The sequence below is a fragment of the Coregonus lavaretus genome, assembly GCF_964263955.1.
Source record: "Coregonus lavaretus genome assembly, chromosome: 8".
Taxonomy (NCBI): domain Eukaryota; kingdom Metazoa; phylum Chordata; class Actinopteri; order Salmoniformes; family Salmonidae; genus Coregonus; species Coregonus lavaretus.
The window spans coordinates 45,613,594-45,757,772 of NC_139995.1; the positions used below are offsets into that span (position 1 = coordinate 45,613,594).

At 42.0% G+C, this 144,179-nt stretch overlaps 4 protein-coding genes and 1 pseudogene across 5 annotated transcripts in view; 3 read left to right on the plus strand and 2 right to left on the minus strand.

Annotated features, from left to right (window-relative positions):
- Positions 1 to 21,108: 21,108 nt before the first annotated feature.
- LOC311133211 (interferon-induced protein 44-like) lies at positions 21,109 to 46,547 on the minus strand. The gene is made up of 6 exons (XM_084166695.1): positions 46,527 to 46,547; positions 28,224 to 28,428; positions 23,356 to 23,505; positions 23,065 to 23,236; positions 22,792 to 22,892; positions 21,109 to 22,110 (listed from the first exon to the last, which is right to left on the minus strand). The coding sequence occupies exons 2-6, from the start codon at positions 28,407 to 28,409 to the stop codon at positions 21,937 to 21,939; spliced, it is 783 nt and encodes a 260-aa protein (XP_084022821.1). The 5' UTR covers positions 28,410 to 28,428; positions 46,527 to 46,547; the 3' UTR covers positions 21,109 to 21,936.
- Positions 46,548 to 71,355: 24,808 nt separating this feature from the next.
- LOC311133210 (interferon-induced protein 44-like) lies at positions 71,356 to 86,123 on the minus strand. The gene is made up of 9 exons (XM_084166694.1): positions 86,044 to 86,123; positions 85,892 to 85,923; positions 77,190 to 77,262; positions 76,874 to 76,907; positions 76,550 to 76,754; positions 75,835 to 75,978; positions 75,205 to 75,376; positions 73,352 to 73,452; positions 71,356 to 73,153 (listed from the first exon to the last, which is right to left on the minus strand). Exons 2-9 carry the CDS (start codon positions 85,895 to 85,897, stop codon positions 72,980 to 72,982), a joined length of 909 nt encoding a protein of 302 aa, XP_084022820.1. The 5' UTR covers positions 85,898 to 85,923; positions 86,044 to 86,123; the 3' UTR covers positions 71,356 to 72,979.
- Positions 86,124 to 118,215: 32,092 nt separating this feature from the next.
- Positions 118,216 to 120,497, plus strand: LOC311134071 (T-cell surface glycoprotein CD8 alpha chain-like; annotated as a pseudogene). Its single transcript has 7 exons — positions 118,216 to 118,270; positions 118,713 to 119,041; positions 119,181 to 119,279; positions 119,453 to 119,563; positions 119,820 to 119,859; positions 120,036 to 120,101; positions 120,491 to 120,497. The product of its transcript is annotated as a T-cell surface glycoprotein CD8 alpha chain-like (transcript).
- Positions 120,498 to 127,996: 7,499 nt separating this feature from the next.
- tpgs2 (tubulin polyglutamylase complex subunit 2) lies at positions 127,997 to 130,108 on the plus strand (the record flags this gene model as incomplete). The annotated part of the gene is made up of 4 exons (XM_084167666.1): positions 127,997 to 128,123; positions 128,343 to 128,488; positions 129,161 to 129,337; positions 130,100 to 130,108. The coding sequence occupies 4 exons, from the start codon at positions 127,997 to 127,999 to the stop codon at positions 130,106 to 130,108; spliced, it is 459 nt and encodes a 152-aa protein (XP_084023792.1).
- Positions 130,109 to 143,036: 12,928 nt separating this feature from the next.
- Positions 143,037 to 144,179, plus strand: part of LOC311133900 (retinol dehydrogenase 12) — a 22,199-nt gene continuing 21,056 nt past the window's right edge. The window contains exon 1 of the mRNA XM_084167513.1: positions 143,037 to 143,283. Coding sequence (XP_084023639.1) covers positions 143,121 to 143,283 — 163 coding nt within the window. The 5' untranslated portion in view covers positions 143,037 to 143,120. The remainder of the gene's footprint in view (positions 143,284 to 144,179) is intronic.

A 144,179-nucleotide genomic window follows, 5' to 3' on the forward strand; every position in this document is an offset into this window, starting at 1 on the left:
TCCATTCTTGGTCAAATTCTGTGTGACACACATGGGACACATTTTGATTAAATTAACTTAATTGTTGTTTTCCAGATTCCAATACCCCCATCTCTAATTTTCTAAAGAATTTGAGGATTTTGATTACAATGACACACAATAAATGAGAGTAGACTACAGTGAATGATATGTACTGCCTTGGGACTGTTGTCAATGCAGAGCCGATTTAATCACTATAAGTATATTTTAGAGATATGTCATATGTCTCTTACCCTTTGATGGTGGTGGTGGTGATGATGGCGTTTGGCCCATGTTTGCTTTTCAGAGGGGGAATATAAAAATAGTTTTTGGGGTGAATAGTATGTCATGTCTGCACTGCAGTTATCCACGTCTGCTAAAGGCCACATACAAACAGATATGTGATTTATCTCTACCTGAAAATACATGATCTAAGTGATTGACAGTTGATCTTCAGCAGTCATGAAAGTATTTACTTTGATGAACTACTAAAATAGTGATATTGTCAGAGAGTATAGGCAGCAGCTCTTTAGAGATGATGACTTGGAATGAAATAATAAAGTCATCAAATAAAACAAATGTAATAGACACAACAACTGAAATGTTTGATTAAAGTCAAGTAATGTGAATAAATGATGGTTACCAAAAAGCACTAATTTCTCAGCACTAGGCAGGCCTTTACAATGCCGACGTACAGTGCATTCCACTGAATACATGCATTTTCTGTACTACACTGAACAAAAATATAAACATAACATGTAAAGTGCTGGTCCCATGAGCTGAAAAAAAATATCCCCGAAATTTTCCATACGCACAACAAGCTTATTTCTCTCAAGTTTTGTGCACAAATTTACTTACATCCCTGTTAGTGAGCATTTTCATACATTTCTGTCTGTAATAAAGCCTTTTTGTGGAGAAAAACTCATTCTGATTGGCTGGGTCTGGGTCCCCAGTGGGTCGGCCTGGCTTTCAAGTGGGTGGGCCTATGCCATCCCAGGCCCACCCATGGCTGCGCCCCTGCCCAGTCATGTGAAATCCATAGATTAGGGCCTAATTTATTTAGTTAAATTGACTGATATCCTTATATGAACTGTAACTCAGCAAAATCGTTGAAATTGTTGCATGTTGGATTTATATTTTTGTTCAGTATATATTTACTGCCCTATTAACACATTTGTTTTAAAACAGTGATAACATTACACTATTTTATTTTCTATTTTAGGACCCTGAGCGTATCTGAAACAAATCTGTACAAATTATTTGATGAAACTTTTGTATCTGGCCATATAAATAACACAAAGATATGTTAAATCAGGTAATGCCAAATTGAAGTCTGAATTAAGTATGCTTTCAAGTGAATGAAGTGCGTCATACAGATATTGGAAAATTCAGGAAAGCAGAAGAAAGATCAGGCAATCATTGTGTATTTCATCTTTCTTAGAACAGAAGATACTGTATGTTCCTGAGAGTCTTAGCTTTTATTTTTTTATTTTTTTATTTCACCTTTATTTAACCAGGTAAGCCAGTTGAGAACAGGTTCTCATTTACAACTGCGACCTGGAATGGGGTCATAATTACTAATAGCCCAAACCGTTCCAAGGCTGGAGCCAAATTCATGGGAAGGAAACAAATTTAACATGCCACACTAGCTTTGGAAACCGCTGGGTGCAGAGTCCGAAGTCGTCCACATTGTCCTAAAGTGTGCAATTTCACAATTATTCGACCATCAAAAGCTGTCATTTACATAACAATGGCTAACTGTGAACTTTAACACCTTCTCACAAAGCATCTGTTTTGATTATGCAGAGATTGTTGATTCTGCTCTTCACAAGTCCTCACTGTCAGCCCTAGCTTTCAGGTGTTTGTGAAAGCAAAGACAGGTGGATGTCACGCCCTGGCTCTGGGGACTATGTTATGTTGAGCCAGGGTGTGTAAGTCTATGTTTTGTATATCTATGTTGGCCTGAGTGACTCCCAATCAGAGGCAACGAGTGTCAGCTGGTTGTCTCTGATTGGGAGCCATATTTAGCTATCGGTCTTTTCACTTTGTGTTGTGGTTTCTTGTTCATTTCGGTTCGTGTTAAACCGTAGACGTCACGTTATCGTTTATTGTTTTTGATCGTGTGATCAGTAAAATAAAAGGATATGTTCACTTTCAACGCTGCGCCTTGGTCCACTCTGTTAGACGATCGTGACAGAAGAAACCACCAAGACAGGACCAAGCAGCATGAAGAGGAGAGAGGAAGGACCTGGGATCAGGGGAGTAGGAGTTTCGGCTGGGCCATGCTAAGTGAAGAGGAGAGAGGCTGGTCTATGAAGCAATGGATCGAGAGTCTGGCGAGAGCTAGGGAGGCCTGGTCCACGGGGAGGAGAGAACCCCAGAAAATTTTTAAGGGGGGGCTCACGACGTGGACGACGAGCAAGCAGGAGGCCGCGATGGAGCGGTCCAGCGGGTGTGAAGAGGAGGCCGCCAGGTTAAGGGGGCCACTGGTCACAGAGGAGAGGGAAAGTGTGGAGGCACGGCGAGAGGTACTGGGGTGTATTACCAGTCCGGTCCGGCCCGTTCCTGATCCCTGCATAGGGCCAGTGGCGTGTGTCCCCAGTACGGTTCGGCCTGTTCCTGCCTCTCGCACCGAGCCTGTGGTGCGCGTCGCCAGCCCAGTCCGGCCCATCCAAGCTTCCCGCACCAAGCCAGTGGTGTGCGTCGTCAGTCCGGCACGGCCCGTTCCTGCTCTCCGCACCAAGTCTATGGTGCGTTTCGTCAGCCCTGTCCGGCCCGTTCCTGCTCTCCGCACCAAGTCTGTGGTGCGCGTCGCCAGCCCAGTCCGGCCCATCCAAGCTCCCCGCACCAGGTCAGTGGTGCGCGTCGTCAGCCCGGTCCGGCTCATTCCTGCTCCCCGCACCAAGTCAGGGGTGCGCTTCGTCAGCCCGGTCCGGCCCGTTCCTCCTCCACGCATCAAGCCAGGGGTGTGCGTCGTCAGTCCAGCACAACCCGTGCCTGGGTCATGTCCGGAGCCGGATCCGCCGCCGAGGCGGAGTGCCCACCCGGTCCCTCCCCTGTTGTGGTTGTTTGGCGCGGCCGGAGTCCGCGCCTTTGGGGGGGGGTACTGTCACGCCCTGGCTCTGGGGACTATGTTATGTTGAGCCAGGGTGTGTAAGTCTATGTTTTGTATATCTATGTTGGCCTGAGTGACTCCCAATCAGAGGCAACGAGTGTCAGCTGGTTGTCTCTGATTGGGAGCCATATTTAACTATCGGTCTTTTCACTTTGTGTTGTGGTTTCTTGTTCATTTCGGTTCGTGTTAAACCGTAGACGTCATGTTATCGTTTATTGTTTTTGATCGTGTGATCAGTAAAATAAAAGGATATGTTCACTTTCAACGCTGCGCCTTGGTCCACTCTGTTAGACGATCGTGACAGTGGAATGCAATTTTAATGGGTTACAATTCAATTTCTGTTATAGTAAAATGTGTTATTTTGTATTTATCGTATATGCTTAATCTGTGTCCGGGAAACCGCCCCATAATGTAGAGGCTGTATAGGAACAATAAAAGACAATGTAACACATTTCCCTTGTGCACAAATTACAGGGAGCTTCTACAAACATTGCAGTATAGCAATGAGATTTTCCTTTTACATTGCAAATGGGAAGAATATACTGTACTGTAGTATATCAAGCAGGTCCTCTACCAATATTTATCAGCAGAATAAATGGTAATGACAGACTTACCTTGTTAGTACTAGTCCCTCCTGAGACTGAGATGCTGATATAGTTGTGAAAAATGGATTGCAGCTGCTTTTATATTGCTGCAATCGAAAGTGAATTTGACTGGTGCAGTGACTTTCACTTTCCATTGTTAGATATAGAATAACTAGATAATTCTACAAATCTATCAACTGGAGAGGGCAGTCTAGCTCTCCTAGTTGAAGGCCGACCGGGATACTGCAGGCTGTTGTATCCAGAAAGCAGAATCCCCCATTCTAGTCATTGGGAAAATGGCAATCTGTGTGGTCAATATTCATGTAAATAAAAACATTTCAGAATACAATTAAAGTACCAAACTTGCTTCGACAGTGCCTTCAGAAATAATTCATTCATACTCCTTGACTTATTCCACATGTTGTTGTGTTAGAGCTTGAATTCAATATTGATGAACTATATTTATTTCTCACCCATCTACACACAATACCCCATAATGACAAAGTGAAAACATGTTTTTATAAATGTTTGCCAATTTATTGAAAATGAAATACAGAAATATCTCATTTACATAACTATTCACACACCTGAGTCAATACATGTTAGAATAACATTTTACAGCTGTGAGTCTTTCTGGGTAAGTCTAAGAGCTTTGCACACCTGGATTGTACAATATTTGCACATTATCCTTTTTTAAAATTCTTCACGCTCTGTCAAGTTGGTTGTTGACCATAGATTGTCAAGAAGATTTAAGTCAAAACTGTAAATAGGCCAATCAGGAAGAGTCAATGTCATCTTGGTAAGCAACTCCAGTGTACATTTGGCCTTGTGTTTTGGGTTATTGTCCTGCTGAAAGGTGAATTTATCTCCCAGTGTCTGTTGAAAAACAGACTGAACCAGGTTTTCCTCTAGGATTTTGCCAAATTTTTTGCAGTTTTACTTTAGTACCTTATTGCAAAAAGAATGCATGTTTTGGAATATTTTTTATTCTGTACAAGCTTCCTTCTTTTCACTCTGTCATTTAGGTTAGTATTGTGGAGTAACTACAATGTTGTTGATCCATCTACAGCCATTAAACTCCGTAACTGTTTTAAAGTCACCATTGGCCTCATGGTGTAATCCCTGAGCAGTTTTCTTCCTCTCCGGAAACTGAGTTAAAGTGTAATTAATAACTTCACCATGCTCAAAGGGATATTCAATGTCTGCTTTCTTTATTTTTAGCCATCTACCGATAGGTGCCCTTCTTTGGCGTTGGGCATTGGGAAACCTCCCTGGTCTTTGTGGGTGAATCTATGTTTGAAATTCACTGCTCAACTGAGGGACCTTACAGACAATTGTATGTGGGGTACAGAGATGAGGTAGTCATTAATAAATAATGTTAAACACTATTATTGCATACAGAGTGGGTCCCTGCAACTTATTATGTGACTTTTTAAGCACATTTTTACTCCTGAACTTATTTAGGCTTGCCATAACAAAGGGGTTGAATATTTATTGACTCAAGACATTTCAGCTTTTCATTTTTTATTAATTTGTCAAAATTCCAAAAAACATTATGGGATTTTGTGTGTAGGCCAGTGACAAGATATCTCAACTTAATCCATTTTAAATTCAGACGGTAACACAACAAAATGTGGAAAAAGTCAAGGGGTGTGATTGTGTGAATACTTTCTGAAGGCACTGTATTACACCAGATATATGTCCTTGAACCGATTATAAAAAATAAAATAAAAATCACACAGAAGAAATTATAAGGATAATTGAGTTGCTACCAGCAGCCTGTAGTACCCTGGTCGGCCTTCAACTTGAGATCCTCAATGAGAGGTCGTCACTAATTACCACAGCCACAAAGTCATAAACCCTGTCTATTTCTACTATTTCTCTTTTTAAAAACTGATTTTAAACCTAACCCTAACCCTAACTACTCTGCTAACCTTATTCCTAACCCTAACCTTAAATGAAGACCAAAAAGCTCATTTTTCTTTTCATAAATTTTACGAGAATATTGTATATATTATATTGTGGCTGTGCTATCTAGTAGTTTTATTTTATTTAAAAAGACAAGTAGTTTAATATTGGAATGTATTTGGAAATAGACTTGGAAAGTATTAGAAAATACTCAAATACACTCCTATGCATTTAGCCCAGGTATTTGAAAATACTATTTGAAATAAGTATTTGAAAATACTTTCAAAAAGTAGGCTGTTTATAGGAAATTATTTGAAAATACTTCCAATAGAAGAAGTTGATTCGTGCCACATTATTTGAAAAATTATTTGGTTCATTAGGTAGGCTGGTCAGAGTTTGGCAGGTTCTAGCAACATCCCATAGCAACGGACACTAACAGCTAATCGAATCCCATTGTGACCCGGGGATGAACACTATTTGGCATGACAGGCCCTGTTATAAACAATATGAATATCATTTTTAAAATATCCCTCATACTTAGCTATTCAAAAAAAGGGCGGGACCTTGGTTTTATCTGTTCTCTAACCTGAACTGTTGAACTTGCAGAGGCTGGCCAGTGAGGCAGAACACGTTCAGCGAGGCCATCCCTGGCACGACAGCATCAAGGTAACACTACTGTAACACACCCAACCAGCACACTGTCTGTATTTGAAATGTATTAAAGATGCAGCAGAGGTTTATGATGCTAAGTAAGCACATCCCTTGTTGATGAAGAGTAGTGATGATATCAACAGTAAATGTTCACTCCACCATCATCGTCTCCTTGCTCCTCATTCACTATGGAACTCAAAGGTTTACCACCACTTCTGTTTCCAGAGTCAAATATAACTATTTCCAAATAATAATCTACTCAGAGTTGCAAAGCTTAGAATGCGCTCATCCCATCCCACACTGCATCATCCATCATCCATCCTTGTGCACAATCAAATCAAATCAAATTTGATTTGCCACATGCAAATACAACAGGTGTAGACATTACAGTGAAACGCTTACTTACAAGCCCTTAACCAACAATGCAGTTTTTAAAGAAAATTTAAAAAAGTGTTAAGTAAAAAATAGATAAGTAAAGAATAATTAAAGAGCAGCAGTAAAATAAAATAACAGTAGGGATGCTATAAACAGGGGGTCGAGGTAATTGAGGTAATATGTACATGTGGGTAGAGTTAAAGTGACTATGCATAAATAATAAACAGAGTAGCAGCAGCGTAAAAGAGGGGGATGGGGTGGTGTGGGGTGGTTTTGGGGGGCAAATCAAATAGTCCGGGTAGCCATGATTAGCTGTTCAGGAGTCTTATGGCTTGGGGGTTGAAGCTGTTAAGAAGCTTTTTTGACCTAGACATGCCGCTCCGGTACCGCTTGCCGTGCGGTAGCAGAGAGAACAGTCTGTAACTAGGGTGGCTGGAGTCTTTGACAATTTTTTGGCCTTCCTCTGACACCGCCTGGTATAGAGGTCCTGGATGGCAGGAAGCTTGGCCCCAGTGATGTACTGGGCCGTACGCACTTCCCTCTGTAGTGCCTTGCGGTCGGAGGCCGAGCAGTTGCCATACCAGGCGGTGATGCAACCAGTCAGGATGCTCTCGATGGTGCAGCTGTAGAACTTTTTGAGGATCTGAGGACCCATGCCAAATCTTTTCAGTCTCCTGAGGGGGAATAGGCTTCAGTCATTATAGGCAATCAGTCATTATTGCGGCCAGGGTGGTCTGGTTTGAGATCACCAGTTAGGGACAGAGGACGGAGCTCAGGGATGAACTGGTTCCACAGCGCTGGGGCATATTTAAATATTTTCAAATAATTTGGCCAAATCAGCTACTTCTATTTGAAGTATTTTTTAAAAATCCTATAAATAGCCAAAATTATTATTAAATAATTATTTCCAAATACATTATTTCAAATACCCCTAGAACCAAACAGACCTGGGTTCAAATTCATGGAGTATTTACACTTTGAAAGTAATTGAAATAGCCTTAATAGTATTTCTACTCAGGTCTGTTATGAAATACAGAGGTGTAATTTGTGGCGTTCCTTTGTCACATGACAGGGTCTGTGTGCTTCAGATAAGCATTTCCTATTTTTTTTATACTTGTTGAGGGAGTATAGTCGGTAACTCTGGTCAAAGTCACAATCTGGGCCTGTCTCATAAGACTGGTCAACTCGTCATCCTCTGTTATATATCTGTATCTGTATTATATATATATATATATATATATATTTTAAAACCAGGAGTGGAACATGACGTATTATGACACCAAAGCAGAGTTGGACTATGTGAGTAGAGAGTGAAACGCTAATTTCTACACATCCTCTAGCTCAGTGGTCACCAATCTTTTCTGAGTCAAGATCACTTTCGCAGTCAAAAAGCAAGCCGAGATTTACAGCTCTTTTTTATTTTTACATTAACATAATAAAGAACAGTTGTTCTTCTCAGACCATATTATATTTCAAAACTCGAGCTTTGATAACAAAATAGATCAGTTGGTGATGCACTTGCGAGGCACAGCTGAGCATGAATTAAAATAATTGGCTTTTTATTTTACTGGACTGATTGTACCTGCATCTGATGATCATGGTGCTTTCAAGACAACTGGGAACTCGGAGATAAAAAGGAGGTAAAATCATGATGTCAGTGATCTTCAGGACGAAAAGTCGGTGCTCTAGAAAGATGCCCGAGTTTCCGACTTGGAATTCCGAGTCAGATGACCGTTCAAAAATATTTTTCCCAGTCCGATCTCATTTTTTTCAGAGTTCCCAGTTGTCTTGAACGCACTGAAGTTGGAAGTCGGAGTTGTCCGAGTTCCGAGTTCCCAGTTGTTTTGAACACAGCATTAGTCTCAGAGGAGCGAGGGAGAGAGCAGCGGTCTCTGCTCTCTCCTTCCTTTCCTCCGGTGAGACTGACCAGATAGAGGGGACACCGGCTTCCACCTGATGACGAAACTCGAGTCGCACCGCATCCGCATCTGCCTCGTGCACAAATTCATGTTGCTCCTATGACCAGAGAAAGTGAAATATTCCTTGATATTAAAATAGACACGACAAGCTGCTAATAATAATAATAAAAACGCAGGGCTATCGATACACTTGACTACTATTTAATTACAGCTGCAGCACGAGTGGTAGTATGGAGAAGCGTGTTTTATGTTTTGTAATAGTGTTGAATAAAAACAGTGTTGACAGTTCTGATTAAAAACTTAAACATGAACTTGTTGTGTAATCAAACTTGTCTGTACGTGAGTAAAATAACTACTAATGGTGTATCTTTATGAAGGCACATTTATTGCCAACTTGACGTTGCTTCACATTACAAGCCACATGATGGTCCTCTGTAGCTCAGCTGGTAGAGCACGGCGCTTGTAACGCCAAGGTAGTGGGTTCGATCCCCGGGACCACCCGTACACAAAAAAATGTATGCACGCATGACTGTAAGTCGCTTTGGATAAAAGCGTCTGCTAAATGGCATATTTTACATGAGAGAGAGATGCTTTCCTCATGAACCCCTACATTCCCACAGGCCCTCATTATCATATGGCCAATCAGGATGCAATGCGCAAATAACACCACATCTCCCCTTTTCAGAGAACAAAGGGTAGACTGCCTTTGTCTCAAAAGACCTCAAGGGATTATTCTGCCCTTATGTCGGTAGGTCTGTTCCTGCCTAGTTCTTCTGGAACATTTCAACATAGTCATAAACATAAAATATTTTCTGTAAACTTTAAACCAAAATGCATATCTCACTTCTTTTAACACAAATCTACCCACAGGTAAGTTAGAACTGTAACAACTTGACAGCTGTTGTTTTGTCTTTTTTAAAAAATCTTTTTTTTAGCTTAGTCTTTTGTTCTTGTTGCTCTGACTTATAAGTCCAGTGTTTGAGGTTTAACTATTGCTAATGCGGTGTGTTGGAGTGGTGAAGACACTTGAATCTTCTCCTGTGTAGCGTTGTTGTTCTCAGGTCCATCCATAGGGATGAGGTGATGTCTGTTCCTGCGGACAGACCCATGGGAACTTCCACCATGTAGGATTGTGGTGCTGCATGTTCCCTCAGCACTGTTCCTGTGACTTTTGAGTCAGTCACCCACACCTGTTTTCCAGGTGGGAGTCTGCTCAGATCGCTGACTCTGTGACGTTTGTTGAAGCGTTGCTGATCCGCACTCCTTCTCTCCTTTTCCTTGGAGCTGACCGCAGCTGTGTTTGGGAGTGATGGGTCTAGCAGCGATGGGAGTGTTGGCACTGTGGTACGAAGCTGTCGTCCCATCAGCAATTGCGCTGGGCCGAAGCCATTCTGGAGTGGAGTTGACCAATAGGCCAGCAAAGCAAGGTAAGGGTCAGCTGCTGTCTTGAGGAGGTTATTCCGCGCTCCGCCTCTCCGTTGCTTTGCAGGAACTTTGGACTGTTGGTGACATGGCAAAATCCATACTCTACAGAGAAGTCGGAAAGGGGTCTTCCGGAGAACTGAGGCTCATTGTTCGTAACCAGGACCTCAGGTATCCCATGGCAGGCGAAGATGGAATTCAGATGAACTACGACGTCTGCAGACTTTGTTAGTGACTGGTTTGCGATTTCCACATACCTTGAGAAGTATTCCACCACTAGCAGGTAGGTGGTGCTTTCAGAGTGAACAAGTCCGCTCCCAGTCTTTTCCAGGGTCTCTCAGGAAGTTGTGATGGTATGAGTGGTTCTGTGGGGTTTGTGCACTCTTTGATGCATGTATAATATCTGACAGCACAGGGCCGAGTTTGACGAAACTTGGGTGAATGCCATAGAGATCCTGCATTTACAAAATTACACTGATTGGCCCAAGACGGGAGCTATAGTAATTAACTACATAATTCGTGGGGGACGACATGTTTACTGTTGCCTTGTTACAAAATGACTTGAAGCTGAAGCTACTTCTCTGTGTAAATCCTTTCTATATTTCCCCCCTTTCAGGGTTATAATTCTGCTTGTTTTTTTATCCAATGTTTACTCACGTTGTGTCCCTTGGGGGAATGGAGATGCATGAGATAGCTACTGGAGAGAAGGGACATTGCCAGTTCCCCAGTATACGGTCACCATCTGAAGTGGCAAAGGTGTCAGTTCAATATTGGTTGCTTATTATGTTTTTATTGTTCAAATCAGTGAAATAAAATTGTATTTGTCACATGCTTTGTAAACAACAGGTGTAAACTAACAGTGAAATGTTTAAGGGTCATTTTCCAACAATGCAGATTTAAAGACAGGGCTCAACATTATTGTTTTTTAGCCATTCCTTTGGACAAGTAGGCCAGATTTTTTTTACATGTCCGAAAGCTGAAGTCACTGTCCCCCCCCCAACGAAAACCAGTGGCCTCCTGAGTGGTGCAGCAGTCTAAGGGCCGGGCGCCTGCAAGCTGTCTTCGGTCGCCAGCTGGATAACACATTGGTGCGGCTTACTTCCGGGTTAAGCGAACAGTGCGGCTTGGCAGGGTCGTGTTTCGGAGAATGCATGGAGTACATAGGAGGGATTTTGAAATAATTTACTGCGCTTGCCCATACATAGACGATTTTATTGCCCCCTAGCGGCCATCCAAAATAATGCACAAATAAAATGTTTTAAAACATTTATAAAAAAGGTCTGCTTCGCATTTGGCTGGCATGCTACGGGAGAGACCAGAGGAATCATGACATTTAAAAAATATATTTAGTGGAGCCAAATCTTTTCGAATAGCTCATTCCACTCTGGTGGAGCTGTGGCATGAAAGAGATGTGTAGGAGCCTAGGCCTATCTGGCTATCTGTGTGTGCCGAAGAGCACAGATGGAGCGAGTGACACAGTCAAAGAGCCTCGCTGGATGTGCAACTTGTGATGGGTTGCAGAGCAACTCTGCTGTCCTCAGAACTGGATAAATATAAACTTATTCACATTTTTTCCTCATCCTCCTCTCTTATTAGGCCTAGGCTACTATATGCATTGTAGGTATGTTGCACACTGCTAGAATAATATGGAAATAGGCCTAGGCCAACAACGGAGTTCTTTCATAAGCTTTCCTCAGCTGTAGCCTAAGTTTTCTTTTGACTCCTCATTAGATTTTTCCATCTTGGTATTGTTTGCTCAATTTCACTTCTTCTGGCCTAAAATATTTGTCATTCAAAATAAATGTGTGAATGAGAATAGCATAGACTGTTACGGTCCGGCTCTGTTGGTCCTGTTCCTGTTGGTGTTCCTTTCCCTTTTCTCCCCTGTGTGTGTTGTTTGTGTCTGTCTCCCCCTGCTGTGCAGTCAGAGGTTCTAGGTCAGCGGGCGTGGCCATTCTATCACCAGAGCAGTTACATCAAGCTGCAGCTCATTGGCACCAATCAAGCAGCAGATATCTACCCGGGCTGGACACCTCTCCAGCGCCAGTTCGTTCCTACACTTCCAGTGGTAACTTGGCCCGTACAGCACTCTCAGTGTAGTTGTACCCTCTCAGTATGATTGTTGTTCCTGCCACGTTTTGTAACCTGTCTCTCCTTCGACCAGATCTCGTCTGTTCCTGCTGCCTGCTTGCCTGCCTGCCTGCCTGCCATTCCCACGCCGCTACCTGCTCCTCTGTTGCCTGTTATCCTCGTTATCCAGCTCTCAGGACTACTGGCTCTCCACTCTACTCAGCTCCTACCCCAGCCTGAAGCTATTCCACCCTGACTACTTACCTCTGCCAATACACGTTGAATAAACTACATCCTAATTTTACTCTCTTTGTCCGTGTGTCCGTCTCTGCACCTGAGTCCCCCACCCCACCTAATAGAACGAACTGGCCAAACATGGACTCAGCAGAGATGCCACATGAAACAACGGAGGATGGCGTACAACACGCCCTCCATTCACAAGGAGTACTATTGGGACAACACGACCAACTCATCCGGACTCTATTGGATAACAACCAGCAGTTGTTGGATCAAGTATCTCATCTCACCTCTCAGGTAGTTAACCTGGTAACACTCACTACCCTTTCTCCCTCTGCTTCTCCTCCGCCTGTTCCTCCTACAGTGGCTCCAGGCTCGGCTTCCGCTCCTGCCCTTCGGGAACCCCCTACAACCGCACCCGAACCTTTCACCGGGGATCTGAACAAATGCCGTGGTTTCCTGCTTCAGTGCCGCTTGGTGTTCCAACAGAAGCCCCTGTCTTTCTCCACGGAATCCTCAAAGGTACATTACGCACTGGGGTTAATGAGGGGCAAAGCTTTGATGTGGGCAGAAGCGGCTTGTTCTACTCAGCAGATCGCCAGCCTGTCGTTTGACGATTTTTCCTCTCAATTGAAAGTTGTGTTTGATCACCCGGACCATGCCGGGACCGCCACAAAGAGACTGTTGAAGCTACGACAGGGCACGGGTAGCGTGGCTGAATACGCCATTGATTTTTGGACCTTGGCAGCCGATTCCAAGTGGAATGACGAAGCTCTTCAGGGAGCGTTTGTTAACGGGTTAAGTGACACGATTAAGAATGAACTAGCTGTTCGTGAAGAGCCTGCTAACCTTCATGTTCTCGTTTCCCTTGCTACACGAATAGACAACAGGCTACGGGAGAGGAGACAGGAGAGGGGCGGTCGGGTCCACACCGCAGGCGGGGCTCCCTCGCTTTCTGCAACCCGAGCAACATCACCACTCGGACACCGCCCACACACCTCAGCGGATCCCTCCATGGAACTAGACGAGCCCATGCAGCTGGGCCGTGCTCGTCTGTCCCCTGCCGAAAAGGAACGGCGCATGCGGGTTGGTGAGTGCATGTACTGTGGGGACCGCACTCATTTCCTGATTAACTGTCCGGTTCGCCCAAAAAGACAAAGCTCGCAGGTAAAAGTGGGCGTACTTGCGAGTGCTACACCTGACTCAATGCCCACAGCACCCCGTCTAGTTATCCCAGCTACAGTCCAGTTCAGGAATCTGTCTCTCCCATTAGCTGCTCTCATTGACTCTGGTGCTGAGGATAATTTTGTTGACGTTAACCTGGTCACTCAGGCTGAGATCCCTGTTAAGCCCCTGCCTAAGCCTATAACAGTAACCGCTATAGACGGCCGTCAGTTTGCCAACATCACCCACCAAACTGTCCCCGTTTCTCTCATGCTGTCCGGCAATCACAAAGAAACCATCCAGTTTAAAGTAGTCTCCTCCTCGGCCTCCCCCCTTATCCTCGGTTTCCCCTGGCTTAGCCTTCACAACCCCCATATTGACTGGCAAAACCACAAGATACACAGTTGGAGCACTCACTGCCATTCTGCTTGCCTTGGGTCGGCTATTCCGCCCTCGGTAGGTTCCCCTGCTTCCCCTGTCAAAACCCCAGACCTCTCTTCAGTCCCTGAGGAGTACTTGGACCTGGCTGAGTTTACAGACAATGAAGACTCCAGCAATCCTGAACCTATTCTTCCCGCTTCCTGTTTGGGGGCGGCGGTTCACTGGGAAATCGAGTCCCTCGTCCGATCGGCACAAGAGTCGGAACCTGGACCGGCCGATGGCCCCCCCGACCTTCTCTATGTTCCCGCAGCAGTGCGGCCGCAAGTGCTCAACTGGATCCACACCTCGCGCTTCTCCTGCCACCCTGGTATGAACCGTACACTGTCGCTACTGAAGAGGCACTTTTGGTGGCCATCCGTCGAGACTGACGTCCGGGAGTACGTGGCGGCCTGCTCCATCTGTGCCCAAAATAAGGCTTCCCACCGGGCTCCTTCGGGCCTGCTGCGGCCTCTCCCAGTCCCGAGTCGTCCTTGGTCTCACGTGGCCTTGGACTTCGTCACTGGACTTCCTATGTCTGAGGGTAATGACACCATACTCACCATCGTGGACAGATTCTCTAAATCTGCCCATTTTGTTGCATTACCAAAATTACCGTCTGCCAGTGAGACGGCCGACCTCTTTGTCCTACATGTATTCCGTCCCCATGGAATACCTGTGGACATAGTGTCCGATAGAGGTCCACAGTTCATTTCTCGGGTATGGAAGGAGTTTTGTTCTGCTCTGGGTGCCTCTGTCAGTCTCTCATCAGGGTTCCATCCCCAGTCCAATGGCCAGACTGAGAGGACCAATCAGGACCTGGAGGCTGCTCTACGCTGTGTGACATCCCAGAACCCGTCCACCTGGGCCAAACACCTCCCGTGGGTCGAATATGCCCACAATTCCCTCACCTCATCTGCCACCGGCCTTTCACCATTTGAGGCGGCTTTGGGGTACCAACCGCCATTGTTCCCGTCTCAGGAAAAGGAGTTAACCGTCCCGTCAGTTCAGGATAACCTTCGTCGCTGCCGCAAGGTGTGGGTGGACACCCGTGAGGCCCTTCTACGGACAGCAGAGCGCAACAAGAGAGTGGCGGACAGGCACAGGGTAGTCGCTCCACAGTTCCAGCCTGGTCAGCGAGTCTGGCTCTCCTCCAGCCCTTTGTGTCCGCCTGTGGATCCCCCTCCGCCACCGCGCATTATTGACGACCATCCAGCCTACACGGTGCGGAGACTGCTGGACGTCCGGAGGCGTGGTAGAGGGCTTCAGTACCTGGTAGACTGGGAGGGATACGGTCCCGAGGAGAGGTCCTGGATTCCCCGACGATTTATACTGGATCCGCAGCTAGTGGCTGACTTCCATAGGGACCACCCTGACAAGCCGGGTGGGTCGCCGGGTGGCGCCCGTTGAGGGGGGGGTACTGTTACGGTCCGGCTCTGTTGGTCCTGTTCCTGTTGGTGTTCCTTTCCCTTTTCTCCCCTGTGTGTGTTGTTTGTGTCTGTCTCCCCCTGCTGTGCAGTCAGAGGTTCTAGGTCAGCGGGCGTGGCCATTCTATCACCAGAGCAGTTACATCAAGCTGCAGCTCATTGGCACCAATCAAGCAGCAGATATCTACCCGGGCTGGACACCTCTCCAGCGCCAGTTCGTTCCTACACTTCCAGTGGTAACTTGGCCCGTACAGCACTCTCAGTGTAGTTGTACTCTCTCAGTATGATTGTTGTTCCTGCCACGTTTTGTAACCTGTCTCTCCTTCGACCAGATCTCGTCTGTTCCTGCTGCCTGCTTGCCTGCCTGCCTGCCTGCCATTCCCACGCCGCTACCTGCTCCTCTGTTGCCTGTTATCCTCGTTATCCAGCTCTCAGGACTACTGGCTCTCCACTCTACTCAGCTCCTACCCCAGCCTGAAGCTATTCCACCCTGACTACTTACCTCTGCCAATACACGTTGAATAAACTACATCCTAATTTTACTCTCTTTGTCCGTGTGTCCGTCTCTGCACCTGAGTCCCCCACCCCACCTAATATAGACTCCAACTTTCATAATTATTCCCATTTAAAAGCTGAAACTGTAGGACATTAAACACTTTATTAGAATAGTTTGGAAAATAGTCTTCATAACTTTAATTTGTGTTAATGCTTTTGTGATATTCCATTTAGTAGGATTAGGCTTTTGGTCGTTTGGTTCGCAATGGCAAGGAAACATTTTTTTCCTGGCCTCACATGCATGCATCATTTCTGTCTTATAATTCTTTGCTCAACTGTAAGGTTTGTTAAAATTTCTCATTTGATTTTTATATCTTGCTATTGTTTCTTCTATCTCTCTCGTTATTACTTTAGCATTGGAGATTTTAGCATGTAAATGTTGGTGGGGCAAACATTATATATATATTTTTATGCATGCCAGCAAAGCCACTACACTACACAACACAACACTAAACAATACATTAATTGCACTATAACGTTGACAAACCGTGCCCACAAACTGTCAGGGCCTACATAAAGCTGTCCCAACAGCAGATATTTATTTTCAGCACCATGGAGTGAATTCTGCTACACCTGGCTATCAGCGGAGCCTTGTCTGGCAGCGAAACAGTTCATTCAGCCTCATTTACTGCCTTTAAAAAAAATGTAGCTGATATGGCTGACTTGCTTAAACGAATGTGGTTTCTACTGACAATTAAGATGTACAAACTATGGCATAAGGGGACGACGAGCGGAGAAGAGGCAATCAGTAATTTCGATGAAGACATTAATGAGCGAGCTAGGATGGACTTAGTCAATATAACTATTTGTTCAGCACTTTTGAAATGTACAGTGACAGAATTCAGAACAATGGCCGTTCTTACAGTATTATTCCTGTACACCAAGTCAGAACCGTAGGATGAATAAAGGGGCTATATAAGCAGACAATGAAAGCTCTTACAATATTCGATGATGACATTTCTCTAAAGCAGGCTATAGGCTACATGTGCACCACCAAGTCAGAACAGTAGGCTAAGTAATGAGGGGGGAAGGGACCAAATTATTAGGGTGAGGCACATGGGCTACTAACAGCTTAGTACACAACATACACTTAGTATTACTTTCTTATCTACAGTATGCACATCTCCCTGGCATATTACATCATTTATGCAGCAGCATACAATACATTTTAGTGCTCACCTTGTTGTGCTGTGCTCACTTGAACAGGAAGATGGCACGGTGGTACTTCTGGGCAAATTTTGTCATCAAACTTTGTCATCAAAGTCTGGCATTCTCTGGATTTATGGTGCTTTCAAGACAACTGGGAACTCGTAAAAAAACAAGGTTAAATCATGTCGTCAGTGATCTTCAGTTCGGAGCTCTAGAAAGAGGCCCGAGTTCCCGACTTGGAATTCCGAGTTTGATGACCGTTCAAAACGTATTTTCGAGTTCCCAGTTGTCTTGAACTCACTGAAGTCTGACATTTCCCAGTTCCGAGCTTCCAGTTGTTTTGAACGCGGTAGAAGTCATGCTGGATTGACAGCATGGCCAATGTATTCAACCTTTTCTGGCCCATGGCGTGTGAATGTTTATCCTTTTAAGCTTAGAAAAGAGACCCTTAAACCCAGACTTGGACCACACACCCACTCCACTGAATAGTGATTGCTTTGCAATGCTTGCAGTTAGCTACTGAATCCTTCCAAACCACTCATTGTTGAATTTGTGATTTCCAACTTGTTGTGTAACGTTTATGTCCAATGGCCGATGAGCACCGATACATTTAATCTATATTTTCTCTTCATATGACAAGGATTGAAAAGGGTTTGCCAGTAGATTATCGAAGTGATTCACAATGATGACTGCTTGTCTAGCTTGCTAGCTAATATTTTAAAAGTATGATGTTGACATGATCAGTCCAATCAAAGCTACGGTAGATAAAATGTGATTTGAAATCATTTTATCTGTGGCCAATGACCTTGAGCCTTCTTGGATGGGCACTTCTAATGTAACTACAGTGAGGGAAAAAAGTATTTGATCCCCTGCTGATTTTGTACGTTTGCCCACTGACAAAGAAATGATCAGTCTATAATTTTAATGGTAGGTTTATTTGAACAGTGAGAGACAGAATAACAACAACAAAAAATCCAGAAAAACGCATGTCAAAAATGTTATAAATTGATTTGCATTTTAATGAGGGAAATAAGTATTTGACCCCTCTGCAAAACATGACTTAGTACTTGGTGGCAAAACCCTTGTTGGCAATCACAGAGGTCAGACGTTTCTTGTAGTTGGCCACCAGGTTTGCACACATCTCAGGAGGGATTTTGTCCCACTCCTCTTTGCAGATCTTCTCCAAGTCATTAAGGTTTCGAGGCTGACGTTTGGCAACTCGAACCTTCAGCTCCCTCCACAGATTTTCTATGGGATTAAGGTCTGGAGACTGGCTAGGCCACTCCAGGACCTTAATGTGCTTCTTCTTGAGTCACTCCTTTGTTGCCTTGGCCGTGTGTTTTGGGTCATTGTCATGCTGGAATACCCATCCACGACCCATTTTCAATGCCCTGGCTGAGGGAAGGAGGTTCTCACCCAAGATTTGACGGTACATGGCCCCGTCCATCGTCCCTTTGATGCAGTGAAGTTGTCCTGTCCCCTTAGCAGAAAAACACCCCCAAAGCATAATGTTTCCACCTCCATGTTTGACGGTGGGGATGGTGTTCTTGGGGTCATAGGCAGCATTCCTCCTCCTCCAAACACGGCGAGTTGAGTTGATGCCTAAGAGCTCCATTTTGGTCTCATCTGACCACAACACTTTCACCCAGTTCTCCTCTGTATCATTCAGATGTTCATTGGCAAACTTCAGACAGGCCTGTATATGTAATTTATTGAGCAGGGGGACCTTGCGGGCGCTGCAGGATTTCAGTCCTTCACGGCGTAGTGTGTACCAATTGTTTTCTTGGTGACTATGGTCCCAGCTGCCTTGAGATCATTGACAAGATCCTCCCGTGTAGTTCTGGGCTGATTCCTCACCATTCTCATGATCATTGCAACTCCACGAGGTGAGATCTTGCATGGAGCCCCAGGCCGAGGGAGATTGACAGTTATTTTGTGTTTCTTCCATTTGCGAATAATCGCACCAACTGTTGTCACCTTCTCACCAAGCTGCTTGGCGATGGTCTTGTAGCCCATTCCAGCCTTGTGTAGGTCTACAATCTTGTCCCTGACATCCTTGGAGAGCTCTTTGGTCTTGGCCATGGTGGAGAGTTTGGAATCTGATTTATTGATTGCTTCTGTGGACAGGTGTCTTTTATACAGGTAACAAGCTGAGATTAGGAGCACTCCCTTCAAGAGTGTGCTCCTAATCTCAGCTCGTTACCTGTATAAAAGTCACCTGGGAGCCAGAAATCTTTCTGATTGAGAGGGGGTCAAATACTTATTTCCCTCATTAAAATGCAAATCAATTGATAACATTTTTGACATGCGTTTTTCTGGATTTTTGTTGTTGTTATTCTGTCTCTCACTGTTCAAATAAACCTGCCATTAAAATTATAGATTGATCATTTCTTTGTCAGTGGGCAAACGTACAAAATCAGCAGGGGATCAAATACTTTTTTCCCTCACTGTATATGGCAGCACCCAAGGGGCTTGAATTTTCAAGCTCTCCCTGTACATTTTGTGGTGACGTAGTGTCTCCATGAGTGACAGAACGCTGAGCCAATCATGGTGCAACTAGAGAACATTACCAACCCTTACACTCTGTTTTTTCCGCTGGCTGTCCCACCACCACAGAAAGCACTGAGCTAGGCTGAAACACCTGCATTTTGGAGCTGCCTTAGTCAATAAAGCAAAAAGGAGACCATGTTTGTATGCGGCTTTATTAACTCAATTATTTATTGATTTTATATTGTTTGCAAACTGATATGTGACACGTATAACATGCAAAACAGGCAAAATAAATAAATAAAATAAATATTATTATTATATATATATTTTAAAGCTATACAGGTGGGGCTAAAAACATGTGGGGCTAAGCCTGCCCTGATTGACGGGTCACCGTTATTCAAAAACAACTTAAAACGTTCTGAGAACTCCGTTAGATTAATTCATTGTTTTATCATAAAAAAGCGTGGCAGGAGAAATCTAGCATGCATTAAACTGAGAGTGGCTTAATAGGCCAAGTCATATTCATATCAAATGGAGAGAAAACAGAACATTTGGGCTTCTACAACAATAACACACAGGAGTTTCCGCATTAAAAATAGACTTCGCTATTGGCCCAGATCATCCGACATTCAATAGAGAGAGAAAAACAACAACATATATTCTGACTGGATGTTTTGCGATGCTTTGGTGAGACTCATGGCTCTGTCTACATTGTTCTCTTGCTTTGTGTAAATATAACATATATATTGAAATAAGCTATAGCAAATAAGAATATAGGCAAATTACTCAGAATGTCAACCATGCACTGCTGTGCCTGATCCAATTCTGATCTGAGTAATTGTTTGATATTGTGATTTTTGATTTGTCCATTCGGACAACTGAAATCTATATTCTGGTTGTCCAACTTTTTTTTTTACTTGCCCCGGACAAGCGGACAATCCTTAATGTTGAGTGTCACTCTATATATATAATAATATAATAATATGCCATTTAGCAGACGCTTTTATCCAAAGCGACTTACAGTCATGTTTTTACGTATGGGTGGTCCCGGGGATCAAACCTACTACCCTGGCGTTACAAGCGCCATGCTCTACCAATTGAGCTACAGAGGGCCATATATAGTGACACGAAGAATAATAGTGAATAATGAATAACAATATGAGTAAAAATAACATGGCTATATATATATATATATATATATATATAAGTCGATTTTTAGGGGTTTCAGGTAATTGAGGTATCTATATATATATATATATATATATATATATATATATATATATAGGAGTGTGAAAGTGTTTGAGTGTGTGTGTGGCATCAGTATACAGTATACATACTTATGTGTGTGTGGGTGTATGTAGTATGTGTGTGTGTATGTGTGTGTTGGGGTGTCAGTGTGTGTGCATAGAGTTAGTGCAAGAGAGTTCACGTGTCCACTATCCACCTTCATAGGTAATTGTCTAAGAGGTTTGGAGGGTAGGTGCTCCATATGTTAAGCAGGCAAGTTAACTATAGTGTATAGCCAAGTTTTGAGGATAAATAATGTAGAATGTAACATACATATCTATACAAATGAAAACAATTATAGAAATCCTATAGGAGAAAAAAAAAACATTGAAATCCTACAGGATCCTATAGGATTCCAATACAAGGATCTAATTAAAATCCAATCCAAAAATCCTGTCAGATTTTGGAACCAGTCATATTGGACTCCTATGGGACTGATCTCTCTGCTAACGCACAGCAAGCGGTACCGATGCACCAAGTCTGGAACCAACAGGACCCTGAACAGCTTCTACCCCCAAGCCATAACACTGCTTAATAGTTAGTTAAATAGTTAACCAAAAATTACCCTGACTATCTGCATTAACGCTTTTTGCACTAAATCTTTTAGGATTTTCTATTGGATTCTAAATATAATTCTTATTGAAATCCCACCGGATTTTTTTGCTAGGGAAAAGCAAATGAAACACAACTATAATGTCACATCAAATATTTAAAAGTACAATGATTGATATAAAATCAATGTGAGTTATCTATATATCATGTTTTTGCATTATAGCAAGGATATTAGCTTATCTAATGCAAGTGTACACTGTTGGGTGTTACATGTATAGTTTAAAGTAGGATAACGCATATCCAGTTTTTGTTACACAGGTGGATATTGTGCCTTTAAACGGTATATTTAGGCTTTTACATTAAGTGAAATGATACAACCACAATATGAAAACATTAAAAGGAGAACTTTCCCTCCAATCTTACTTTATCCTGCCTCGAAAACAAATGTCCTATTTCCTACGGGGGAAAAAGACTCCATTGACCTTGAAAGACAACATTGACCTTGAACTACTCTGAAATAAAATCTAGGTTATCTACACTTAGGAGTATACTGCAGGGCTCACTAATGTCCTAGCGCTTGATTTAGGTGTTGTGACACTCATGCATGTGTGTGAAACTCATGCATGTTGTTGGAGGTCGCAGAGGTAATCATTGGCAAAGTTCATAATCTGAGTTATGGCGTTCAGTATCAGGATGTCCATGTCGTTATCCAGCCTCCCCTCCTCGTGGTAGTTCTTCACTGGCAAGATGCAGTTCATGGGAACGCCCAGCTCATTACTGCAGATCTGCATCTGAGAAACGATGAAGACAAAAGGGCTGGATCAGGTCAGCGTGAGGGATGATCAGGTCAGTGTGAGGAATGATCAGGTCAGCCAGAGGGAGGATCAGGTCAGCGTGAGTGATGATCAGGTCAGCGTGAGGGATGATCAGGTCAGCCAGAGGGAGGATCAGGTCAGCGTGAGGGATGATCAGGTCAGTGTGAGGAATGATCAGGTCAGCCAGAGGGAGGATCAGGTCAGCGTGAGTGATGATCAGGTCAGCCAGAGGGAGGATCTTTGGATCAGTTTAGCGGTAGGGAGGATCTTTGGATCAGTTTAGCGGTAGGGAGATTTTGGATCAGGTCAGCATGAGGGAGGATCTTTGGATCAGTTTAGCGTGAGGGAGATTTTGGATCAGGTCAGCATGAGGGATGATCTTTGGATCAGGTTAGCGGTAGGGAGGATCCTTGGATCAGGTCAGCACAACCAAGGATTAACGGTCACGTTCCAGGCTGACTACATTGCAGATGTTGCATTGCATCAACCAATTGTTGCGTGCCATGTCTTCAACTGTACCTTTGGGCATCAAATTGCTTCATCAAATGATGTGGTCAGCTGATATGTAAAAGCTTATCCAGGCGTTGTGAGATTTGGCAATGTAGTCAGCCTGGAACGTGGCCATTGTGAAATTTGATCAGATCTGAGGTGATTTACCTTCTCTTTGATTGCCTTGCTGTAGTAGATTCTCTTCACATTCCTGTTCACCAGCTCACAAGCCTTGTCTGGCATGGTCATGACAACAATTTGAGGGATTTCTGCCATATAAATATATAAGTAATGAATATAAGGACTAACTTAAGTAACACTGTCATGTAATATTTAAAAGTCAAGAGCTACTACAGCTGAATACCCAACCATAGTTACAGTTACCATTAAGATAAGATTAGAAATGCTAAGAAACATAAAGGGTTTGAAGAGCTTACTTACCCAGTTTACTGGCTTCTGCCCTGATGTGCTTCATCTTGTCTATGACATCCTTATGCATGAGAGAGATTTTGTCCGCTGTCACAATACTCACCAGACAGTGAGTTTTGTCACTTAAACTGGGATTCTGAATGTATTCTTCTTTTTGGTCCGATAATGGGTGGACTGGATTGAACTGGCCAAAAAAAGATATGATTTGTCAGATGTTACTACTTTGTTTGCATCTGATTTTCATCTTTGGCTAGCTTGTGTGTGTGTGTGTGTGTATGTGTGTGTTTATGACTTCTGAATTACCTCATAGCCCTCAGGTAGATGGCCCTTCAGAGCATTGATGATGTCATCAGGGTGCAACCCATTTTTCTGTGTCTCCAGACCCATGACATCATTGAATGCAAAGGGCAGACGTTTTTCTCCTTTATGGCCTTGAATGTAATGTGTCTTATACTAAAAAGAAACATTTTATATTAATAACAATTCTTTATTTTTTATTTTCAATGGAAATTATAGATACCCGCAAACTCAGAAACATAAAAAACATCCTCACAATGCCCCGAAATGTGCAAAGTACAAAAAGGTGCACAAAGTTAAGGTGCAAGACTAGCGTTTCGGTTCAGCTGAAAGTACGTAGCTTAACAGTACAATTAAGCAATAAGGCCTGAGGGGGTGTGGTATATGGCCAATATACCATGGTTAAGGGCTGTTCTTAGGCATGATGCAACACGTGGTATATTGGCCATATATCACAAAGCCTTATTACTATTATAAACTGGTTACCAATGTAATTACAGCAGTAAAAATACATGTTTTCTCCTACCTGTGGTATATGTCTGATATACCACAGCTGTCAGCCAATCAGCATCACCCCCCCTCCCCTCCAATTCCCCCCCCCCCCCCCCCCCCCCCCTCTTTTTCCCTCAGAAAAGTCTACATTCGTTGGGCCATGGACTCTACAAGGTGTCGAAAGCATTCCATAGGGATGCTTCCCACAGTTGTGTCAAGTTGGCTGGATGTCCTTTGGGTGGTGGACCATTCTTGATACACATGGGAAACTTAACAGAAACCAGTGCGTCTGGCACCTACTACCATACCCCATTCAAAGGCACTTACATCTTTTGTCTTGCCCATTCACCCTCTGAATGGCACACATCTGCCCCCTTTATTCTCTGTACCCAACGCACTAGAAGACCAGTTCTTAAAGCCTTTAGCCGTATCCTTATTCTAGTCCTCCTCTGTTCCTCTGGTGATGTAGAGGCTAATCCAGGTCCTGCAGCCCCCAGTATCACTCCTACTCCCCAGGAGCTATCATTTGTTGACTTCTGTAACCGTAAAAGCCTTGGTTTTCTGCACGTTAACATCAGAAGCCTCCTTCCTAAGTTTGAGTTATTCACTGCGTTAGCACACTCCGCCAACCCTGATGTTCTAACAGTGTCTGAATCCTGGCTTAGGAAGGCCACCAAAAATTCTGAAATGTCCATCCCCAACTACAACAGTTTCCGTCTAGATAGAACTGCCAAAGGGAGTGGAGTTGCAATCTACTGTAGAGATGCAATCTACTGTAAAAATCCACCTTTCCAGAAATAAGTATCTCACTGTTGCTGCTTGCTACAGACCCCCCTCATCCCCCAGCTGTGCCCTGGACACCATATGTGAATTGATTGCCCCCCATTTATCCTCAGAGTTCGTACTGCTTGGTGACCTAAATTGGGATATGCTTAACACCCCGGCCATCCTACAATCCAAACTAGATGCCCTCAATCTCACACAAATTATCAACGAACCTACCAGGTACAACCCTAAATCAGCCACGCTCAAGGTCCTAAACGATATTATAACCGTGATCGATAATAGACAGTACTGTGCAGCCGTCTTCATCGACCTGGCCAAGGCTTTCGACTCTGTCAACCACCGCATTCTTATTGGCAGACTAAATAGCCTTGGTTTCTCAAATGACTGCCTCGCCTGGTTCACCAACTACTTCTCAGATAGAGTTCAATGTGTCAAATCGGAGCGCCTGTTGTCTGGACATATGGCAGTCTCTATGGGGGTGCCACAGGGTTCAATTCTTGGGCCGACTCTTTTCTCTGTGTATATCAATGATGTCGCTCTTGCTGCTGGTGACTCTCAGATCCACCTCTATGCAGACGACACCATTTTGTATACATCTGGCCCTTCATTGGACACCTCCAAACAAGCTTCAATGCCATACAACACTCCTTCAGTAGCCTCCAACTGCTCTTAAACAGTAGTAAAACTAAAAGCATGCTCTTCAATCGAACGCTGCTGGCACCCGCCCACCCGACTAGAATCCCTACTCTCGACGGGTCTGACCTAGAGTATGTGGACAACTACAAATACCTAGGTGTCTGGTTAGACTGTAAACTCTCCTTCCAGACTCACATTAAGAATCTCCAATCCAAAGTTAAATCTAGAATCGGCTTCCTATTTCGCAACAAAGCCTCCTTCACTCATGCTGCCAAACATGCCCTCGTAAAACTGACTATCCTACTGAACCTTGACTTCAGCGATGTCATTTACAAAATAGCCTCCAACACTCTACTCAGCAAATTGGATGTAGTCTATCACAGTGCCATCCGTTTTGTCACCAAAGCCCCATATACTACCCACCACTGTGACCTGTACGCCCTTGTTGGCTGGTCCTCACTACATATTCGTCGCCAAACCCACTGGCTCCAGGCCATCTATAAATCACTGCTAGGCAAATCCCTGCCATATCTTAGCTCATTTGTCACCATAGCAACACCCACCCGTAGTATGCGCTCCAGCAGGTATATCTCACTGGTCATCCCCAAAGCGAACACCTCCTTTGCCACCATTCCTTCCAGTTCTCTGCTGCCAATGACTGGACGAATTGCAAAAATCTCTGAAGCTGGAGACTCTTATCTCCCTCACTAACTTTAAGCATCAGTTGTCAGAGCACCTTACCGATCACTGCACCTGTACTCAGCCCATCTGAAATTAGCCCACCCAACTACCTCATCCCCATATTGTTATTTATTTTGCTCATTTGCACCCCAGTATCTCTATTTGCACATAATCTCTTTCACATCTATCATTCCAGTGTTAATACTAATTGTAATTATTTTGCACTATAGCCTATTTATTGCCTTACCTCCATAACTTGCTACATTTGCACACACTGTATATATATTTTCTGTTGTATTTTTGACTTTATGTTTTGTTTTACCCCATATGTAACTCTGTGTTGTTGTTTTTATCGCACTGCTTTGCTTTATCTTGGCCAGGTCGCAGTTGTAAATGAGAACTTGTTCTCAACTGGCTTACCTGGTTAAATAAAGGTGAAAAAAAAAAAAAAGTCTCATTTGTCTCAAGGCTTCAAAAATCATTCTTTAACCTGTCTCCTCCCCTTCATCTACACCAGGGTTCATCAACTAGATTTGGCCTAGGGCCAATTTCTTTGTGAGCTAATAGTCGGTGGGCCAGAACATAATCATTATATAATATTAGCACAATGAATTGGCCTACACTACAAATTGAATAAAAGTTTCTTCTATTCAGCCATATATTTTTTTATTGTGAAAGATGCTGTTAAGCCTCATAGCCTACCTCATCCAGTTACATTATTTTATATAGGCCTAGGCTTGGAAGAAATACACTCCAATTAAGCCCTCTTGTTGTTTGTAAAGTCAAATTAAAATGAAGATTATTGTTGAAATGAATGACGCGACTGGTGTAGTTTTTCTCCATCTGTTGCTGTGCTACACTTGCACAGCAAGTTAGCTATATTTTCAGTTCCAGGCGTCATTCACCTCCAATTGTTTGCGCCGCGGTTGCAGCTTTACGTTTCAGCACCACAAATTGGTCCGCTGCCTGCTTTATTAATTGACTGTATCCAGCATTCTCTCTCCTCATGAATGAAGTGAAAATGTAACTTTTGCATTATTTAGGTGGGGTAACTTCCTTCTTGGGACATTGCATTTGTGAGTTTTGGCATCTCGGGTCAGAGATTTTTGAATGATTATGATTATTTTAAATTTCAAACATATTCATAATTAATTTGTGGGGCTTTCAGGGGCCAAATAATATTGCTGGCGGGCCAGATTTGGCCCGCGGACCGCCATTTGGGGAACCCTGATCTACACTGATTGAAGTGGATTTAACAAGTAACATCAATAAGGGATCATAGCTTTCACCTGGATTCACCTGGTCAGTCTGTCATGGAAAGAGCAGGTGTTCATAATGTTTTGTGCACTCAGTGTATATAAATAGACAAACCCATCAATAACGTCACACAATTCATCCCTATGTGAAATTGCAATGGCGCATTTGAAGATCAGGAAGTCGTTTTAGCGTGTTGACATCTTGCTAAAATGGCGCCTCATGGGGGGGATGTTTTGTAAACTAAGTGTAAATGTGTGCTTATGAACCTAGGTTTTGGATTTTTTTCCATGTTTCCAACAATGTGCAGGTATCTATCCTTTCCATGATCCTACTTTTTGAAACCTAGGCATCTGTTGACTGACTACATTTTGTATTAAAGACCCAATGCAGCCGTTTTTTGCTCAATACCAAATCATTTCTGGGTAACAATTAAGTACCTTACTGTAATTGTTTTCCATTATGAAACCAAAATAGCTTTTTAGCAAAAAACTATTTCACAAGACAGAATTTTGCTAGGACTGTCTGGGAGCTGGTGTGAGTGAGGGGCCTGATTGGAGGGCCTAATGGGAGAGATATGTAACCTGAAAACTAGCTGTTATTGGCAGAAAGGTTTGGAACTCTCTTTGTTATTGGTCTATTAACGTATACCGCCTGATGATGTCACCAGGCAATCCAAAACTCTGCCATGTAAAACCTGCTGATTAGAAGGTCCTGTGTAAATTGTATTTTCAACTATCAACTATCAGGAAATAACACTGATCACATTTTTTCACACTTTTACAGTGTTCTTATTATCAGCAGTTGTACAATATGATACAAAACACAGGAACAACGGAATTTAGGCTGCACTGGGCCTCTTTAAAAGAGTGCAGAAGACCACTCTATGTTTCTATAAGTCTCTCTTCATGTCTCTGTTCTGCCTGTATGTGGCTCATGAAATGTCTTAGTGTACCAAGGTATATTAGGAAGCCGTTTCCCATCCCTGAATGGTGTAGTTACATTTATTAGGCAAACCAACTTACTTTCATGGTGAAGCTGGTGCCAGTGGCAGCAGATGCCAGGGCATTATGTGTTGATCGTCCTTGGAAAACGTTGTTGACTGAGTTGATGAAGCTGGACTTCCCTGCACCGACTGGTCCATGTAGCAGGCATCTCAGCTGACCCACATCAGGATCACTCAGTTCAAAGTTCCTCAGTGCATTCACCATGGCATCTCTCGCTTGTTTACTATCAGAGACAATGAAGAGTGTTACTTCTGTTACTACTGTTACACATCTCATGGAAGACATACAGTAAGGGTTATAACATATACCATACGCTACAACAGGGATGGGCAACTCCAGTCCTCGGGGACCTGATTGGTGACACACTTTTGGTGACACTTTTGGTCCAGCCCTAGCTGGCACACACCTGACTCCAATAATCAAGGTCTCCAGTTTAGAACACTCCAACAATACTCCATACAAGAAGCTCCAACAAGACGCTACTTATGTTTTCAGTACTAGATTAATTATCTGACCCAAGCAACTACAATACAGCATTTGATCACGTGCAATTATGTCAATGATTTTAATTGGCTGATGCTTGATGCGCATTTTGAGACTGAGGTCAAGATTAAACTTAAACTTTTTCTAATGTTCACAAGTATGGCCCCAATAAGTTGAATCAGGTGTGCTAGCTAGGGTTTGAGGGAAAGTGTGACACCAATCAGACCCCGAGGACTGGAGTTGCCCATCCGTAAGCTACAATAACCAGTGGATGACTGGTGTATTGAATTCATTTTTGTTAGTATTATAATTAAACAATAAGGCCCGAGAGGGTGTGGTATATGGCCAATATACCATGGCTAAGGGCTGTTCTTAGGCACGACGCAACGCAGAGTGCCTGGACACAGCCCTTAGCCGTGGTATATTGGCCATATATCACAAACCCCAGAGGTGCCTTATTGCTATTATAAACTGGTTACCAATGTAAATGTTTTGTCATACTCGTGGTCTACGGTCTTATATACAACGGCTGTCAGCCAATCAGCATTCAGGGCTCGAACCACCCAGTTTATAATTAGGGATAGTTCACCCAAATTACAAAATGACATATTGGTTGTCTTAGCCTGTAAGCAGTCTATAGACAAGGTAGGACAGAAATCCATGCTTTGGTTTTGTTTACCTGGCCACTTTGGTTTCCAAATGCTAACTTTTTAGCATTTGTGGCACAAATCCAATGCAAGTCAGTGGTACTGATTTTAGCATATTTTGTGCTTCATGTCCAAATCCTCCTGAAGTATGTAAAATGTATTATGTAGCTCAATTAAGTTACTTATAGATTATTTGGATATGACTAAAAATAACATGACTGCTTACAGGGTAAGGAAACCAATATGTAATTTTGTAATTTGGGTGAATTATCCCTTTAAGTATTGTAATTACGTACAAAATGGGAATTGTATCAATATAACAGGATTTAAAGGTCCAATGCAGCCATTTTTATCTCAATATCAAATCATTTCTGGCTAACAATTAAGTACCTTACTGTGTTTGTTTTCAATTGAAGTGGTCAAAAAGAAACAAAAATAGCTTCTTAGTAAAGAGCAATTTCTCAAGCAAGAATTTTGCTAGGACTGTCTGGGAGTGGTCTGAGTGGGGAGGGGAAAACTGATCATTATTGGCAGAGAGGTTTGGAACTCTCTTTCTTACTGGTCTATTGACACCCCCTAAGGTCTAAGGGCCCGGTGATAGTTTTCTACTAAGCTAACATATGGAATTGTTTTAAGATGGTCATAACAAGGATCATTTAGCTATTAGATGTATTATTTTAGGATCCCTGTAAGTATCCCAAAAATATATAAAACAAGTATTTGATGAAACATTGAATTTGGCCTTACTGCTATTAGACCATGGAAACGCATTGAATAACATATTCACACATGGTAAAACAGATAGTCAAAAAATAAATGATAAGGAAGTTTGTTTTGAATTGTCTGTCCTGTGACAAATGAACAATTTTGCTTAACGTTTAAACTCCCTTTTTTTATTGGTTTTCCGTTAAAACGATAAAAAATATCATAAAATTCCATGTCAACTCACATGCAGAATAATGGTCCTGTTGCGTATGTATGACCACTAGGGCGTGGCAATAAAGTTATATCTACCGCAACCCTTTACAGACATAGAACTGAGCTACAGTAACATGTCGATAGCGACAATTGATAGTTTTTCTGACAATTAAACAAAGCCCGCATCAGAAGCGTCTGTACCTTTTCAGATAGTAGAATTCTGCGCCAGCATAGACTGTTCGTTAACACTTTACTTGACACCCAGCGTCATAACACATTATGACACGGTCATAAACATGTCATAATATGACATAACAGCTGACTTAACGTGGCATAACCTGTTATAATATGGGCATAACTCTATCATGGCCCATATATTTAGACCTGTTGTGACATATATTGCGTTGTTTTATGGCTGATTATGACACCTACACAAGAATGTAAAAACCCACAAAACCTACCACGGCAGTTATTTTATGGCTGGTTATGGCACCTACATAAGAGTGTCAAAACCCACAAAACCTACCACACAAGGCAAAACATTCCATTACACCATAGCCTACATGTCAACAGTATGTTTATGTTTTTAATCTTTTTTATTTATTTATTGATCATGTTAAATTATCATTGTAATTGCTCACACATTGATATCAGACATGCACCTACCCCAATGCTCTGTTGCTGATGACTGGGATGAATGCAGGAGCAGATTTCAGGAGCAGGACAAGAAACCAATTTTTTGACTGATGACTGATATAAGGGCATGTATGTGATAGGCCTATCTGGCTTATATGATTATGATGGTCATAAGGCTTCTTGACAGTGTTAAAGTGTATTTTCATAGTTCAAGTAAAGTGACACAGGATGGTCATAATGCTTCATGACAGTGTCATAAAGTGTATTTTCTTAGTCCAAGTAAAGTGACACAGGATGGTCATAATGCTTCATGACAGTGTCATAAAGTGTATTTCCTACAAGTTACTTAAAATATGATGAAAAAAACATGGCTGGAAAGAATTCATACAACAACAACAAAAGATTTAAGAAAAACTTTCAAACCCAAGTTAAGTTCTTCGCAGGGAAAACAACCAATTTGAATAAATATGGGTTTTGACAATCTTATTTAGGTGTCATAACCAGCCATTAAATAACACAATATCTGTCACAACAGGTGTAAACATATGGGTCATGACAGTGTTATGACCATATTATGACAGGTTTTGACAAGTTATATAACGGGTAGGTCTAATACTGAATGCTGATTGGTTAAAACTGCATTCCAGCGGGTGTCTATTCCACAAGTTACCACCGGCTAAATCTATGACGTTAAAATGCCTACTCTGTTCCATCTGACTGCACAATCCACTGTCTCAGTGGCAGCTTTTCTCAGCCAGTCGAAATCATGAATCAGCATCATTTTGTTGATATATACAAAGAACTATCAATAGAAAACCGATAGAACAAACGACCAGCCAGCTTGGGTAGCAACCCTAGATTTGTGTCGGGACTATATCTTGTGGAAGGATGAAATAGTATGAATACATTTATCAAAATACTGTTTTTAATGAAAATATGTAAATCATAATTTGAATATGTTGGTAACCCGTGCCCTCGGAGTCGGTGTTCGGAGGATATATTGGCACTTCGTCTCCGGCCTAACAACACCCGTGCCAATATATCCTACAAACACCAGTTTTTTATGGTTTGGAGCTATATGTGCTTTCTTTCTACTAAATGTCTTGGCAAGTCATTTAACAAACTTTAAAGTACTTTTTTTTTTAGGAGAGAGTGGTCTGTGCCAGGCAGCTCGAGATGATTTGATTGATAGTCAGTGGGGAGGGAGTTTTTTTGTTTTTTTTAATGATGTCATAATTTCCTCAATCAAAGTTTGTACCGACCCTTATGGTACCGACAGATGTAGCCAATTGAACAGCTTATAGAATATGCATGAATGCGGAAGACACATTTCAGTTGAATGCATTCAGTTGTACAACTGACTAGGTATCCCCTTCTCCCTTTCCCTTAAAATGCATCCTCCAATTGCAACGTCTGCCTATGCCCACACATATTGTCTTAAGAAAATGTTACATTTTAATACCCTGAAACACCAAGTTAGGAATAGGCTACCTCATTTCTAAAAGGCCATCATCACTGTCAATCGGGAATGACAATTCTTCACTTTTGAAATGTCCAACTGCATCTCCATGCTAATCATTTGATTGATCTCAATCAGTTTCATGTGAATATGCATTTAGACCTTCTAGAATTACTGTTTTGTGAGCGAATTAGAGCAGACTATTCAGCTTCAGTTTACCATCCTAAAATGTCATTAGAAATGAGGAGGTATTTTTGGTGGAACAGTAACGTTATAGGCCTGCTATGCTATGGTATTATATTAGGTTCTCTTATGTAAAATGCTAATTAATAATTATGTGACCTTACGAGACATTGATTCAACTTTGATCTAACTTTACTAAACGAGCACCATTGTGAGAAGTGATAATCTTCTATTTGTAATAATAATAATAATAAGGGATGAGTATGACTATTAGGCGTAGGCAACGGATCTTGATGAGATGTCATTTTAAGCCATAGGAATGCCCTTCGTGGTGCTGAAAGGACAGCGCCAGGATCACTCAATGATGTTAAAGAAGTTGAACCAACTTGTGGTGCTAAAGGATAGCTGAAGGATAGTTCTGCCATTCGGTCAGTTCAGGAACGAACAACAATCATTTTGCAGTAGGCCTATAGCCTAAAAGGCCTACGACTACGTGGTATAGCTACAGTGCCTTCAGAAAGTATTCACACCCCTTGACTTTTTCCACATTTAGTTGTGTTACAGCCTGAATTTAAAATGGATTAAATTGAGATGTTTTGTCACTGGCCTACACACAATACCCCATAATGTCAAAGTGGAAGTATGTTTATTTAATTTAATTTTTAAAACATTTACAAATTAATTGTAAAATGTCTTGAGTCAATAAGTATTCAACCCCTTTGTTATGGCAAGCCGAAATACACTGCTCAAAAAAATAAAGGGAACACATAATCAACACAATGTAACTCCAAGTCAATCACACTTCTGTGAAATCAAACTGTCCACTTACGAAGCAACACTGATTGACAATTAATGTAACATGCTGTTGTGCAAATGGCATAGACAACAGGTGGAAATTATAGGCAATTAGCAAGACACCCCCAATAAAGGACTGGTTTTGCAGGTGGTGACCACAGACCACTTCTCAGTTCCTATGCTTCCTTGCTGATGTTTTGGTCACTTTTGAATGCTGGCGGTGCTTTCACTCTAGTGGTAGCATGAGACGGAGTCTACAACCCACACAAGTGGCTCAGGTAGTGCAGCTCATCCAGGATGGCACATCAACGCGAGCTGTGGCAAGAAGGTTTGCTGTGTCTGTCAGCGTAGTGTCCAGAGCATGGAGGCGCTACCAGGAGACAGGCCAGTACATCAGGAGACGTGGAGGAGGCCGTAGGAGGGAAACAACCCAGCAGCAGGACTGCTACCTCCGCCTTTGTGCAAGGAGGAGCAGGAGGAGCACTGCCAGAGCCCTGCAAAATGACCTCCAGCAGGCCACAAATGTGCACGTGTCTGCTCAAACGGTCAGAAACAGACTCCATGAGGGTGGTATGAGGGCCCGACGTCCACAGGTGGGGGTTGTGCTTACAGCCCAACACCGTGCAGGACTGGCGCCCTGTGCTCTTCACAGATGAAAGCAGGTTCACACTGAGCACATGTGACAGACGTGACAGAGTCTGGAGACGCCGTGGAGAACGTTCTGCTGCCTGCAACATCCTCCAGCATGACCGGTTTGGCGGTGGGTCAGTCATGGTGTGGGGTGGCATTTCTTTGGGGGGCCGCACAGCCCTCCATGTGCTCGCCAGAGGTAGCCTGACTGCCATTAGGTACCGAGATGAGATCCTCAGACCCCTTGTGAAACCATATGCTGGTGCGGTTGGCCCTGGGTTCCTCCTAATGCAAGACAATTCCAGACCTCATGTGGCTGGAGTGTGTCAGCAGTTCCTGCAAGAGGAAGGCATTGATGCTATGGACTGGCCCGCCCGTTCCCCAGACCTGAATCCAATTGAGCACATCTGGGACATCATGTCTCGCTCCATCCACCAACGCCACGTTGCACCACAGACTGTCCAGGAGTTGGCGGATGCTTTAGTCCAGGTCTGGGAGGAGATCCCTCAGGAGACCATCCGCCACCTCATCAGGAGCATGCCCAGGCATTGTAGGGAGGTCATACAGGCACGTGGAGGCCACACACACTACTGAGCCTCATTTTGACTTGTTTTAAGGACATTATATCAACGTTGGATCAGCCTGTAGTGTGGTTTTCCACTTTAATTTTTAGGGTGACTCCAAATCCAGACCTCCATGGGTTGATAAATTTGATTTCCATTGATAATTTTTGTGTGATTTTGTTGTCAGCACATTCAACTATGTAAAGAAAAAAGTATTTAATAAGATTATTTCATTCATTCAGATCTAGGATGTGTTATTTTAGTGTTCCCTTAATTTTTTTGAGCAGTGTAAATTCAGGAGCAAACATTTGCTTAACATGTCACATAATAAGGTGCATGGACTCAATCTGTATTCAATAATAGTGTTTAACATGATTTTTGAATGACTAGATAATCTCTGTATCCTGCACATACAATTATCTGTATGGTCCCTCAGTCGAGCAGTGAATTTCAAAAACAAATTCAACCACAAAGACCAGGGAGGTTTTCCATTGCCTCGCAAAAAAAGGGCACCTATTGGTATTTGTATTTATTAAAATAAAAAGAAGACACTGAATATCCCTTTGAGCATGGTGAAGTTATTAATTACACTCTCGATAGTGTATCAATACACCAAGTCACTACAAAGATACATGCGTCCTTCCTAACTCAGTTGCCTGAGAAGAAGGAAACCGCTCAGGGATTTCACCATGAGGCCAATGCAGGGTTTCCTTTATGAAATTGTGGCACGGACATTTGACCGGCAGCATTTACATTTACCGGTAAATTTCTCCCAAACCCATATGCATTGGGTGCTTAACCTGATTAGGGCGTCCACCTGCGAGGCTCAGAATGACAGAAATCGCATTTAGATCATGTTAATTAATCTTAACAGATCATGCAAGTCGAGGATGCAATGACTTGTTTCCTTACCGCGCACTTTGAGGATGTTAGAATAACTGTCCACATTTACTTTTCCTCAGCCAACAAGACGAGTAAGGAACAGCAAAATCACTAGCCTATGAATAGGCGAAATGTGAGTTTCAAGTTTGGGGAAGCACATTTTCACCATAAAAATGCACCTTTATAATAAAACATTCCTTGCATAATCACATTTGTAGACTTGTGTAAGATAGCCTAGCCATTCATAATGTGATGAGTAGATTGGAGTCATAATTTAGGCTAATAATATAACTCAATCACTGTTCTCAAAAAAGACTGTTCAAGGCGTGGTTGAGCGCGTATAGTGTAGAGGCCTGGGCTATAGGCTATATCAGATACGTTTCTTCTTTCTTTACACGGGAAAAACACATTTCATGCAATTTTACTACACTTTATATGACTGGAGACATTAGCCAAATCTTTTTTAATAGGCCTATGACAAATTACCGGGTAGCCTACTCTGCTGACACTGACAATCAATAAAAACGACGTTGTCCATATAATAGGCCTATGAGAAGAGGAGACACAAATAGAATATGACGTCCATCTAAACTGGAGGAGGAAATTATTGTCCAAAACTTGTGTAGTGTCTGAAGGTCTATGATTTTGCTGACGTTTGCAAATGGTGTAATAGATGAACTTTACACTGCTTTGCTGAAGCATCTGGAAAGCATTGCTACATAGGCTTCTTGGAATAGAGGACATTTGGAGATGTGGGGAGGCCAGGGATTGGTCTATCAAAAACCATCCATATTATGTTACATAGGATATAAATACCATGTTTTAAACAAAGGACAGGGAGGTACAACATATTAGAGATTGGGTCAGTTGTTCTCCGGACTTCTGCAGGAGTCTGTAAATTGATACTGTAATCTTTGATGTAATACACCATTATAATCAAGGACAGTGTCAGCGGATTTCTTGTCATCACAGCATAATCAGCATCATTGTCTTGGACACTACAGAATGGCGACGAGGATTTGGGACGTGTTGCGTCTTTTCTCAGCGTTCCATTCATGGGCTACGAAGTGACTCCCGCTCAAGGGGCATGCAGATACGGTGAGCTTTCTCACAACTTTGGGCGCTGGTCGGTTCGTGTGCTTGTGTGTGTGTGTGCGTTGAGGAGATGTACCGTCAAAGGACTTGTGTGTGCGCTTTGCTGTTATTTGCTGTGTGATGAGAATCCGTTCTAAATTTCTAAATTTGTTTGCGTTGGGAACAACGCAAACAGGGGGGAGTGTCTATAGGAATTGTTAACACTGGGCACACAGATATTTGGCTTGAATAAAATTAAAAGGAGTGTCCAGGAATAGCATGAAGGAATAAGGCCAGGAAATAAGGAAAAAGTATACTATTAGGACGTCGCTGATTTAAGGAAGCCCTCAAACGAAGCGATCATTAGGATGGGCCGAAAATCCTGAAAACTCACTAGGTTGATTTTCCTGATTCCTGAGTTAAGCTGTTTGCTTATTTCTTAGCGCGAATGTGAACATAGGTATGCATAAAAGACTGAATTGTTGTCTGTTTCTTTTGTTCTTCTGTGATGTGAGAGTCGAGAAGGAGGAGACAGAGAGAGAGAGGAGGTGCTGACAAGTGCGTCACGCGACAGTGTGTGCTGCCCCGGATCCAGTCCAATTAAGGCCAGTGCTGTTCTATCCACAAAACCTACTTTCCCTTACAGGATATAATAGATACATTGTGTATGCATATAATATTTCATGTTGTGACCATTTCACAGGAACTTGGCAACAGACTGATGAATTGATGTAATTGAGAATTACACATTAGGGTTTTTGTGAATGAGTTGTTTTGATTAGAGTTGTGTTGGAAATCCAGCACTGACATTATTCTGTAAAATTAAGGTAATTGGGTCATTATTAAGCAATTGGTTTGTGAGTGCTGTAATGTTGCTGGATTACAGGTCTTTCTTTTTTGGATTGCTCTGAAGTTGACTAGTTTCCTTTACTTTTCCTGATCGGATGTGGTAAGATTGCCACTAATCAATAATTTGGTAAAATAAAATAAAAATAATAAGTAAATAAATTGATGAATGAATGAATTTATTAGTTAATTAATTGGTTGATTAGTTGATTGATTGATTAATTATTTAATTAATTATAAAAAATAAATTTAAAAAAGGAGGGAAACATAAGCTACATAGTCTAAAGTATTTTTTGGTTTACAAATTAATTGGTTTAAAATAATAATAATAATAAAATAATTCATAATAAAGGAATATAAAAGACTTGTTACAATGGGGAAAAAGGAACACAACCAGAAAGAACAGGACCAAGATGCTCTCAGAAAACTCAATCAAATACAACTGGTGGAGAATAAGAAGGAGAAGAAACAAGCTTTGGTTATGCAGAATCAGTGTTCACCAAATCAACAATCACTGCCACAACTTCAACCGAACCAGGTCAAATGCAATTGTACCAGCAACAACTAGTGGTACCAGTTGTTTCATATTCATAGCCAGTTTCTGGACAGACACAGAATTGGAGAGGAAGAGGACGAGAAGGCTTAGGAAGAGGAAGAGGAGGAAGATTTAAGCCATACTTCCAGCAATCTTCAGAAGTGTGTTATAATTGTGGACAGGTTGGTCACTTTGCCCGTGAGTGTAATGGGCCAGGAGGAAACACCAGAGGGAATTTCAGAGGAAGATACAGGGGCCAGTCAAGATCATCTGGAGGACCGGTGAACCCTTATAGGGGCCCAGAGCAAGGATTCTAGAGGTGCCCAGAAGATCCGGAAGGAGGGTGTCAGCTGGTAGCATCAGGACCGGAAAAATATCCAACAATTGAGGTGAAAGTAAACAACCGACCATTGGAAGTGATGGCGGATAGCGGAGCTGCTTTTATCTGTGTTCGGCCTGAAGATGCTACACATCTCCCTATGTCCAATCAACTAATTAGGACAATCGGATTTGAGGGAGTGAAACAGCTGATTCCTCTTACGGAACCAATTGAGCTCTGCTAGGAAAATCAGAAAATTACAATACCCATACTGGTATTAGAACATACACCTATTGCATTGTTGGGAAGAGATGCATTGTGTAAATTTAACTGTACAATAAAAGGTACACCAGACGGCTGTCTGGTAGAAGTGCCAAAGGAAAAAGTTTACCAATTGTTGATGACGACAGAGATGGATTCTTCTTCAGTATTTTGGATTGGAAATCTCAGTGAAGATTTTTTGAAGCAGGCTAAGATATGGGAGAAATTCATTGTGGCAAACATGCCAGATGCGAGGCTTCCGGAATATCCATTTCATTGTACGCTCAAGTATTTCAAGAATGCTGCCCAATCGAACTCAGAGGAATGGTTCAGTCATCAACCAAAGAAAGTTCAACTCAGCTCATGTTGCATAATTTTAGGACCATAAGCAGCAGCTATGAAGATAAACACAGACGATTATCTGGATAAAGAATTTGAGATCGAGAAGAGTGTGCCACATGTGACTTTGTTGGTTTCTGAAGGCTATGAGCAGAAGCATATAGGAGAAATGATGACAGAAGCAGAGAAAGCTGTTTTCGTACCGATGAAAGAGAATTTGGGGATTTGGAGGAGTGAAGATCTTCAAAATCATGATTTCGGCTCAAGGACAAGGAGAGCCACAAGCTGTACGGATGACACATGAATCTATTTGCAGTGCGAAGATGGATTCAGACCCTATGAAAGAGGAAATGTTGCAACAAGTTCCAGAATGTTTGTGGTCTCAACACAGTACTGATATTGGACTTGTGAAATCAGCCCAATTGAGGTGAAAGTTGAACTTCGACCAGGAGCCAGACCTCCTTGGAAGAATCAGTATCCATTGAAAGATGAAGCAATCCAAGGGATTGAACCACAAATTGAAGGACTTTCGAAAGCAGGTGTTTTAAGGACAAAAAAAAATCCTCAGAGTAACAATCCTTTGTTGTCTTTGGAGAAACCATGAGGGGTTGATAGTAGCGCCTCTAGACCTATTAGGTCTGATGATTTAGGAAGCTATGGGTTAGCTAATGTTGCAAAGGGGGAGGTTAGGAGAAAGATCAGAAAGGAGTATGGTTTTTGGGCACCATATTTGCTTTAACAGGTTGACTATGTCATAGGCAGGTGCACAATCTGTCTGAAAAATAATGTTTGCAGGGGTGTGACTGTTATTCCTGGTTACATTCCTACACCAAGAGGTGCATAAGATGTCCAACTAAGCTAAAAGATGCTCAGTCGGTTGCTAAGTTTTTGTGTAAAGAAGTCATAAGCAGGTGGGGATTTCCCGATTTAATATCCTCAGAAAATGGGAAAGGGTTTTGTGGATAAATCAGTGAAATGGTTTTTGAAAAAATTGGGGAAAAAAGTCAGACTAAAATGTTATGAAAACTAGGGTTGAAGTAACTCTAGGAAATTTTCAATATCTGATTGTGTGATAATTTTAGCATGTCTTTACATATTATTGTGATATTTAGTATTTTCTTATGAATCAAAGGGGGAAATGGAATGTGATTCATATATATCATTTTATATATCATTTTTATATTATTGTTGATATTGATGTTTTAATTTGCATGTGTTGTTTTGCAAAAGATACTGGTTGATGTTTTATTTTCTTCCAGAAGTATATGGGGATGTGTAGAGTGGGATTCAAATACTCAAACATGGACAATATGAATGGACTGGAGGAAGTGGAACAAGGAAGGTGTGGAAATGTTCAAATTCCATCATCGACGTTGCATTGAAAGTCGACACTGTGGAGGAGCTGCAGTGTAGTGGACTACATTCCAGTGTTATATTCTTTCTGTATTAATTTTTGAAGAATGATGTTTTCTGTTGTTGGGTACAAGTGGGGACCTCAGATGTTTTTGTTTATTTCGTTGAAGCTTAGGGATATTGGGTCTAGGCAGGGACAGAGAGAATCCACAGGAGGGTCCGATGGGTCGACCAGCCTGAATGTGGACATTTTTGATTGTATTTTGTTTTCTGAGGTTTTCATGTGTATTCAATTGCATCATAGCTTAAAATGCATTGATAAAGATTCATAAATTGATCTGGAGATCAGAATTTTCCTGTCTTGATTGATTGATGGATATTTGGAATGAAAGCTGCCAGACAGGTTTTTCACTCTTACACTCCATAACAATTTATTTACACTCCATAACAATTTATTTACACTCCATAACAATGTATTTACACTCCATACAAAAATTTGTCTATATAAAAATGTGTTTACTCTCCATAAATTTTGGTTTATTGCTAAAGTTACTCAAGAACAAAAATTGTTATTTGTCATAATCCTATTCTTTTTGTTTTCGAGACTTAATTAGTCTCGAAGGGGGGAAATATGTAGTGTCTGAAGGTCTATGATTTTGCTGACGTTTGCAAATGGTGTAATAGATTAACTTTACTCTGCTTTGCTGAAGCATCTGGAAAGCATTGCTACATAGGCTTCTTGGAATAGAGGACATTTGGAGATGTGGGGAGGCCAGGGTTTGGTCTATCAGAAACCACCCATCTTATGTTACATAGGATATAAATACCATGTTTTAAACAAAGGACAGGGAGGTACAACATATTAGAGATTGGGTCAGTTGTTCTCCGGACTTCTGCAGGAGTCTGTAAATTGATACTGTAATCTTTTATGTAATACACCATTATAATCAAGGACAGTGTCAGCGGATTTCTTGTCATCACAGCATAATCAGTATCGTTGTCTCGAACACTACACTTGTCCAAACTTTTAAGTGGCACTGACCCAACAATGATGAAGAGTGAATATGCACACTGCGCACTCACCGGGGGTAAGGCGCTGCTCTCCGCCTATTGTTCGCTCAATTAAGTTGAGCATTTTGATGACTAAAAGACAGATGAGAGTGTTTTCATAGTCTTGTCTTTACAGCAATAGCCAAACTATATTTTCCCGCTATTTAATTTTTTAATATTGTGATATGTCTGGCTCTCTACTTTTCACTGACAGTCGCAACTCAACAATCATCTATTTGGTATTTGTTGCGCACGCTGCCTTTCCTTAGGCAATGCGATTTAAAACAATCCACAATTTATTGATATTTTATAGCTAGGGGAAGGTAATGATCCTCTGTGCCCAAATCATGGTTTAGTAGTTTATTCTGAATGAATGTATTTATTTCTGTATAGACAGGAGGTGGCTAATTAGGCTATATAATTTTGGCAATTTCATTCAATTTACTTAGGGAAAGCTTAACTTCCCCTAGCCTTATGGACGTGCCGCCTGTGACCCTATGTCAATCTACTATCCCCCATAGTAGTAAAGTTGACCTATTCTATTGGTCAGCTTGTCGAGAAAGAAATAGCCTAAACAGACTCTGGGACAGTTGTGGAGCGATAGATCCCAAATTCATACAACCAGTAGGCCTAGGCTACATTAAAAAACATTAAAAAGCAATGAATCTGATTCAACATATCAGAACGTTTAGCTTAAAATGTTGATAAACTATTATTTCTTAGCATTATTAGCAAAGCAATGCGCACAAGGCATTAGGCTACGCGTGAATGTGCATTTGGCTACCAGACAATGAAAGAAAGTTGAAAACCAATAGAACATAGAAATAAGCAACTAGTTTCAATGGCACATGGAAGTCTGTATAAAATAATTGCCTCCACGAATATAGTAGAATTTTGCCTACGCTACTTTGAAGCGAGGTAAAACATGCCTCATAACATAGTAATGTCATTCAAATGAGAAGCCAAAGGCGCTTCTACAAAGTATTGACTCATGGGTGTGAATACGTATGTAAATTAGATATTTCTGTATTTCATTTTCAAAACATTTTCAAAAAATTTGAAAAACATGTTTTTACTTTGTCATTATGGGATATTGTGTGTAGATGGGTGACCCAAAAAATCTGTTTAATCAATTTTTAACAAATATTAGCAATTTTTATCGTGGCCGAAAAATAATTGATTGCATTTATAATTGTTGCGCAATGATTGGTCTTATAAAAGCGCTGTCTGACAGATTTTTAACTAAAAGGCTCTGTACAGTGAGTGAAAAAAGTATTTGATCCCCTGCTGATTTTGTACGTTTGCCCACTGAAAAAGAAATGATCAGTCTATAATTTTAATGGTAGGTTTATTTGAACAGTGAGAGACAGAATAACAACAAAAAATTGATTGCATTTATAATTGTTGCGCAATGATTGGTCTTATAAAAGCGCTGTCTGACAGATTTTAAACTAAATGGCTCTGTACAGTGAGTGAAAAAAGTATTTGATCCCCTGCTGATTTTGTACGTTTGCCCACTGAAAAAGAAATGATCAGTCTATAATTTTAATGGTAGGTTTATTTGAACAGTGAGAGACAGAATAACAACAAAAAATTCCAGAAAAACGCATGTCAAAAATGTTATAAATTGATTTGCATTTTAATGAGGGAAATAAGTATTTGACCCCCTCTCAATCAGAAAGATTTCTGGCTCCCAGGTGTCTTTTATACAGGTAACGAGCTGAGATTAGGAGCACACTCTTAAAGGGAGTGCTGCTATTCTCAGCTTGTTACCTGTATAAAAGACACCTGTCCACAGAAGCAATCAATCAATCAGATTCCAAACTCTTCACCATGGCCAAGACCAAAGATCTCTCCAAGGATGTCAGGGACAAGATTGTAGACCTACACAAGGCTGGAATGGGCTACAAGACCATCAGCAAGCAGCTTGGTGAGAAGGTGACAACAGTTGGTGCGATTATTCGCAAATGGAAGAAACACAAAATAACTGTCAATCTCCCTCGGCCTGGGGCTCCATGCAAGATCTCACCTCGTGGAGTTGCAATGATCATGAGAACGGTGAGGAATCAGCCCAGAACTACACGGGAGGATCTTGTCAATGATCTCAAGGCAGCTGGGACCATAGTCACCAAGAAAACAATTGGTAACACACTACGCCGTGAAGGACTGAAATCCTGCAGCGCCCTGCTCAAGAAAGCACATATACAGGCCCGTCTGAAGTTTGCCAATGAACATCTGAATGATTCCGAGGAGAACTGGGTGAAAGTGTTGTTGTCAGATGATACCAATATCGAGCTCTTTGGCATCAACTCAACTCGCCGTGTTTGGAGGAGGAGGAATGCTGCCTATGACCCCAAGAAGACCATCCCCACCATCAAACATGGAGGTGGAAACATTATGCTTTGGGGGTGTTTTTCTGCTAAGGGGACAGGACAACTTCACCGCATCAAAGGGACGATGGACGGGGCCATGTACCGTCACATCTTGGGTGAGAACCTCCTTCCCTCAGCCAGGGCATTGAAAATGGGTCGTGGATGGGTATTCCAGCATGACAATGACCCAAATCACACGGCCAAGGCAACAAAGGAGTGGCTCAAGAAGAAGCACATTAAGGTCCTGGAGTGGCCTAGCCAGTCTCCAGACCTTAATACCATAGAAAATCTGTGGAGGGAGTTGAAGGTTCAAGTTGCCAAATGTCAGCCTCGAAACCTTAATGACTTGGAGAAGATCTGCAAAGAGGAGTGGGACAAAATCCCTCCTGAGATGTGTGCAAACCTGGTGGCCAACTACAAGAAACGTCTGACCTCTGTGATTGCCAACAAGGGTTTTGCCACCAAGTACTAAGTCATGTTTTGCAGAGGGGTCAAATACTTATTTCCCTCATTAAAATGCAAATCAATTTATAACATTTTTGACATACGTTTTTCTGGATTTCTTTGTTGTTATTCTGTCTCTCACTGTTCAAATAAACCTACCATTAAAATTATAGACTGATCATGTCTTTGTCAGTGGACAAACGTACAAAATCAGCAGGGGATCAAATACTTTCTTCCCTCACTGTATATGTATGCTGTGCATGTAATAAATAACATACATAACGAATATACAGTACACACGCGTACATTTAATTCCATGAAGTTATGCAAATTAACCCATAGAATTATGCAAAATAACCCAAATTAACCCATATACTAAACCAACTGGTATTTCCATCATTGAATAGGCTAAAAAGCATTATTTCGAAATATTTTTCTTTTCTTTTTTTTTCTCCAGGACAATTGGCCATTGGCTATTTTATTTATCACCTCTTCAAAAAAATGTAAGGCCAAAAGCCTGCTATTACCAGCTAACGGAAACCTTGGGCCAATTGTGACTTTAAAACAATTTTGAGTTTGCACCCCAATATTACACTTTATATACATCAGAGAAGACTGAAATATAACAAAACCGTTTGACATAGAAACACAACATTTTAAGGTGTAAAAAAAATATAGATGAATTTTGAAATTATGAAAAATCTTAATAACATTCCACCCATGAGGCCACTAGAGGGCGATTTGGTCATTTGACTGCAGGAAAGGGCTACTGGCTGTGATAGGAGAAAACTGAGGATGGATCCACAATACTAACCTAATTGACAGAGTGAAAAGAAGGAAGCCTGTGCAGAATAAAAACATCCTGTTTGCAACAAGGCATTAAAGTAATAATACATAAAATGTGGCAAAGCAATTCACTTTTTGTCCTGACCACAAAGTGTTATGTTTGGGACAAATCCAATACAACACATTACTGACTACCACTCTCCATATTTTCAAGCACAGTGGTGGCTGCATCATGTTATGGGTATGCTTGTAATTGTTAAGGACTGGGGAATTTTTCATTATAAAAAAGAAACAGAATGGAGCTAAACACAGGCAAAACCCTTGAGGAAAACCTGGTTGAATCTGCTTTCCACCAGACACTAGAATATGAATTCACCTTTCAGCAAGACAATAACCTAAAACACAAGGCCAAATCTACACTGGATTTGTGTTCCAAGAAGACAGTGAATTTTCATGAATGGCAGAGTTACAGTTTTGACTTAAATCTACTTCTAAAACTATGGCAAGACCTGAAAATGGAGTCAAAGTATTGACTCATGGGTGTGATTACTTATGTAAATTAGATATTTCTCTATTTCATTTTCAATACATTTGCAAAAAATGCTAAAAACATGTTTTAACTTTGTCATTATGGGATATTGTGTGTAGATGGGTGAGCAAAAACATATATTTAATAAATTTTTACTTCAGGCTGTACCACAACAAAATGTGGAATAAGTCAAGGGGTATTAATACTTTCTGAAGATACTGTATTTGTAGGATACAGCCTAATGTAAATAGCCTACAAATACATATAGCTTATTATCATTGCACTGTTTGCGAGGAGAGCTTTATTGCGAGTACGCATTTCTTTGGATTGTGTAGCTTACTTTGCATTGCTGTATCATAAATAACGTTTGATTTGATTAGCTTGAACACATGGCTACAATATACCCTACCACAGACTAAAAGAAAAGAGATAGGTGAACTATCAATTCATAGAATTTATTTGCATGGATTAAACATGCTATCAAGTCAATTGACCAAATAGTGAACATAAATCATTACTATGTAGAATTGCAGGAAAATTGTTTTAAAACAGCCATAAAATGAAAATGTTGGTGTGGTGTATTCATGCATATCAATAAACTCTGACCTAAATGCCAACTTGACCCAATTCACATTTCCAATTGCCCACTCTGACATACAGTACCAAGATAGAACGGGCCCTGCGTCTCAACCAATAGCCAATGTAGGCTATTGGTAGGCTAAATATCCCAAGCAGGGCTACAGCAATTTCCAGAGAGGGTCAGGCTCCTTGGGCTTTGCAGTGGCCACTCTGGTTTGGGTGTCCTCGGCGGAACGGTGTCGCCGTAACCAAGTGGTCACATATTGTTCTGGATTCCACTGCGCAAGATCAAGGCAGACACATGATGAATTTGGTTTAAATGGTCAAGCGTCCGACGGGCCTCCGCAGTACACACGTTCCCTATATTCTTCATCATTCTCGCCACCACCAGAAATAAGACAGGGAAGAAATCACCACTTACCTACCTCTAGGCTGCTATACATATTTATTTGGTTTTTCATTATAACGTTTTTCATTGATTTTTTATGGTGATTTTAAATACTTTATTTAGAATTTATCCGAATTAATTTTTCCAGAAATAGTTTTACCAGCTCTGTGTTTTCTCAAAATGAAAAAGGTGAGGGAGCGCAACTCCTTCATCCTCCCTATTTGGGTAGACAGTATAGTAGGCTACTTACCTCCAAAATGTTCTCCTCCATTCTTGGTCAAATTCTGTGTGACACACATGGGACACATTTGGATTAAATTAACTTAATTGTTGTTTTCCAGATTCCAATACCCCCATCTCTAATTTTCTAAAGAATTTGAGGATTTTGATTACAATGACACACAATAAATGAGAGTAGACTACAGTGAATGATATGTACTGCCTTGGGACTGTTGTCAATGAAGAGCCGATTTAATCACTATAAGTGTATTTTAGAGATATGTCATATGTCTCTTACCCTTTGATGGTGGTGGTGGTGGTGGGAATGATTGCGTTTGGCCCATGTTTGCTTTTCAGAGGGGGAAAATAAAAATAGTTTTTGGGGTGAATAGTATATCATGTCTGTACTGCAGCTATCCACGTCTGCTAAAGGCCACATACAAACAGATATGTTCGTGATTTATCTCTACCTGAAAATACATGATCTAAGTGATTGACAGTTGGTCTTCAGCAGTCATAAAAGTATTTACTTTGATGAACTACTAAAATAGTGATTTTGTCAGACAGCATAGGCAGCAGCTCTTTAGAGATGATGACTTGGAATGAAACGTACAGTGCATTCCACTGAATACATGCATTTTCTGTACTACACTGAACAAAAATATAAACGTAACATGTAAAGTGCTGGTCCCATGTTTCAAGAGCTGAAAGAAAAGATGCCAGAAATTTTCCATACGCACAACAAGCTTATTTCTCTCAAATGTTGTGCACAAATTTGCTTACATCCCTGTTAGTGAGCATTTTCGTATATTTCTGTCTGTAATAAAGCCTTTTTGTGGAGAAAAACTCATTCTGATTGGCTGGGTCTGGCTCCCCAGTGGGTGGGCCCCTGCCCAGTCATGTGAAATCCATAGATTAGGGCCTAATTTATTTATTTTAATTGACTGATTTCCTTATATGAACTGTAACTCAGTAAAATCGTTGAAATTGTTGCATGTTGCGTTTATATTTTTGTTCAGTATATATTTACTGCCCTATTAACACATTTGTTTTAAAACAGTGATAACATTACACTATTTTATTTTCTATTTTAGGACACTGAGCGTATCTGAAACAAATCTGTACAAATTATTTGATGAAACTTTTGAATCTGGCCATATAAATAACACAAAGATATGTTAAATCAGGTAATTCCAAATTGAAGTCTGAATTAACCATGCTTTCAAGTGAATGAAATGCGTCATACTGATATTGGAAAATTCAGGAAAGCAGAAGAAAGATCATCAGGCAATCATTGTGTATTTCATCTTTCTTAGAACAGAAGATACTGTATGTTCCTGAGAGTCTTAGCTTTCAGGAATGGGGTCATAATTACTAATAGCCCAAACCGTTCCAAGGCTGGAGCCAAATTCATGGGAAGGAAACAAATTTAAATGCCACACTAGCTTTGGAAACCGCTGGGTGCAGAGTCCGAAGTCGTCCGCATTGTCCTAAAGTGTGCAATTTCACAATTATTCGACCATCAAAAACGGTCATTTACATAACAATGGCTAACTGTGAACTTAAACACCTTCTCACAAAGCATCTGTTTTGATTATGCAGAGATGGTTGATTCTGCTCTTCACAAGTCCTCACTGTCAGCCTTAGCTGTCAGCTGTTTGTGAAAGCAAAGGCAGGTGGAATGCAATTTTAATGGTTTACAATTCAATTTCTGTTATAGTAAAATGTGTTATTTTGTATTTATCGTATATGCTTAATCTGTGTCCGGGAAACCGCCCCATAATGTAGAGGCTGTATAGGAACAATAAAAGACAATGTAACACATTTCCCTAGTGCACAAATTACAGGGAGCTTCCACAAACATTGCAGTATAGTAATTCAATTTTTCCTTTTACATTGCAAATGGGAAGAATATACTGTACTGTATGTATATCAAGCAGGTCCTAATGACAGACTTACCTTGTTAGTACTAGTTCCTCCTGAGACTGAGATGCTGATATAGTTGTGAAAAACGGATTGCAGCTGCATTTATATTGCTACAATCGAAAGTGAAATTGACTGGTGCAGTGACTTTCACTTTCCAGTGTTAGATATAGAATAACTAGATCATTCTACAAATCTATCAACTGGAGAGGGCAGTCTAGCTCTCCTATTTCTATACCCATTTCCTCTAAATTGGACCATTACAGGAATAGAGGGGCCATAGTTTCACTTTCAATATGACCCTGTTTTATGACTGCCCCATCTCACTGAGGATCTCAAGTTGAAGGCCGACCTGGACACTGCAGGCTGTTGTATCCAGAAAGCAGGATCCCCAATTATAGTCATTGGGAAAATGGCAATCTTTGTGGTCAATATTCATGTAAATAAAAACATTTCAGAAGACAATTAAAGTACCATAACTTGCTTCGACAGTGCCTTCAGAAATAATGAATTCATACTCCTTGACTTATTCCACATTGTGTTGTGTTACAGCTTGAATTCAAAATGGATAAAATATATTTATTTCTCACCCATCTACACACAATACCCCAAAATGACAAAGTGAAAACATGTTTTTATACATTTTTGCTAATTTATTGAAAATGAAATACAGAAATATCTCATTTACATAACTATTCACACACCTGAGTCAATACATGTTAGAATCACCTTTTACAGCTGCCAGTCTTTCTGGGTAAGTCTAAGAGCTTTGCACACCTGGATTGTACAATATCTGCACATTATCCTATTTTAAAAATTCTTCAAGCTCTGTCAAGTTGGTTGTTGACCATAGATTGTCAAGGCGATTTAAGTCAAAACTGTAAATAGGCCAATCAGGAAGAGTCAATGTCATCTTGGTAAGCAACTCCAGTGTACATTTGGCCTTGTGTTTTGGGTTATTGTCCTGCTGAAAGGTGAATTTGTCTCCCAGTGTCTGTTGGAAAACAGACTGAACCAGGTTTTCCTCTAGGATTTTGCCTGTGCTTAGCTTTATTCCATTTCTTTTTATTTTAAAAAAAAACCTCCCAAGTCCTTGCTGATGGCAAGCATACCCATAACATGGTGCAGCCACCCCCATGCTTGAAAATATGGCCGAAACATAACGCCTTGTATTTAGGACATAACGTTTATTTCTTTGCCACATTTTTTGCAGTTTTACTTTAGTACCTTATTGCAAAAAGAATGCATGTTATGGAATATTTTTTATATTGTTCAAGCTTCCTTCTTTTCACTCTGTCATTTAGGTTAGTATTGTGGAGTAACTACAATGTTGTTGATCCGTCTACAGCCATTAAACTCTGTAACTGTTTTAAGGTCACCATAGGCCTCATGGTGTAATCCCTGAGCAGTTTTCTTCCTCTCCCACAACTGAGTTAAAGTGTAATTAATAACTTCACCATGCTCAAAGGGATATTCAATGTCAGCTTTTTTTATTTTTAGCCATCTACCGATAGGTGCTCTTCTTTACGAGGCATTGGGAAACCTCCCTGGTCTTTGTGGGTGAATCTATGTTTGAAATTCACTGCTCAACTGAGGGACCTTACAGACAATTGTATGTGGGGTACAGAGATGAGGTAGTCATTAATAAATCATGTTAAACACTAATATTGCAGACAGAGTGGGTCCCTGCAACTTATTATACATTTACATTTTCGTCATTTAGCAGACGCTCTTATCCAGAGCGACTTACAAATTGGTGCATTCACCTTATAGCCAGTGGGATAACCACTTTACAATATGTATTATTATTATTATTATTTATTTTTTTATGTGACTTGTGACATTTTAAGCACATATTTACTCCTGAACTTATTTAGGCTTGCCATAACAAAGGGGTTGAATACTTATTGACTCAAGATATTTCAGCTTTTCATTTTTTATTAATTTGTCAAAATTCCGAAAAACATTATGGGATTTTGTGTGTAGGCCAGTGACAAGATATCTCAATTTAATCCATTTTAAATTCATACGGTAACACAACAAAATGTGGAAAAAGTCAATGGGTGTGATTGTGTGAATACTTTCTGAAGGCACTGTATTACACCAGATGTATGTCCTTGAACCGATTATAAAAAATTAAAATTAAAAAATCACACAGAAGAAATTATAAGGATCATTTAGTTGCTACCGGCAGCCTGTAGTACCCTGGTCGGCCTTCAACTTGAGATCCTCAATGAGAGGTCGTCACTAGTTACCACAGCCTAGTAGAGATTTTAAACCTAACCGTAACCTTAACTACTCTGCTAACCTTATTCCTAACCCTAACCTTAAATGAAGACCAAAAATCTCATTTTTCTTTTTATACATTTTACGAGAATATTGTATATATTATAGCCAATTTTGACTTTGTGGCTGTGCTATCTAGTAGTTTTTTTATTTAAAAAAGACAAGTAGTTTAATATTGGAATGTATTTGGAAATAGACTTGGAAAGTATTATAAAATACTCAAATACACTCCTATGCATTTAACCCAGGTAATTGAAAATACTATTTGAAATAAGTATTTGAAAATACTTTCAAATAGTAGGCTATTAATAGGAAATTATTTGAAAATACTTCCAATAGAAGAAGTTGATTTGTGCCACATTATTTGAAAATGTATTTGGTTCATTAGGTAGGCTGGTCAGAGTTTGGCAGGTTCTAGCAACATCCCATAGCAACGGACACTAACAGCTAATCGAATCCCATTGTGACCCGGGGATGAACACTATTTGGCATGACAGGCCCTATTATAAACAATATGAATATCATTTTTTAAAATATCCCTCCTACTTAGCTATTCAAAAAAAGGGAGGGACCTTGGTTTTATCTGTTCTCTAACCTGAATGTTGAACTTGCAGAGGCTGGCCAGTGAGGCAGAACACGTTCAGCGAGGCCATCCCTGACACGACAGCATCAAGGTAACACTACTGTAACACACCCAACCAGCACACTGTCTGTATTTGAAATGTATTAAAGATGCAGCAGAGGTTTATGATGCTAAGTAAGCACATCACTTGTTGATGAAGAGTAGTGATGATATCAACAGTAAATGTTCACCCCACCATCATTGTCTCCTTGCTCCTCATTCACTATGGAACTCAAAGGTTTACCACCACTTCTGTTTCTAGAGTCAAATATAACAATTTCCAAATAATAATCTACTCAGAGTTACAAAGCTTAGAATGCGCTCATCCCATCCCACACTGCATCATCCATCATCCATCCTCGTGCACAATCAAATCAAATCAAATTTTATTTGCCACATGCGCCGAATACAACAGGTGTAGACAGTACAGTGAAATGCTTACTTACAAGCCCTTAACCAACAATGGAGTTTTTCAAGAAAATAAAAAAGCTGTTAAGTAAAAAATAGATAAGTAAAGAATAATTAAAGAGCAGCAGTAAAAGAAAATAACCGTAGAGAGGCTATATACAGTGGGGAAAAAAAGTATTTAGTCAGCCACCAATTGTGCAAGTTCTCCCACTTAAAAAGATGAGAGAGGCCTGTAATTTTCATCATAGGTACACGTCAACTATGGCAGACAAATTGAGAAAAAAAAATCCAGAAAATTACATTGTAGGAATTTTAATGAATTTATTTGCAAATTATGGTGGAAAATAAGTATTTGGTCACCTACAAACAAGCAAGATTTCTGGCTCTCACAGACCTGTAACTTCTTCTTTAAGAGGCTCCTCTGTCCTCCACTCGTTACCTGTATTAATGGCACCTGTTTGAACTTGTTATCAGTATAAAAGACACCTGTCCACAACCTCAAACAGTCACACTCCAATCTCCACTATGGCCAAGACCAAAGAGCTGTCAAAGCACACCAGAAACAAAACTGTAGACCTGCACCAGGCTGGGAAGACTGAATCTGCAATAGGTAAGCAGCTTGGTTTGAAGAAATCAACTGTGGGAGCAATTATTAGGAAATGGAAGACATACAAGACCACTGACAATCTCCCTCGATCTGAGGCTCCACGCAAGATCTCACCCCGTGGGGTCAAAATGATCACAAGAACGGTGAGCAAAAATCCCAGAACCACACGGGGGGACCTAGTGAATGACCTGCAGAGAGCTGGGACCAAAGTAACAAAGCCTACCATCAGTAACACACTACGCCGCCAGGGACTCAAATCATGCAGTGCCAGACGTGTCCCCCTGCTTAAGCCAGTACATGTCCAGGCCCGTCTGAAGTTTGCTAGAGTGCATTTGGATGATCCAGAAGAGGATTGGGAGAATGTCATATGGTCAGATGAAACCAAAATATAACTTTTTGGTAAAAACTCAACTCGTCGTGTTTGGAGGACAAAGAATGCTGAGTTGCATCCAAAGAACACCATACCTACTGTGAAGCATGGGGGTGGAAACATCATGCTTTGGGGCTGTTTTTCTGCAAAGGGACCAGGACGACTGATCCGTGTAAAGGAAAGAATGAATGGGGCCATGTATTGTGAGATTTTGAGTGAAAATCTCCTTCCATCAGCAAGGGCATTGAAGATGAAACGTGGCTGGGTCTTTCAGCATGACAATGATCCCAAACACACCGCCCTGGCAACGAAGGAGTGGCTTCGTAAGAAGCATTTCAAGGTCCTGGAGTGGCCTAGCCAGTCTCCAGATCTCAACCCCATAGAAAATCTTTGGAGGGAGTTGAAAGTCCGTGTTGCCCAGCGACAGCCCCAAAACATCACTGCTCTAGAGGAGATCTGCATGGAGGAATGGGCCAAAATACCAGCAACAGTGTGTGAAAACCTTGTGAAGACTTACAGAAAATGTTGGACCTGTGTCATTGCCAACAAAGGGTATATAACAAAGTATTGAGAAACTTTTGTTACTGACCAAATACTTATTTTCCACCATAATTTGCAAATAAATTCATAAAAAATCCTACAATGTGTTTTTCTGGATTTTTTTTTCTAATTTTGTCTGTCATAGTTGACGTGTACCTATGATGAAAATTACAGGCCTCTCTCATCTTTTTAAGTGAGAGAACTTGCACAATTGGTGGCTGACTAAATACTTTTTTTCCCCACTGTACAGGGGGTACCGGTACAGAGTCAATGTGCAAGGGGAACTGGTTAGTCAAGGTAATTGAGGTCATATGTACATGTGGGTAGAGTTAAAGTGACTATGCATAAATAATAAACAGAGTAGCAGCAGCATAAAAGAGGGGGATGGGGTGGTGTGGGGTGGGGTAGCAATGCAAATAGTCCGGGTAGCCATGATTAGCTGTTCAGGAGTCTTATGGCTTGGGGGTTGAAGCTGTTAAGAAGATTTTGGACCTAGACTTGGCGCTCCGGTACCGCTTGCCGTGCGGTAGCAGAGAGAACAGTCTATAACTAGGGTGACTGGAGTCTTTGACAATTTTTTGGCCTTCCTTTGACACCGCCTGGTAAAGAGGTCCTGGATGGCAGGAAGCTTGGCCCCGGTGATGTACTGGGCCGTACGCACTACCCTCTGTAGTGCCTTGCGGTCGGAGGCCGAGCAGTTGCCATACCAGGCGGTGATGCAACCAGTCAGGATGCTCTCGATGGTGCAGCTGTATAACTTTTTGAGGATCTGAGGACCCGTGCCAAATCTTTTCAGTCTCCTGAGGGGGAATAGGCTTCAGTTATTATAGGCAATCAGTCATTATTGCGGCCAGGGTGGTCTGGTCTGAGATCACCAGTTAGGGACACAGGACGGAGCTCAGGGATGAACTGGTTCCACAGTGCTGGGGCATATTTAATTATTTTCAAATAATTTGGCCAAATCAGCTACTTCTATTTGAAGTAAAAAAAAAAAAAAAATCCTATAAATAGCCAAAACTATTATTAAATAATTATTTCCAAATACATTATTTAAAATATCCCTAGGACCAAACAGACCTGGGTTCAAATTGATGGAGTATTTAAATATTTGTATTTGAAAATACACTTGTCTTTGAAAGTAATTGAAAAAGCCTTAATAGTATTTTTACTCAGGTCTGGAATGAAATACAGAGGTTTAATTTGTGGAGTTTCTTTGTCACAGGACAGGGTCTGTGTGCTTCAGATGAGCATTTCCTATTTATTTTATACTTGTTGAGGGAGTATGGTCGGTAACTCTGGTCAAAGTCACAATCTGGGCCTACCAGGAGTGGAACATGCCGTATTATGACACCAAGGCAGAGTTAGACTATGTGTGTAGAGAGTGAAATGCTAATTTCTACACATCCTCTAGCTCAGTGTTTACCAATCTTTTCTGAGTCAAGATCACTTTCGCAGTCAAAAAGCAAGCCAAGATTTACCGCTAAATTTTCTTTTTCACATTAACATAATAAAGAACAGTTGTTCTTCTCAGACCATATTATATTTCAAAACTCGAGCTTAGATAACAAAATAGATCAGTTGGTGTTGCACTTGCGAGGCACAGCTGAGCATGAACTGAAATAATAGGCAAATAATTGGCTTTTTATTTTACTGCTGATTGTACCTGCATCTGATGGTCATGGTGCTTTCAAGACAACTGGGAACTCAGGGATAAAAAGGAGGTAAAATCATGATGTCAGTGATCTTCAGGACGAAAAGTCGGTGCTCTAGAAAGATGCCCGAGTTTCCAACTTGGAATTCCGAGTTGGATGACCGTTCAAAAATATTTTTCCCAGTCCGATCTCGTTTTTTTCTGAGTTCCCAGTTGTCTTGAACGCACTGAAGTCGGAAGTCGGAGTTGTCCGAGTTCCAAGTTCCCAGTTGTTTTGAACATGGCATTAGTCTCAGAGGAGCGAGGGAGAGAGCAGCGGTCTCTGCTCTCTCCTTCCTTTCCTCCGGTGAGACTGACCAGATAGAGGGGACACCGGCTTCCACCTGATGACGAAACTCGAGTCGCACCGCATACGCATCTGCCTCGTGCACAAATTCATGTTGCTCCTATGACCAGAGAAAGTGAAATATTCCTTGATATTAAAATAGACACGACAAGCTGCTAATAATAATAAAAACACAGTACGGAGAAGCGTGTTTTATGTTTTGTAAGAGTGTTGAATAAAAACAGTGTTGACAGTTCTGATTAAAAACTTAAACATGAACTTGTTGTGTAATCAAACTTGTCTGTACGTGAGTAAAATAACTACTAACAGTGTATCTTTATGAAGGCACATTTATTGCCAACTTGACGTTGCTTCACATTACATGCCACATGATAGAGAGATGCTTTCCTCATGAACCCCTACATTCCCACAGGCCCTCATTATCATGTGGCCAATCAGGATGCAATGCGCAAATAACACCACATCTCCCCTTTTCAGAGAACAAAGGGTAGACTGCCTTTGTCTCAACAGACCTCAAGGGATTATTCTGCCCTTATGTCGGTAGGTCTGTTCCTGCCTAGTTCTTCTGGAACATTTCAACAAAGTCATGAACATTAAATATTTTCTGTAAACTTTAACCCAAAATGCATCTCTTTCTTTTAACTCAAATCTACCCACAGGTAAGTTAGAACTGTAACAACTTGACAGCTGTTATTTTTTTATTTTAGTTTTTTAATCTTTTTTTTAGCTCAGTCTTTTGTTCTTGTTGCTCTGATTTATAAGTCCAGTGTTTGAGGTTTAACTATTGCTCGCCCAGACCTTGTTCTGGGTGTAGCAGGTACAACCATGATTACCTTGGGTGTTGGTGCTTCTGGCAATGCGGTGTGTTGGAGTGGTGAAGACACTTGAATCTTCTCCTGCGTAGCGTTGTTGTTCTCAGGTCCATCCATAGGGATGAGGTGATGTCTGTTCCTGCGGACAGACCCATGGGAACTTCCACCATGTAGGATTGTGGTGCTGCATATTCCCTTAGCACTGTTCCTGTGATATTTGAGTCAGTCACCCAAACCTGTTTTCCAGGTGGGAGTCTGCTCAGATCACTGACTCTGTGACGCTTGTTGAAGGTTTGCTGATCCGCACTCCTTCTCTCCTTTTCCTTTGAGCTGACCGCAGCTGTGTTTGGGAGTGATGGGTCTAGCAGCGATGGGAGTGTTGGCACTGTGGTACGAAGCTGTCGTTCCATCAGCAATTGCGCTGGGCTGAAGCCATTATGGAGTGGAGTTGACCAATAGGCCAGCAAAGCAAGGTAAGGGTCAGCTGCTGTCTTGAGGAGGTTATTCACCGTCTGAACGGTGCGTTCCGCCTCTCCGTTGCTTTGCGGGAAATTTTGACTGTTGGTGACATGGTAAAATCCATACTCTGCAGAGAAGTCTGAAAGGGGTCTTCCGGAGAACTGAGGCTCATTGTTCTTAACCAGGACCTCAGGTATCCCATGGCAGGCGAAGATGGAATTCAGATGAACTACGACGTCTGCAGACTTTGTTAGTGACTGGTTTGCGATTTCCACATACCTTGAGAAGTAGTCCACCACTAGCAGATAGGTGGTGCTTTTCAGAGTGAACAAGTCCGCTCCCAGTCTTTGCCAGGGTCTCTCAGGAAGTTGTGATGGTATGAGTGGTTCTGTGGGGTTTGTGCACTCTTTGATGCATGTCCTGCAGTTAAGCAGAAGTTTGTTCAGTTGCTGGCTGAGTCCAGGCCACCACACAGCCTGTTGTGCATGTTCACTGCACTTGACCACACCTTGATGACCCTCATGCAGCTTAGTGAGGACATCATTTCGTAAGGCTGATGGAATGACAAGTCTTTTTCCTTCCAACAGAATACTGTCATGCACTGTGAGAAAAGTACAGTACAGTTTCAGCAGTCATCCTTCCTGACACATTGTCATGACTTTTGAGCACACACTGTTGGCTTTGAGTTGTTCTCTCATATTGTCCATGTAGGAAACACTCACTGGAAGCTGTTCCATGATGGCATCCACATAGATATTTGTGCTCTCCATGAGCTCCTTTTCTGCAGAAGTAGCTTTGGCTTTGACTGGCCCACGTGACAGCGTGTCTGCAGTCCACAGTCTCTTTCCATGGACATGAGCAATCATGTATGAGTATCTCATAAGTCTCATCCTGAAGCGTTGGATTCGTGGGTGAAGGGTGTCCAAGGGTTGTCAGCTCCTCCTTGATCTCTTTGTTTGGGTCGTACAGGGCTAGCACAGGTGTGGGTGTCAGCTCCTCCTTCAGCTCTTTGAAGGCTCTGACTTGATCGGCCCCCCAGTACCAGTGGTTTTTCTTTGAGATTAGGTCTCTGAGAGGTTTTTCCTTTTCTGCTATCTGTGGGATGAACTTTCCCAGCTGGTTCACCATTCCTAGGAAACTCTGCAGCTCGCTGACTTTGGATGGCTCCGCCATTTCCTTGACAGCCTCTGTCTTTGTCTGGTCGGGCTGTACTCCTTTGTCCGATATAATGTGGCCCAGGAACTTCACTTCCTGCTTTGACAGGTCACATTTGTCCATGTTCAGAGTTAAGCCGGCTTTTTCCATCTTCTGCAATGCAGCATGAAGTCTTGCATCATGCTCCTCCTGTGTTTGGCCCCAAACCAACACATCATCCATGTGGCAGACCACACCTTCCAGTCCTTCAGTGACCTCTGTCTCATTCTGTTCCGGAAGTATTCAGGTGCTGAAGCGATGCCGTAGTAACGTCTGGCAGGTGTGATGAAGGTTGTTAGCTTAACTTACTCCTTGGCTAGCAGGATCTGCCAGAAGCCCATGTTCGCGTCGAGCTTGCTGAAGATCTTCACCCTGGCTAGTGACCCAAGGGTCTGTTCGACAGTGGGAAGTATGTATTTTTCTCTACACACTGACTCATTGAGACTGGTGAAATCTACAAATATCCGCACGTCCCCGTTCTTCTTTGGGACAACCACCATGCTGGCGTACCAGTCCGTAGGCTCCTCCACTCCGGTGACAACTTTGAACCCTTGCTTGCGCCCTAGCTCTTTCTTGATTTTTGGCAGCAATGTCAGAGGAATCCGTCGTGGAGTGTGTTGAGTAGGGCTTTAGCTTGATGGTATATGGTTGTTGTGCTGTGCCAAAACCGCTGCACAGCTTTGGATAGCTTTCTTTCAGTGTCTGTAAATCATTGCTGTCGAGTCGAGCAACTAGCTCAAGCTTTGTGATAGCTGGTCTGCCTAGTAAAGCTGTGTGTAGATCTCTGATGACATACACGTCCTCCAGTTTCTCCTTTTCTCCCTTTCGTAGAACCACACTTGCGACACCGATCACGTCCAGCAGTGCTCTTCCTGGTCTGATCTGGCTTGCTGGTTCCTGCAAAAATGTGATTGAACACATTGTCACATCGGCACCAGTGTCTATTTTGAATTTCATATTTCTGTCCATCACTTTAATGACAATCATCCATAAGTCACCTCTTGCTGTTATTGTTCCTTAGAAAATGCTGTCATCCTCTTCTTGAACCTCGTTTACGGCTCTTGATGACATACAAACACATTGGTAATGTCCCTTTTTCCCACAGGAGTAACACACTACTTCATTAGCTGCACACTGTGCTCTTGGATGTGCAGGGATTTTGCCAAAGTTTCAACACTGACTGCTTTTTGTCATTAGCATTTCCATGGCTTTCTCACGCTGGAATTTCTGTTTCCGCTGGCTGCTTTTCTGCATAACTCTATCCACTGAGCATGCCTCTTTTGTTGTTATTGTGTCACCTCGCAGGCAACTTTGCTGCTTTTTCACTTCTTCAGTTTGTCTTGCCATCTCAATGGCTCTCTCTAGCATGAGGTCTCTATCTAGCTGCATACGTTCTGACAGATGCATGTCTGCTAACCCAACGACTAGCCTGTCTCTAATTAGTTCATCATGCAAAAGTCCATAGTTGCAATACTCTGCTAGGACATATAAGGCTGTGACAAAAGAATCCACTGTTTCATTTTCCCTCTGTCTCCACATGTTAAAGCGGGCTCTCTCATAGATCACGTTCTTTTTCACAATAAAGAATGCATGAAATCCGTCTCTTACTTGTCCATACTGTTTTTGCTCTAGTTGGTTTAGGTTTAGACCCCTCAAAACGTCATCTGCTTCGTCACCCATATAGTACATGAGGGTGTTTACCTGGTTCTCCTCAGTAGATGTGTGAAGATTACTCGCCTGACAAAAACGCTCAAACCTCCTAATCCATTTGGTCCATTCTTGCGGTTTAGAATAATCAAACAGCTCTGTTTGCTAAATGGAGCACTTGGGCCTGTATGCGTGAGTATCTGTGCCCCTCCCGCTGCACCTTGCAGAGGCAGCTGGCCTCTTCCTCTACCCACTGCTGCTGGTGGCTGCTGTGCTTCTCCCGCGACGTCTTCCATGCTGATTAGCCTCCTCTATTTTCTTCCCAAAACGTTTCAACCCGGTAAGCTCAACTCTGTTAGTAAATACACTCGTTCAATCCCGCTTCCGACACCATGCCGTGTAATCAAACTTGTCTGTACATGAGTAAAATAACTACTAACGGTGTATCTTTATGAAGGCACATTTATTGCTAACTTAACGTTGCTTCACATTACAAGCCACATGAGAGAGAGATGCTTTCCTCATGAACCCCTACATTCCCACAGGCCCTCATTATCAAATGGCCAATCAGGATGTCATATGCAAATACAGTGAGGGAAAAAAGTATTTGATCCCCTGCTGATTTTGTACGTTTGCCCACTGACAAAGACATGATCAGTCTATAATTTTAATGGTAGGTTTATTTGAACAGTGAGAGACAGAATAACAACAACAAAATCCAGAAAAACGCATGTCAACAATTTTATAAATTGATTTGCATTTTAATGAGGGAAATAAGTATTTGACCCCTCTGCAAAACATGACTTAGTACTTGGTGGCAAAACCCTTGTTGGCAATCACAGAGGTCAGACGTTTCTTGTAGTTGGCCACCAGGTTTGCACACATCTCAGGAGGGATTTTGTCCCACTCCTCTTTGCAGATCTTCTCCAAGTCATTAAGGTTTCGAGGCTGACGTTTGGCAACTCGAAACCTTCAGCTCCCTCCACAGATTTTCTATGGGATTAAGGTCTGGAGACTGGCTAGGCCACTCCAGGACCTTAATGTGCTTCTTCTTGAGCCACTCCTTTGTTGCCTTGGCCGTGTATTTTGGGTCATTGTCATGCTGGAATACCCATCCACGACCCATTTTAAATGCCCTGGCTGAGGGAAGGAGGTTCTCACCCAAGATTTGATGGTACATAGCCCCGTCCATCGTCCCTTTGATGCGGTGAAGTTGTCCTGTCCCCTTAGCAGAAAAACACCCCCAAAGCATAATGTTTCCACCTCCATGTTTGATGGTGGGGATGGTGTTCTTGGGGTCATAGGCAGTGTCGTATCGGGTGAATGCTGGCAATTATTGCTGTCAACAAAGAGTCCGCTTAGGCTGCACCATGATTAGAGGCTTTTATTAATATCACAAGGTTACAGCATAAGTTACAGACCCGCAGTGTCTGGAGAAGCACCTCCCAAATTAATCTGAATGCCTCTGACTTCTCCTTTGTCTAACCCATACTTATAAACAATGGCAATAAATGGGTTGCTCCCTTTTTCGTCCAATCACCGGTCTCCCCTGGGGCGTCACCCTCCAACTGCTACATTCAAACTAAGATAAACAGTTCTTCTTTGTCCCTCAAGACTAGTCATAATCTTCATACACGACAGCAGCATTCCTCCTCCTCCAAACACGGCGAGTTGAGTTGATGCCAAAGAGCTCCATTTTGGTCTCATCTGACCACAACACTTTCACCCAGTTCTCCTCTGAATCATTCAGATGTTCATTGGCAAACTTCAGACGGGCCTGTATATGTGCTTTCTTGAGCAGGGGGACCTTGCGGACGCTGCAGGATTTCAGTCCTTCACGGCGTGGTGTGTTACCAATTGTTTTCTTGTTGACTATGGTCCCAGCTGCCTTGAGATCATTGACAAGATCCTCCCGTGTAGTTCTGGGCTGATTCCTCACCGTTCTCATGATCATTGCAACTCCACGAGGTGAGATCTTGCATGGAGCCCCAGGCCGAGGGTGATTGACAGTTATTTTGTGTTTCTTTCATTTGCGAATAATCACACCAACTGTTGTCACCTTCTCACCAAGCTGCTTGGCGATGGTCTTGTAGCCCATTCCAGCCTTGTGTAGGTCTACAATCTTGTCCCTAACATCCTTGGAGAGCTCTTTGGTCTTGGCCATGGTGGAGAGTTTGGAATCTGATTGATTGATTGCTTCTGTGGACAGGTGTCTTTTTAAAAGGTAACAAACTGAGATTAGGAGCACTCCCTTTAAGAGTGTGCTCCTAATCTCAGCTCGTTACCTGTATAAAAGACACCTGGGAGCCAGAAATCTTTCTGATTGAGAGGGGGTGAAATACTTATTTCCCTCATTAAAATGCAAATCAATTTATAACATTTTTGACATGCGTTTTTCTGAATTTTTTTGTTTGTTATTCTGTCTCTCACTGTTCAAATAAACCTACCATTAAAATTATAAACTGATCATTTCTTTGTCAGTGGGCAAACGTACAAAATCAGCATTGGATCAAATACTTTTTTCCCTCACTGTAACACCACAGAACTCACTCATGAAAACAGCAGCTCTTTGCTGTATTCTTTGACAGTCTCTCTCTGGTCATGTATTTTTTAAAGTTTTGAAATCTCATGTAGGCTAGTATCAAACTTCGCTGGAAGCTGTAGGCACGGTGCAATCCGATCTGTAGCTATCCGATTGACCAGCACAGTGGGCACACTCGATTTAGCCACAGATCTCCCAGTCCACCGGGTAAGCAGAGTTTGTCTCTTCAGACAAAAAAGGTTCAAAATGGGAACACTTTGTCTACTCGGTGCGCAGGGCTTCTGAATCAAGTGCACCTATAGCCAACTGTGCAACACAAATAATATTTAAAAAATGAGTGAAAGCCTTTATCGTTGGCTTTTCTACAGAAATGTTTGGTGATCGACTAGGAATGCCTTGAAGATCGACCAGTTGGTGACCACTGTTCTAGATCATATGCTGATAAAGCTTTTGAAGTCTGCTGAAGAATGTAGTGGTAGTAATATTGTGTGTGTGTGTGTGTGTGTGTGTGTGTGTGTGTGTGTGTGTGTGTGTACCTACCTTTGTACGTGTGTTAGCAGTACTCCCTGCAGGACGGTGATGGGGAAACAGCGAGCCCTCCACTACAGGTGGAGTTTGTGTATGACCCCAACTTCAAAAATAAGGTCAACTACTCCTTCACAGCTGTTCAGATCCTCACGGACATCTACAAAGGAGGTGAGTGTCACATTTGTTAGCAATGGTCAATGAATGTCTTATGATTATGTGATTTAGCAGGGATTTCGCGATTCAGTTGAGACTATGACCCCGTACACACTCAGGTAGTAGCCTATACAACTGATCTAAAACGCCTTTGACACAATGTGTCCATACATACTTCGGAACATTAGAAAAAGTTTAAGTTTAAACTTTTTCTCTGTCTCAAAATGCACATCAGACAATTTAAATCATGGATGTAGTTGCACGTGATTAAACGCTACACGTTAGCTGTTTCCCATTAGATAACCTGGCACATTTAGCCCTATGTAAATCTAACCCGCTGGCAGTGATTATTTCCTGTAATAGATTCCATATCAGCCTATCAAAGATCTTAGACTTTATATCCACCAACCAATGGCATTTCTTAAAATAGGTCAATTTTGCCACCAGTGGGATATTTTAAACCTCCAAATTCAAAGTTTACTTTTGTTCCACTTGGTCGGTCACAAGTATAGTGTGCCAATATTGCATGATGCATCCTTGACTAGGCTACTAGCTACTAACGTTAGACAATATTCAAAAGGCCCGTTTAAGCATATGACAAAATCCCACGTTTTTGCTTATCTGTTTCACACACATCCATAATGACGAAGTGAAAACATGTTTTAGACATTTTTGCAAATGTATTGAAAATGAAATACAGAAATATCTAATTTACATAAGTATTCACACCCCTGAGTCAATACTTTGTAGAAGCACCTTTGGCGGCGATTACAGCTTTGAGTCGTCTTAGGTATGTCTGTTTCAGCTTTGCACATCTGGATTTGGGGATTTTCTCCCATTCTTCCTTACAGATTTTCTCAAGCTCTGTTAAGGTAGATGGGGAGCGGCGGTGAACAGCAATCTTCAAGTCTTTCCACAGATTTTCAAGTCTGTGCTTTGGCTGGGCCACTCAAGGACTTTCACATTCTTGTTCTGAAGCCATTCCAGTGTTGCATTGGCTGTATGCTAGAAGTCATTGTTGGAATGTAAATCTTCTCCCCAGTCTAAGTTCATTTGCACTCTGAAGCAGATTCTCATCATGGATTTGCCTGTATTTGGCTCCATTCATTGTTCCCTCTATCCTTACCAGTCTTCCCTGCAGCTGGAAAGCATCCCCATAGCATGATGCTGCCACCACCATGCTTCACGGAAGGGTTGGTGTTAGACTGGTGATGAACTTTGTATTCATTTCAAGGGGTTACATTTTTGTCTCATCAGCCCACAGAATCTTTTGCCTTATGTGCGTTTTCACGTGCCTTTTTGCAAACTCCAGGTGTGCTGTCATGTGCGTTTTTCTCAGGAGTGGCTTCTGTCTGGCCACTCTCCCATAATAACCAGATTGGTGAAGTGCTGTAGAGACTGTTGTCCTTCTTGCAGGTTCTCCCATTTCAGCCAAGGAACTCTGTAGTTCTGTCAGAGTGGTCATCGGGTTCTTCGTCACCTCCCTGACCAATGTCCTTCTTGCCCCGGTTGCTAAGTTTGGTCGGAAGGCCAGCTCTAGGCAGAGTCTGGGTAGATCCATATTTTTTCAATTTCCCAATGGAGGAGACCACTGTGCTCTTGGAAACTTTCAACACTCTAGAAATTGTTTTATACTCTTCCCCAGATATACTGTATGCCTTGTCACAATTCAATCTCGGAGGTTCCTTGGACTTCATGGTATAGCCTCTGCTCTGATATGCACTGTCAACTATGGGATCTTATATAGACAGGTGTGTTTCTTTATAAATCATGTCCAAACAATTGAATTGGCCACAAGTGGACTCCAATCAAGTTGTACTGACATCTCAAGGAAGACCCAAGGAAATGGGATGCACCTGAGCTCATTTTGGAGTGTCATAACAAAGGGGTGTGGATACTTATGTAAATTAGATATTTCATTTTCAATAAATGTGCTTACATTTCTAAAAACATGTTTTCACTTTGTCATTATGTGCTATTTTGTGTAGATGGGTGAGAAGAAAATCAATTTAATCCATTTTGAATTCAGGCTGTAACACAACAAAATGTGGAATAACTGAGGCGTGGGAGCTTGACGAGCTGGATGAGGCGTGGAGACCTTGACGAGCAGGCTGAGGAGTGGGAGCCTGAGGAGCTGGCTGAGGCGTGGGGTGAGAATCTGCCAAGCCAACCGAGGCTTGTGAGCCTGACAAGCCAGCTGAGGCATGGGAGCCTGACGAGCCAGCTGAGGCATGGGAGCCTGACGAGCCAGCTGAGGCATGGGAGCCTGATGAGCCAGCTGAGGCATCCCCGGTTGCTTCGGCAGCGGCACCAAGACCTGACATCACCATAAAAATCAAAAATAACTCACTGATGCTTCCAATTGTGGTGTCTGCATTCTGTAACGACAGAGGCTGGGAGACGGGAAGCAAGTACAGGGTGAGGATTTAATAATAAATAGACATGAAACAAAGCAAGAACAGCGTCTGGACGAGAGAAACAAAACAACATCAATTCACACACGGGAATGAAACTGAGGAAGTGACAGATATAGGGGATGCAATCAATGACGTGATGGAGTCCAGGTGAGTCCAATGAAGCGCTGATGCGTGTAACGATGGTGACAGGTGTGCGTAATGATGGGCAGTCTGGCGCCCTCAAGCGCCAGGGAGGGGGAGTGGGAGTAGGCGTGACAGGCACACTTAACCAGCATGGCTACCACAGCATTCTGCAGCGATATGCCATCCCATCTGATGTATGCTTAGTGGGACTATAATTTGTTTTTCAACAGGACAATGACCCAGAACACACCTCCAGGCTGTGTAAGGGCTATTTGACCAAGGAGAATGATGGAGTGCTGCATCAAATGACCTGGCCTCCACAATTTCCCGACCACAACCCAATTGAGATGGTTTGGGATGAGTTGGACCGCAGAGTGAAGGAAAAGCAGCCAACAAGTGCTCAGCATATGTGGGAACTCCTTCAAGACTGTTGGAAAAGCATTCGTCATGAAACTGGTTGAGAGAATGCCAAGAGTGTGCAAATCTGTCGTCAAGTCAAAGGGTGGCTACTTCGAATAATCTCAATATAAAATATATTTTGATTTGTTTAACACTTTTTTGGTTACTGCATGATTCCATAGCAGGAGTCGTCGGGGGCGGTTGTGTTTCTCTCTAGCGGGAGGTAAGCTTGGCTTATATGGTGTCGAGTAAAGCTTAAACCATGTATTTAGATTGTAGGTAGTTTATCTAGGTAGTTATCGTAGGTTATCGTAGGTTATTGTAGGTAATTATTGTAGGTAAGTATTGTATTCGGCTGAGCTCGCTGAAGGACGAGGCTAGCTAACCCACTACCTGGACTAGCTAGCGGGTAGCTACTGGTAACTATTATCAACTGTGGATAGTTGTTTTCAATGTTATTTCACGCTTAAGAGTACCTGTAATGATGCCAGCTAGCTGCCTACCATTCAGCTGTTTTTCTAAACCTCATTATCTGAAGCGTTAACGTTAGGTAGTTAGTAGCTACTGTACTCGAAATGTAGCTAGCTTGTTACTACCTGGATAGCTAACTAGACAATAGCTGGAACGACCTAGCGAACAGACGCGAACTGGCTGAATCGATTCAGTGGCTAGCTTTGCACTTAACTGGCTAACAGTAGCTACTAAGGGTAAGTTATAACCTACAGTTGTGTTTTGTTTTTACATACTGGTAACCAGAGTCGTTCAAGGGAATTTGGGACATGGGTGACTAGTTAACGTTAGCTTGGCTCTCTGTGTGTTCGTGCCGTGGGAGGAGTTTTTTTTTTCCGTTGGCAGAGAGCAATGGCTAGCTAGTATGCTAACTATTCTAGCTAACTAACTGGCTGAATAAGTTGACGACGGACTCACTGTCAAAACTAACCCAAAACTTAACACAACGTTAGACACGGACATGAATGATCTGCTTGGCGTGGTAACACACTGGTGGTTTGTTGTAACCGAGTATTGGTGCTAAACCGTGTTATTGGAGGCTGGCATGCTAGTTGTCTATGGCGTCATAGGATTCAGTGCCCTGGACGATTTTCACGGAAGTATACTGTACCAAGTTAGCTAGCTGAATAAACTAAGTTAGTCTATTCCTAGAAAACATTGAACCGCTGTAGTTTACAACAATTATAATTTCTTTGGGAGAGTGGAAGTTGGGAGAGTTATATTTGAGTGTTTCAGTGAAATGTAAGTGAGGGAGGCCCCGCTCTCTCGCTTTCCCAGATGTTTAGTTCATTTCATTCCGATCTCCTTTGCATTATTGTAGCCATTTTCTGTAGCCTGTCAACTATGTGTCTGTCTATCCCTGTTCTCTCCTCTCCGCACAGGCTATACAAACGCCTCACACTGCGTGGCTGCTGCCACTCTAACCTGGTGGTCCCTGCACGCACGACCCACGTGGAGTTCCAGGTCTCCGGCAGCCTCTGGAACTGCCGTTCTGCGGCCAACAAGGCAGATTTAATCTCAGCCTATGCTACCCTCCAGTCCCTCGACTTCTTGGCGCTGACGGAAACATGGATTACCACAGAAAACACTGCTACTCCTACTGCTCTCTCCTCGTCTGACCATATGTTATCGCATACCCCGAGAGCATCTGGTCAGCGGGGTGGAGGCACAGGAATCCTCATCTCTCCCAAGTGGACATTCTCTCTTTCTCCCCATCTGTCTATCTCCTCATTTGAATTCCATGCTGTCACAGTCACTAGCCCATTTAAGCTTAACATCCTTATCATTTATCGCCCTCCAGGTTCCCTTGGAGAGTTCATCAATGAGCTTGACACCTTGATAAGTTCCTTTCCTGAGGATGACTCACCCCTCACAGTTCTGGGTGACTTTAACCTCCCTACGTCTACCTTTGACTCATTTCTCTCTGCCTCCTTCTTTCCACTCCTCTCCTCTTTTGACCTCACCCTCTCACCGTCCTTCCCTACTCACAAGGCAGGCAATACGACTTGACCTCATCTTTACTAGATGCTGTTCTTCTACTAATCTCACTGCAACTCCCCTCCAAGTCTCCGACCACTACTTTGTATCCTTTTCTCTCTCGCTCTCCTCCAACACTACTCACTCTGCCCCTACTCAGATGGTAATGCGCTGTCGCAACCTTCGCTCTCTCTCTCCCGCTACTCTCTCCTCTTCCATCCTATCATCTCTTCCCTCTGCTCAATCCTTCTCCCTCCAATCTCCTGATTCTGCCTCCTCAACCCTCCTCTCCTCCCTTTCTGCATCCTTTGACTCTCTATGTCCCCTATCCTCCCGGCCGGTTCGGTCCTCCCCTCCTGCTCCGTGGCTTAACGAATCATTGCGAGCTCACAGAACAGGGCTCCAGGCAGCCGAGCGGAAATGGAGGAAAACTAGACTCCCTGCGGACCTGGCATCTTTTCACTCCTTCCTCTCTACATTTCTTCCTTTGTTTCTGCTGCTAAAGCCACTTTCTACCACTCTAAATTCCAAGCATCTGCCTCTAACCCTAGGAAGCTCTTTGTCACCTTCTCCTCCCTGCTGAATCCTCCCCCCCCCCCCCCTCTCTCTGTGGATGACTTCATCAACCATTTTGAAAAGAAGGTTGACGACATCCGATCCCCGTTTGTTAAGTCAAATGACACCGCTGGTCCTGCTCACACTGCCCTACCCTATGCTTTGACTTCTTTCTCCCCTCTCTCTCCAGATGAAATAATAATATGCCATTTAGCAGACGCTTTTATCCAAAGCGACTTACAGTCATGCGTGCATACATTATTTATTTTTTTGTGTATGGGTGGTCCCGGGGATCGAACCCACTACCTTGGCGTTACAAGCGCCGTGCTCTACCAGCTGAGCTACAGAGGACCACGAAATCTTGTGACTTGTAACGGCCGGCCGCCCAACAACCTGCCCACTTGACCCTATCCCCTCCTCTCTTCTCCAGACCATTTCCGGAGACCTTCTCCCTTACCTCAACTCGCTCATCAACTCATCCTTGACCGCTGGCTATGTCCCTTCCGTCTTCAAGAGAGCAAGAGTTGCACCCCTTCTCAAAAAACCTACACTCGATCCCTCCGATGTCAACAACTACAGACCAGTATCTCTTCTTTCTTTTCTCTCCAAAACTCTTGAGGGTGTCGTCTTTAGCCAACTCTCTTGCTATCTCTCTCAGAATGACCTTCTTGATCCAAACCAGTCAGGTTTCAAGACTGGTCATTCAACTGAGACTGCTCTTCTCTGTGTCACGGAGGCTCTCCGCACTGCTAAAGCTAACTCTCTCTCCTCTCGTCCTTCTAGACCTATCTGCTGCCTTTGATACTGTGAATCATCAGATCCTCCTCTCCACCCTCTCCGAGTTGGGCATCTCCGGCGCGGCTCACTCTTGGATTGCGTCCTACCTGACAGGTCGCTCCTACCAGGTGGTGTGGTGAGAATCTGTCTCTGCACCACGTGCTCTCACCACTGGTGTCCTCCAGGGCTCAGTTCTAGGCCCTCTCCTATTCTCGCTATACACCAAGTCACTTGGCTCTGTCATATCCTCACATGGCCTCTCCTATCATTGCTACGCAGATGACACACAATTCATCTTCTCCTTTCCCCCTTCTGATAACCAGGTGGCGAATCACATCTCTGCATGTCTGGCAGACATATCAGTGTGGATGACGGAGCACCACCTAAAGCTGAACCTCGGCAAGACGGAGCTGTTCTTCCTCCCGGGGAAGGACTGCCCGTTCCATGATCTCGCCATCACGGTTGACAACTCTGTTGTGTCCTCCTCCCAGAGTGCAAAGAGCCTTGGCGTGACCCTGGACAACACCCTGTCGTTCTCCGCTAATATCAAAGCGGTGACCCGATCCTGTAGGTTCATGCTCTACAACATTCGCAGAGTACGACCCTGCCTTACACAGGAAGCGGCACAGGTCCTAATCCAGGCACTTGTCATCTCCCGTCTGGATTACTGCAACACGCTGTTGGCTGGGCTCCCGTCTGGTGTTCAACCTTCCCAAGTTCTCTCACGTCACCCCGCTCCTTCGCACACTCCACTTTCTTCCAGTTGAAGCTCGCATCTGCTACAAGACCATGGTGCTTGCCTACGGAGCTGTGAGGGGAACGGCACCTCCGTACCTTCAGGCTCTGATCAGTCCCTACACCCAAACGAGAGCATTGCGTTCATCCACCTCTGGTATGCTGGCCCCCCTACCTCTGCGGAAGCACAGTTCCCGCTCAGCCCAGTCAAAACTGTTCGCTGCTCTGGCACCCCAATGGTGGAACAAGCTCCCTCACGACACCAGGACAGCGGAGTCACTCACCACCTTCCGGAGACACTTGAAACTCCACCTCTTTAAGGAATACCTGGGATAGAATAAAGTAATCCTTCTACCCCCCCTTACCCCACCCCCCCCCAAAAAAAATATATATTGTAAAGTGGTTGTCCCACTGGCTATCATAAGGTGAATGCACCAATTTGTAAGTCGCTCTGGATAAGAGTGTCTGCTAAATGACGAAAATGTAAATGTAAATGTGTTATTTCATAGTTTTAATGTCTTCACTATTATTCTACAATGTAGAAATTAGTAAAAATGAAGAAAAACCCTTGACTGAGTAGGTGTGTCCAAACTTTTGACTGATACTGTATATATCCGTAAGAAAAACAAAACTAAGAAATACATACAATGGAATGATCATGTTGCTCACATTACATTATTTAATCATAATAAAATTGGTATGTAAAGAAAAAAAAGAAAAAAGAGGTGGGCCTCCACCCTCTACTCCCCATCCCAGATGTCAGAACGAAACAATAAAGGCCTTTAAACACTTGTTGGACAAAATAAAATGCCTTTTATGGTGTATGAGAGAAATGAAACATTATTCAGTTTATTGCATTTTATGAAACAATTAAAAAGCTGATACTTTGTCATGTAAGACTACAAATCCCTGCCGGAATCTGTGCACATCCTCTCTAGCCGACACCTTTGCTGCATTGAAGTAGTAGAAGAAGAAATGTGCTGCTTTAAAATGGAGATAGCCTCAATGGTGCTCCCCATGCTGTTACAGATTCAAAGATCACATTTTAGTTATTTAGCAGACAATCTTATCCAGAGCAACTTACAGTTAGTGAGTGCATACATTATTTTATTTTTCATACTGGCCCCCTGTGGGAATCGAACCCACAACCCTGGCGTTGCAAACACCATTCTCTACCAACTGAGCTACATCCCTGCCGGCCATTCCCTCCCCTACCCTGGACCAATTGTGCACCGCCCCATTGGTCTCCCGGTCACAGCCAGCTACGACAGAGCCTGGATTCAAACCAGGATCTCTAGTGGCACAGCTAGCACTGCAATGCAGTGCCTTAGACCACTGCGCCACTCGGGGGGTTATGAGATGTCTAAGTAAATGCTTTGCTGTCAGCTTGCCATAGACTTAGTTAGACTTCTTACTTTGTATCTGTCCCATTATGTTGTTGTGACAGCATGGGCAGGGCCATTGAGACTATCTCAATTTCAGAGGAGGCTGGTGGGAAGAGCTATAGGAGGACGGTCTCATTGTAATGGCTGGAATGTAATTAATGGAACAGAGTCAAATGTGGTTTCCAAATGTTTAATGCCGTTCCATTTATCCCATTCCAGCCATTACAATGAGCCCATTCTCCTATAGCTCCTCCCACCAGCCTCCTCTGCTCCATTTTAAAGTAGTGCATTTCTTATTTTACTACTTCTATGAGTTGGTAAACAAACTGAAATGGTGTACACTGCCACCTGGAGTGTGTTTGAAAAGGTATAAAGCCAAGGTTGGTGATTTACTTCCACTTACAGTTATGGAATGTTTGCTAATGAGTATCACTCTTTGGCTGATCCACCTGATGACCTGGATGGAATTATGTGATCCTTCCTTAACCCATAGGAAGTCCCACCGAGTTGCCTACTTGAAAATGGTATTTGGTATTTTATTAGGATCCCCATTAGCTGTTGCAAAAGCAGCAGCTACTCTTCCTGGGGTCCACACAAAACATGAAACATGACATAATACAGAACATTAATAGACAAGAACAACTCAAGGACAGAACTTCATCAATGGGGAAAAAAAGGCACACGTAGCCTACATATCATACACACAAACTATCTAGGTCAAAATGGTGAAATTCCTCAATGGTGCTGCCCATGCTAAAACGGGCTTCACTATCTAATCAGGCATTCACATGCTCGTGAGAAGTTGGAAACCGTGAAGTGGGAATTTGTAAATTGTTCAAGTTGTTTTGATGTCGGAACAATTCTTCAACCAATAGGATTTTAGGTAGCTTGATAGGCTATCTAAAATTTCTAATAATAAAGTTAGCTAGCTTGCGTAACATTAATAATATGGTAAAACTAGCTACATTATCCATATTAATACGTTTGTAATTGTCAAAAAACGGATTTGTTGTCATCATTTGGTTTAAAATGTAAAAGTTCAGTGGTGAAACGTCACAACTCGGCAACTCTGGTAACAACATTTTCTCAGAGTTTCCCACTTGTAATTACGACTTGGAGGGTTGTTCAATTGAAATTTCCCAGTTGAAACTACAAACTTCAGATAAACCCGACAGCATGTGAACGCCCCATTAGTCTATGCAGGTTTTGGTTAACTGTTCCATATTTTATTTAACTAATATTTGTTGGCTTATTTATGCATTCTGTCTTGTCTTGTATGGAATGCTATCAGCCATCAGATATTTAGAATGTGCCATGCATATAGGCTAGTTTTCTACAAATAAGTTAGCTAGCTAGCTAGCTAGCTGAGTAAACTCAACTCTGTCATATACATCTCTACAGAGATGAGTTGCGATGAGTATCGGCGGAGTGTACCACCAACTACATCGAGTCACTAGCAGTCGATACTTATAAAAATGTATATGTTTGCCCTGTGTAACTGCAAAAACAACGTACTTCAGCACCCAAAAAAAGCCTGCAGTTGCACAGGACAAACATAGGTACAAGAAAAGCATTTTAAAAATGGACATTTTTACAAGTATCGACTTATAGTGACTCAATGTAGTGGCGGTGTACTCTTTTTGGCGTATCACACTAGAACCCTGTATGGAAGGTATCCATATTCCACAGGGATCTAACTAGAGCTACTAGCTAGCTAAGATGAACCAGAGAGGGTTTTACATTGACAACCAAATAACTGTTTTAGGTTCAAGACATGTAACACCCAACAGTGTACACTTGCATTAGATAAGCTAGTATCTTTGATAGAATGCAAAACATGATGCATAGATAACTGACATTGATTTTATATAACTCATTGTACTTTATGAAGCAATATGAAAACATTGAAAGGAGAACTTTCACACCAATCTTACTTCATCCTGCCTTCAAAAAATATGTCTAGTCTATATAGACATAGGAGTATACTGCAGGGCTCTCAAATCTCCTAGCGCTTGACACTCATGCATGTTGTTGGAGGTCCCAGAGGTAGTCGTTGGCAAAGTTCATAATCTGAGTCATGGCGTTCAGTATCAGGATGTCCATATCATCATCCAGCTCCCCCTCCTCATGGTAGTTTTTCACCGGTAGGATGCAGTTCATGGGAACTCCCAGCTCATTACTGCAGATCTGCATCTGAGAAATGTTGGACAAAAATTACTTATGCTTTAGCTGAGAAACGAGGACTTTTGCTTTACCTGAGTAAGCAAGCCTTTTGTTTTACCTGAGAAAGCAGGACTTTTGCTTTACCTGAGTGAGCAGAACTTTTGCTTTACCTGAACAATCAAGATTGAATGTGACTTCAGGATTAATGTAATGTAAAACATGACTTACCTTCTTTTTGATTGCCTTGCTGGTGTAGATGTTCTTCACATCCCTGTCCACCAGATCACAAGCCTTGTCTGGCATGGTCATGACAACAACCTGAGGGATTCCTGTTTATAGAAATGATAGAATGGAAGGGCTAATATATACAGTGCATTCGGAAAGTATTCAGAGCCCTTGACATTTTCCACATATTGTTATGTTACAGCCTTATTCTAAAATGGATTAATACATATATATAATCTAATCAATCTACACACAATACTCCATAATCACAAAACGATCACAGGTTTTTAAAATTGTTTGCAAATGTATTAAAAATAAAAAACAGAAATACCTTATTTACATAGGTTTTCAGACCCTTTGCTATGAGACTCGAAATTCAGCTCAGGTGCATCCTGTTTCCATTGATCATCCTTGAAATGTTTCTACAACTTGATTGGAGTCCACCTGTGGTAAATGTAATTGATTGGCCATGATTTGGTTAAGGCACACACCAGTCTATATAAGGTCCCACAGTAGACAGTGCATGTCAGAGCAAAAACCAAGCCATGAGGTCGAAGGAATTGTCCGTAGAGATCCGAGACAGGATTATGTCGAGGCACAGATCTGGGAAAGGGTACAAAAAAATGTCTGCAGCATTGAAGGTCCCCAATAACACAGTGGCCTCCATTAGTCTTAAATGGAAGAAGTTTGGAACCACCAAGACTCTTCATAGAGCTGGCCGCCCGGCCAAACTGAGTAATCATGGGAGAAGGGCCTTGGTCAGGGAGGTGACCAAGAACCCGAAGGTCACTCTGACAGAGCTCCAGAGTTCCTCTGTGGAGATGGGAGAACCTTCCAGAAGGACAACCATCTTTGCAGCCCTCCACCAATCAGGCCTTTATGGTAGAGTGGCCAGACAGAAGCCACTCCTCTGTAAAAGGCACTCCACCAATCAGACCTTTATGGTAGACTGGCCAGAAGGAAGCCACTCCTCAGTAAAAGGCACATGAAAGGCACCTAAGGGACTCAGACCATGAGAAACAAGATTCTCTGGTCTGACGAAACCAAGATTGAACTCTCGAGGAAACCTGGCACCAGCCCTAGGGTGAAGCATGGTGGTGGCAGCATCATGCTGTGGAGATGTTTTTCAGCGGCAGGGACTGAGAGACTAGTCAGGATCGAGGGATAGATGAACGGAGTAAAACACAGAGAGGTCCTTGATGAAAACCTGCTCCAGGGAGCTCAATAACTCAGACTGGGGTGACGGTTCACCTTCCAACAGGACAACGACCCTAAGCACACGGCCAAGACAACGCAGGAGTGGCTTTGGGACAAGTCTCTGAATATCTTTGAGTGGCCCAGCCAGAGCCCGGACTTGAACCCGATCGAACATCTCTGGAGAGACCTGAAAATAGCTGTGCAGTGACGCTCCCCATCCAACCTGACAGAGCTTGAGAGGATCTGCAGAGAAGAATGGGAGAAACTCCCCAAATACAGGTGTGCCAGGCTTGTACCGTCATACCCAAGAAGACTCGAGCTGTAATCGCTGCCAAAGGTGCTTCAAAAAAGTACTGAGCAAAGTGTCTGAATACTTATGTAAATGTGATATTGCAGTTTTTATTTTTTATAAATTTGCAAAACAAATCTACAAACCTGCTTTTTGCTTTGTATTGTGTGTACATTGATGAGGGGAAAAAACTATTTAATCCATTTTAGAATAAGGCTGTAACGTAACAAAATGTGGAAAAAGTCAAGGGGTCTGAATACTTTCCGAATGCACAGTAGGTAACAATGTTTCAAGTAATTGTGAAAGTGAAGATCAAGAGCTATCTACAGCCAAAGACACAGAGAAACATAAAGGGGTTGGAAGAGCTCACCCAGTTTACTGGCTTTTTCTCTGACTTTCCTCATCTTGGCTGTGACATCACTTGACATGAGAGAGATTTTGTCTGCTGGCACAACACTCACCAAACAGTGAACCTTGTGACTTGACGTAGGCTTCTTATTATATTCTGCACTTTCCTCAGTTAATGGCCAGCAAGGATTGAACTAGCACAAGGAAAGACAAGACTGGTCTGAAAGGACTTATCTGTTTAAAACTATTACTTGTTTGTTTTGTTTAATTTGGCATTGAAAAAAGTGATTATTTGGCTGATGTTGGTACACTCTTAGAAAAAAAGGTGCCATCTAGAACCTAAACTCCATAGGAGAACCCTTTGAAAAACCCTTTTTGGTTCAAGGTAGAACCTTTTGGTTCCAGGTAGAACCCTTTTGGGTTCCATGTACAACCCTCTGTGGAAAAGGTTCTACATGGAACCTAAAAGGGTTCTACCTGGAACCAAAAAGGGTTCTCATATGGGACAGCCGAAGAACCCTTTTGGAACCCTTTTTTCTAAGAGTGTAGAAAGAGCAGAACTATTTACATTGTTTGTTGGGTGAAGGAAGGCTACATTTACAGTGTAATATTATTTGCATGTGTATGAATACATTTGTGTATTCTGATTTACCTTATAGCCTTCTGGTAGATGGCCCTTCAGAGCACTGATGATGTCTTCAGGTTGCATCCCATTTTCTTGTGCCTCCAGACCCATGACATCATTGAATGCAAAAGGCAGACGGGATTTTCCATTTTTAATGTAGTGTGTTTTGTACTGAAAATAAACATATTTTTAAAACCCACTTGTGAAGGAAAATATGTTTTTTTTATGTTTCTGCTTTTCTAATAACCAATTTAACTGGGTTCATGCAAGTGACCGATTGATCGTGCCTGGGAGGAATCCTCACTATCAGTATAAGCAATTTGGCAGTACGCCCAGAACATTGCTTTGAGAACCTAAATGGGTATCTCAGTTTCAAGGACTCAGCTTGGAGAGAAGAAACCTTGTGAGGTATTGGTCGGTCATATGCATGAACCAAACGTTAATGATGAATTCATGATGAATAATGTCAATCATGCTAATATAACTTGTCTGTGTAAGCAGTATATAAGAGAGCTCCCGATCGACGTGTACTATGGTGCATTAAGTTTGTTGGAACCTCTCCAGCTTGCTGACAATAAAGAGCGATTCATTTAATATTGACTTCAGGTGTCCCTGGTGGTGAATTTACACAGCATAATCATAGCAGGTGTTTGTGTACAAAGGTATGCTAGGGATCCATGTTTCATCCATTAATAGTGATTTGTGATCAGTGGCACTACATTCCTATTTTATAGTAACTTACTGTCATGGTGAAGCTTGTGCCAGAGGCAGCTGCTACCAGGGCACCAGATGTTATGCGTCCTTGGAAGACATTGTTTACTGAGTTGATGAAGCTGGACTTCCCTGCTCCGACTGGTCCATGTAGCAGGCATCTCAGCTGACCCACGTCAGGATCATTCAGTTCAAAGTTCCTCAGGACCCTCACCATCTCATCCCTGTTTTGTTTACTGTCAGAGACAATGATTTATCATCAATTTAGCATAGCACACTGTATGCACATCCCTTGATATTGATTGTAACATCCTTTGCATTCTTCTCCATACTTGGTCAGTCAGTACGTGCTTACCTCCAAGATACTTTCCTCCATGGGTCGTCAAATTCTGTGTGACACAAAGGATTTTATTTTTATTAAATGAACATGGCTGTAATTTCCCGTTTCCAATTCCCCCCATCACTTTCAAAAGATATCTTCACCTTAATTTAAATGAATGTACAATAATAAATGTTTTTTCACACAATACATCAGAGTACAGTCAAATCGATGTATGCATGCCTTTGGACTTTTGTCAATGCATGTTCTAAAACCGAATATACAGATCAGGGATCAATTGTATTTTTCAGATATGTCTCATGCTGTTTCCACAATATGTCATGACTCTTACCCTTCTTTGGTGGTGGTGTTCCAGTTTCCATGGGCAGCCCAAATGCAGCCCCAATGGCTTTTAACAGAATAGGCTATTTGGGGGTGAATAGTATGTCATTTCTGTACTGCAACTATCACAGTCTGCTAAGGGCCACATTAAAATAATATTTGCATATTTTGATCAGATTTGATTTCAGAGTTGTTAGTTCAACGACAGACACCCTGGGTGCTTATTTACAGTATTGCTGATTACTCAAGGATTGGAAAGTGTTGCAAAATGATGTGAAATAATACAGTAACTATATATACAGTACCAGTCAAAAGTTTGGACACACCTACTCATTCCAGGGTTTTTCTTTATTTTGACTATTTTCTACATTGTATAATAATAGTGAAGACATCAAAACTATGATAAAACACATATGAAATTATGTAGTAACCAAAAAAGTGTTAAACTTTTATATGTTATATTTGAGATTCTTCAAAGTAGCCACCCTTTGCCTTGATGACAGCTTTGCACACTCTTGGCATTCTCTCAACCAGCTTCATGGAGTAGTCACCTGGAATGCATTTCAATTAACAGGTGTGCCTTGTTAATTTGTGGAATTTCTTTCCTTCTTATTGTGTTTGAGCCAATCTGTTGTGTTGTGACAAGGTAGGGGGGGGGGGGGGGGTATACAGAAGATAGCCCTATTTGGTAAAAGACCAAGTCCATATTATGGCAAGAACAGCTCAAACACGCAAAGAGAAATGACAGTCCATCATTCCTTTAAGACATGAAGGTCAGTCAATCCGGACCATTTCAAGAACTTTGAACGTTTCTTCAAGTGCAGTAGCAAAAACCATCAAGCGCTATGATGAAACTGGCTCTCATGAGGACCGCCATCCCATCTGGTTTGCGCTTAGTGGGACTATCATTTGTTTTTCAACAGGACAATGACCCAAAACACACCTCCAGGCTGGGTAAGGGCTATTTGACCAAGAAGGAGAGTGATGGAGTGCTGCATCAGATGACCTGGCCTCCACAATCACCTGACCTCAACCCAATTGAGATGGTTTGGGATGAGTTGGACCGCAGAGTGAAGGAAAAGCAGCCAACAAGTGTTCAGCATATGTGGGAACTCCTTCAAGACTGTTGGAAAAGCATTCCTCATGATGCTGGTTGAGAGAATGCTAAGAGTGTGCAAAGCGGTCATCAAGGCAAAGGGTGGCTACTTTGAAGAATCTAAAATCTACTTTGATTTGTTTAACACTTTTTTGGTTACTACATGATTCCATATGTGTTATTTCATAGATTTGATGTCTTCACTATTATTATACAATGTAGAAAATAGTGAAAATAAAGAAAAACCCTGGAATGAGTAGGTGTGTCCAAACTTTTAACTGGTACTGTATATATATTTTATTATTTGTCATTCGAATTGATGAGAGAAAAGAAGGTAGTTCATCCTGTTGACGAATTCTCTCTATGAGTGATTCCTCACGAAACCAGGACAAAAAAACAGCATGATTTTGGGGGTTTTCACTAAATTTAATCCATCGAATGATCCTTTGGAGGAAGGATTGTTGACACATATTTGAAATGTGTATCTAAAAGCATAATTGAGAAATAATCTATCAAAGTTGGCATATTCATGACATTTTGGCATTTTTACACAGGCCTCCTTTAAGACTCCATAGTGTTTAATCTGTATGCTCTAAAAAGCATATTAAGCTTTACCGCATGCTCTCTAATATGAGTAGTATTTAGAGTTATATTATTTTATTGCTTTTACAATAATTTATTAATATCAAAAATATAAACATGATTATTGAAAACAAAATAAGTTATGGCCCATTTTATACAGATACATTGGCATTGTAGGCAATTCAATGTAGCTTTCACTTCCCGTTTAATCTGTCCACGAGATATTATAGGCAATGTAACCAATCAAATCCCTCCTTCTAGTTGTATCATTGCACATCCTGCAAATCACTAGAAGAGGGCAACAATTTAAAATCCATTTTCACATACACTCTGTTGGTAATGCCAGAGAGGAAGAGGCGAAGAGGCCCAACTTGGCCTAAAATATGCATTTTCCAGCAGGTGGCATTGTTTTCACTCACCAAGCAAGGCGTTTTTGTATGGAGGTCACAATGAGAGAGTGTCGAATCTGGTCAACAGAAAAAGTAATGCCATTTGCTAAGTGAGGTATATTTGGTCGAATAGAAGTTTCATAATGCTTACGTTGTTACGAGTGTACTGATATAAGTAGGACACATGACATCCCGGGAACTTTGGAAAAAACACTTTATATTGGAGTTGTCTCGAGATGACTATGCATATTCATGACATGAGGCTAGTAGCATAGCATCTCTCTCTGTTGTATACAGGCAGTTGACGTCAACAACCCTCATTGAATAATAAAAAAATTATTAAAATAATTAGATCTATCTACCAATCCAAAGAGAGGAATAGGCGGGAGCTTTTTGTGCATATGGAAAATGTGATTTTTTATTTCAGCTCAGGAAACATGGGACCAACACTTTACATAGTGTACAATACATTTGACGATCAGCTATGCAGCCAAACTTATTTGCCATTCCTTTTGCCTCGTCCCTCTCAACCATACCATTTTTCAATTCTTCGTCAATCCACAGGTATTTAACAGTTTTTGGTCATTTTCTTATTGGGTGCATGCTTATTAGTAACTGGAATAAGCAATTTCATGAATGCGTCAAGTGCAGCATCTGCTTGTTCCTCATAACACACAACAGACCAGCAAATATTATTTACTTCTTCAACATAGGAATCACTACAAAACCTATTGTATTATCTCTTATACACTACATTAGGCCCAGCCTTCAGAACATTACAGTTTGAAACTTTTTCTTGGACTGTGTGGTGGACAGCTTGATGAAAATCAGTCAATATTTAGGTCACCTAGAAAATATACCTCTCTGGTGATATCACACACATTATCAAGCATTTCACACATATTATCCAAATACTGATTGTTAGCACTTGGTGGTCTATAGCAACTCCCCAAAAGAATAGGCTTTAGATGAGGCAGGTGAACCTGTAGCCATATTACTTCAACAGCATCTGAATATAAACAGCTACACCTCCACCATTGGCATTTCTGTCTCTTCTGTAGATGTTATTACCATATATTGCTAACACTGTATCATCAAAGGAATTATCTAAGTGTGTTTCAGAGATAGCCAGTATATGAATGCTTTCTATTTCTAGCAAGTTATCGATTTCATGAACATTGTTTATTTGGCTACATATGTTAACGTGGGCTATTTTTCCCGCTTTTCTCAGTTGCTTGATTGTTTTTATTGCTTTACTGGGAGGCTTATCAGAGGTACACATGACAGGAATATTTATAATTGATAGTGCAGTGTGAACTGCTCACAGTGGGCTTCCTACTAGGGCAAACCGTCTCAGTGCTAACAGTATACAGTGGGGGAAAAAAGTATTTAGTCAGCCACCAATTGTGCATGTTCTCCCACTTAAAAAGATGAGAGAGGCCTGTAATTTTCATCATAGGTACACGTCAACTATGACAGACAAATTGAGCATTTTTTTTCTCCAGAAAATCACATTGTAGGATTTTTAATGAATTTATTTGCAAATTATGGTGGAAAATAAGTATTTGGTCACCTACAAACAAGCAAGATTTCTGGCTCTCACAGACCTGTAACTTCTTCTTTAAGAGGCTCCTCTGTCATCCACTCGTTACCTGTATTAATGGCACCTGTTTGAACTTGTTATCAGTATAAAAGACACCTGTCCACAACCTCAAACAGTCACACTCCAAACTCCACTATGGCCAAGACCAAAGAGCTGTCAAAGGACACCAGAAACAAAATTGTAGACCTGCACCAGGCTGGGAAGACTGAATCTGCAATAGGTAAGCAGCTTGGTTTGAAGAAATCAACTGTGGGAGCAATTATTAGGAAATGGAAGACATACAAAACCACTGATAATCTCCCTCAATCTGGGGCTCCACGCAAGATCTCACCCCGTGGGGTCAAAATGATCACAAGAACGGTGAGCAAAAATCCCAGAACCACACGGGGGGACCTAGTGAATGACCTGCAGAGAGCTGGGACCAAAGTAACAAAGCCTACCATCAGTAACACACTACGCCGCCAGGGACTCAAATCCTGCAGTGCCAGACGTGTCCCCCTGCTTAAGCCAGTACATGTCCAGGCCCGTCTGAAGTTTGCTAGAGTGCATTTGGATGATCCAGAAGAGGATTGGGAGAATGTCATATGGTCAGATGAAACCAAAATAGAACTTTTTGGTAAAAATTCAACTCGTCGTGTTTGGAGGACAAAGAATGCTGAGTTGCATCCAAAGAACACCATACCTACTATGAAGCATGGGGGTGGAAACATCATGCTTTGGGGCTGTTTTTCTGCAAAGGGACCAGGACGACTGATCCGTGTAAAGGAAAGAATGAATGGGGCCATGTATCGTGAGATTTTGAGTGAAAACCTCCTTCCATCAGCAAGGGCATTGAAGATGAAACGTGGCTGGGTCTTTCAGCATGACAATGATCCCAAACACACCGCCCGGGCAACGAAGGAGTGGCTTCGTAAGAAGCATTTCAAGGTCCTGGAGTGGCCTAGCCAGTCTCCAGATCTCAACCCCATAGAAAATCTTTGGAGGGAGTTGAAAGTTCGTGTTGCCCAGCGACAGCCCCAAAACATCACTGCTCTAGAGGAGATCTGCATGGAGGAATGGGCCAAAATACCAGCAACAGTGTGTGTAAACCTTGTGAAGACTTACAGAAAACGTTTGAACTGTGTCATTGCCAACAAAGGGTATATAACAAAGTATTGAGAAACTTTTGTTATTGACCAAATACTTATTTTCCACCATAATTTGCAAATATATTCATAAAAAATCCTACAATATGATTTTCTGGATTTTTTTTCCTCATTTTGTCTGTCATAGTTGACGTGTACCTATGATGAAAATTACAGGCCTCTCTCATCTTTTTAAGTGGGAGAACTTGCACAATTGGTGGCTGACTAAATACTTTTTTTCCCCACTGTAACTCAGGTTCATAGGCACAATATTATTGCTGACAGTAGCTGTCAGATTGACAGAGGCATTTAGAGGAACATAAATTAGGTTATTTACATTATGACTGACAACACCCCTGGGAAAATGTATATTTGCAGCAGCAGTATGACAGTTCAGCGACACAATGGTAGGGATTATCTGAGCAGGGTTTGGGTCACTGATAAGTAATTGCGTCAACACTGCCTTGAAATGTGTGGACAGGGTCCAGCACTAAGATGATTTGGATGGACTCCGTCATTACTTTAGAGCAACTTCTGTTTCAAGAATGTGCCATAGTTATCTATAAAAATTATGCCAACAGAGGTACAGCAGTCTTTTAGCCAGATGTATAATGCCAGCAGCCTGCTGAATCTTTCACGGCAGCTGCCCAGCGATGGCACAGGGCCTGAAATGATCGGCCGCTTTTTGGAGTCTTTCAAAGCTAGAAACAATTCTTTAAAATCCAGTTTCAGCAGTTCTGAGTTTAAGAACTCTGTGGGTAGTGCTAAAAACAATGATGTCATATTTGAATTCCTCCATCTTTATGCACCCTCGCCATTGGAACATAACTCTAAAAGTAGCGGAGATCCCACTCTGGACCTTTGATATGACCATAGAGTATATTATGTTCAACGATATCTTTTAAAAATGTTTATATTTTTCAGTATTCATAAATTAGTGTAAAAAATAATTGAAATACTACTCATATTACAGAGCAAGCGGTAAAGCTTCATATGACACATATTTTTGCTTTGTAGAACCTACAGATGAAACATAACGGAGTCTTAAAGGTGCTACACATAGAATTTCTCAGAACGTCTCCCCAATATGGAAGCTAGGTGAGTTGAAACAGCACTAGGTTGCATTCAAAACAAATCTCCTCCCTTCCCCGCATCCCATTTCCCCGTAACATGGCGGAAACTCACGATTGAGCCTTTTACTTTGAAGATATATTTTACAGTGATTTAGATGGTACAATGATCACCTACTAGTTCTGAGCGATTAACCAAAATGTTTTTATTTTTTATTTTTTTTAACAACTAATTAACTGACTTCGGTTCAATGATTTGAATTCCATTTAGTTCGGTTTTTGTCTGTGAGCTTAATGTGCACATTGCCTGCAGTTTCTCTAGAGATAAATCCAATCATGCCCGAACTGTGCGATGTAGTAGGGAGTTGTAGTTTCCAACAGGCCAATGATTTCATAGTTTAGCACAGAAATAATTAACTACAATGACCATAATCCATTACGCACCTACTTGTCCGGTCATTTCTTTTTTACGCCTGCTAAATAAGCAACAATAGAATGCGCGATCAAGAGGGATACATAGAGAGCAGATGCTTCGCGAGGTATCTCTACGTGAAAATACATGATCTAATTGATTGATAGTTGGTATTCAGCAGTCATAAAAGTATGCCTTATTTACTTTGAAGAACTACTAAAACTGTGATTTTGTCAGACAGCATAGGCAGCAGCTCTATAGAGGTGAGATGATGACTTGGAATTAAATAATTAAGTCATCAAATAAAACAAATGTAATTTACACAACAGCAAATATTTTATGAAAGTATTTTGAAATAATGATGTTTAATAATAATAGCAGTAATGGGCAGTCACTAACATCAAGGGACTTTTATTCATTGTTTTATTCTGTGTTGTTACAGCATTCAACCCACAACGCATGGTGCATTTAATGTTTTAAAATAATTATCGAAACTGAAATTGAAAATAACGTTTATTTTTTTATAATCTAACCAAAACCGAACTGCACTCAGCACTATTAGCTACACTATTCAGTGCCTGTTTTCTCACATAAACTGAAACTGAGCAAACAGTGTAAACTAAACAAAAATATAATCGCAACATGTAAAGTGTTGGTCCCATGTTTCATGAGCTGAAATGTTCCATACACACAAAAAGCTTATTTCTCTCAAATTTTGTTCACAAATTGGTTTACATCTCTGATGCTGACCATTTCTCCTTTGCCAAGATAATCCATCCACCTGAAAGGTGTGGCATATCAAGACGCTGATTAAACAGCATGATCATTACACAGGTGCACCTTGTGCTGGGGACAATAAAAGGCCACTAAAATGTGCAGTTTTGTCACACAACACAATGCCACACATTTCTCAAGTTTTGAGGGAGCTTGTAATTGGCATTCTGACTGCAGGAATGTCCACCAGAACTGTTGCCAGATAATTGACTGTTCATTTCTCTACCATAAGCCGCCTCCAACGTCATTTTAGAGAATTTGGCAGTACATCCAACCGGCCTCACAACCGCAGACCACGTGTAACCCCGCCAGCCCAGGACCTCTACATCCGGCTTCTTCACCTGCGGGATCATCTGAGGGGGGGGGGGGGGGGGGAGGAGTATTTCTGTCTGCTATAAAGCCCTTTTGTGCGGAAAAACTCATTCTGATTGGCTGGGCCTGGCTCCCCAGTGGGTGGACCTGGCTCCCAAGTGGGTGGGCCTATGCCCTCCCTGGCCCACCCATGGTTGCGCCCCTGCCCAGTCATGTGAAATCCATTGATTAGGGCCTAATTTATTTATTTTAATTGACTGATTACCTTCTATGAACTGTAACGTAGTAAAATCTTTGAAATTGTTGCATGTTGTGGTTATTTTTTTGTTCAGTATAGAATTTTAGCAACCAGGAAATGACAGAGCTTGACTAGATTTCCACTAGAAAAAGAGAAATCAATAGGCAAATATCACAGCCAATCACAACACTGTCGGATAAGTAATACTGTGAAAGACTATCATTCCACTATTACTGCAGATATATTATGGACATTTTCTGAAACTACAATGCAAACATTTTTTAAAAATCTATGTGTAGCACCTTTAAAAGAGGCCTGGGTAAGGCCAAAATGGAGGCCATTCTATGGATTACATCTAGTGAAAATTCCCCAAATCATGGTCTTTTTTTGTCCTGGTTTCGTGATCAATCACTCTTATGAGATGGTGGAGAAGGTCGCTTCAGACATCAAGAAACTACTGGCCAAAAAACGCAAAGTACTTAATGTATTTCTTTCACAAGTAGGGTTGCAAAACTCCCGGTAATTTACAAAAATATCAGGAATGTTCAGAAACTATTGTAATTAACATATCATTTCGGAAATCTATGGAAACCTTTAGAATTTATGCCTGAATTGTGTTTTTAAAACACTACACATATTTTCCAGTTTCTGGTGGATAGACCATATGGTTAAAAATCTAATCATCAATAATGTAATTTGAAAGTAGCTCTGCTACTATTGACTGTTTTGACAACTGACACCAAAATATTAGAAGAGGTATACAGTATATTGATATAATAATAAAAAGTGTAAAAGTAAAAGATACTGAATGGTAAAATCTTCACATTAAACAGAAAAGGTAATCACTAAATCGATGGGTTGTATGAATATGTTTTACAGCTTTCTGATTTTATTTTTCATATTTAAATACATTATATTTTATTATTCTATGTCTTCAAAATGTCATGTGAATTCCCAACATTCTTGAACGTTTCCAAAGACTGGTTAATTTAGAAAGTTACCGGAAATATCCCCTCCCTTTGCAACTGTATTCACAAGAAACTGCCTGCATAGGAACAATAGAAGAGAATGTTACACATTTCCCTTTTGAACAAATTACAGTGAGCACTTACATTCATCGCAGTATAAAGATGTTCCTCTTGTACTACAAAATAAAACAAATTGCTTTAATAATAGTAACAATGATATAACACAGTATATTGAACAAGTGAGCCTCTACCAATATTTTTTATCAGCTGGATAAATGGTAATGACAATGACTTACCTTGTTAGAATTAGTTTATCCTGAGACAGATTCTGATGTAGTTGTGAAAAAGGATTGCAGCTTCATATACAGTATATAGCCTATAGTAGAAAGTGAAATTGATTGGTGGAGTTACTTTCACTTTCCAGTGTTAGATATAGAATAACTAGATCATTCCACAAATGTATCGAGTGAGGAGGGCTGTCTAGCTCTCCTATCTCTATACCAATTTCTTGTAAATGGGACCATTACAAGAATAGGGGCCATCATTTCACTTTCAATATGACTCTGTTTTAGATAGGTGAGAACGGCTTCCCAAGTTGAAGGCCGACCAAAATACTAAAGGCTGTTGTATCCAGAAAGCAGGATCCTCTATTATAGTCAATGGGGAAAATGGCAATTATAATTTATTCGAAGACAGTCATGGTACCAATACTTGCTTCTATTACACCAGATGTGTGTCCTTTTATATGTCCCCAATTGTTATAAAATTCCACACAGAAGAAATTATAAGGATAATTGAGATCCCCTCAGAACAGCCTCAACTCTTACTAGTGGCTTTACCATCTTTCAGTGGGCACCCACATGGGTGCCTTTCAGAACCTCTTTTGAACCCCTTTCTGCTTTTTTTTGGGTTGTTAGTGATTTTCTTTATTAGTTCCCTTTGTTGTGAGCAACATTTTGAGTTTGTCTTGTGGGAATGTAACAAAAGTTAGGGATAAGGTTGGCAGTGTGGTTAAGGTTTAAAATCAGATTATTAAAAAGAGAAATTATAGAAATAGACAGGGTTTATGACTTTGTGGCTGTGGTAATTAGTGACGACCTCTCATTGAGGATCTCAAGTTGAAGGCCGACCAGGGTACTACAGGCTGCCGGTAGCAACTCAATTATCCTTATAATTTCTTCTGTGTTGATTTTTATTTAATTTTTTATAATCGGTTCAAGGACATGCATCTGGTATAATACAGTGCATTTTAGAAAATATTTAGAAAATATTCATATCCCTTGACTTTTTCCACATTTTGTTTTGTTACCGCCTAAATATAAAATTGATTAAATTGAGATTTTATGTCACTGGCCTACGCACAATATCCCATAATGTCAAAGTGGAATTATGTTTTTAGAAATTTTGACAAATTAATTAAAATGAAAAGCTGAAATGTCTTAAGTCAATAAGTATTCAAGTCCTTTGTTATGGCAAGCCTAAATAAGTTCAGGAGTCAAAATTTGCTTAAGTCACGTAATAAGTTGCATGGACTCACTCTGTGTGCAATAATAGCATTTCATGTGATTTTTGAATGACTACCTCATCTCTCTTCCCCCACATACAATGATCTGAAAGGTCCCTCAGTCAAAGATCAGGGAGGTTTTCCAATGGCTTGCAAAGAAGGGCACCTATTGGTAGATGGATAAAAAATAAATAAAGCTGATATTGAATATCCCTTTAAGCATGGTGAAGTTATTAATTATACTTTGGATGGTGTATTAATAAGCCCAGTCACTACAAAGATACAGGCGTCCTTCCTAACTGGCAACACTAACTCAGTTGCCGGAGTGGAACGAAACCTCTCAGGGATTTCACCATGATGCCAATGGTGATTGTAAAACAGAGTTTAATGGCTGTGATAGGAGGAAACTGAGGATGGATAAACAACATTGTAGTTAGTCCACAATACTAACCTAAATGACAGCGTTAAAAGAAGGAAGCCTGTACAGAATAAAAAATATTCCAAAACATGCATTCTTTTTGCAATAAGGCACTAAAGTAAAACTGCAAAAAATGTGGCAAAGAAATTAACTTTATGTCCTGAATAGAAAGCTTTATGTTTGGGGCAAATCCAACACATCACTGAGTACCGCTCTTCATATTTTCATGGTGGTGGCTGTAGGCTTGTCATCGGCAAGGACTAGGGAGTTTTTTAGTATAAAAATAAACTGAATAAAGCTAAGCACAGGCAAAATAATAGAGGGAAACCTGGTTCAGTCTGTTTTCCAACAGACACTGGGAGACAAATTCACCTTTCAGCAGGACCCTAACCTAAAACACCAGGCCAAATTAAAAGCTTAACAAGACGACATTGAATGTTCCTGAGTGGCCTATTTACAGTTTTGTCTTAAATCGGCTTGACGATCTATGGCAAGACTTGAAAATGGCTGTCTAGCAATGATCAACAACATTTACATTTTAGTCATTTAGCAGACGGTCTTATCCAGAGTGACTTACAGGAGCAATTAGGGTTAAGTGCCTTGCTTAAGGGCACATCAACAGATTTTTCACCTAGTCAGCTCGGGGATTAGAACCAGCGACCTTTCAGTTACTGGCACAACGCTCTTACCCACTAAGCTACCTGCCTCCCAACTTGACAGAGCTTGAAACATTTTTTAATGAATAATGTGCAAATATTGTACAATCCAGGTGTGCAAAGCTCTTAGAGACATACCAAGAAAGACTCACAGCTGTAATCACTAACAAAGGTGATTCTAACATGTATTGACTCAAGTGCGTACAAATGAGATATTTCTGTATTTCATTTTCAATAAATGTGCAAAAATATCTAAAAACATGGTTTCACTTTGTCATTATGGTTTATTGTGTGTAGATGGGTGAAAAAAAGTATATTTAATCAATTTTGAATTTAAGCTGTAAAACACCAAAATGTGGAATAAGTCAAGGTGTATGAATACTTTCTGAAGGCACTGTAGAAGCAAGTATTGGTACCTTGATTGTCTTAAATATATATATATCTATGTATATATATTTACAGGTATATTGACCACAAAGATTGCCATTTTCCCAATGACTATAATGGGGGATTCTGCTTTCTGGATACAACAGCCTGCAGTATCCCGGTCGGCCTTCAACTTGAGATCCTCAATAAGATGGGGAAGTCTTTCTCCCATGTCTAAAACAGAGTCATATTGAAAGTGAAACTATGGCCCCTCTATTCCTGTAATGGTCCCATTTACAGGAAATGGGTATAGAAATAGGAGAGCTAGACTGCCCTCTCCAGTTGATAGGATTATCTAGTTATTCTATATAATAGACACTGGACACTAGTATATCTAACACTGGAAAGTGAAAGTCACTGAACAAGTCAATTTAACTTTCTATTGTAGCCTATATAAATGCAGCTCCAATCTGTTTTTTACAACTATATCAGAATATGTCTGTGGCATTACAATGTATTCTGCTGATAAATATTGGTAGAGGATCTGCTTGAAATGCAGTATAGTATATTCTTCCTATTTGCAATGTAAAAAGACAAATCTAATTGCTATGTTGCAATGTTTGTAGAAGCTTCCTGTAATTTGTGCACAAGTGGAATGTGTTACATTGTATTCTATTGTTCCTATACAGTTTCTACATTCAAGGGTGGTTTCTCAGACACAGATTAAGCCTATTTGATAAATACACAATAACACATTTTACTATAACATAAATAGAGGTCAAATTGCTGACTTACATAGAGTGCTTTGAGTTTCTTGGCCAGTAGTGTCTCAATGTCTGAAGCCACCTTCTCCACCATCTCATAGGGAGAATTATTCACTAGGCTGAACTGCCTTCTTTTCTCATTTTAGATCTGCAAAAAGAGTTCAAAATACAGACCTCATCATTTTGAGTGCAGTTATGTGATAGTTCCACACGTTGTACTGATTGTATTACAGTATTTCACATAATTTGTGAACAGTTTCCGATCCTTGAATTGTCAGGAACAAGGAGGCACCAAGCACATACAGAACATATCTGTTTGTATGTGGCCTTTAGCAGACTGGGATAGCTGCATTGCAGACATGACATACTATTTACCCCAAATAGTATTTTTATTTTCCCCCTCTGAAAAGCAAACATAGGCGGAAAGCCATTATCAACACCACCACCAAAGGGTAAGAGACATATTGTGACGGTCTCGGTTCGACAGACGCTGGGAGATGAGAAGCAAGTACAGGGTGATTATTTAATCAGTAAAAGACATGGAAAAAAACACGGACAGCGTCTGGACAGGGGAAACAAAACAACATCAATGCAGACACAGGGATCAAACTGGGGAACAGACAGACATAGAAGGGGCAATCAACAAAGTGAAGGAGTCAAGGTGAGTCCAATGAGCGCAGATGCGCGTAACGATGGTGACAGGTGTGCGTAATGATGAGCTCTGTTTTAGTGCATGCAATGACAACAGTCCCAAGGTAGTACATACAGTGCATTTGGAAAATATTCAGACCCCTTGACTTTTTCCACATTATGTTAAGTTACAGCCTTATTCTGAAATTGATTAAATTGACCCCCCCCCCCCCCGATCTACACACAACACCCCATAATGTTTGCAAATGTATTAAAAATAAAAACAGAAAAACCTTATTTACTTAAGTATTCAGACCATTTGTTATGAGACTCGAAATTGACCTCGGGTGCATCCTGTTTACATTGATCATCCTTGAGCTGTTTCTATAACTTGATTGTAGTCCACCTGTGGACAAAAAAGACTTGAGGCTGTAATCGCTGCCAAAGGTGCTTCAAAAAAGTACTGAGTAAAGGATCTGAATACCTATGTAAATGTGATATTTCAGTATTTATTTTTAATAAATTTGCAAAAATTGTGTGTATATTGATCAGGGGGAAAAAAACAATTTAATACATTTTAGAATAAGGCTGTAACGTAACAAAATATGGAAAAAGTCAAGGGGTCTAAATACTTTCCGAATGCACTGTATCATTGACTGTATCCTAATTCTCATTGTGTGCCATTGAAATCAAAATCATCCGATTCTTTTGAACGTTAGAGATGGGGGTATTGGAATCTGGAAAACAATACATTTTACAATTTTACACTTTAACAGTGTTTACCAATCCTGGTCCTGGGTCAATGGTTACACATTGTAACTATGCAATAGACTAGAACACATGATTTAACTAGTTATAGGCTGATTTGTAATTCATGTATACTGTACAGAAACAGAATACTACACTTCCTATGCATCATGTAGATACTAAAACCGGTTCATCTCAATATCTAATTTCCTTCATCTGAGGACACAGGATAGGTGTAGTATTTCATCAAATTAGATAATTAATTTAAACCAGTAGAGAATGTGAAACACTTTATTGAAAGAAGTTCATTATCCAAGTGTTATAAATACATAGTACATGCATTATAAATATTATAATTGTAATATAAATTAAATCTGTACTTCAATGCACATCTGGTGTGCATTATAAAAAACAGGAAGAAAGAGGCGGTGGGGAGAGAGGTGTAAAAGACAGCATATGATTAATGAATTACAGTGCTACTAAACTTCATATTCTCTCAGGTCATCACAATTACATAAGTGTCTCTAGCTGTGTCCCCTAACCAGCCTTGGGCCCCCAGTTGGCCCGAAGGTTATCTTAAGAGCGGGTGAGGTGGCGATGACGGGAATGGGGGTTGGCATCCTCTCTCACGTCAACATACCTGCAGACAGACACACAAGAGAAAGAGAGAATGATTAAGCCTTGTGTTTTTTTTATTCTAACACTGATGTCATCATAATCATCAGGAGCTGAAATGCAAAACAGACCTTGGATCATTAACTCTGGGACTACTACATCTATCTGTATTTCAATGTAAAGCATCTCTTTGATAACACCTCCCGTTGACCCAACCAAGTGACCTCTCACCTTTGATCATGCTGTGCCCTCTATGTATGAGCCAGTTTAGATGCGTGAGGGATTCACCGACACAGCTGATATAACCTAGAAGATTTAGGGAGAAGGGGGAGAGGGATGAAGTGAAGGAGAGAGACTGTTATTGAGAAAATAAGGTAGTTAGAGATGGTGTTCAACAGGAATATGTGTGTGGCCTCACCTGGTGTCCACACTAAGTGGCTGCAGAGTACTTTATAATGAAAAACATGCAGTCACACAAGGACAAAATATAATTTAGTGTCTTACTATTCTCCATGGTTGGTCCTCTTGCCTATTGTCTTACTATTCTCCATGGTTGGTCCTCTTGCCTATTCTTTGAAGGAGCCACAGTTATACACCTGAGCCTGCTTACTGCACAACACAATCAATCAATCAGTTTGATACATAAGTGTGTAATATGGTGTCTAATTGCTCAACATTTTTTCAATATGGGTGACTCTTAAAAGAGCCTGTTTTTGTACAGACATCACCCTTACCTGAACAGCACCTTCACCTGAGAAGTAGAGATCAAAGAGAGAGAAACTGGGAATTGAATAATTGCAGTTGACATACAGTAGCTAAGTAAATTAAACACTCTTATCGCAATGTGGATGGCTCATAAAATAGCCTATGGTTGTGCATAGTGTAGTCTATGGTGTTGCCAGGGAACAGCAACCTCTTTGAAGAAGTAGGAGGTGAAGCTCTCCCGCACACGGATTGCCTCCCGTGCTGCGTTGTTCGCCCCCATCCTTGCAACATCCTGCAGAGCAGCAGACCTCTCCTCTGGCACACGGCGGCGAGTTGCAGATCCCCTCCTGGTCCTCATGAAGTTATGCAGGACACAGGTAGCCTTCACACACAAACACGCCTGAATTCCACCACGAGGCAGTTCCAGATGACCCTGGTCACCCAACCGTGCAGTGCCCTACACGGTATCTGTAGGCAATCATTCTGAAGGAATCTCCAGTTGCAAGGTATCTGTAGGAATATTGACGATAATGTCATTTATGACTTACGTCACCAGGTCATTGTGGATTACTAAAGTATAATAACAAATCATGATAATATTGGATAGACACGTGCATGTGTAGCATGTGACAATAGCAGGATCAAATCAAGGATAGCATCACAAATGAATACATAAATACCACTTGAAGCTTGATGAGTTGATCATTTGAATCAGCTGTGTAGTGCTAAGGTAAAAACAAAAATGTGCACCTTTTGAGTCCCCAGGACCAGGACTGAGAACCACTGCTCTTCATTGGGACCTCTTCATCTGCAGACAGGCTTTCACAGCTCTGTATCTGAGGACCGAAAACATCACAAGAAACAGACTTCCTTATACTCTGATTAGACAGCACTGAATATTATGTTTATCACTTTTCAGGAGAAGAACCAGATGCAGACCGTGTCGAAGTAATAAAAGTTTATTACTGTAGTGTATTAAGATTATGACTTTGTTAATGGTTTTAAGTGGAACCTGAGAGGATGTTTATTTTAGTGTCAAGAGGGAATGTTTTAGTGTGACGCCACATACAACAGACAGGAAGTGTGTGTTGTAGACAGGGAATTGGACAGTAGAGGGAGCCACCCATATCTTGGGAAGATTATATATACTGGGTAAAAACGAAGAAGAGGTTAGAGCGGCCATTGCAATCTGGGACGCCGCTCTCCGGGTGGTCATGACATCCGTAACCTTATGCTGGAATCTTGTGATATGAATAAAACGTATGATCAAAGGTTCAGTATGAGCGGACTCCTTTGTTTATCAGCAATGACTAGCAACTTTTACTCGACACTACAAATGGCGTCACGAAAAGGGAGGGTCTGCATCTCTCCTTTGTTCCATTCAAGCGCCAAGCTGACTCGTTCTGAAGTCATGGCCAGATAAGGGTGAGTTTTTTCTCACCACTTTGGGCATTTGTTAGTTTGGAGGCTATTTGAGTGTGCACTGGAGAGATGTACCGTTAGGACCGATGTGTGCTTAGTGTTGCTTTATTGCTGAGAACTAGGGGTCTGGCTAACCATTATAAATTTCTTTGCACTGGTAGACAGTGCAAAAGGGGGGAGAGAGACCTCAGGGAGTGTCTATAGAAATAGGCTTGAATAGGAATTCTAGAACAATCGATGGTAGTGAATAAGGCAGATATACAAGGCAGATATACAAGGCAGAGATACAAGGCAGAGATACAAGGCAGAGATACAAGGCAGATATACAAGGCAGATAAACAAGGCAGATACACAAGGCAGATATACAAGGCAGATATACGTATACAAATTAGGGCATTGCGAATCTGGAAAGACCCCAGGGGGGCGACCCTAGGGTGGGCCGAAAATCCTTTTACGCGTTAGATGTGTATTAGGTGAGTTCTGGGAACTCGAGACGGTGGAATATATTTGATTGTGGTTACTGCTCATCTTGTATCCGACGGGGTATCTGTTTGGGGGAACCTCTCATTAGATATCCATTGAACTCACGGCATTATAAAAGGTAGAGACTAAGACAAAGTAAAAGGCGCAATGCAGGTTACATTGTTACATTGTTACATGCCACATGGTACATACATGCTAAGGCTAAATGCTAATGCTAATTGTGCTACATGCTGCATGCTAACATGTGACCTTAGAGGGCCATTGCGATGGAATAAAGCCTCTTAAATTATGTTTGTGTGTGTAGAATTTAGGTTCTATGCTTTGTGAGCTCTGTTAAATGTTGTTTGACTATGAGGAGAAAACGGAGGTACAGCGGGACTGTTAACTGTCTGTTTGGGTTGGGGAGAGAGCTGAGAAGCTCCCTTCCACGGTGAAATCGTATTGATGAATGTACTGCGCATGCGTGTGATTTTACGACACTAGAGTGGCGTAGGGAGAATAGGTCCTCTGCTACACGGTGCAAGAGACAGAGACACAGACGAAGGAACAAAGAGAAGAGATTTGAACACGAATGGAATGTTCTAGTTGTTACGTCGGCTGTTGTTTGAGAATGAAACTATTTGTTGAGATCTATTGAATTTATAAATTAGATATATGTTGACGGATTAAAATAAATAAAATAAAATGACGGATTAAAATAAATAAATAAATGTTATTGAGCTATCTATAATTATTCCTGAGTTAATTCTTAGAGCGAATGTGACTGGAGGAATATTGAATGGTTGAAGTGACTCAGTGATTGCATAAACTGCTAAATTCTTGTCTGTTTCTATGCTCTTTTGTCATATGAGAGGAAATAGGAACGATAGGAGGAACGAGGAGAGAAAGAGAGGAGGTGCTGACGTGTACATCACGTGACAAGGGGTGACGCGACAGAGGATCGAGTCAGATATCAGGCTAGTGCTGTTCTGTTTACAAAATCTTCCCCTACAGGATATTTGATGTTATGGCAATTTCACAGAGACTTGGCAAAAGATGACTGATTGAATAAAAATTGCATTTTGGAGTTGCTGTGAATGAGTTGGTTTGATTACAGTTCTGTTGGAAATCGAGTACTGACATTATTCTGTAAAACTAAGATAATTGGATGCTTATTAAGCAATGGGATTTATGAGTACTGTAGTGTTGCTGGATTATAGGTATTATACATACCACCTTCAATCAGGGGTGGTAAGATAGCCACTAATTGATAAATTGGTAAAATAGGAAATATAATTAAAAAATATTTTTGGATTATTCATAATTTTTTAATAATTTTTTACATAATTTTCTTTTTTAATTTTAAATAAATTTTGAATAAATTATTATTTTTTTTTTTTTGAATATTCATATTTTTATTGATTGATTAAATTAATTTTTTAAAAAAATTTGGGGGTGGATTGTTTGGTTTATATTAATAATTAAAGGGGGGAAGCCATAGGCTATATAGTCTAAAATAAAATAATTCACAATAAAGGAATATAAAAGAGTTGTTACAATGGGGAAAAAGGATATCAGGACTATGAAGGTAATTACACCTGTTGATATAGTTGAAAATAGTAAACATTGCAATACCATTAACTAAAGGTTGTCTGGAAAAGGGAACAAAAGTTGGCCTGACATTGAACAACCATAGACAGTAGAGGGACTCTTAACCCTGACGTAATCAACATCATGAAAGTGCTTCTGTCAATTCATAAAGCAGTTCAAAAGATGGGAAAAAAGGGAACAACGTAAAGAAAAGACACAAAGAGAGCTGGGTATTCTTAAGTTGTCCTTCATTCTCAAACAAAAACTGATAAAAGATTCCAGCGATAAGATAAACAAAGGTATAGAGAAAATGCTAAAGGAAGAGAAGGCGACAGAAAAACTAATGGCAGAAGTTAGTACACCTTTCTCACAGACGGATTCAGCAAAAATACCCTCACCTTATGAGAAGGAAGTAGAGCTTAGGGATGTTTATCCTCAGCTTCCAGTGATCATCCAGGAGGGTTATTATTGCATCAGAGATGAAGATGAAGATGAACGAATAATAGAGAGAGGACAAGCAGAAACGACCATAAAAATGAATCCAAAACTCCAAAAGAAGGAAGAAAATGAGATGTCTGGAAGAGAAGAGTGAGGTTAAGGAAGATGGAACTTGAAGAAGAGGATGATGATGAAGATCAGAGTGATTGAGAAGAGATCATGGGTGGATATGACTCTGTGATTAGAAGGAAGTTGGCAAGAGAGGAAAGAAGAAGGATACTAGAGATTTGATCTCTGATGGAAGTTGAAGGAAGAAGGATACAAGAGATTCGAGTTCTGATGAAAGCAAAGATGAAGACTTGGAGATTAAAGGTGCTTCATATTCAAGAGGATTTTACCCAACAATGATTAGCAAAGAAGAAACTGCTGAGAAAAGGATCCCAAGAATTGGAGGAGAAGAATACATTGAGGCCAAGGAAAGGCCACTAGTAAGAAGATGATGGAAGATGATATTTCGAGGACAGAACTTAGAATATAACCTTTTGAAGAATACTGATATGTCAACAACAAGAAAGAACAGGACCAAGAAACTCTCAGAAAACTCAATCAAATACAACTGGTGGAGAAGAAGAAGAAGAAGAAGAAGAAGAAGAAGAAAAGCTTTGGTTATGAAGAATCAGAGTGAACCAAATCAACAATCACTGCTACAGCGTCAACTGCTCTGTTAGGAGCAGATGCATTGAGAAAGTATGTGTTGCTGAATGATAAGAGAAGATTGAGGGTGATTGAGTATCTATATTTACAATTCCCAGCAGGAAGATCAAGGTAATTGTAGGTGTATTTTTTATAATCAAAAGTTTGAAAGTGAGGGTTTAGAGTAGGAAGAGAGAGTGAATGTAGTGACACTAGTGTTGATAGATGGAAATACAAGTAAGGAGTTAAAAGTCTTAGGGAGAATGGATGAAGTAACAATAAGGACATCAACACTTCAGCCTATTATAACAACAGTGAGAAGCAGTGCAACTCTTTCAACATTGATAGTTATTAAAGCCATAAATATATCGCATTTGATTACAAGGGAACCAATAGCTCCAGCACCAATTTTAGGGGGAAAAAGACTGTTATTAGGGTTAGGATGGGTGATACAGCTCATCTTCCTTGTAGCTGTGAGAGATGGAGTGGGGATGGGGACGTTCCTCCCACATGGAGAGATAATTATGGAGAAGAAGTATTATCAGGACCAGAAGTAGAAGCTGTTGCACCTAGTCAAAGGAAGTATAGTTTGTACAACGATAGGAAGTGGAAGAGGGTTATGAGTGATTGTTCACTTATTTTGCGTAATGTTACAGAGAAAGATCAGGGAGAATATATGTGTACTTATCTAGTGCAAGCATTAACATTTGTTCCGGTTAAGAATTATTGGTTAAAAGGCTATGTAATTCGTAAAGTGACGCTTATAATGGAAGAGTTGAAGTCTGTTGAAGCTTCCACAGTCACCGAAGGAGTTCAGGAGAAGTATATTACAGTAGCCACTCCAACAGTAAATAATACACAGAGGATATCGGTAGCTTTCCCACTAGAAGTAGTTAAGAGTGTTAATACATCAACTAAATCAACTACTTTAAGGGTAACTTTGAAAGGGATTAATGGTATGACGGCAATAACAAATGTAGGAAGTATGACACCGACACCAACAACAACTTTTCTGAAATTAAGGGATGTAGCAAGAGTGACTCAGGAGTTTATGGTACGGATGGAGAGTGCTGTCAATGGTAGTAAGGATAGGGGTAAAATAGGAGAGCAGATGGTGGTAGAGAAGAATATAGATTCATCTGAAATAGTGCAAGATACTATCATGGAGGTACAGGATGAGTTCTTTGATTTCAACATAACATCAGAAGATACATCTGATCAATACCGCTCGTTAGGGAAAAGAGAAACTAAATGGAAGGCATATGGATTTGATTCTTCTGTTTTGAAGATTAAAGATGAATGGGCAGGTAGGAATCTTTGGTTCCAACAGTTAACTCATTCTGTAAGATCAGTGAGAAATCTTGAGGGTCCATGTCTGTTGAGAATTCCAGCACCAGGCACGTGGGGTTCCATTTTAGAGACGGTCGCTCAACCTCTATCAAGTACGTGTCAATCTTATGCTTTGTCATGGCTGTTGTATCAGCAACAATCATTAACAGATAAAATAATGTCGTTGTCAAAACATTTGTTTAAGCCTAGGTTTAGGTGTTCTTGGTTAAATGAATTACCCTATGTGAATTTGTTAGATGGGAAGGAAAATCAGGTAACAGCGAACCCTGAAGCATTGGAGGTGAAACCAGTGAGGGCTAAAAGTTGTTTTTGTTCTAATAAAACATATGATGGAAAGGGTATGTTCATGGGAATATCAGATTGTGATGATTATATGATGACTTTGGGTAAGCATGAACATAAGGTTAGGGATGAGAAATATAATGTTACTTTTTATGTTCCCGTTAGTAAGAACAGCAGGACTTTGATGGTGGAAGATCAGATTTTGCCTGGCAATGTGACTATTGGGAATTTTAGAGATATTTGGTGGGTTTGTGGTGATAAAGCATATATATTCTTACCCTATGGATGGACAGGATGTTGTTACATGTCAACGTTGAAGCTTCCATATGAGGTTTTTACCATTAAAAGAGGGGTAGCACCGGACACAGATAAATCTGAATCTAGGTTTGGAAATAGGGTGAAAAGAGACATGGCGACATTTCATAGTCTTGAAGCCTATCATTGGAGGATAAGTCTAAGAGAGAAGTGGGGAATTTTTCCATGGTATGGGGTAAAATTTGGGAAGATCATATTGATAATATTAGCTATACTTTGATTCCAGATAGTTCAGATAGTATCACTATGCATTGAAGAATATAAGGGATGCGTTTGGTAGATCTGAAGGAGCTGGATGGTCAGCGAAGACTTGGTTGCAAGATCAGTTAGGCCCAGTAGGAGCAGTGATGGTTCAGATTTTAGTTGCAGCTATGATAGCGCTTTGTGTGATGTTTTGCTTTTGTACTTTGTTACTGACCTTTGCGAAAGCTATGATATAGAGATGGGTTGGAGTAGTGATGCCTGGAGACAACGCTCAGAGGCCGTTGTTGACTGTTCCTGATCTGGATGAAGAGGGACAAGTGGGACTGGATGGAGTATTGATGGATAAATATCCTTTTTGATTATTTGATCATTTTTCAAATATTTTTTTTTTCAATATTAGTGTGATTTTAGTATGATGTTATGAATCAAACGGGGGAAATAGGATAATGTGATTCATATATCATTTATATATCATTTTTATATTCTTAGTTGATATTGATGTTTTAATTTGAAAGTATTGTTTTGCAAAAGATACTGTTTGGTCTTTTCTTTTCTTCCAGAAGCATTTGGGGGAAAATGTAGAGATTGAAATACTCAAACAAGGACAATATGAAGGGACAATATGAAAGGAGAATGACTGGAGGAGATGGAACAAGGAAGGTGTGGAAAGATTCCGATTCCATCATCAACGATGCATTGGATCGACACTGCTGAGGAGATGAAGTGTAGTGGACTACATTCCAGTGTTTGCAATGAAATATAGACATATTTGCATGTGTAATACATAATTTGTGTCATATTCTTAGGTATTACTTTTTGTAGAATGATATTTGATGTTATTGAATACATGTGGGGATCTTAGATGTTTTTGTTTATTTCGTGAATGCTTAGGGACAGGGAGTTTAGGCAGGGATAGAGATCCACTGTAGGGTCCGATGGGTCGACCAGCCTTAGTGTGGATATTTTTTGGATAGTATTTTGTTTGCAGGGGCTTACATGTGTATTTAATTGCATCATAGTTTCAAATGCATTGATAAAGATTTATGAATTGATCTGGAGTACCTAGGTGGTTGCCTGGGGCAGAGAGAATTGTACTGTCTTGATTGATGGATGGATATTGAAAGAAGGCTGCCAGACAGTTTTTCGCTCTCACACTCCATAAAGATTTGTTCATATTTCATAGTAATGCATTCACACTTCATAAAGATTTGTTCATATTTCATAGTAATGTATTCACACTTCATAAACATTTGTTCATATTTCATAGAAAGGTATTTACACTCCAGAGGGAAATGGTTTTGGTTTATTGTTAAAGATACTCAATAAGATAAATTGTTACTTGTCATAATCCTGTTCTTTTTGTTTTCGAGACTTTTAGTTAGTCTCGAAGGGGGGAATATGTAGTGTATTAAGATTATGACTTTGTTAATGGTTTTAAGTGGAACCTGAGAGGATGTTTATTTTAGTGTCAAGAGGGAATGTTTTAGTGTGACGCCACATACAACAGACAGGAAGTGTGTGTTGTAGACAGGGGATTGGACAGTAGAGGGAGCCACCCATATCTTGGGAAGATTATATATACTGGGTAAAAACGAAGAAGAGGTTAGAGCGGCCATTGCAATCTGGGACGCCGCTCTCCGGGTGGTCATGACATCCGTAACCTTATGCTGGAATCTTGTGATATGAATAAAACGTATGATCAAAGGTTCAGTATGAGCGGACTCCTTTGTTTATCAGCAATGACTAGCAACTTTTACTCGACACTACAATTACAAAAACAGGGGGCAGGCAAACGACAGGTCAAGGGCAGGCAGAGGTCAGTAATCCAGATCAGAGTCCAAAAGGTACAGAACGGCAGGCAGTCTCAGGGTCAGGGCAGGCAGAGGTCAATAATCCATGGTGGTGTGACAAGGTACAGATCGGCAGTCAGGGTCAGGGCAGGCAGAATGGTCAAAACCGGAACTTGAAAAAGACCGGGGGAAAACCCCTGGTAGGCTTGATGAAACAAAACGAACTGGCAACAGACAAACAGAGAACACAGGTATAAATACACTGGGGATAATGGGGAAGATGGGCGACACCTGGAGGGGGTGGAGACAATCACAAAGACAGGTGAAACAGATCAGGGTGGGACAATGTTACTATTATCTCTGTCCTCACTTCTAGGGACTGGAAGTACCCAAAAGTACCTGCCCTATCCAGAATAATTAATTAAGAGTAATTAAGAGAGGTTTGGTATATCTTACCTATCATATGATTATCCTTTTTTAACTCACATAGGATTCCCTCAACATTTCTCTCTAATTGACAATTTGTGATATGAAACTTTCAAGTTGGATGCATTTGAAAATATCTACATTGGTCAGTCCAAAATTCCACAATTCTGTCATGGAAATAATTGTATTTCCTATTACCAAGTCATTTATGGTCTCTATGCCTTTAGTTTTCCATTTGGACCAATTTATAGGTGAATTCTGAAAAGCTATCCAAGGATTTTCCCATAGGGGTGTGTTTTTTGGGAGTGATATTGGCTTTTGTATAATCTATTTAATTTTATTCCATATTGTTATAGTGTTCTTAACTATGAAGTTGTTCTTGGCTTTATCCCGTGAAAAGATTCTGGGGTTCATGCACATCTTCAATATGTACCCATAGTTCCTCTTTAGTGCATTTAACAATATGTCTCAAGTAAAAGCCTTGGGTGGCAAGTTGATACAATTCCAAGTCTTGAATGTCAAAACCACCCGCAGACTTCGGGATGTTTTATTTGCCCATATGAAGTCTGTTATGGCCAAGTGTACTTTTGTAAATAATGTCTTCGTGATGTAATTGGTATTACCAAGAATAAATATAAAAACTTTAGGAGCCATGCCATTCTGAAGAGGTGTATTCTACCTGTAAGATTTATGGGAAGATTGTTTCATTTAATTAGATCTGCTTTCATATTGTTGAGTAATAGGATAAAGTGATCTTTATATATTTGTTGTTTGTTGTCACTTGTTAAGAATCCTAAGTATTTAATATGTTTTGTGGTCCACTTAAAGGATTGCTGTAAATCCTGAATTATTCTTTTTATTTTTCCTATTGCCATTATTTCATTTTTTCCCCACATTTATTTTATATCCTGAGATTTTAGAGTATTCTGAAAATATTTTCAACAAGGGGGGCATTGAGTTTTCAATATTGTTCAGGTATATCGGGAGATCGTCAGCAAATAAGTTTAGTTTATATTAATGTTTACCAATACTTATACCTGTTACGTTTGGGTCCTGTCTAATTCTTTCTGCAAGTGATTCAATTTCCAGTGCAAACAGGAGGGGTAGAGAGGACATCCCTGTATTGTGACCCTTTGTAAAGCAATTTTATCAGATAATGTATTATTTGTGTATACTTTTGCTTCAGGATATTTATACAATATTTTTGTGAAATGTATTATTTCAACTGAAAAGTTGGCTGCTCCTCCTCCTGGTTCGGGCAGGCTTCGGCAGTCGTCGTCCCCGGAGTACTAGCTGCCACCGATCTATGTTTCATGTTCGTTTGGTTTTGTCTTGATGTTGTACACCTGTGTCTAGTTAGTCCTCGTTAGTGTCCTATTTAGTTCTCGTTGTGTGTGTCTGTGTTTGTGTGTGATTGCTCTTCTGTTTTGGTGTTTGAGCTACGTACTTCCCTCCAGTGTTTGGAGAGGTTTTCGCACATGATTGTGTGCCTTTTGTTTTACGCCTGTGTGCGCCGTTATTTCGCCTCCGGGCTTATTGTGATCATTTACTACGTGAATATTTAACTAAAGTCTTTTGGACTGAGCTTCTGCATCCTGCGCTTGATTCCTGCACCACACCCACCTTCAGCACCCCTTGACAGAATCACACACCTATTGAATGGGATCAACAGTCACGCCTGAGTCGCTCGAGGAGCATGTCCGCGGCCAGGATGACCAGATACGACAACTGGGGACCGCTCTACAGGACGTCATCAACACCCTGCACCGATGGGAGGCCAGAGGGGTACCCACACCTCCACCTACCCTGCCAACCCCATCGGCCGGTCCACCAGTCCCAGGTCCGGAACCCAGGGGGATTCGGCTCTCGCTCCCGAGGGCGTATGACGGAACAGCTGCCGGGTGTCAGGGGTTCCTCCTGCAGGTGGAGCTCTACCTGGCCACTGTACACCCGGTGCCCTCGGGACACGAGAGCGTTTCCGCCCTCATCTCCTGTCTCACGGGCAAGGCGTTGGAATGGGCCAACGCCAAGTGGAGGAAGATGGACGCCACCACCATCTCCTACGCCGAGTTCTCCCGTCGCTTCAAGGCCGTGTTCGACCATCCACCTGAGGGCAAAGCGGCGGGGGAGCGTCTAGTCCACCTGAGACAGGGGAGGAGGAGCGCACAGGCGTTTGCGCTGGAGTTCCGGACTCTAGCGGCGGACGCAGGGTGGAATGAACGGGCCCTCATCGACCATTTTCGATGTAGCCTACGGGAGGACGTTCAACGTGAGTTGGCCTGCAGGGATACCAATCTCACCTTCGACCAGTTGGTCGATATGTCCATCCGTCTGGACACCCTGCTGGCCACCCGTGGACGTCCCGAGGGGGGTCCGTCCATTCCGCCCTCCGGCACCTCCGAGCCGAGCCCTATGGAGCTCGGGGGTGCCGGCGCTAGAGAAAGGAGGAGGAGGAGCCCGAGGGGGCCTGTCTCCTGCACCAAGTGCGGTCGTGGAGGGCACACTGCGGCCAGGTGCTGGGGAGGGTTCTCCGGGGGAGAAGACAACAGGCCACGCACTGGGGAGCCCTCCCAGGTGAGTAGACGCCCCACTTACCCAGAGCTCTCTGTTGCGCACTTTTGTATACCTGTTTGTTTTCCACAGGTTGCACCTCATTCCCAGCATAAGGCGCTAGTAGATTCAGGCGCAGCTGGGAATTTTGTTGATCGGAAGTTTTGTTTAGATTTAGGGATCCCTCTCCTACCTGTTGACAAACCTTTTCCCGTTCATGCCTTAGATAGCCGCCCGTTGGGGTCGGGTTTGATTAGGGAGATCACAGCACCACTTAGGATGTGTGCGCAGGGGGGTCATGAAGAGACTATACAGCTGTATCTGATCGACTCTCCTGCGTACCCAGTGGTGCTGGGAATTCCCTGGTTAAGCACCCATAACCCTGCTATTTCGTGGCAACAGAGGGCTCTCGATGGGTGGTCTGCTCAGTGCGAGGGGCGATGTCTGGGTGTTTCCGTGGGGGCGACTTCGGTGGAAAGTCCAAACCAAGTGCCCGCACTGCACATTCCGCCTGAATATGGGGATTTAGCTCTCGTGTTTAGTAAAACTAGGGCGACGCAGTTGCCTCCTCATAGACAGGGGGATTGTGCGATTGATCTCCAGGCAGGAGCAGCGCTCCCACGGAGCCACGTGTATCCTTTGTCTCAAGAGGAGAGAAAAGCTATGAAGACTTACATAGCCGAATCTTTGAGACAGGGATACATTCGGCCCTCCACTTCTCCCGCCTCCTCGAGCTTATTTTTTGTGAAGAAAAAAGATGGAGGGTTGCGCCCGTGCATTGATTACCGTGGTCTCAATCAGATTACTGTGAAATACAGTTATCCACTCCCTCTGATTGCGACCATGACGGAGTCATTGCATGGAGCGCGGTTTTTCACAAAACTGGATCTCAGGAGCGCGTATAACTTGGTGCGCATTAGGGAGGGCGACGAATGGAAAACAGCGTTTAGTACCACGTCAGGTCATTTCGAGTATCTCGTCATGCCATATGGGTTGATGAATGCTCCATCAGTCTTCCAATCCTTCGTAGATGACATTTTCCGGGTTATGCAGGGGCAAGGGGTGGTCGTGTACATTGATGACATTCTGGTGTACTCGTCTACCCGAGCCGAGCATATAACCCTGGTGCGTCGTGTATTGAGGAGGCTGTTGGAGCACGACCTATATGTCAAGGCAGAGAAATGTCTGTTTTTCCAGGAGTCGGTCTCCTTTTTGGGTTATCGGTTGTCCGCGTCAGGGGTGAGAATGGAGGTGGATCGTGTGTCCGCTGTGCGTAATTGGCAAACCCCAACCACTGTCAAAGAGGTGCAGCAGTTTTTGGGCTTTGCGAATTACTACCGGAGGTTTATCCGGGGTTTTGGACAGGTGGCAGCTCCCATCACGTCCCTTCTGAAAGGGAGTCCGGTGCGCCTGCAGTGGTCAGCTGATGCGGACAGGGCCTTTAGGAGACTGAAGGACCTGTTTACGTCGGCTCCGGTGCTGGCGCATCCGGATCCCGCATTACCCTTTCAGGTTGAGGTCGACGCGTCTGAGGCTGGTATAGGGGCCGTTCTCTCTCAACGGTCCGGCACGCCACCTAAACTCCACCCCTGTGCTTTTTACTCCAAAAAGCTCAGCCCGGCGGAGCGTAATTATGACGTCGGGGACAGGGAGCTGTTAGCTGTAGTTCAGGCCCTTAAGGTGTGGAGGCATTGGCTTGAGGGGGCTCAACACCCTTTCCTCATTTTGACTGACCATCGGAACCTGGAGTACATCCGGGCAGCGAGGAGACTGAACCCTCGCCAGGCTCGATGGAGTATGTTTCTCACCAGGTTCGTATTTAAAATCACGTACATCCCTGGGTCCCAGAATGGTAAGGCAGATGCGCTGTCCCGGCGGTATGACACGGAGGAGAGGTCCGTTGAGCCTACTCCCATACTACCGGAGTCTTGTCTTGTGGCACCGGTGGTGTGGGAGGTCGATGCCGAAATCGAGCGAGCGTTGCGTACCGACCCCAGCCCTCCACAGTGTCCTGAGGGTCGGAAGTACGTTCCGCTCGAGATTGGGGATCGACTCATTTACTGGGCTCACACGTCACCCTCCTCTGGACATCCGGGTATTGGCCGGACAGTGCATTGTCTTAGCACTAAATACTGGTGGCCCACGTTAGCCAGGGATGTGAGGGTTTATGTCTCCTCCTGCTCGGTGTGCGCCCAGTGTAAGGCGCCCAGACACCTGCCCAGGGGTAAGTTACAACCCCTGCCCGTTCCACAACGACCATGGTCCCACCTCTCGGTGGATTTTGTGACAGACCTTCCCCTCTCTCAGGGGAATACCACCATCCTGGTCGTTGTGGACCGGTTCTCTAAGGCCTGTCATCTTCTCCCTATGTCGGGTCTGCCTACTGCCCTACAAAACCGCAGAGGCCCTATTTACCCACGTCTTCCGGCATTACGGGGTACCCGAGGATATAGTGTCTGATCGAGGCCCCCAGTTTACCTCCCGAGTATGGAGAGCGTTCATGGAGCGTTTGGGGGTCTCGGTTAGCCTTACCTCAGGGTACCACCCGGAGAGTAACGGGCAGGTAGAACGTGTCAACCAGGATGTGGGTAGGTTTCTGAGGTCGTATTGCCAGGACCGGCCTGAGGAGTGGGCTCGGTACATTCCCTGGGCCGAGATGGCCCAGAACTCTCTCCGCCACTCCTCTACCAACCTAACCCCCTTCCAATGTGTGTTAGGTTACCAGCCGGTTCTGGCACCTTGGCAGCAGAGCCAGATCGAGGCCCCTGCGGTGGATGATTGGATGAGGCGCTCGGAGGAGACGTGGAACGCTGCCCACGTCCACCTGCAGCGGGCCATCCGTCGTCACAAGGCGAGCGCCGATCTCCACCGCAGTGAGGGGCCGGTGTACGCACCCGGAGATCGAGTCTGGCTCTCTACCTGAAACCTACCCCTCCGCCTGCCCTGCCGGAAGCTGGGTCGGCGGTTTGTGGGGCCTTTTAAAGTCCTGAGAAGATTGAACGAGGTGTGTTATAGGTTACATCTCCCTGTTGAATATAAGAATATTAACCCCTCGTTCCATGTGTCTCTTCTCAGGCCGGTGGTAGCTGGTCCACTCCAGGAAGGTGAGATAGGAGAGACTCCTCCGCCCCCACTGGACATCGAGGGGGCTCCAGTGTACACCGTTCGGTCCATCTTGGACTCAAGACGCCGGATGGGGGGTCTCCAGTATCTCGTGGAGTGGGAGGGGTACGGCTTGGAGGAGCGGTGCTGGGTGCCGCGGAGGGATATCCTAGACCCATCTCTCCTGTCGGAGTTCCACCGGGACCATTCCGCTCGCCCTGCTCCGCGTCCTCCTGGTCGTCCCCGAGGCCGGGGTCGGCGCACGGCTGGAGCCGCGCGTCAAGGGGGGGGGGGGGTACTGTCACGGTTTCGGCCGTGGCTGCTCCTCCTCCTGGTTCGGGCAGGCTTCGGCGGTCGTCGTCCCCGGAGTACTAGCTGCCACCGATCTATGTTTCATGTTCATTTGGTTTTGTCTTGATGTTCTACACCTGTGTCTAGTTAGTCCTCGTTAGTGTCCTATTTAGTTCTCGTTGTGTGTGTCTGTGTTTGTGTGTGATTGCTCTTCTGTTTTGGTGTTTGAGCTACGTACTTCCCTCCAGTGTTTGGAGAGGTTTTCGCACATGTTTGTGCGCCGTTTGTTTTACGACTGTGCGCCGTTATTTCGCCTCCGGGCTTATTGTGCTCATTTACTACGTGAATATTTCACTAAAGTCTTTTGGACTGAGCTTCTGCGTCCTGCGCTTGATTCCTGCACCACACCCACCTTCAGCACCCCTTGACATTTTGCCATTCTGTTGTTTAAGAACTTCATTATGTTATTGTCAAAATGTATGAGTCTATATTCTGCAGGGGATATTAATATAACTTAAATAACCAGAATGTTGAATAGAAATAGATGGGAAAGCCATCCATACATGGTGCTTTTCTCCTCGCAAATGTTTTACAGTTTCTAATATTTACTTTTGGGTGATTTCTATTTTTATTATTTTGTCTGCTGATAGTTGCTTCAGGCTTCTAAATCCGAAGATCACACGGCATCCAAATTTGAAAGCGTAGACAGTGTCAATTCACATACACTGCGTAGCAGTTGTATTTGTTGTGTTACTATGTAGCCCTTGTGAATTATAGTTGTGTGTTCCTTTTGACTCACCTTATATGTCCTACGGGAGCCACCGAACCACCTCCTGTTATGTTGGCTCAAGAATGTGAGGAGAGTTGTAGCTACACCTCTAGGAGTTTATAAGGAATTTAGCTAGTCTCGTTCTTTATACATAACAGTATTCTCTCTTGAACAGAGTTCCTCGAGTTTCCCACCCGTAGCCTGGCTATACTATATGCCTGTACTCTAAATCAACAAAGGTAGGCATAAAGTTATTGTTTTCAAATATGTATTATTGGCACTGGCAGCTAAACTTAATCAATGCTAAACGGACACTTTTAACTATACATGTCACAATTCCAGATTTCACAATGCACCAACAGTCTATTTTTTGGCAATTTATCCACTCACTTTACCTGCATTGCTTCGCGTAGATGCTAGAAAAATATACTTGCTTTCTAATTTGAAGTGCATTATTCTTTTGACGACGTTGAAGCTGGTGGCCCGTTTCTTTTCAAATCGTCATACCCGGAACACGTCTTAACACTTGTTATGATCATTTTGCACTTGCTGTTTTCAAGTGTCAAAAGTCATTTTAACACATGTTCTTTACACCTGTCCAATGTGCATTTACAGGTGATGTTAAGGGCAACTAACTCCCAGAGAGTGGGCCCAACCCACACCCACGGCCACCAAGGGGCGCCAATAGATCCACCCAGCTCCCTGCACCAGGGAAAGGGGGGGAGAGGGCCGGAGAGGGGTGGGGCCAACTAAGGGAAGGGGGGCTAACCCCCGGCGAGGGTGCCCGATCTCCGCCCGCTGCCAAGGCCGCAAGGGAGCGCCACTCCATCTAGCCTTCCACACAACAGTGGCCCAAAAAGGGTGACAGAGCAGGCAACCTCCACAGAGGACCATATAGAACGCTCCATCGTACCTTTTACATAGTGTGTAGAGCCCTTAACCCTAACCCGCTTTTCAACACAATTTCAACGTATGATTATGTTGAAATTAGATTGATGTAACAACCTGTTAGTAAGGTTAAGTCATTATATTTGAGTTGAAGTTTTTCCCTAATTTCAATGTTTACATGCTTGTTGAAATTAGATGAAAACCGTACTGGTTGATGATGTTTTGCAAATCCAAATGTGTTTTCAACTTAGATTCCACACATTAGGTTGATTCAACCAGTCTGCAAGAGCTCTGGTGACTGTCCCATCCAGTGTGGTGTTGTTAGGGATAAATGTGCAACAATGGCTTATCATTCTATTGACATTGGCCCTTTCTGCCTGATCTAGAGCCAACCTCTTTTACTAAGTCATGAGTGGGATGGCGGATAATTTCAGAAATCCCTTTTACTGCATCCCTAGTCCCGCCAATAAATCGTTGTTGGTCGTAATATCGGGTGCCATTTCTATGTCTGTAACACTGGTATTCGCCAGGAGTTAAAGTGAACCTAGGTGGGCTAGCCGAGTAAGTCAACTTTGCTAGCCCAATTCCTGTGCAATTGTGCTCTTTTTGATTGGACCCCAGGTCTAATACACAGGTAAACATTTCCTTTGGCACTGGGGCGGTCAACATTTTCGGTCGCCCAATGGAGCATGCATAACAATTGGTCTCCCCCAAGGCCCTAGCAGTGTACTTCACTGTCTGCTGCCTTTGATACTGTGAACCATCAGATCCTCCTCTCCACCCTCTCCGAGTTGGGCATCTCCGGCGCGGCTCACTCTTGGATTGCGTCCTACCTGACCGGTCGCTCCTACCAAGTGGCGTGGCGAGAATCTGTCTCCGCACCACGTGCTCTCACCACTGGTGTCCCCCAGGGCTCAGTTCTAGGCCCTCTCCTATTCTCGCTATACACCAAGTCACTTGGCTCTGTCATATCCTCACATGGCCTCTCCTATCATTGCTACGCAGATGACACACAACTAATCTTCTCCTTTCCCCCTTCTGATAACCAGGTGGCGAATCGCATCTCTGCATGTCTGGCAGACATATCAGTGTGGATGACGGATCACCACCTCAAGCTGAACCTCGGCAAAACGGCGCTGCTCTTCCTCCCAGGGAAGGACTGCCCATTCCATGATCTCGCCATCAAGGTTGACAACTCCGTTGTGTCCTCCTCCCAGAGTGCGAAGAGCCTTGGCGTGACCCTGGACAACACCCTGTCGTTCTCCGCTAACATCAAGGCGGTGACCCGATCCTGTAGGTTCATGCTCTACAACATTCAGAGAGTACGACCCTGCCTTACACAGGAAGCGGCACAGGTCCTAATCCAGGCACTTGTCATCTCCCGTCTGGATTACTGCAACCTGCTGTTGGCTGGGCTCCCTGTCTGTGCTATTAAACCCCTACAACTCATCCAGAATGCCGCAGCCCGTCTGGTGTTCAACCTTCCCAAGTTCTCTCACGTCACCCCGCTCCTCCGCACACTCCACTGGCTTCCAGTTGAAGCTCGCATCTGCTACAAGACCATGGTGCTTGCCTACGGAGCTGTGAGGGGAACGGCACCTCCGTACCTTCAGGCTCTGATCAGTCCCTACACCAAAACGAGGGCATAGCGTTCATCCACCTCTGGCCTGCTGGCCCCCCTACCTCTGCGGAAGCACAGTTCCCGCTCAGCCCAGTCAAAACTGTTCGCTGCTCTGGCACCCCAATGGTGGAACAAGCTCCCTCACGACGCCAGGACAGTGGAGTCACTCACCACCTTCCGGAGAAACTTGAAACCGCACCTCTTTAAGGAATACCTGGGATAGGATAAAGTAATCCTTCTACCCCCCCTTACCCCACCCCCCCCAAAAAATATAAATAAATAACATATTGTAAAGTGGTTATCCCACTGGCTATAAGGTGAATGCACCAATTTGTAAGTCGCTCTGGATAAGAGCGTCTGCTAAATGACGTAAATGTCATGTAAATGTTTTACTCTGGTTCCTTGAAAGTTTTCCTGGGAGGTTTTATTCTGAGAACAGAAATTATATGTTATTTGGAGGTTTTTTAATAACTTCCTTAAAACTTTCACTGAACGTTTCAAAAAGACTTTTAATAACACTGCTAGCTTATTTTGGGGAAAAACTTTTTTTGACTCCTAAGCACAGATAGGACACATGGAAATTAAGATCAGGTGTGGCCAATTAGTGGGCCACAAGACTGCTGAACACACTTAACAAGATAGAGGATAGAGAGAGTTTTGTTGATGCTGAGAAGGTAATAGACTACCACAGTATGAGTCATAATACCCATAAAACCTAGCGGTCAAACAGAGAAAAGGTTCCAATCGTTTTTCCACCATTCATTTTTCTCATAGGGGATTTTAGAAACACTTAAAAAAGGGCTGTGTTTCGTGTAGGCTTACACTGGCATGACCTTTGATAACTCCCTAGGCCAAGGGGACTTTTTATCAATATATTCACCTGTATTTACCCCCCCCCCCCCAAAATGTAACGCTAATTAGCTACTAATGTGGCTATCATAAAGAACTAAAAATGCCACGATTATCTGGACGAGACTGCCGAATCGAGGCAAAGGTAGGAATCTCTAGATTAACTATCTAATATGTTAGCTAAATGTGTAATTAATACATTTGCAAAATGTATTTATGGACAATTCTGTGAACTGTCTTGTGCAAGTTTTAAATTGACACAATACCTTTTAGCAAGGGTGTCAGCTAGAGATGACATGCAGGAGCTTGCAGGGATGTGTAGTTTTGCATGATGTCTACATTGATGTTAATTAGCATTTTTGAATCTGAGAGTAAATAGAGCCGAATATATTGATAAGTCACCTTGTCCGAGAGAGATTTACTTGGTTATCAAAACGTCACGCCAGGGTAAGCCTACACGAAACACAGCCCTTATTTTAAATGTTTCTAAAATCCCCTATGGGAAAAATGAATGGTGGAAAAACAGTGGTGTAAAAATACTTTAAAGTACTACTCAAGTAGTTTTTTGGGGTATCTGTACTTTACTCTACTATTTATATTTTTGACTACTTTTACTTCACTACATTCCTAAATAAAATAATGTACTTTTTACTCCATCCGTTTTCCTGACATCCAAAAGTACTCATTATATTTTAATGCTTAGCAGGACAGAAAAATTGTCAATTTCACGCGCTTATCAAGAGAAAATCCCTGGTCATCCCTACTGCCTCTGATCTGGCGGACTCCCTAAATACACATGCTTCATTTGTAAATGATGTCTGAGTATTGGAGTGTGCCATTGGCTTTCCATAAATAATAAATAAAAATGGCACCATCTGGTTTGCTCAATATAAGAAATTTGAAATGATTTGTACTTTTACTTTTCATACTTAAGTATATTTTAACAGTTACATTTACTTTTGATACTTGAGTATATTTAAATCCAAATACTTTTAGACTTTTACTCAAGTAGTATTTTACTGGGTGACTTTCAATTTTACTTAAGTATGACAATTGGGTACTTTTTCCACCACTGTGAAAAAACAATTGGAACCATTTCCCTGTTTGACCGCTAGTTTTTATGGGTATTATGACACCTCCACTGTGGGGCTCTATTGATATATTTTTTAATAACATTCTCAGAATGTTCTCTGAAAGTTACTAAAGTTTTCTTGTGGTTTTATGGAAAGTTTTCTTGACGTTCTTTTAACAATTTGAGAACATGACTTTAAATAGAACCATGACAAAACCTGTAGGAAACATTATGCTGAAGTACTGAAATTCCCACAATGTTGTTTCTTGACGTTTAATGTCAAACCAGTTGAATGTTCCTAGAACAATACCTAAATTTAAATTAAATGTAACCTTGTTTGAACTTTTAGGAAACGTTCTGTTAAAGTAATGAAATACAAAAAAATATATTTAAAAAGTCCTTAAGTTCCTTAAATGTCCTGAGAATGTTCCAAAGCCAAGCAATTATACTGCATCATTCCCAGAAAGTTGTGGGAAGGCTGTATGCAAAATAACCCTAGGACAACCACGCTCTCACCAAGCTAGAGCATAACGTTCTGGTTTTTACTTGCTGGGGCAGGTCTAGTGAGGAGAAGATTGCTTAATATTGAAGCTACATATATGTTGAAGCTAAACTCATGTTTCCACCCTTTTACAGGATGTAGGCCTATAGGCTACAGCATTGCGCCACAGGTGATGTTACTTGGCTGATCTTCTGAGTTGGTTTCTGTAGCCTACACTCTTCTGGCAGTCTATCTTCGAGGACTCTTTCCATCAAATGTACAAAAGCTTATTTTTTTTACATATCTTAGCCAATCAAATTTCTAACTGAAGAGAAACAAACAACCAAAAACCTTTTAGGAGAAAGGATAGCAGCTTTGGTGAAACAGACGAGTTGGACGTATCACGCCTGCCCCCGCTCCCCCTCGAGCGCCAGGCTGCCCATCATTACGCACACTTGTCACCATCGTTACGCACTTCATTGGACTCACCTGAACTTCATCACTGCTTGATTACCTCCCCTATATCTATCTGTTCCTCAGTTTGTTCCCTGTGTCTGCATTAATGTCGTTATGTTTCCCCTGTCCAGACGCTGTCCGTGTTTTGTTTCATGTCTGTTTATAGTAAATGTTCTCCCTGCTTCTCGTCTCCCAGCGTCTGTCCTCACAGGACGATGGCATGGCTCTGTACAGCGTGCTGAAACTGTCATGTCGTTGCTTACGTTTGGAGAGGTTGGCCGAACTGCTAATATAATGTTGGCGACACATTCGTGTAACAGTGTTGCTTCCGGCCCTCTCCTCGCCTTGAACCAGGGACCCTCTGCACACATCGACAACAGTCACCCTCGAAGCACCATTACCCGTCGCTCCACAAAAGCCGCGGCCCTTGCAGAGCAAGGGAAACAACTACTTCAAGGTCTCAGAGCGAGTGACGTCACCGATTGAAACGCTATTAGTGTGCACCGCTAACTAGCTAGCCATTTCACACCGGTTACACTCACCCCCCTTTTGACCTCCTCCTTTTCCGCAGCAACCAGTGATCCGGGTCACGGCACCAATGTAACAGTGTTGCTTCCATCCCTCTCCTCGCCCCTACCTGGGCTTGAACCAGGGACCCTCTGCACACATCGACAACAGTCACCCTCGAAGCACCATTACCCGTCGCTCCACAAAAGCCGCGGCCCTTTCAGAGCAAGGGAAACAACTACTTCAAGGTCTCAGAGCGAGTGACGTCACCGATTGAAACGCTTTTAGTGCGCACCGCTAACTAGCTAGCCATTTCACACACAATAGGCCTATAGTCATATGCGTAAAAGGTCAATGAAGTGGATACATGAGTCTACAATGAGTCTAGACTACAATTTAGTTGCTTTTTGAAATATGTTAATGTCTCAAAACATTGGGTTCTGCAGGCGGGTTTCCTTTTGTCTAGGTTGTCCCCGCTGATTTATCGACAACAGGTGCAGCCATTTTCATTTTCTCGACTTGAATGACGAATGTAGGTAGGCTGTTGGCTATTTCTTGCATTTAGGGGGCGATATAGCCAAACATTTATTCACATCACTCAATATCTCTCACGAATAAGCCTTGTTATTTATTAACCTTTTATAGTTATAGATTGAAATGTTATCAAAATTAATCCAAACGTGATCTAAATTAATTTTGATTCTATTTTATTTGCACAAGGGAGGAACCCTAAAATGTTTTATTAGCAGAGCCTCACCCATCAAAACAATCAAAATTATTTGAATGTTGTCTCAAATCATGGCATAATATTCTACCTTTTATTTCTTGCCAGGCTGCTTACAAATTTATTGAGAATCCTCGACTAATGCAATGCCTACTCACAATTTGTGATGTCTTTTAGCAATTTTGTATCCTTCCTGTGCACTTGCTGCTGTTTTTTCTATTGTGAAAAAACCCCAGGAAATAGGAGGAATTGAAAAATTAAATAGCCCAGCTGTGTTTCAAACCAGCCTATCCTAATGTATTTTCAGACACCCAGGTACCAGTTGATGTTTAAACATTTTCAGGAACAACTATGTCTTTGTGAAACTATTTCAGGGATATTTCTGATGTCTAATCTGCTACAGCCTATCTATTAAACTTTGACATAACACCACTGACATAGGCTGTAGATTAGTGAAACACAGCCTAATTTTGACACGATATAGGCTACTACATGATTAATACAGAACACAGCAAAGATAATAGTAATAACACAAATAAATAAAATATAGATTTTTTTATATTATTTGAAACAAATTGCATAATCTCTAATAGCCTTTATAATTATCAAGGAACCTACCAGGTACAACCCTAAATTCGTAAACATGGGCACCCTCATAGATATCATCCTGACTAATTTACCCTCTAAACACACCTCCGCTGTCTTCAACCAGGCAGCGATCACTAGCTCATTGCCTGCGTCCGTAATGGGTCCGCGGTCAAACGTCCACCCCTCATCACTGTCAAACGCTCCCTAAAACACTTCAGCGAGCAGGCCTTTCTAATTGACCTGGCCCGGGTATCCTTGATGGATATTGACCTCATTCCGTCAGTAGAGGATGCCTGGATGTTCTTCAAAGTGCTTTCCTCTCCATCTTAAATAAGCATGCCCTGTTCAAAAAATGTAGAACTAAGAACAGATATAGCCCCTGGTTCACTCCAGACTTGACTGCCCTTGACCAGCACAAAAACATCCTGTGGCGTACTGCATTAGCATCGAACAGCCCCCGCGATATGCAACTTTTCAGGGAAGTCAGGAACCAATATCCACAATCAGTTAGGAAAGCAAAGGCTAGCTTTTTCAAACAGAAATTTGCATCCTGTAGCACTAACTCCAAAAAGTTTTGGGACATTGTAAAGTCCATGGAGAATAAGAGCACCTCCTCCCAGCTACCCACTGCACTGAGGCTAGGAAACACTGTCACCACCGATAAATCTACGATAATCGAGAATTTCAATAAGTATTTTGCTATGGCTGGCCATGCTTTCCACCTGGCTACCCCTACCCCGGCCACCAGCTCTGCACAATCCGCTGCGACCTGCCCATGCCCCCCCCCCCCCCCCCCCCCCCCCACTTCTCCTTCAACCAAATTCAGATAGCTGATGTCCTGAAAGAGCTGCTAAATCTGGACCCCTACAAATCAGCTGGGCTAAACAATCTGGACCCTTTCTTTCTAAAATTAGCCGCCGAAATTGTCGCAACCCCTATTACAAGCCTGTTCAACCTCTCTTTCGTATCGTCTGAGATCCCCGGAGATTGGAAAGCTGCCGCGGTCATCCCCCTCTTCAAAGGGGGTGACACTCTAGATCCAAACTGTTACAGACCTAAATCCATCCTGCCCTGCCTTTCGAACGTTTTTGAAAGCCTAGTTAACAAACAGATCACCGACCATTTCGAATCCCACCGTAACTTCTCTGCTATGCAATCTGGTTTCCGAGCTGGTCATGGGTGCACCTCAGCCAAGCTCAAGGTCCTAAAAAATATAATAACCGCGATCGATAAAATACAGTACTGTGCAGCCGTCTTCATCGACCTGGCCAAGGCTTTTGACTCTGTCAATCACCGCATTCTTATTGGCAGACTAAATAGCCTTGGTTTCTCAAATGACTGCCTCGCCTGGTTCACCAACTACTTCTCAGAGTTCAATGTGTCAAATCGGAGGGCCTGTTGTCTGGACCTCTGGCAGTCTCTATGGGGGTGCCACAGGGTTCAATTCTCGGGCCGACTCTATTCTCTGTGTATATCAATGATGTCACTCTTGCTGCTGGTGACTCTCAGATCCACCTCTATGCAGACGACACCATTTTGTATACATCTGGCCCTTCATTGGACACTGTGTTAACAAACCTCCAAACGAGCTTCAATGCCATACAACACTCCTTCCGTGGCCTATAACTGCTCTTAAACGCTAGTAAAACTAAATGCATGCTCTTCAATCGAACGCTGCTTGCACCCGCCCGCCCGACTAGAATCACTACTCTTGACGGGTCTGACTTAGAATGTGTGGACAACTACAAATACCTACGTGTCTGGTTAGACCGTAAACTCTCCTTCCAGACTCACATTAAGCATCTCCAATCCAAAGTTAAATCTAGAATCAGCTTCCTATTTCGCAACAAAGCCTCCTTCACTCATGCTGCTAAACATGCCCTCGTAAAACTATCCTACCGATCCTTGACTTCGGCGATGTCATTTACAAAATAGCTTCAAACACTCTACTCAGCAAATTGGATGTAGTCTATCACAGTGCCATCCGTTTTGTCACCAAAGCCCCATATACTACCCACCATTGTGACCTGTACGCTCTTGTTGGCTGGCCCTCACTACATATTCGTCGCCAAACCCACTGGCTCCAGGTCATCTATAAATCACTTCTAGGCAAATCCCCACCTTATCTTAGATCATTGGTCACCATAGCAACACCCACCCGTAGTATGCATTCCAGCAGGTATATCTCACTGGTCATCCCCAAAGCCAACACCTCCTTTGGCCGCCATTCCTTCCAGTTCTCTGCTGCAAATGACTGGAACGAACTGCAAAAATCTCTGAAGCTGGAGACACTTATCTCCCTCACTAACTTTAAGCATCAGTTGTCAGAGCAGCTTACCGATCACTGCACCTGTACACAGCCCATCTGTAATTAGCCCACCCAACTACCTCATCCCCATATTGTTATTTACATTATTTATTTTGCTCATTTGCACCCCAGTATCTCTATTTGCACATCATCTTCTGCACATCTATCACTCCAGTGTTAATACTAAATTGTAATTATTTTGCACTATGGCCTATTTATTGCCTTACCTCCATAACGTACTACATTTGCACACACTGTATATAGATTTTCTATTGTGTTATTGACTGTAAGTTTTGTTTTTGTTTATTCCATATGTAACTCTGTGTTGTTGTTGTTTTTAATCTCACTGCTTTGCTTTATCTTGGCCAGGTCGCAGTTGTAAATGAGAACTTGTTCTCAACTTGCTTACCTGGTTAAATAAAGGTAAAAAAAAAAAAATTATTATAGGCCTATTGATGATATTATTTGGCTATTCTTGCAATATGATGTTTATCAAAGGTGTAGCACAAAGTCACTTCCTCAAAAGTGTCTGTAATGATCTGCTTCTCTTGCCTTAAATTCCCCTTTGAAATGTTGACTCCATTCCTATTTACCGTCTTCACCTAGTTTACGTCGCCACATTGTGCTGTGAGCGCACAGAGCGCGTGCGGTTTGCGCTCAAAACCAGCCTGTCGCGAGGCGCAGTGCGGATTGGTGGGCTCTGCTAGAGCAGCCTTGCAGACCACCTTGGGGTGCACGAGCTCTGTGCAAGACTCCTGCAATGACCGCTTTTACCAGTGATGAAAGAAGACTTGGGGCGGGGTTTAGGGTCGTGTTGAGCTCCTCATTATACCTGTTTCTTCATTCCATGAAGAAGAGCTTGAAAGTGTTGCTGTGCCAGAAGACATGAAAATGGTCCAAAAGTGGATGCAGACACTTGTTTTACTGTTCTTTTGTCAAGGTAATTCAAGTCAGACTTTTTCATATTACTATACTGTAGTACATTTATTACCTTCAGTGTAGGATTGTTTTAAAGTCATCGATGGATTTCAACGATTTTGCCAGAATACTTGCACTCTCACAGGCCTAGTTCATACTAAGTGTTGCTATACAGGCTAGGCCTGCCCTACAGCATTTTCTTTTCTATTTTAATTTCAATTTGAATGGTAACGTATTTGTTGGCCTAATCAATTCTGTGTTGTAGGTTTGTCTAGAGTGTATTTTTAAAGTGAGATATTGTTTAGGCTATAGCCTTGTAAACCATCCTAATATGTATCACGTTTCAGTAATTGCATTTTGAATTAGCCTAATAAGACATCTTCAATAAGAAATGATTTATTTATTCATTTGTTGAATCTCTAATTTGTACTTTCTTACATGTATTTAATCACACACGATATCAGAAACTCTCCAACTGAGTTCTCTAACAGAGAAAATGGATGGAGACCGTGTGGAGATCACTTGTGCACCGGAATCAAAGACTAAGAGCAACATGGTGATTTGGTTTCGAGTGCAGGACAACGCTGGAATGGAGTTTATTGCGTCGTTTAGTACTAAGGACAGTCAGAAGAAAACAGACTTGGACACCAATGTCTTCAGCGACTAGCAGATAAGCAAAAACATCTTGATACTGAAGGCTTTCGAAAAGGCTGAGATAGTGGCGTCTACAGCTGTGCGTCAATCAACGGTAACGCGCTTGTGTTTGGTGAAGTAACTCGGCTTGCTGGGCCAGGTGAGTAGGCTAGCTAGGCTAAATTACATAAATTGTATCAGAATAATACAGTTCTAGACATCAATGTTTTTTGAATCAGGTTCTTTATAGCCTATTAACAGTCTGAAAGTAATCCTTGCTAACACACTTCACTTTTTAGCTGCGACAACAACAACAACAACAACAACAACCATGATGACTACACCAATGACCACAGCCATAGAGCTAACCAGCTCTACAACTGCCAAGTCATGCAAAGGTAGAATATTTATTGACATCATTATCACAATTATTTTTATAATATAAATGTCCTCATATCTTTGATAGAGTTGTTTTGTATAATCAAAGTTGAATTTTCCATTATCCAATGCTGTTGAACATTGTAACACATTTATCCCAAATGTCTTCCCTGTTTGACTTGTGTTTTTGCAGTGGGAAAGGTGGACCCTAGTGCATCATGTGATATGATTGTTTGGGCCCCATTGGCTGCTGGCCGTGGCTTCCTCTTCCTCCTCCTCATCATCACTGTATGCCACTGCAACCGTGAGTCCAGCATTCACTCACCAATATACCCCCATGTACCCATGAAACACCCACTATGCATTCACTCACCAATGTACCCATGAAACACCCACCCACCAAACAAAACAAGAGTATTGAACCAAAATATGCTGCCAATTTTTCAGTTAGAATGTATGAACATTTTCATATAATATCCATATAATTGTTTTAATTAATAAATAATATTATTTATTTATTTATTTATTTATTTATTTATTTATTGTTTCTTTTGCTTTAGGGATAAGAACGAAACGATGCCCACATCATTACAAAAGACAGTACGTTTTCCTTCTTTAATATGTCAAACATAAGTCCTGTTATGATGTATGCAGCCTAGAAAATTAGTAGTTGTAAAAAGAGAAGGTCCGCACTTTTGGGAGTTCTCTCCCCTAAACGGTCCAACTGAGTTTGTAGTTAGAAAGACAAGCTTCTCTTATTCCTGTCTTGTATTCAGGCAGAGAATGGGAGCACCAGGGCAACAACATCCTATAGCCAACAACACTTTTCTAATCCTCAACAGGTATGTCATGAATAAACTCTCCTCAACCATCTAAATATTACTTTTACATTCTAAGTTGTGAGGTGTGTTTTAGTATAGGATAAAGCAGCATGCACAAGCTATGTATGAACACAAAATAACATATTGGTTCGTTCAACAACAAAAAATCACATATAAATATATGTGACTATTATTGTTCAGTGTTTATAGTAAAGTAATTAAACTTCTCGCTGTATGAAAACAAGACAACCCAAAACCCACCCTATTGTTTGAGTGACTACATAAAAAATTGATAATAATAATTAAACATATTAAAACTTCTACCTGACATTCACAATGTAGTTAGTGATGCTTACGAAACAGGTGATTAATGTAGCTTACTACATGTTTATTGTCTATTCTTCTCACAGACACTGAGAAAGAGGGACGCAAGACGGTGCAACATTGTTTCTACTATCAACCATTCAGTTTGTTCTATTATAGAAATCTTTACTGACACATTTGCTCGGTAACACCATTGAATTAGTAGAAATAGCATAATATTCGCTCTCTTCATTTAATCAACATACTAGCTTTATGTCAGGTTTGTGAAGATGATTCATGTCATTACTCAGTCTAATGAATAGAGATGTATTGCTTATAGCTTAGTTTTTATAATTATGTTATGAGATACTTTTCTCCTTCTGACGTTCATGGCCGGTAAATGAAACCAAAGACACAAGCTCTGCAGCAAAACTTCAATAAAACCAACGTAACATTTTCTAACTCAAATTGTTGGAATTCTTCCTGATACTCGTATTCAGTTTCGTTCTAGACTTCTATGAATGTTTGGAAGAAATGTGCAATATAAGCAATATTTTTGGAATACTTGAATGATTGTACCATAGTGTATGTAATTGTGTGTTCTTGTTGCTGTAGAACCATGTTAGAGTGAAAACCTCTATCTCTGTTACTCTCTATTAGTCATCCCTTACAATCTGAATGAAAAGATAGAAATGGTAAAACTATATCGATTTTGATTCAAATGTTTTGTTTTTCAACACTTGAAATCTATTCAAGTTCTACTCAAGCACCCAAGGCCGTTGCACAAAAAAAAAGAATAGCCTATTTAAATTGGGGTTGAACACACGTACCAAAGCTCCAAGAAGGAAGCAGCTTTGTAAAGCTTAGCAAAATTGAAAAACTACTAAGCTGCTTCGTGCAAGAAGTGAAAGATTTTCCAAATATATATATTATAACATTCTTCCCCTTAACTGCAACACAAATATACAGTAAGTTCCCTATACCAAAAGACCCTCTTACACAAATGTATTCTACTACTGTCATATCTTGTTTTTGGCATTTTCTTATTGGCATTAATTGATTTATTGGCAAGGTACATTTAGGTTACCCCATGTTAGCTACAAAATACTTTTTCTGTTTCGGTTGTTGAGGGTGGCACAAGGAGTTACTTCAGACCCATGAATGTTGAATATATACACACAGCAAAACACAATTATTCTGATGTAAAAACAATTTTAAAAAGTTGAATTCCCATTTCCAAAATATCAAGTTTGAAGTTTGAGACCTGCACCTAAATATGTAGAATTATGTGAAACCATCTTGGGAAAAAAATCCACAAAGCTTTGGACTTTTTGACTAGAAGTGATAGCCCTTGGTACTGTTTAAATTATACAGTGTCGTCATATCTAGAGCAAGTTTTTCACTTGTGTGTCCACTTTCGGAAACCAATAAATGCTTTTATAAGGCAAAGTACACACACATAAACCCCTTCTTAATAGATATTGCTTTACAGAAAGTAAATGTATATAATTGCATGAGCTCTCAGATGCATCCGTATCAAGCAGATCATTTCCTGTAAATCCTTTTACACATTTCAATATTGAAAACGAAGTGTTATCATCAAACTGAGCAGACTATGCTGTACTAGTACTACTGTCTTATGGTGGCTGTCCATTTAATAGAGAACTCGCTTTTCTGTGTACAACAAGATTGGACAGACATCCCGATCCTACATACCCACTATATACTGTTCCTAAACTGTATGCTGTAGCAATGTTGCAGCAACGTCACTGGTACATTGGGGCAATGCAGACTGTTAGCAAGGATGGACAGTAAGTCAAGCCACTTGTGGGCAAGCCCAATATTTCATTTTCCTCACAGGATTGGACAGATACTCTAAGTTGGAACAAACTCTTTCTCTCTCTCTTGTTCTCTCTTTATTTTGCTCTCCTCATCTCAAAGGAAAGAAACCAAAACTGGTACACTCTTCTGTCATGTGCGAAACCAAGCAGGAAAGGTGTTGCACACTGTGTGTGTGTGTGTGTGCATGTGTGTGTGTGTGTGTGTGTGTGTGTGTGTGTGTGTTGTTTATCCAGTATACCGTTCTCCACCATAACATTTTTTTTAAATCACAGCAGCTCCCTCGAGTGGCGCCTCCGTGTGGCAGGGGACATGTACTGCGCTAGAAACCTGCAATACATCAGAAACGTACATCAGTCAATGTCACAGGACATACATCAGTCAAAAACCTGTCATAATATATTAATAAGTATGCTAGGCCAGTAGATTCAGACTAAATAGTATGTATGCTAGTACTTTAGGGAATAAGAGACATGCAAGCCTGCATTGTAGCATTACAGTCACATTGTTTCAATAAAGATGGTTGAGTCTTGTAGTCCTTACCTAGAGGTCTAGCTCTTGCCACCCTTATTTGCGGATGCTGGCACTACGTCTGAACTCAGCTGTCCAGACAGGTGGTCTAGGGCTGACAGATCCTCCTCCTTTTGTTTCTGAGGCAAAAGGTCAAGTCAATTAGAGGACATTGATATGGGTATGTATCTCGCATGATTATTAGGATATAATTTCATTCATGTTTTCTCAAGGTATAGTTTTCTTACCTTTGACTTAGACCTTGACTTGCTCTACAACAAACAAAGTGGAGACCTTGGTCAGTGGATTTAACTTTAGAGAGCACTATGGTGATATGTGAGACTTCTGGTTAACACTAGAGGGCGTTGTAAGACAATCCACAACCACTGTGTCTCTACAACCAGATAATATTTTTTAATTTGTATTTTATTTATCGAGGCAAGTCAGTTAGAACAAATTCTTATTTACAATGACAGGCTACCCCGGCCAAATCCTCCCCTAACCCGGACGAAGCTGGGTCAATTGTGTGCCGCCTTATGGAACTCCCGATCACGGCCGGTTGTGATACAGCCGGGAACGAACCCGGGTTTGTAGTGACGCCTCTAGCACTGCGATGCAGTGCCTTAGACCGCTGCGGCACTCAGGATCCCATATAAATGGGATTCAATCTAATCAAGGGTTATATGCAATGCAGCTTTTAAATGCAATTTCCGATTGAGCTGACATATGCAGCGTTTATCGTGAATGCAATCTCTGCGACCACTGGAACATTGCCTTTTAAAGCTGAATTGCCTATAACCCACGATTGGATAAAATCCCGGCCTTCGTTTGCCTTTACTAAACTAGAAGACTTTATTAGAAATATTTCTGAATGATTTGAGACGTACAGCTACAATGGTTAAATGACACTATCTTGACATAATTATTCTAATGAGACCATGTTGCTGCTAGATACCCTCCTCACCCTCCTCATTGCTCAAGTGGTTTGCAAGTGTTTTGAATTTTTCGAATGGTTGTCAATTCCTTTGGATCTTCTTTTTCACTGTTCTCATCACTGTCTGTCCTGTGCAACAATTTGCAATGCATCATCAGTGCTACAATGTTATCATAACCGGCCAAAAGTGATCACACCAATGCACATTCTCTCCTCAACATTCTCGACATGCGTTGCAACACAATCTCACACTCAATTTGTGCAAATATGTACAAAACGTATTTCAGCAGATTTCATGTGTTTTTGGTGTTCTACACTGCCTTTGTGTGCCACATTTATTTATATAAAAAAACATTACATTTACATTTACATTTTAGTCATTTAGCAGACGCTCTTATCCAGAGCGACTTACAGGAGCAATTAGGGTTAAGTGCCTTGCTCAAGGGCACATTTACGTCATTTAGCAGACGCTCTTATCCAGAGCGACTACAAATTGGTGCATTCACCCTATAGCCAGTGGGATAACCACTTTACAATTATACTTTTTTTTTTTTTTGGGGGGGGGGGGGGTAGAAGGATTACTTTATCCTATCCCAGGTGTTCCTTAAAGAGGTGGGGTTTCAAATGTCTCTGGAAGGTGGTGAGTGACTCCGCTGTCCTGGCGTCGTGAGGGAGCTTGTTCCACCATTGGGGTGCCAGAGCAGCGAACAGCTTTGACTGGGCTGAGCGGGAACTATGCTTCCGCAGAGGAAGGGGAGCCAGCAGGCCAGAGGTGGATGAACGCAATGCCCTCGCCTGGGTGTAGGGACTGATCAGAGCCTGAAGGTACGGAGGTGCCGTTCCCCTCACTGCTCCATAGGCAAGCACCATGGTCTTGTAACAGATGCGAGCTTCAACTGGAAGCCAGTGGAGTGTGCGGAGGAGGGGGGTGACGTGAGAGAACTTGGGAAGGTTGAACACCAGACGGGCTGCGGCATTCTGGATGAGTTGTAGGGGTTTAATGGCACAGGCAGGGAGCCCAGCCAACAGCGAGTTGCAGTAATCCAGACGGGAGATGACAAGTGCCTGGATTAGGACCTGTGCCGCTTCCTGTGTAAGGCAGGGTCGTACTCTCCGAATGTTGTAGAGCATGAACCTGCAGGATCGGGTCACCGCCTTGATGTTGGCGGAGAACGACAGGGTGTTGTCCAGGGTCACGCCAAGGCTCTTCGCACTCTGGGAGGAGGACACAACGGAGTTGTCGGCCAGACATGCAGAGATGCGATTCGCCACCTGGTTATCAGAAGGGGGAAAGGAGAAGATTAGTTGTGTATCGTCAGCGTAGCAATGATAGGAGAGGCCATGTGAGGATATGACAGAGCCAAGTGACTTGGTGTATAGGGAGAAAAGGAGAGGGCCTAGAACTGAGCCCTGGGGGACACCAGTGGTGAGAGCACGTGGTGCGGAGACAGCTTCTCGCCACGCCACTTGGTAGGAGCGACCGGTCAGGTAGGACGCAATCCAGGAGTGAGCCGCGCCGGAGATGCCCAGCTCGGAGAGGGTGGAGAGGAGGATCTGATGGTTCACTGTATCAAAGGCAGCAGACAGGTCTAGAAGGACAAGAGCAGAGGAGAGAGAGTTAGCTTTAGCAGTGCGGAGAGCCTCCGTGACACAGAGAAGAGCAGTCTCAGTTGAATGACCAGTCCTGAAACCTGACTGGTTTGGATCAAGAAGGTCATTCTGAGAGAGATAGCAAGAGAGTTGGCTAAAGACGGCACGCTCAATAGTTTTGGAAAGAAAAGAAAGAAGGGATACTGGTCTGTAGTTGTTGACATCAGTGGGATCGAGTGTTGGTTTTTTGAGAAGGGGTGCAACTCTCGCTCTCTTGAAGACGGAAGGGACATGGCCAGCGGTCAAGGATGAGTTGATCAGCGAGGTGAGGTAGGGGAGAAGGTCACCGGAGATGGTCTGGAGAAGAGAGGAGGGGATGGGGTCAAGCGGGCAGGTTGTTGGGCGGCCTGCAGTCACTAGTCGCAAGATTTTATCTGGAGAGAGAGGGGAGAAAGAAGTCAAAGCATAGGGTAGGGCAGTGTGAGCAGGACCAGCAGTGTCATTAGACTTAACAAACGAGGATCGGATGTCGTCAACCTTCTTTTCAAAATGGTTGACGAAGTCATCCACAGAGAGGGAGGAGGGGGGGGGGGATTCAGCAGTGAGGAGAATGTGGCAAAGAGCTTCCTAGGGTTAGAGGCAGATGCTTGGAATTTAGAGTGGTAGAAAGTGGCCTTAGCAGCAGAAACAGATGAAGAAAATGTAGAGAGGAGGGAGTGAAAAGATGCCAGGTCGGCAGGGAGTTTAGTTTTCTTCCATTTCCGCTCACATTGGGTTATAAACATGTGTTTATAACCCAATATTGTTAATTAACCAGGTTGTCACCGGAATATATATATATATTATTATTATTTTTTTTTTTTTTTATTAACCTCTTAAATGTAAAGTCCCTATATTTGGGGACCCTATTTGATTGTTTTTATTCAATTTAGTCTGGTATGATAACGGTAGCCCCTATCTGCAAAAGCAGGGTTTCTGCGGAAAGCTGAGGATCTTGGCTATTGTTCGATGCCTTAAAATCTTTGGTGTGATTTACCAGCCCGGAGAGTCAAAAGGTTTCACCAAACAGCAAACAGCTTACAAGGTAAGCTTCGATTTGGTCTGTGTTTGAGCTATAGCTACATGGGGGGTATCAAATTAATCGTTAGGTTGGTAGGAACAAATCTAGCATATTGCCAATTATCTGATGATGTATGACTTAATGGCAACATCAAATGTCCACCGAGTGACTATCTTTGGGCATCAAAAATATGAAGTTGCCTGTTTACGCGCTGTAGACATCCATTACACAGGGGATTGGCTACTATGGCACCTTGACAGTCTTGTAGCCAACGAGATAAGCTTTCCAGGGCTATGCAGTTGACCTGGGTGGGACAAAGCAAGGCCTAGAACCTTTTATGCGTAATGCAAACTACCTGGCTCAGAGACGGGACGCACTGAGCACGCTACATTACATTGTAAACAGATGTCATCACTTTAATTTCATCGCTTTAGCATAAAAGATGGCTTCTCAAGGCGGGAAAAAAGGTAAAAACTAAGAATATCGAACAGGAAACTAAAAAGAAGGCAGCTATGAATAAGTATACCGGAGTCGGACTCGGATTAGGGGAGCGATTTGGACGAGGATTTTGACTCGGCCGATTAAGATTGCTTTCTAGAAGGATTGGATCCACTTCTGTACGTTAATTATTTTCATGACTTTATATAGCTAATGTACTATATGTATTTCGTTTTTTATAAGTTGTCTGCATTTTGTGCTTTGGATTTAGTTTGCATAGGCCTATGTAACAAGTAATTTCAATGTTATATCATTCCAAAGTAGTTATTGTCTATGTTTCATATTAGTTCACTGTATGCTGTTCTAGGTTTCATCCTTGTAACTTAACTAAACTCTCATGGCCATTGTTTATTTGTGGTTCTCACCTCTGCCTTTGTCTCCAAAGTGTTACTGTTTGCATTGTGTGTGTGCTTCACATCTTCTATGTGAGTCACTGTACAGATACAGTTTAGGCTTGGTGTTTTTACTTTACAGTAATGTCGTTTTGTAAATTTAGTCAACTAAATTCTGTGTGTCTTACAACAATATAGAACTTTATTTTATTCACCACAGAGTGGAGTATGTAGAGGATTTGGATGATGACTATAAACAATTTCACAGAAAATTGTACAAAACCACATTTACTGGAAGAACTGTGCAGATACGTTTGGCAACAGAATAAAACTGAGGGAGATTTTACAGTAATTCTATTGCCAATCTTTGCATCTGCACAGTTTTTCCAGTGTATGTTTTTTTTTTTGCTGTGTAAATTATTTAAAGTTGTTTTAGTGCATAGAGGAGATCCCCAGTACAGCAAGACAAGTGAACGTGATCTATTATTCTCTCTGTGACACGCCTTCTTCTATTGAACCAGATGAGTGTGTCCCTTTAGGATGCATGCTGCTCAATGGTGTGGCCAAACTGCGTCCTCTGTGCCAGTCGTCGTCAGTGTTCTCCCTCCCCAAGTTGAAGGTGACACCACTTTTTTCAGTTACTTAGTGTTTTCTCTAGGTTCAGCTTCCAATGTTACTGAATGCTCAATCATCTAGCTATGGGTTCCTTGTCAAAATGTTGAACATCTCGTAGAATACAGGGTATTGTAGCAAACTTTCCAGTAAATTGTTACGTCTACGTGTATAGATAGGCCTACCCAGTTTACAACAATAGTAGCACACTCACACACACACACATCATTCACACATTATGTTTTCTTCAGAGTCAGAGTGTGAGACAGCGGAGCCCCATTTTGATTCCAGGAGCCGTATCTTTGAGCTGGACCCCTGCAGCGAGAATGGCAAAGTCTGCCTGGTCTATAAAGACTGCACAAAATGTACTTTCCCATTAACCCATGTGATTGGCCACATGCACTGTGTGCATAAAGGATCATGACAGATTAACAGAGTAAGACAATTTCAGTTTGCCATATTTTACACCAAATGTTATTAAAGTTATAAAGCGAAATTGTTATTGACAGGTTAACATGAATGGAAATGTGTGCCTCATTATTGTATCCCCCTTGCTCCTTGTCACCCTGGATGTTTGGTTTCAGGTGTGGTGGCCCTGCAGTGTGAGGTGTGGTTCCTGGACCACTCTCTGTACTGGCACTACCTGACGCCCAGCTTCACCGCCTACTACTGCCTGATGATCACTAACCTGGGCCTGCCAGAGTGGCAGTACGTCTTCACCCCCTATGGCCCCAGGCCAACCTAATAAATATACCGTCGCTTCCTAGAAGGGGCTAGTGTGGGGTCCAGGGATTTGGCTGGAATTGGGGGAAAATTTAAGAACATACATGGGGTGGCTAAAAGCACTTGAAAAATGTGACCCATTGTTCTTATGTATTGCATGTAGATATAATTGTAAATATGGTAGACATACATGTACCATTAGCCCACTATCATGTAGCCTATGTAAGTAAAATGCTAAATCAGCATAGCCAAAAATGTGAGCCACTGCATACAAGGTAAAAATTGATTTTGTTTCTTTCAATGTATGTACAATATATACAGTAATGTCAAACATAACATACCCCAGTTAGTCAGGCTATGTGTAAGAACTTTCCAGCTAAAACAAATAAATCACTGGATTATGCTTAAAACAGGATTATGCCTTAAACAGGTGATAATGCTTAAAACAGGATTATGCCTAAAGGTGTCCGCATGTTTCCCATCTGAAACGGTTTGTGCATATATTATTATGACATCTTGTGACGTTTTTGTTCGTTTTGGTCTTCAGCAAGGGTTTTTTAGGCTGTTTGTGCACACAACATCCTCAGCAATAATAAAGAAGGAAAATACATGTTAAAAAAATATTGAGTTATGTTAGATTAACTCTACGGCGTCTCAAGAGGGAAAAACAGTACTATAGCCGCTTTTTTCTCAACAGCAGTGGGCGTCTCTCTACAAGCCTCTGACGTTCCACTGTGAGCCCAGTATGGCTGACCTGGCCAGAGAGCAGACCGTCAACAAGCTGGACCCCAGCAAAGCCTTCCGGGGCAAAGCCAAGCTGAAACAGTCAGCCCAGGGAGACATAGTGGGGGCGGGGGTATGGCAGTGTTTACCATAGGATATGCCAGTGTTTCCGCTACATTTGTTTCTTGGGTGGGGTGAAAATGTCCCAGAAGCAACATCTAAGGCCACTAGTCCACTACCCATCAAAATAATTAAGTTAATTTTGTATATGGTAGCTAATTGGGCTACAGCGCTTGGCTTCCCGAGTCACTAATGGCAGGGAAACGGTATGTATTATACCACTATACTGTAAATGCTTCTTCTCCTAAAAGTGTGTGTGTGTGTGTGTGTGTTTGGCAATGCTAGTCCCTGGGAAGCCTTGTGGGCCCTCCTGCTGATCCTATTCATTTTCCATGTTGTGTTTATGTGTCCATGGCCGTATATTTATTAAAGGCAGAGGGGAATTCTTGAGGTTAAACCTGAGTCATTGTCCATTATAATGTGTCCAGATTTTCTCCACTGTCCAAATACGAGTAATGAGAGACAATTACATTCTTGACATAGTCTCTCTCAGTTTCATGGCTCCACGATTCTATTGGTTGAGGGGTAAGCTAAGCTGATCCTAGACCTGTACCTACAGCCAACATTTATACGCAGCTTCCACTTCTGTTAGCGGTAGTCTCATTCATCCTTAAATCTGCGATCCAAACTGAATTCATGCTCCGTTTCACTTTCACAATTCAGTCTGGACCACCTCCAATAGGACTTGAACTGTCTAGAAAGTAACCAGTCCAATCAGTGTGCTCTCAGAACTACTCAGTTCTACTCAGGCTGCCCCTGTGACTCCTCCCACCAGGGGGGCTAGAACAGTTACCCACCACCACCCGTTACCTGCCCTGCACAACAGAGAGAGAGAGGAGATTGGTTATAGTGGTCAAAATCAAGAAAATATCTAACAAAAATAACTTTGGGGAATTTTTATTATATTATTAACATTTTGCGAACTGGCAGCCATTGATCATTGGAATCAATCTATTGTATTTTCAAGTAGGCGCTCCTTTAACATGTCATCAGAATTCCTGATTGACAAGATTTCCTGATTATCACATTGGGATTGTTCGACATTGCAGGCAACTGCAATGTTAGTCTGATCTTCAAATTACCAGTCAGTCTGATCTTCAAATGACCTTCATCATAAATAACTACTCATTATTATTTGTAGATCAGTCAAATGAAATGTTTTTTGTCACATACATGTGTTTAGCAGATGTTATAGCGGGTGTAGCGAAATGCTTGTGCTTCTAGCTCCAACAGTGCAATAATATCTAACAAGTAATATCTAACAATTTCACAACATATACCCAATGCACACAAAACTAGTAAGGAATGGGATTTAAGAATATATACATATATGGACAAGCAATGACAGAGCGGCATGGACTAAGATACAGAATAATATTATAGAATAGAATGCAGTATATACATATGAGATGAGTAGTGCAAGATATGTAAACATTATTAAAGTGACTAGTGTTCCATTTCTTAAAGTGGCCAGTGATTTCAATAGGCAGCAGCAGCCTCTAATGTGCTAGTGATGGTTATTTAACAGTCTGATGGCCTTGAGATAGAAGCTGTTTTTCATTCTCTCTGTCCCAGCTTTGAGGCACCTGTACTGACCTCGCCTTCTGGATGATAGCGGGGTGAACAGGCATTGGCTTGGGTGGTTGATGTCCTTGATGATCTTTTTGGCCTTCCTGTGACATCGGGTGCTGTATGATGGCCATGTAATCTTATTTATTGTGATCTAAAAGGCAACACTGATCCTAAATCAGCACTCCTACTCTGAGACATTTGATACAAGTGTGTTCCTCTCCCACACACTGTAGATATAACAATCTAATAAAAGTCAGTCAGTCAATGTACGCAAAATGCATCACATCAGCTGCAATGTTGAGTCCAAAATAATTTTATCCATTCAATAGGGACGTCTTTTGGGTTCAAGATGGACGGATTTTTGTTCCTGCCACAATTGGACAGCAACGGCCAGTAAGATCCAATCAGATGCCATAACAAAGGGGCGGGATCCAATCAGATGCCATAACAAAAGGCCAGAGATCCAATCAGATGCCACAACAAACGGGCTAGCCCCTTTTCCTGTTGTGGTAGAAACAAGAGGACAGATACAGCACAAAGGAACATGTCAAAAATAAGTGAATGGCTAGGACAAAGGGAAAAATGCAGAAGTTCATTAGCATGGGAAACCAAACTGTCCACTCCAAAACACCCTGTCCACTCCAAAACAGACTGTCCACTCCGAAACACCCTGTCCACTCAAAAACACTGTCCACTCCAAAACACCCTGTCCACTCCAAAACAGACTGTCCACTCCAAAACACCCTGTCCACTCCAAAACACCCTGTCCACTCCAAAACAGACTGTCCACTCCAAAACACCCTGTCCACTCCAAAACACCCTGTCCACTCCAAAACAGACTGTCCACTCCAAAACAGACTGTCCACTCCAAAACAGACTGTCCACTCCAAAACAGACTGTCCACTCCAAAACAGACTGTCCACTCCAAAACACCCTGTCCACTCCAAAACAGACTGTCCACTCCAAAACACCCTGTCCACTCAAAAACAGACTGTCCACTCCAAAACACCTCTACTGCCCTGTAATTGAACACTGAACACCTGAACATTCTGCCAACCCCACCATTAACACCTGTCTAAACTCGGAAGGAAAAATATCCTACTGGGCACACACTGGTTGAATCAAGGTTGCTTCCACGTAATTTCAATGAAATGACATTGAACCAACGTGGAATAGACATTTAAGTGACGTCTGTGCCTGTGGGATGTGTGAATTTTTGAATTCATAAATTGAATATCAATCCACTTCCTGGATTCACTGAACCAAAACTAAATTGACCCCCACCCTGCTAGCAGGCCACCACCCCCTCCTTTGGTCTTACGTGAACACCTCTGGCCCCCAGCCTGCTATAGCAGTGAAGACTCGTGCGCCACAGAGCCCAAGCCAAACACCTGGAACATAAAGACAACATAAACACATCCCGTCAAAAACAGACGTCTACAGAGGCAGTGGGAGAATTTCTTACAAGATGGGTTGTGTTCATTAGACACCAAATGGAAGAATGGAAGAAAACAGAATGAAACAGGATGTGACGACCAGGACTTGTCCAACAAGAAAAACCCATTTGTTTTCCATTGTGTGCCCTAATGAACTCAACCCTGTTACATTAAGCTGTGTTACCCCCGGCCCCAGCTGAACAACAATATGTGGTCTCTGTTGGGTTCAATTGAATGTTTTGGTGTTTGCATTCCTGAATGTTGTTTCAGGGCGAAAAATTATCAAGGGGAAACACTGTTGCGTGGTCAATCATGTATATTAAAACCGCAAGTAAAAAGGACAGTCAGGCAGTTGAAAACAGATGGACATACAGTCAACCAACCCCACAGCTGAATACATCCAAGCAGGTTTGCGGGTCTACATAATCTATTCCTTCTGGTGCATTTTGATTCACTTTCTCAATGAAACAAATGACTACTATTAAAGTAAAAACATGCCACTTCATATAACTTACAACATGGTTGGTCACAAGACAAAAAATTGTCTTTAAGACAATTTAAGATAATTATCATGACTTATCCGTGAAATCTGTCGACTTGTTTTGAGTGATGTACTTAATTAGTTCTAAGAGTATGATCGGCTCACGCCTTAGGTGAACGTGTCTTGTAACGAGATAATGCCATATTTAGGTTACTAGGGTAATGGCCTACTTCCAATCCACACATACAGTATATAGGTCACAATGGAAAGGTGACAAACAGGCAGCAGACTCCAGTTAGGAACCTATTGTGTGTGTGTGTGCATGTGTGTGGGTGGGTGCATGAGCATGACATTCACAAGCAATGCCACATGACAGGCATCTACAAGGAGAGCCTACTGCATCATGCAATTTGCATAGGCATTCCAAGCAGACTCACAGTTGAGTGGAAAGCTATCAATAAATAGACACTAATAGTAATAATAGTAATAAAGTAGTAATAAACTAGTAGTAATAAATATCTTTAAATACAAACTTTAATTAATTAATTTGAATAGATTTTTTATTAATTTATAATCATTGTCTTTTAAGGGAATATGCAATAACCAAAACATTACATACAATGAGGCAGTCTGTAATGTAAAATGCAAATAGCCAAGGTAATCAACAAAACATTAAGTATATGAGAGAGGTTTTGATAGTTTACCCCCTAATCTATCTCTCTCTCTTACCATCATGACGTAGGTGCTGACACAAATAGATGACAGTAGCTAGGTTTCCATCCAATTGAGCCTAACACAAATAGATGACAGTAGCTAGGTTTCCATCCAATTGGCGACACATTTTCATGTGAATATTAAAAAATCTGCATAAGGAAAATATGCGCATTTTCACACCAGTGGTGTTTCCACCAAACTGACTTGTTGCAGATAAAAATCAGTGCAGAATGACGTACTGCACACAAAATGTACTTTTTAGCTTACGTTTTCATGTACCGAATAAAAATCTAAAGTTCAATGTTTTTCCATCACATTTTCAACTCTACCAATAATTTTGTCACAAAAACTGTTGCATTAAATAGCAAATGTGCATACTCTGGTTTTGGCACATGTTCTCTGACCAACAGCTTGCAGATGCTGTGCAGGTAAGCTAGTCTACTGTACCAGTCAAAACTTTGGACACACCTACTCATTCAAGGGTTTTTCTTTATTTTTACTATTTTCTACATTGTAGAATAATAGTGAAGAAATCAAAACTATGAAATAACACACATTCAATCATGTAGTAAGCAAAAAAGTGTTAAATTAAATCTAAATCTATTTTATATTTGAGATTCTTCAAATAGCTACCCTTTGCTTTGATGACATCTTTGCACACTCTTGGCATTCTCTCAACCAGTTTCACCCGGAATGCTTTTCCAACAGTCTTGAAGGAGTTCCCACAAATGCTGAGCACTTGTTGGCTGCTTTTCCTTCACTCTGGGGTCCGACGCATCCCTAACCATCTCAATTGGGTGGAGGTTGGGGGATTGTGGAGGCCAGGTCATCTGATGCAGCACTCCAACACTCTCCTTCTTGGTAAAATAGCCCTTACACAGCCTGGAGGTGTGTTGGGTCATTGTCCTGTTGAAAAACAAATGATAGTCCCACTAAGCCCAAACCAGATGTGATGGCGTATTGCTGCAGAATGCTGTGGTAGCCATGCTGGTTAAGTGTGCCTTGAATTCTAAATAAATCACAGACAGTGTCACCAGCAAAGCACCACACCATAACAGCTCCTCCTCCATGCTTTACGGTTGGAAATACACATGCGGAGATCTTCCGTTCACCCACACCACGTCTCACAAAGACACGGCGGTTGGAACCAAAAATCTCACATTTGGACTCCAGACCATTTCCACCGGTCTAATGTCCATTGCTCGTGTTTCTTAGCCCAAGCAGGTCTCTTCTTCTTATTGGTGTCCTTTAGTAGTGGTTTATTTGCAGCAATTCGACCATAAAGGCCTGATTCACACAGTCCCCTCTGAACAGTTGATGTTGAGATGTGTCTTTTACTTGAACTCTGTGAACCATTTATTTGGGCTACAATTTCTGAGGCTGGTAACTCTAATGAACTTATCCTCTGCAGCAGAGGTAACTCTGGGTCTTCCATGAGAGCCAGTTTCATCATAGCGCTTGATGTTTTTTGCGACTGCACTTGAAAAAACGTTCAATGTTCTTGTAATTTTCTGTATTGACTGACCCTCATGTCTTAAAGTAATGATGGACTGTCTTTTCTCTCTGCTTTTGTGAGCTTTTCTTGCCATAATATGGACTTGGTCTTTTACCAAATAGGGCTATCTTCTGTATACCAACCCTACCTTGTCACAACAGAACTGATTGGCCTAAACGCATTAAGAAAGAAAGAAATTCCACAATTTAACTTTTAAGAAAGCACACCTGCTAATTGAAATGCATTCCAGTTGACTACCTCATGAAGCTGGTTGAGAGAATGCCAAGAGTGTGCAAATCTGTCATCAAGGCAAAGGGTGGCTATTTGAAGAATCTGAAATATAAAATATATTTTGATTTGTTTAACACTTTTTTGGTTACTATATGATTCCATATGTGTTATTTTATAGTTTTGATGTCTTCACTATTATTCTACAATGTAAAAAATTGTAAAAATAAAGAAAAACCGTTGAATGACTAGGTGTGTCCAAACTTTTGACTGGTAGTGTACATTATGAGATTATAATGGATATTTGTCAAACTACATTCAAGCATCAATCACAATGTCACCAGAATAAGACCCTCGATATTTATTGGACAGGAGCGACAATCTAATTACTGTGCGCTTTCATCACACCTAATAAACAACATATCATCGCGAGACTCCAAGTTTACTTCCATAAGATGCATCTTAAATCAATAATTCCGCATAAATACGTTTCCAACACCATTTCTCGCATGATTAAGTTTAAAGACACAAAAAGATCCCACCATGTCCAACGAACAAATTATCTGTCAGCATTTATAAAATTGCACCGAAACGTCCTGTGTGTGTTAAACAGGTGTTCTGACTCTCTGTGGTCACTAAAGATCCAATGGCACTTATCGTAAGAATAGGAGTGTTAACCCCGGTGTCCTGGATAAATTCCCAATCTGGCCCTCATACCATCATGGCCACCTAATCATCCCCAGCTTCCAATTGGCTCATTCATCCCCTGTAACTATTTCCCAGGTTGTTGCTGTAAATGAGAATGTGTTCTCAGTCAACTTACCTGGTAAAATAAAAGTGTGGTCCTCCCACCACGACTCGGAAACCATGCAGTTTATTAGGCTACAGATTAAATAAGTTATGATGCACAGTGATTACTTTAATGCTGCTTTCCAATAAATATCAAGGCTTATTCTGGTGACATGATAATCGATGCTTGACTGCCGTTTGACAAATAAAAATATTCTCACTCTTATCCATAATAATCTCATAATGTAGACTAGCCAATCCGCACAGCCTACCTACACCGTATCTGCCAGCTGTTTGCTAGAGTGCAGGTACCAAGACCAGAGTAGGCACATTTGCTATTTATCTCAACAGTTTTTGTTACAAAACTATCGGTAGAGTTGAAAATGTGATGGAAACACACTTAACTTTAGACTTTTATTCGGTACATGAAAACTTAAGTGAAAAATTACATTTTTGTGCCCTACGTCATCACGCACTGATTTCTATCTGCAACAAGTCCATTTTGTGGAAACATACCACTGGTGGGAAAATGTGCATATTTTCTTCATGTGGATTCAAGAATATTCGCATGAAAATCTGTCAACAATTGGATGGAAACCTAGCTACTGACATGAATGCATGACTATGTGAAAATTTGACTTAAGTGGAAGTTAGGATTCGCCCCTTAGAGTTTAGTAGTTGAAGAGGGCCGGTAATGACCAGTACAGAAAATGTCCAGCACCTCTAATTTCTATTGCTTGAGCACAGGCACCTCTTATAGAATACTCCCAGTAGAGTCTAATTAAAACGCATCTGCACCTTTTTTCATACCACTTCAAACACTGGGCGAGCCACTGTCAGGGAGTTCAGGCTAAGTTGTATAGGCTCAAGGTAAAAAAATATATACATATGTTTTATTGTCACATACACCGGAATTGTGCAGTGAAAGTGTTGTTTTACAGGGTCAGCCATAGTAGTACAGCACCCTTGGAGCAAGGTGCTTGCTTAAAGTCACATTGACAGATTTTTCACGTTGTCGGCTCGGATATTCAAACCAACAACCTTTCGGTTATTGGGCCAACACTCTAACCGCTAGTCTGAGGGTTGAAGTACCTCTTTGTAGCTGGTGCGTTGGCAACCACCACACACTGTAGGCTTCCTCTTTCACCACTGGAGGGGAACATAGACCACCAATATACAACACACCACATAGTACACACTATCCCTCCTTAGACCTGGCCCCCAGTGCATCATCATAACCACGAGCCACTGAATTCTTTGCCCTTTGACACAATATGAAGTGTCTGGACTCTGGAGTACAGGGACCACCTAGTGAATGGGTCTTTGACACACAAACTAGAAACTGTCACCATGGCACATACATTACCATATGAAATAGATTAAAGGGACTTCCAGCACCTATATTGAGTGGAATGGGGCTGGCTATTTTCATGAAACAAATCAAATCAAATCAAATTTTATTGGCCACATGCGCCGAATACAACAGGTGCAGACATTACAGTGAAATGCTTACTTACAGCCCTTAACCAACAGTGCATTTATTTTTAATAACAAAGTAAAATAAAACAACAACAAAAAAGTGTTGAGAAAAAAAGAGCAGAAGTAAAATAAAATAACAGTAAGGAGGCTATATATACAGGGGGGTACCGGTGCAGAGTCAATATGCGGGGGCACCGGCTAGTTGAGGTAGTTGAAGGAATATGTACATGTGGGTAGTGTTAAAGTGACTATGCATAAATAATTAACAGAGTAGCAGCAGCGTAAAAAGATGGGATGGGGGGGCAGTGCAAATAGTCCGGGTAGCCATGATTAGCTGTTCAGGAGTCTTATGGCTTGGGGTAGAAGCTGTTGAGAAGTCTTTTGGACCTAGACTTGGCACTCCAGTACCGCTTACCGTGCGGTAGCAGAGAGAACAGTCTATGACTAGGGTGGCTGGAGTCTTTGACAATTTTGAGGGCCTTCCTCTGACACCGCCTGGTATAGAGGTCCTGGATGGCAGGAAGCTTGGCCCCAGTGATGTACTGGGCCGTACGCACTACCCTCTTTAGTGCCTTGCGGTCGGAGGCCAAGCAGTTGCCATACCAGGCGGTGATGCAACCAGTCAGGATGCTCTCGATGGTGCAGCTGTATAATTTTTTGAGGATCTGAGGACCCATGCCGAATCTTTTCAGTCTCCTGAGGGGGAATAGGCTTTGTCGTGCCCTCTTCACGACTGTCTTGGTGTGTTTGGACCATGATAGTTCGTTGGTGATGTGGACACCAAGGAACTTGAAGCTCTCAACCTGTTCCACTACAGCCCGTCGATGAGAATGGGGGCGTGCTCAGTCCTCTTTTTTTACCTGTAGTCCACAATCATCTCCTTTGTCTTGGTCACGTTGAGGGAGAGGTTGTTATCCTGGCACCACACGGCCAGGTCTCTGACTTCCTCCCTATAGGCTGTCTCATCGTTGTCGGTGATCAGGCCTACCACTGTTGTGTCGTCGGCAAACTTAATGATGGTGTTGGAGTTGTGCCTGGCCATACAGTCATGGGTGAACAGGGAGTACAGGAGGGGACTGAGCACGCACCCCTGAGGGTCCCCGTGTTGAGGATCAGTGTGGCAGATGTGTTGTTACCTACCCTTACCACCTGGGGGTGGCCCGTCAGGAAGTCCAGGATCCAGTTGCAGAGGGAGGTGTTTAGTCCCAGGATCCTTAGCTTAGTGATGAGCTTTGAGGGCACTATGGTGTTGAATGCTGAGCTGTAGTCAATGAATAGCATTCTCACGTAGGTGTTCCTCTTGTCCAGGTGGGAAAGGGCAGTGTGGAGTGCAATAGAGATTGCATCATCTGTGGATCTGTTGGGGCGGTATGCAAATTGGAGTGGGTCTAGGGTTTCTGGGATAATGGTGTTGATGTGAGCCATGACCAGCCTTTCAAAGCACTTCATGGCTACAGACGTCAGTGCTACGGGTCGGTAGTCATTTAGGCAGGTTATCTTAGTGTCCTTGGGCACGGGGACTATGGTGGTCTGCTTGAAACATGTTGGTATTACAGACTCAGTCAGGGACATGTTGAAAATGTCAGTGAAGACACTTGCCAGTTGGTCAGCACATGCTCGAAGTACACGTCCTGGTAATCCGTCTGGCCCTGCAGCCTTGTGAATGTTGACCTGCTTAAAAGTCTTACTCACATCGGCTACGGAGAGCGTGATCACATAGTCATCCGGAACAGCTGGTGCTCTCATGCATGCTTCAGTGTTGCTTGCCTCGAAGCGAGCATAGAAGTGGTTTAGCTCGTCTGGTAGGCTTGTGTCACTGGGAAGCTCGCGGCTGTGCTTCCCTTTGTAGTCTGTAATAGTTTTCAAGCCCTGCCACATCCGACGAGCGTCAGAGCCGGTGTAGTACGATTCAATCTTAGTCCTGTTTTGACTCTTTGCCTGTTTGATGGTTCGTCGGAGGGCATAGCGGGATTTCTTATAAGCGTCCGGGTTAGAGTCCCGCTCCTTGAAAGCGGCAGCTCTACCCTTTAGCTCAGTGCGGATGTTTCCTGTAATCCATGGCTTCTGGTTGGGGTATGTACGTACGGTCACTGTGGGGACGACATCATCGATGCACTTATTGATGAAGCCAGTGACTGATGTGGTGTACTCCTCAATGCTATCTGAAGAATCCCGGAACATATTCCAGTCTGTGCTAGCAAAACAGTCCTGTAGCTTAGCATCTGTGTCATCTGACCACTTTTTTATTAACCGAGAAATGCACCAACAGAAAAGCAGACTGAGTACTTGTCCCATTACTGAGAACAGAGGATAGCAGTTAGCAGACTCCATCACCCATTAACCCTTGTTTACACTGCCACTGTGGGAGTAGGAGCTGTAGAAAACTATGATGATGTATTCAAGCTTTTAGAGATGACCCACTGGGCACACACTGGATGAATCAACGTTGTTTCCACGTCATTTCAATGAAATGATGTGGAACCAACGTTGAATAGACTTTGAATTTACGTCTGTGCCCAGTGGGGATCATGTCAATCTCATGGAATGTCATTCCTCCTTATGGAATGTCATTCCTCCTTGCATCTATGAATTCGAGAGTCTGCAGTTAACCGGCCGCATCCCTCAACTTACCTGACAAAGTGGCAGGATCAGGCTGTTGAAATGATAGATTGTGCCAGATTTGGCCTCATTCAGAAATGGCATCCATGGCATTAGTATGTTAATCCAGAGAAATGTGAAACGTCTACTACATATGAGTGTATTTGATGACATTATGTGTTTACATTTCCTTAAAATTAATGTTCTCAATGTGACAGATGACTGAAGGATCAACATACTCCTTGATGGTAGAAATGATATTGTATTCCAAATAATAGGCTAGTATTTTCCATGCCAGGTAAGAGACCAATTCAGGCATAGAGCTCTCTCACCCCCTCCATGATTCAATCAATAGGAAAACTGAGGTTAAAAAAGGTTGGAAAGGAAAACAAATAACAAAACACTCGTGAATAATATGTTTGTGTGTGTATCCCTAGAGCAGATATCCCGAGAATTCAGATCAATAGCCATGAGAAACTGGCGCACATGATGATGGGCCGAATAATAAAATAGAATAGGTTGTTATCCATAAACGTCACAGTAAGGTGCAGAACATTCGATTTGCCTTCTGGGGGGCAAGGAGACCCCCAGCTCCGCTAAATCCATTGACAACTGCATGCGATTTTCAAGGGATTGCCAAAGAAATGTTAAAAATTATTGTCACCTCCATCAGTGGCTGTCAACTCTGTACTTGATTGCAAACCTTTTTTGTCAATGTTTTGAAAAATATGCTGAAACAGGAAAGGGCCTTCCCCAAACTGTTGCCACAAAGTTGGAAGCACAGAATCGTCCATGAAAAACAGACCCATTGTCATGCTGAAACAGGAACAGGTTGAGAGCTTCAAGTTCCTTGGTGTCCACATCACCAACAAACTATCATGGTCCAAACACACCAAGACACCCTAGTTCTCTCTGCTACCGCACGGCAAGCGGTACTGGAGCGCCAAGTCTAGGTCCAAAAGGCTTCTCAACAGCTTCTACCCCCAAGCCATAAGACTCCTGAACAGCTAATCATGGCTACCCGGACTATTTGCACTGCCCCCCCGCACCCCATCTTTTTATGCTGCTGCTACTCTGTTAATTATTTATGCATAGTCACTTTAACTCTACCCACATGTACATATTACCTCAACTACCTCAACTAGCCGGTGCCCCCACACATTGACTCTGCACCGGTACCCCCCTGTATATAGCCTCCCTACTGTTATTTTATTTGACTTCTGCTGATAAACACTTTTTTGTTGTTGTTGTTTTATTTTACTTTTTTATTAAAAAATAATTGCATTGTTGGTTAAAGGCTGTAAGTAAGCATTTCACGGTAATGTCTACACCTGTTGTATTCAGCGCATGTGGCAAATAACATTTGATTTGATTTGAAAGGGCCTTCCCAAAACTGTTGCCCCAAAGTCGGAAGCACAGAATCATCTAGATTATCGTTGTATGCTGTAGCGTTAAGATTCCACTTCCTGGAACTAAAGGGCCTAGACCAAACCATGAAAAACAGCCCCAGACCATTATTCCTCCTCCACCGAACTTCATAGTTGGCACTATGCATTGGGGCAGGTAGCGTTCTCCTGGCATCCGCCAAACCCAGATTCGTCCGTCAGACTGCCAGATGGGGAATCGTGATTCATCACTCCAGAGAACACGTTTCCACTGCTCCAGAGCCCAATGGCGACGAGCTTTACACCACTCCAGCCAACGCTTGGCATTGCGCATGGTGATCTTAGGCTTGTGTGTGGCTGCTGGGCCATGGAAACCCATTTCATGAATCTCCCGACGAACAGTTTGTGTGCTGATGTTGCTTCCAGAGGCACTTTGGAACTCGGTAGTGAGTGTTGCAACCGAGGACAGACGATTTTGCACTTGGCAACTAAGCCATTGTTGCTCTGAGACATTTCCACTATGACAGCACTTACAGCTGACCAGGGCCACGTTGAAAGTCACTGAGCTCTTCAGTAAGGCCATTATACTGCCAATGTTTGTCTATGTAGATTGCATGGCTGTGTACTCGATTTTATACACCTGTCAGCAACGGGTGTGGCTGAAATAGACAAATCAACTAATTTGAAGGGATGTCCACATATTTTTGTATATATAGTGTACTTTGGTCTGTAAACATATATATTTCAAATTGTGTTAATATTGAGAAAAATATTTGTGAGAAAAAAATATATTTGTGAGAAAAAAGTTGGTATGTCCCATCTTTCAAGAATTCTTCATGCCTTATTTTTCTTTGGCATCACCTACAAGAACAGCTGAGATGAAAGATAAAATCTGGACCATTAAGTCATCGCCTATTCTATAGGCCTATATGCCTAAGAGTGCATTTATCAATTCTGTAGTAGCCTACATTAGCCTAAGATTGGCTGTGGGGGAAACAATCTCATTGGATTTAACTTAAATCGTTCCATATTTTATTTTACCTTTATTTAACTAGGCAAGTCAGTTAAGAACAAATTCTTATTTACAATGACAGCCTACACCGGCCAAACCCGGACGACGATGGGCCAATTGTGCGCCGCCCTATGGGACTCCCAATCACGGCCAGTTGTGATACAGCCTGGAATCGAACTAGGGGGTCTGTAGTGACGCCTCAAGCACTGAGATGCAGTGCCTTAGACCGCTGCCACTCGGGAACATATGGCTATGTTCCCCTTACATGTGGTGCAGTGTAGCCTAACTTTACACAGCACAACCATGTATTCCTATGATCAGCAATAACTAGAAACATAACATTTACAGATGGATAAAATAACTTTCAACAACTGAAACATTTTGAAACTATACTCCTCAGACATTAAGACCCAGCGGTGTAGGGAGATTTATATTATGTAACCTGTAGCCTTGAAATTTGATCAAGCGCTGGACTTAGCCCAGCAAATAGCCCTCAGAACGGAGCTTTGGATCGTAAATCTCATTCAAGTCGGTGAAGGCTATCTGACAACAGCAAAGTTGTAGCCAGATACATTTTAGTTCTTAACTGGGGCAGGTGGACTTTTAAATGTCTTGGGTTTGGACTGATGTCTTCTCTCACCCATTATGGGCAGTATCGACAGTGATTTTGGGACTCCTCTTGCGGTCACAGCAGAGAGGGTCCTGGGACCCCCGAGCCTGTCTTGTGCAACTGAAGGGCAAGACCGCCATAGTTACTGGAGCTAACACAGGTAATGGTTTTGCATGGGGCCGCTAGTCATGGGATCTAGATAAATTCTTGCTTGACTTGTTTTGCTTGGAATGGTTTATCCGATTAGATTCAATAAGAATATTCCTCCAGCAGCTGCAGACTGCACAGACAAGCATGTTAACCAACTGGAAATACAACCAAATCTACACTTACTCTTGACAATACTTACTTCTCAAAATGAAAACGTTTTTCCACACAGCAGTTTAGGGGAAATCTTTAGAGGACATGTTTTAATTTATACACACTGTAATTCTAACAAAACGACTCCAATGATGACTTCCAGTAAACATTCCCTTTAAAGTGTCAAATTAAGTAATTCATATTTTCCATTCCAATCATGATGCATTTCCCTCACTTGAACCTCTCACCCTCAAAGTGTCTCAAATAGACATCAGAATGTAATTAATTATATGCTTTTGGAATCCCTCTTTAAATAAGTGAAGAAAGAAAACAAATTCCAGAGAGAGAGAGAGAGAGAGAGAGAGAGAGAGAGAGAGAGAGAGAGAGAGAGAGAGAGAGAGAGAGGAGAGAGAGAGAGAGAGAGAGAGAGAGAGAGAGAGAGAGAGAGAGAGAGAGAGAGAGAGAGAGAGAGGAGAGAGAGAGAGAGAGAGAGAGAGAGAGAGAGAGAGAGAGAGAGAGAGAGAGAGAGAGAGAGAGAGAGAGAGAGAGAGAGAGAGAGAGAGAGAGAGAGAGTAAATGGAGGGGGGATGTTCTCCTGTCTGGCCACATTTTTTCAAATCAAATGTTATTGGTCACATACACGTGTTTAGCAGATGTTATCGCGGGTGTAGCGAAATGCTTGTGTTTCTAGCTCTGACAGTGCAGTAATATCTAACAAGTAATATCTAACAATTTCACAGCATATACACAATACAC

Coding starts and splice junctions, on each gene's coding strand:
- LOC311133211 (XM_084166695.1), bottom strand. CDS start 28,409: ATGGTGAATGCACTGAGGAACTTTGAACTGAGTGATCCTGATGTGGGT. Junction 22,893..23,064: donor GGCAGAAGCCAGTAAACTGG/GTAAGTAAGCTC, acceptor TTTATATGGCAG/AAATCCCTCAAATTGTTGTC. Junction 22,111..22,791: donor GCAAGGCAATCAAAGAGAAG/GTAAATCACCTC, acceptor ATCGTTTCTCAG/ATGCAGATCTGCAGTAATGA.
- LOC311133210 (XM_084166694.1), bottom strand. Junction 76,908..77,189: donor AACACCACCACCAAAGAAGG/GTAAGAGTCATG, acceptor TGTGTCACACAG/AATTTGACGACCCATGGAGG. Junction 73,154..73,351: donor GCAAGGCAATCAAAAAGAAG/GTAAGTCATGTT, acceptor AACATTTCTCAG/ATGCAGATCTGCAGTAATGA.